This window comes from Equus caballus, chromosome 9 (assembly GCF_041296265.1).
Source record: "Equus caballus isolate H_3958 breed thoroughbred chromosome 9, TB-T2T, whole genome shotgun sequence".
Lineage (NCBI taxonomy): Eukaryota > Metazoa > Chordata > Mammalia > Perissodactyla > Equidae > Equus > Equus caballus.
The window spans coordinates 96810075-96919367 of record NC_091692.1 but is presented as its reverse complement, the minus strand read 5'-3'; the positions used below and the strand labels follow the sequence as shown (position 1 = coordinate 96919367).

Sequence of the window (109293 nt, the reverse complement as noted above, 5' to 3'; positions counted from 1 at the left end):
CAGAAAGAGTGTCAGTGGCCCCAGCAGGAGGCAGTGTGGGGCAGACAGAGGGGGATTTCTCTGCCAGCCCTGGGCAGGGGGAGGCCCGTCCCTGTCACATCTGAGCCCTCCAAACCAGAGGCCTAAGTCCATCCTGGGGGACAGTGGGGACCAAGGGCCCCTGAGGGCTGGCCAGCAACTCCAGGACTGATCGGATTTGCAGCATCTGCTTGGCTCCTCCTGGGTGCACACCCTTTTCCCAGCACAGGCTTTGTGCTCACGCCCTGCCGCTCATGCCTGTACCCGGGAACGCTGTCACCCAGCCACTCCCGACTCATCCTGGGACCCGAGTGTGGGGCGCATCACTCTTGTTAGGGCCGGCAAGCGTGGGCACCTCACTCAGAAAGAGCAGGAGAGGAAAGAGCTCAACCACGTGGCCATTTCCATGGCAGCCTGACATTGGAGTCTCTTCAAAAGGACGACGACTGTGCAGCGTAAAATAACAGGAAGTCCAATGGGAACATGGAGAGGTCCTAAATTTCGAGCCGGTGAGTGAGTGGTGACACGATGAGGGGCACTTTCAATGACCTGATGATGGGAGATGTCAAAGTATTGTAGGATGAGAACTTAAAACGAACGGGGAATGGGTCAGCAGCAGCGTGATAGATACTCTCTCTAGAAAAGTCGTGTGGAAGGAAGGAGATACAGAGGGCGGTGTTTATTTAGCAAAAAGGTCGAGGATCAACGGGTGCTACGGGATGAATGTCAAAACTCGGGAGTCGCTCACTGCTGATAGTAAAGAGTCAGTGGAGTGAAGGGCGAAGAAGCAGGAGACCGTGGTCGAGCTGCTAGAGCAAGGTCCTTCTGCAGGCAGAAGGGAACAGGATCCAGATCAGAGGCTGGAGCATTGCCAGGCAGACCCAGGACGCAGCCTCTGCTGAAAGCCGGCCCTGCGAGAAGGCCCTCTAGTCGGGGGCGCCGCAGCTCGGAGCACACACTGGCGGAAGGAGGATGTTTGGGTCCCGTAAAAGCAGTGTTGCTTTCAAAATGACCAATTCTGCATAATACACGCGCGTGTAAAAGTCCTCACCTACATAGGGTCTTTAAAAACAGAGAAAAGATGAGAATTCGAGGGTCCACTTTGAGTATAGAAAGCTGTCTTCTAAGGAGAACAAGTGTCTCAGAAGCTCCACGAGCTGCCGGCCCCTCTGGTGGCTGGACTCGATGGGCCCCATAAAGGCCCGTGGCAGGAGCTAGGGAGTTCAGACTTCAAACCTTGCTCTTCCAACACAGCACGGGACCCCTCTTCTGATACGCATGGAGCAGTTCACAAATTCCTGAGCGCACAGGCTCCGCGAAGCCTCCGCAGCTTCAAACAGGCACGTCCATCTGTCCGAAATGTCATCCTCTGTCCCAAGCACTTAGAAAACTCCTGCTCACTCCTTTTCTAGGGCAAGCACAGAGCCAACTGACACTACAAGGAAAACAGTACACACAAGAAAGGAAAACTAGAGGCCAATGTAACTGTGAACAAAAAGTAAATAGTAGTTAATCGAATCCAAATGTGTTAAAATAAGAATAGCTTATGAGCAAGTCCAATTTACTCCTGACATGTCAGAATGGCTCAATCTTGGAACAAGATGTCAATCACTATAGCAAGAAAATAAAGGATGATAACCATATGATCATCAACAGTCACTTAGTATGATTTTTACAAAACTGTATCTACCTGGGAATAGAAGAAAATGTCAATAATTTAATAAAAGCTGTCTACCAGAAACCTAAAAATGGCACCGTACGTCATGGGGTAGTGTTAGCAGTGTTCCCTTTTACACTAGAAAACGTGATAAGCATGTGTGCTGTCAGGATCATAATCAAACACTAAGTGGAGACCTCAGTCATGTAATAAAATAAGAAAAGTGAAGTCGGGAGTATAGAAATGCTTTTCCCAGCAATATGCCTCACAAAGGTGGTAAACCCTCCTATGATAAGATATTTGAAAATGTTGAATGAAAAAATATCTTAAATATTTTTCAAATGTATGCCAAGCTAATGTGAACATTTCAGAGGCCAAAAAGAAAAAAAAGAAACTGCATCATGACAACATATGCTCAGCAAGTCCTGAAGCTGGCAGTGGCCTTCAGGATCCCAGCTTTTCTCTAGTCACCTGGAGCCACATGTGGGGGAGGAGACTACGCGCTGGGTCCACATAAGGATAACAAACCGGAGGTGAGCTCGCTCTCCCATCACGCAGCAAGGCAGTCTCTGACGCCGGGTTCAGTGAAGAAAGTAGGAATTCTATTGCAAAGCGCTGAGCAGGGAGAACGGGCGGCTCGTGCTGTAATCCTGAATTACTGAAAAGCTACAAGCAAGGGTTTTTATTGGGGGTCTTAGGTGGAAGGAGGGGGAGCATGTGCCCTTGGGGCTGAAGTTCTAAGAGTGCTCCGCACAGGGACGGCTGTCTCTTCTACGCGTCACGCATAGTGGATTTTAGTCTTTGACCTCTGAAGTTTACAGTCAGTCATTTCAGCTCCTCGATGTTCCTGTAAGGTGCTTAGGCAGGCAGGGGGCTGTCAGCAAGTTCCTCTCTATCAGCGTCCTCCTGCTGTTCTGCAAGGCGGGCTCAGGAACCTTGGCTATTTTGTTTCCCATGTTAACCTTGAGGGTACAAAGCACAGTTTCCCCCTAATCCAGGGTGATTTTAACTCCTTCACCCTCAGTTTCAATATGATAGAAAGTCAAAGTGAAAAACGTAACTGTGGAGTTTCAGAAGAGACATACCCTAAATTAAATATTAAACGTGTGGAAATTGGTGAAAGAAACCTCAACTAAATTCGAGTCTGGGGGGCCTGTTGGGGGTGCTATCATCAATTACGCCCAACTGGAAGAGACAGATGCTTGTATCTTTGACAGGAAGTAAAACTACTCTACTACTGAAGGAAGATTTCTCTCCCCACCCAGAAACAGCCCAGCCAATGGGAAACACCACAGCTCAGCCAATAAGAAACCATGCAGCTCAGCCAATGAGAAACACTGCAGCTCAGCCAATGAGAAATGCTTCAGCTCAGCCAATGAGAAACACTGCAGCTCAGCCAATGAGAAACACTGCAGCTCAGCCAATGAGAAACACTGCAGCTCAGCCAATGAGAAATGCCACAGCTTGGCCAATGAGATACGCCTCAGCTCAGCCAACGAGAAGGCGTTGCTGCCCTGAACTGTTACTTTCCCATAATAGATTAAAGGAACAGCATCTCCCTCTCCCCTTTTGCTCTAAAAAAGCGGCACCCAGCCTCTGTTTTCCGGGTTTGCCTGTGGTTCGCCATAGCATGCACATCCCAAATTGCAATTCTTTTGGCTATTCCCTAATAAACTCAGTTTGAGGGTAAAATAACAGGCGAATTGGCTTTTTTAAGTTGACAAACTAGAAAAAAGATACACTCTGTATGAGGAAACTTGTCTGTGTCACTATCAGCTCTGTGTGGAGAAAAAAATATGAAGAGAAATTTCTCCTGAGAATTTAGAAACTCTCATTTGACTTCGGAGTTTGAATTTCCCCTACTGGCTTATTCCAATAAACTCAAAGTCAAGAACAGAAAGGAAAGTGGTCAAGGATTGGTTTCACCTTGTAGACACCTGGAAATGGAAGGAAAACCCTCTCTGAAGGAATATACCCTCACCTCAGAAGTCATAGAATCCTGCAAGTATGACTTCAGCAAATATCCTCCAAAAAATCAAAATTTACAAAGGACACAAGAAAACAAGAAATAACGAAGAAGTAGACTACCAAAGGTTTCCAACACGAGAAACAATAGATACAGAACACAAAATAAGTTTGCTCAGAGAAATAACAGAGCATTGAAAACATGAGGAAAGAACGAGATACTATCAGAAAACATTAGGTGCACTTAACACACTCAAAAAAAAAAAAAACACTAAAGAGGACATCTGGAAATGACTGCTATAACTGTTGAATATAAAAGCTTGAGGAAGGAATTAAATAGCATCACACCCAAGTGAAGAGAGAAGAAGAAACTGAAATTTGAGCTGAACAAATTATTCCAATGCAACCCAGAGACAAAAAGAGGTGGGAAGTACAAAGGAATGACTAGAAGACATGGAGAGTAGAAAGAGACAGTCTAACATAAAAATAAGCAGAATTCCAGAGGAAGAAAACAGAGAGAATGGAGCACAGGAAATATTCAAAGAAAGAGCAATGGATGATTTTCCATAACTGGTGAAAGGCATGAATACTCAGATCAAGGAATCACAACCGACCTGTACTTAGACACAGTCAGAGAAAAACTTCAGGATTTCAAAGCCAGGAAAAAATTTTAAAAGCTGCCAGAGAGAAAAGACATATCTAAAAAAGAACAGCAATTACTCTTTGTGCAGACCTCAATTCAACACAGAAGGCAGAGAAAGGCATTAATATCTACAAAATGTTGAAAGTAACCAGAAATTAGTGTGGAGTTGAATCCCTACATAAAGGCATTTTCTGATCAACAAAAATTGAAATATTTTACCACTGATCAATCATTAATAGGAACTCCAAAAAGACATTCTTTAAGAGGAGTGAAAATAATTCCAGACAGAAAGATGGAAAAGGAATCGCAAACAAAGCAATGTATTTATTTATTTATTTTAATTGAGGTAACATTGGTTTATAACATTATAGAAATTTGAGGTGTACACCATCTTTTCATTTCTGTGCGGATTCCATCGTGTTCACTACCCAAAGACTGTTAGCAGCTGTCACCACAAGCTCATGCCCTGTAACGCCTTTCACCCCTCCTCCTCCTTCTTCCCCCTCAGTAACCACCAATCTATTCTTCGTGTCTACGCGTTCGTTTGTTCTTCTTGTTGTTTTTTATCTTCCACATATGAGCGAAATCATAAGGATTTGGCTTTCTCTGTCTAACTTATTTTGCTCAGCATAATGCCCTCAAAGTCTACCCCTGTTGTTGCAAATGGCAAGATTTTATCTTTTTATGGCTGAATAGTATTCCACTGTATATATATACATACATATATATATATATACACACACACACAAACACACCACATCTTCTGTATCCATTCATCTGTTGATGGGCTCCTAGGTCATTTCCAAGTCTTGGCTGTTGTGAATAATGCTGCAATGAACATGGGGGTGCATATATCTTTTCCACTTAGTGTTTTCATGTCCTTTTGATAAACACCCAGAAATGGAATAGTTGGGTCATATGGTAGTTCTAGTCTTCATTTTTTGAGGACTCTCCATACTGTTTCCATAGTGGCCACACCAGTTTACAGTCACGCCAGCAGTGTATAAGTGTCCCCTCTTCTCCACATCCTCTCCAACACTTGTTATTTCTTGTCTTTTTAATCATAGCCGTGGGTGTTAAGGGTGTCAGGTGATATCTCCCTGTAGTTTTGATTTGCATTTCCCTAATAATTCATGATAAAGAAATGTATTAATATGTGCTGTTATGGACTGAATTGTGTCCCCCCAAATTCATATGTTGACCTACTAATCCCCAATGTGGCCATACTTGGAGTAAGAAAGGAACTAAGATTAAACGAGGTCATAAGGGTGGGGCCCTAGTCCAAAAGAATTAAGATCCTTAGAAGATGAGAACCAGAGAGCTCTCTGTCTCTCTGCCATGTGATGACACAGCCAGAAGGCGGCCAGCTGCAAGACAGGAATTGGTCCCTCACCAGAAATGGAATCCAGCGGCACCTTGATCTTGGACTTCCAGCGTCCAGAACTGTGAGAATAAATGTCTGTTGTGTAAGCCGCCCGCTATATGATGTTGTGCGTCGTGACAACCTGAGCCGACTAAGACATGTGGATAAATCAAAACAAATATTGACTAGAGAGCACAGCAGTAATAACTTCTTCTCTGAGAGGTTCAATAAGAAGGAGACTACTGGATACAAATGCATAAAGAGGCAGGAGGGAGGTGAGTCAAGTCGACGTGTTCTCCGGGTTTTGTAGAGTTCCTGAAGAGGTTAGAGAGATTGATCGAATTTAGACATAAAGAGTCAATGCCAAGATGATAGAAATGGAGCTTTTAGCCTCTCCCTCTGTATAGAAAAAGAAGTCAGTATCAAGTGAAAGCAGAGAGGAGACATCAAAAGTACTAAATAGTTGCTGGTGGAAATACATCTGCATGCCTTAGCAACCACAGTAAACGAAATCATCAGCTCAAAGACAGGTTATCAGACTGAACTTTTTGTTTTAATCCAGAAAAAGACCCACTCGAAACATAAGACTACAGAAAAATTGGGATCATAAAAAATGGAAGAATATATAGAGGACTTAGACTATTAATAATAGACAAACAGACTTAAGGCAAAAATCACTAACAGGCACACATGACAAAATATTCACCTCACCTGGAAAAAACTTTTGGACAATTTAAAACTCATATGTATCCAATAGAAGGGTTTCAAAATACATACAGTAAACAGTGTTCGAACTACAAGGAGAAACTGAGAAAACCAGCCCCACAGTGCCATATTTAAACACATTTCTCCCAATAATTCACAGACCTGAAGGCAAAAGCCTATAAAAATATTTAATAACACAACTAAGGAGACTGATTTAATACACGTATCTTGTACCTCTTACCCAACAATTACAGATTAGGCATTCTTCTGAAAAACAAGACACCATAATGGAAATTTTTAAGTATTTTAAACTGAACAGTTAACAGACGTCTTCACAGAAAAAACCAAACATTGGGATGAAGCTAGACCAGCATCCATGGGGAAACTTATAAGCATAAAAACTTAAATGCTTAGAAGAGAATAGGAAAATTAATGGATCAAACATTCAACTTCAAAAGTTAGAAATTAGTAATAAGAAAATAATAAAGTGGCAGAAATTAATTAAATAAAACTCGAGGACTCGATAGAAAGGATCAAGAGCTGGATTAACAGTAGACCAGACAAAGTCAAAGAGAGGAGTTTTGGGAAAGAAGAGCAGTAGGTAGAAAACATCAGACTGAAAACAATACACCTCTGCAAGAATGGGAGGTTTAGCAAAGAGGTGGGTATCTAAGCAAACTGAAAGGTCACATGTACTTGGCATGCAGATGTGAGTACTGACCTCATTTCTTTACCAACTCCATAGAACACTCTTTGCCATCTAACTTTGCAGTCCCTCCAAGCAGAGGCTGGATTCATTTCCCTGAACTTGACTTTGGGCTCAATTATGTGACTCGCTTTGGGCAATGAGATGTTAGCGGATGCGACACACACGAAGCTTTGAAGTGAGCTTGTGTGGTTGGGATTGCTTTCTTACGTCTCTGCCATCATCATGAGGAGAAGATGCTCACTAGCCCACTGTAGCAGGAGGAGAAGGAGCAGCACATGTAGCTGACTCATCCCAGCTGACCCAAGATCTGGAGGGAGGAGCAGAGCCACCCGGTCCCCCCACAGACACATGGGAGATGATGAGCAGCGCTGTAGGTCGGTGTGCTTTGGAGGGGCTGGTCATGCAGCAGTAGCTGATGCAATGTGGGTTCACTAAGGGTAAGAGAAAGAGCGAGGGACAGAAACAACATTTCAAGATATAGAAGCTAATAATTTTCCAAAACTGATGGAAGATATCAACCCGCAGATTTAAGAAACTCTTAAGAAACTGAAGCAAGCTAAAGAAAAATCATACCTAGGCACATCATAGTAAAATAGCTGAAAACCAAGGATAAAGAGAAAATCTTAAAAGCAGACAGAGAAAATAGATGCAATTCTTAAGGGGGCAACAATAGGACTAATAACTGAGTTCCAAAAAGAGACAGAAGCATAGAAGACAGAAGACAGTGGAAGAAAATAATGGATCTACAACTTCACACACAGCAAAAATATCCTTCAAAATTCAAAGGTAAAGACAAATTCAAAGAAACAAAATCTCAGAGAATTTACGACCAGCAGACCACACTAAGAGAAATACGGGAGGTAGAAGAAAAAGGATCTCAAGCATAAGAAAGGAAACACAGGAAAGAAAAGGAAAGCATAAATGTGGGTCAATATAGACGAATATCAATTGTATAAAACAATAATAATGAGGTCTTTGCGATTTTAATATAAGAGGATAAAAGAATTATATGGCATAGTTAATACAATGATACAGTGTAAAGACTTATTTGCAATAGGAGTAGCCCAGAAGGTGGCGGAGAGAGAAAGAGTTAAGTATTGTAAAGTCCAAGTGCTGTCCTGAGAGGTGGCAAAACGAAAAGGAAGCATTGCTAAGTTCCAGAAACTTTATTTATGGATAATGAAGCTTGAATTTCATGTAATTTTCACGGAAGATTCCTTTTCTCCCCCCTCTAATATTTAAATATGTAGAAGACCATGCTCAGCTCACAGGTCCTATAAAAACAAGCAGCTGGAGTGGCCTTCAGGTTGTAGGTGGCAACCCCTACATAAGGAAAACAGCAACGAGGTGAGGGAGCTTCCATCCCTGGGGCTGGAGTTAAACAGTGAAGAGGTTAGAATTATTACAACTCCATAAGCTCCAAGGAGTGGACTGCCCCATGCAGCTGGTACAAAGACCCTGAAGAGACGTGTCTCCGGGAGGAGGGGCCGGGTGGACCCAGACCCTGCGGAGGGGTGTCTCTGGCCGGGGTCTCTGGGCTGGAGGAGGGGCCGGGTGGACCCAGACCCTGCGGAGGGGTGTCTCTGGCCGGGGTCTCCGAGTGGGGCGCGATGAAGGTGGTCTACGACGCCGGAAAGACGCCAAGCGGCTCAGCAGCTGCACAGAGAAGCACCCCCGCCGCCTGGAGGGCGGCGCCCCACCGCCCGGGCACTGCGCGCGCCCGGAAGCAGCGAGGGCAACCCGGAAGCAAACTGGAAGGAGCGCGTCCCTCCCTCCCCCAGCCCCGCCCGCTCCCTCTCGCGCCCCTAGCGGCGGAGTCTCGCATGGCGGCCCCCGCAACGCCGAAATGGGGTCTGCAGAACCGGGTCCAGGGTTGGAGCCCGGCTGTGCGGGCAGGTGGAGCTGTCAAGCGCTTAGTAATTGGCACACCATGCAAAGAGTAAACAAAAGAAGTCTGGTAGAACTTCTAATATCAGACAAAGGTGATGCCAATTCAAGAAGCATTACTCTAATGGAGATCTTTTCATAACTGCAAAAGGGTAAATCCGACAGGCTGATATAATTCTAAATTTGTATGCATCTATTAACATAGCCTCAAAATATATAAAGCGAACATTAACAGAAACAACAGGCCAAGTGGTAGATTTCAGTATATTTCTCTCTATGTATGATAGAATAAGCCAGCAAATTAATAAAGATACAGAATTTTTGAACATTATGGTTAACAATCTTAGCCTAATAACATATACAGAGCAGTGCATCCAACAACTGAAAAATCAATCTTTTCAAGTAGACACAGAACAGTTACCAAATTTTTGTCCATAGGCTTGGTATAAAGCAATCCTCAACTATTTCAATGGATTGAAATCATCTGGGGTGTGTTTTTTGACCATAGTGACACTAAATAAGAGGCTAATAACAAAAATTTAAATATCCCAAATGTTTGGAAATTAAGCAATAAATTTCCAAATATCCCAACACTAAAAAAAAATCACAATGGAAATTATAAAACATTTATATTAAATTATTATGTGTATGTGACATATTATTACTTGTGATATGGTGCTAAAGCCATGCTTATAAAGAGAAATTTGTGATCTAAAATCATATATTAATGGGAGAAGTCTGAAAGTCAGAAATCTGAGTATCGATTTTAAGAAATTAGAAAAAGCATAACAAACCTAAAGGAAGTAGAAAGAAACTGTCAACTTTAAAATAAATAAAATAGCCAGTTATTTTACCAACAAAATGAGCTAACTCAGGACATGCAAACTATGGTTAATCATAGGCAAGTCCAGAGAACAAAAGAGGGGAGCTGCTTTTATAGAAAAGGAGGATTGGGGAGGGGCTGCACTAAAGGAGAGTCCACTGGAGGAGAGTGAGAGTTCAGGGTGGGAATGGCTTCTCATTGGCTGAGCTGTGGCTCCTCATTGGCTGAGCTGTGGTATTTCTCATTGGCTGAGCTGTGGCGCTTTCCGTTGGCTGGGACTGTTGCTGAGCAAGAAGAAAATCTTCCTCCTGCTGGAATGGTAAACCAGTAGGCAGTTTCCTGTTGGAGATGCAAGGTACATCTCTCCCTGTTTGTGGTAATTGAGGATGAGTGGTAGGGCATGAGAGCTCCCCCTATAGGCTTTCCAACTTTAACTTTAGTTGAGGTTTCCTTTATTAATTTTCACAAAACAGAAACTAATGAAATAGAAAATGCACAAAAGAATCAACAAGATCAAAAGTCATTTTTTAAAAAAACTAATAAAATTGATAAATCCCTAGAAGGAATGATCATACTGAGAGAAGACACAAATTATCAATACCAGGAATGAAAAAAAATGACATGTATACAGATTCCATAAATATTAAAAAGATACTATCTAGGGCTAGGCAAAGAGTTCTTAGAGTTGATACCAAAACCACAGTTCATAAAAGGAACAATTAATAAACTGGACTTCATCAAAATTGAAAACTTTTGCTCTGGTAAAGATTCGTTAAGAGGATGAAAAGACAAGCTACAGACTGGGAGAAAATATTTGCAAGCCACATATCTGACAAAGAAGTATCATCTAAATATATAAGGAACTCTCAAAAGTCAACAGTTAAAAAAAGAAAATCCAGTTAGAAAATGAGCCAGAACCGGGGCTGGCCCCGTGGCCGAGTGGTTAAGTTCGCGCGCTCCGCTGCAGGCGGCCCAGTGTTTCGTTAGTTTGAATCCTGGGCGCGGACATGGCACTGCTCATCAGACCACGCTGAGGCAGCGTCCCACATGCCACAACTAGAAGAACCCACAACGAAGAATACACAACTATGTACCGGGGGGCTTTGGGGAGAAAAAGGAAAAAATAAAATCTTTAAAAAAAAAAAAAAAAAAAAAAAAAAAAAAAAAAAAAAAGAAAATGAGCCAGAACCCATGAACAGACATTTCACCAACAAGCAAATATGAGTGGCAAATATGAGCATGTGAAAAGATGTTCAACATCATTATCCTTTATGAAATGCAAATTAGAGTCACAAGGAGATATCACTGCATGCCTATCAGAATGGCTAAAATAAAAAATAATGACCACGCAAAATGCTGACAAGGATGCAGAGAAACTGGATGATTCACACATTGCTAGTGAGAATGTAAAATGGTACAGCCACAATGGAAAACAGCTTGGTAGTTCTTATAAGCTTCAACATGCAACTACCATATGACCTAGCAATTGTACCCTTGAGTGCTTATCCCAGAGAAATGAAGATGTGTGTTCACACAGAAAAACCTATGCATGAATGTTTATAGCAGCTTCATTCATAATAGCCAACAACTGGAAACAACCTAGATGCCCTTCAATGGGCAAGTAGTTAAACCAACTGTGGTCCATCCACATCATGGAATACTTCTCAGCAATAAAAAGGAACGAACTATTGATACATACAACAGTCTGGATGAATCTCAAGGAACCATCCAGAAACCCAGAACTTGTTTTGGGGAGTCCTCATAGTAGGACCCTCTGAGGATGAGAAGGCAGCCATTTCTGTGCTGTGATCACAGAGGATGGTGGGTAACAATCCTGATGGGTGAGAATCCTAGCTGGCTCGAGGACCACAGGGCTTGCCTCCAGGTTACCTAATCCCCCCCAGGCTTTCCTCTGCCTTTCTCCCACATCACTTTCTCTCTCTACACATCTTTTCTTCCCTTTTTCCCAGCTTCCCCTCACTCTCTGCCTCTCCTCCCTCTTCCCCCACGGGAATGACAGCAGTGATGTGCTCATGGGAGCCAATTTTTCAATTTTCAGGAATTTTGGGAGACTTCGTTAAGGACAGTCATTATTTAAAGTTAAATTATATCAACTTACTATTAAACAAATTATATTAAAACAAAGGCAATACTCAAAACTTACCACTTCTGATTATTTTATCATCGTCTATTCTCTTAAGGTTATTTTTGTCCATCGTATGTTTACGGTGGAAATGCTGTGTAATGGTGAGATACTCTGCATATCTTCCCAGCTCCACATTCAGTGATGTTACAGTGGGAGCAAGAAATCAGCTGTGATGGAAGGATTTACACCACAGAAATCGGCAAATGCAAAATAAGGTCTTGATTTATCGTTTTGTTTATTATTTAGACTTAAAAAAATGAAAGAGAAAATGCTAATAATGCAGAATTGTGTTGTCTGTAGCTGTTACAGTGTCAATAACACAAAATTTTGAGGAAATATTCTCTCAGAATTTGAAAAATATTATCTATTCTGCAAGGATTCACTTATATCATTGAGGAATGATGTTCACCATTCCAAAATCCGCCATCTTTGCTGTTTCACTCTTCTCTGACTCTTTAATACAAACACAAATACAATCAGCACTCACATCAGAATGGATGCTTCACTGTGGATGCAAGAAAAGTCAACAAAGGCATTCTGGGAGAATCAGTCGGCCATGTGGAATTTACAATTAAGAGTATTGTGTATTTCATCGTTACTTGTAAATTGCCACTACACATCCTTTATGTGATTACAACCCGTAGGAACTTTATGTACGTATACAGATGTCTCATTTTTCTGTGAGCTGCTTGTTAAACACTTTCCAGCACACCCCGAGTGGTGCTGGTTTCCCCCTCTGCCCTCGTGTCTCTACTTTCCTCTTCTTTTCCCCTTTCTCTCTCTCACTATCCCCTCTACATTATCTCTTTTTGTTTTAACTGGCCTCTACCCTCCTAACCCTTGACCCAACAGTCCTTCCAATTAATGCATTAAAGTCACAATCTTCATGACGTTTCCACTCTCCTCAGGGGTCAGGATGCCTTGCAGCCCTCCCACCCCACCCCCCTGAGGATTCTGGGCTCCGTGAGCAACACAGGGCCCTCTGGGTGGCAGGTCCCAAGCTGGGCACTGCAGGCACAGGAAGGCCCTTCCTTTCCACAGAGTGGACCCAGTGGAGGTGCACACAGGACAGCATGGGGTGGAGGATGACATGAGGGATGGGCTCCTGAAATCATGGGGTTGTGCCCACAGAAAATCCACTCGGCTTTTCCCTCATGGGCTGAGAGGACACCTAAGCTGTTCTGCACAGAGCTTTGGGGACAGAGAGCTTCTGGGCCGCACTGGGGACACAGCTCCTTCAAAGCCTCCCCTGCTGGCACCCTCCACACTGGGGAAGGACAGGTGGTCATCCTGCACCCACTCGGCCATTTCAGCCCCCACCAAGACCCTTTCCTACTTGGCAAAGGGGCATGAGCTCAAGGTCTGACCCAGCAGAGAAGGCCCAGGGGCCCCGAGCAGCATGGCCTCTGCTGACCCCTGCTCTCCTCAGTCCAGGGGGCAGGGTGGCCCTGGAGCCACCATGCCCCACGCCTTGCCAGTGGCTTCACTCTCTGGAACTGAGAAGCTTTCTGAGGTCCCTTCACCCGCTGCACAGGACCCTCCCAGACCCCTCTGCAACCTGTCCCCTCTCCCAGCTGTGTCTTCTCAGATGACTCGAGGTAAGCACCACCCTTGGGAGTCCCCAAAGTCACCCCCTCCTCTACACCATCAACGTTGTTGTCTATTTCTGGCTGCGCTTTGGTCCAAGGACTCTGCCAAACATTTTCCACACACGGTCCTTTGATTCTCAGGACACCCTGGGGAGGAGAACCATTACCATCATCTCACTGACAAAGCGTTTAAGGCTGTGGAAGGAGAAGGCCACACAGACAAGACTGAATCAACCGGTCTGCGGACCCCGAAGCCGGGGCCTCCCTGACACAGTGCCGCCACTGCGGGGAAGGGACCCAAGCCACCTCTGGGCTCCTGGACCTCGCGCTCTGCTCTCCCATCCTGCCCTCCCCCAACCCCCCGCAGGAAGGCCGCCTTCCCCCGCCCCCACGTGCCCATGCTGTTTCCACCAGCTGTGAAGGAGAAAGACGGGAGGGGAGACAGGGCACAGTCACGCCGCTAAGTGACACCATGACCAAGTCCGAGGCTGGACCGAGCCTGGTGCAGTCAGGACAGGTGCACATGCGTGTGTGTGATGTGTGAGATTGTGTCAGTGTGAGTGTATGTGAGAGCATGTGAGAACGTGTGTATGTGCTTGTGTGTAAGACTGTGTGTGAGTGGGGGGAGTGTGTGTATACAAATGTGTGAGTGTGTGCACGCATGTGTGATATTTCATGAGCATGTGTGGGTGAGTGTGACAGGAGAAGCAGTGCAGTGCAGAGGGGGATAGGGTGGGGGCTGGAATTGGGATGGGACAGCCCCCCAGGTGTGAAGTGCTTGGAGCGTACTTGGTGTGAGTTCACGCCAGGCGCCAAGACATGATATTGTGTGTAAGGGTTATTGGGGAGATGCCGGGAGGAAATGGGAGGAAGCAGGAGCAGCCCAGCCTCTCCAAGTGCAGGCAGCGGGGGAGGGAGGATGCTCTTGGAGGTCCCAGAGCCATTGTGAGATGTTGGCCAGGCCCAAGTTGCCCCTTTGAGGAGTTCCCAGTTCTTGGCTGGAGCATCAGCCCACTCTGCTTCCTGTGGCTTGAAGGAGTCCGAGAGTTCGTCACCTAGACTCCAGGAGTGGGTGCTGGTGGTGAAGTTATAGGCTCAGGTCCACGCCCATCCTCTGCCCAGCTTTTGGCAGCAACTCTGCCCGCCACATTTCTGCTTTGCCAGGAGATGGTGCTAGAGGGAGCTGGACACTGGAGAGCAAGAGCGTGCCTGTGACATTCCATCCCTTGGTACTGCATTAAACAGGATAACGGAGCATGAAATTCCATGGCCAGGCTCTGCCCAGGGTGTGCCAAAATTTCCATGACGCGTTGCTGGAACAGAACCCAAGGGCCCTATGCTCAGAGAGGGAGCCACTCCCACGCAGATGTTCCCTAAGACGGCTTGCCCATTCCCCTTGGCCCCTGCTCTGGCTGGTGAGCTTCTACTCACCCTTCCTGGCCCACCTCCAGAGCCCCTCCTCTGGAGACCTGGCTGTGAGGCCCCACCCATGGCTCAGCCCCAACCTGCAGGGGAGGGCAGGCTGGGCTGTCACAGGTGGGCCCTGCAGGATGTTGGCAGCTGGGACACCCTTGTTTATCCAGTTTGCCACCTTCTTGCTCCTAGAAAATACCAGCTGCCCACGCTCAGGAACACGGGCGTCCCTACATCCTGGCTCCTTGCTGCCCAGACAAGTTGGAAGTGGAGCAGCTGGCCCACCCAGGGACCCGGAGTGAATTAACCCTGTCCTCCTTCTCCCAAGTTCCTCCTCTTAAAGGAGCCAGGGAGGCTCAAGGAGAGGCCAGCTGCGACGTGGCCCAGCCAGCAGCTCATTGTGCTGCTGTGTGCACACTCAGAACCCCAGACCCTGAGACTGGGATCCCTCAGTCTCGGTGGTCAGTATAGAGCACTTGAAACTGAGTATAGAGAAGCTGATTGTCTCCCTGCTAAAGGAAAACAGAAGGCAGCAGCGCCAAGGCACGGCGGCCAGGCTCTGAATGGGGAGGAAGGGAGGGAAGAGGCAAAACTAACCAAGGGCAGGTGCCAGAACAACTCGGAACACCAAACTTCCTGCTCATAAGAGAGCTTAAAGAGTCCAGCCAGCCTGATCCCTCCGCTGCTGTTTAAGCCTTCATGAGGCAGTCTGTGCCCCCAGAAACTGGACCGTCTTAGCTTCCCCCACACTCTGGCCATAGGTCCAAAGACTAAAACTGCTGCCAATCTCTATGGCCGGGGCCAGTCAGGGCTCAGAGTGTGACCAGGGTCAGGGCTCAATATGTGACCATGATCAGAGTTCCGAGTGTGACCAGGACCAGGGCTCAGGTTGTGACCAGGATCAGGGCTCAGAGAGTGAGCAGATTCAGGGCTCAGAGTGTGACCAGGATCAGAGCTCAGAGTGTGAGCAGGATCAGGGTTCAGTGTGTGACCAGGGTTAGGACTCTACCTGTGATCAGGGTCAGGGCACAGGAGTCCTCCTTGGTGTATGTAGGCACAGGAGCCCCCCTTTTCTAGCTCCTATCAGACAGCGATGGGCCTGAGTTGAAATTGTGGGTCCTCCCCCTCCCTCCCCAGCCCAGGAGGGAGGGAGAGGAAGAAGTAGGGAGGGAGGGGAGGGCTGAGAGGAGAGAAGCGGAGGAGGGAGGGGGAGTCTGGAGCAGAACTTGGCCTCTGATTCACGTGGAGGTCTTGGGGTTCCTAATGGAGTCAAGGTCTCTTCCTGGAGGGTGGGATCGAGCTCCCCTTGGCTGGAGGGTCCATGCTAGGGGTCTGGTAAAGGGCTTCTCTGCTGCCCCAGTTTCCTACCCTGCCCTGCCCACCTATGGGACGGGGGCCCTGTGCCACTGGGGAGTGGATTCCAATGCCAGGCTGGGGAGGCCACCTGTTAATTGTGACCTAGAGTGGGAGTCTGGGCCTTAATTGGAGAACACCCAGCTTGTAAAAGAGTGAGTTTCAGGTGCTTGATTAGCCTTATGAGGGGCAGTTCCACCCCCTCCTCCAGCCCCTGGAAGCTGGCAACTCGCCAGCTGCATTCCTCTGCTCATCCCCACCCCAGCACAGGGCAGCCCCTCCCCTCCTGCCCTCCCCATGAGAGGGATGGCTCCACAAAGAGGTGGGCCCCTGCCCCACAGGGCTGCAGAATCTTTGCCCCTGAAAGGATTCACGAAGATCAGTATTTCTCAGATTGCCCTACTAGAGGAGAAAAAGCTCTTATGGATCCCCAAGAACGGAGACTCCAATCTGAGAAATGCTGTACACACTGGGTACAATCCACCGACTCTGCCTGTGGGAGAGTTTGGGGATCCATCACCCCGCCTCAACCTGCTCCTCCGCATGGGTTCCTCCCTTGCTTGCAAGTCTCCCCACCGCTCACCTCTGCTTCAAAATGCAGCCCACCTGGTCCCTTCTCCAGGCTGCGGCCGCTGGCACTGGTAGAACCAGGCTGCACACAAGGCCCCCGTGGGTGTTACCCGACTGATCTCAGTGAATGCGGGTCCCCCACTCCCCCCCCCCCCACACTCAACCTCTCATCCCTACGCCCCAGCACCAAGGGCCCAAGCCTGGCACTGAGTAGGGATCAGCGACACCTGAACAAATGATTGTCCATTACCTGGCGCAGGGGTGCCCAGAGCCCCAGGCTCTTCCCCTCCCACTTGGGAGTGCCTCTGCTGCACATTCACACACGCACAGAGGCCTGGACAGGATTACCCAGGTTTTGAGGGTGGGAGAAGGGCAAGAAGCAGGTCTGGGTTCAGTGAGAGAAGAGCCTGGTCACAGTTAGAGCCACCCAAGATGGCCACAGCAGCTTGCATGTGCAGGAGGGGCTCCCCTTCCCAGAAACCCAGGCAGGGCCCTGCCAGGAGAGCTGGAGAGTGCTTCTGGCCCCAGGGCAGGCATCTGGCTCTCCCTGCTGGCCTCTGAGCTAGGTCTGGGCCAGCCCACTGCCTGGCCCTCCAAACAGGGCACCAGTCTCCTGGCAGCAATCTGCGCGCTAACGCACCCTTCCCAACTGCGTGCCCCTCTCAGCAGAGGGAGGAACTTTCTGAGGCCTGTGCTAAGGACTAGCGTGGAGTCTGGGAAGGCATCCAGGCCTCAGAGTCCAATTTTTGTCCCAGGACAGCTCCAAACAGGGCTGGGCTTTGGGCCAGGGAAGCCAGGGGCTGCTGGGTGAGGCCTGGCTCACTGTCACGGCCCATGGCCACAGGATGTCACCAAGCTTTACGGGAGATGGAGTGGGAGAGGTGGAATGGGAGGGGTGGGTAAACGAAGTGGAGTGGATGGTGTGGGAGGAGCTGAATGGAGTAGAGTGCAGGAAGTAGACAGGACAGAGTGGAGTGGATGGAATGGAGTGGATGGAGTGGATAGACTGGAATGGATGGAGTAGATGGAGTTGAAAAATTAGAGTGGATGAAGTGAATGGAATGAGCGGTGTGGACAAAGTGGAGTGGATGGAGTAGAGTGGAAGGAGTATGGTAGATGGAGTAGGGTGGAGTAGAGTGGATGGAATATGGAGTGGATGGAATAGATGGTGTGGATGGAGTGGAGTGGATGGAGTTAAATAAAGCAGAGTGGGTGAAGTGAATGGAATGAATGGCGTGGATGAAGTGGAGTGGCTGGAGTAGATGGTGTAGATGGAGTGGAGTGGGTGGAGTGGATGGTGTGGATGGAGTTGAATGGAGTAGAGTGCATGGAGTGGACACCAAGGTTTGCTCAGCCAGCCTCCCTCCCATCTCAGCACCCAGACATGCACAGATTTCAAGGGAAGTGATGAGAGCTCCGGTTTCTCACTGCCTTTCATTGAGCCCTGTAAGTGGGTTCCTAGTAAGGGTGGGCCCACCCTTACTTTTGGGTGCTGGGGCAAATGGAGGCCCATACTCCATATGGCCAAAAACATCAAACTTCTAAAAGAAGCTAGAAAACCATTAAACTAAAATATCATTGACAAATATGCCACCAAAACAAACAGGACAGTCTAGTGTGAATTTAGATTCTAGGCTCCTTGGTGCTCGTGCTAGGAGGTGGCTGCACAGAGAGAGCCCGCCTAAGCCTCAGACCAGACCCACCTTACATTGCAGGGGTCCCACATACATGCAGGTGACCCCCACAATGTACCAGCTCCACCTCCACCCCCCACCAACAACCAGCCTTTGCCACCCTTGGGCCAAGGGATAAGCACCCAGCAGCTCACCCCATCCTGTGAGTGGACAGAGAAGAAGCCATGGGTGCAGGCTCCAGGCGGGCAGGTCTAGGGCACAGGCCAGGGCAGGGAGTCTAAGAGTGTTCTTGACAAAGTTGATTCCTCCTGGGAGAAAAAGGAGGGAAGGGTGTCCTTGGCGAGGGCCCGGAGGTGTGTGAGCGTCCACCCTGAGGCTGAGGGGAGGGAAGGGAGGCTGGAGGAGACGGAAGAGGCAGGGGAGGCAGAGTCACACAGAGAGTGGGCACAAGTGGGCTCTCGGCAGGCCACAGGGTCAAGGTTGGCAGTGGCTGTGGTCACCGGAGAGGAGACTGCAGCCACCAGAAAAGAGAGGCCGATGGCCCTGGGAGGGGATGGAGGAGAAACACCAGGAGGCGTGGGCTCCCAACCCTCAGCCTCTGGAATCCCAGCCAGACCCAAAACAGGACCAGGCGGCAGCTCACTGTGAGCAGGCCATTTCCTGCATCTCTCCAGGGCACACTTGTCAGCCCAGTCCCGCAAGCCTGGCCTGGAGACGGATGGGCAGTGCTTCAGTGCCGACTGGAACACCCAGGGTGCCCCTCTGGCTCCGCCTGGCCCTGCTGTGCTGGCCCGGCGCATCGCAGCACCCGCACCTCCAGGAGATGCTCAGATCACAGAGTCTCAGGGCCCATTTTACCAGACCCCCGGGTGGCCTGTGTGCTCACTGAAGACAGACGTGCTGGTCCAAAGCCAGCTTCCACTCTGCAGTGCCTCAGTTTCCTCAATAAAATGGGTTTGGTGCCTCCTGCCTGCCCTGGCCCAGGGAAGAGGTGCAGGAGATGGGGCTGTGCTTCCTCAGAAGAGCTCTCGGCAGGGTCGTGACCCCAGAGCCCTGGGCAGGGAGTGTCCCCCAGACCCCAGGGCAGGGTCGTGACCCCCAGACCCCCAAGAGTGGTCTGTCACCCACAGACCACCCTGCCCCTGCCTCCTTCCTTCTCCCCAGTCCACCCTGGGGCCTCATGATAACTGCAGGGACAGGAAGGCCAAAGGCTCAGGACAGAGGGACAGGCAGAGAGTGGGCACAGGTGACCTTCCAAGAGACCTCGGGGCCCCTAGGGATGGGGCAAAAGGAAGTCTAGGCAGCATGAGTCAGACTGGCCTGCTGTCCCAAGCTCATCTCCAGCTAAATTACTAGGTCTGACCCCGGCCGGGAAGCCAGCTGTATAAAGGCACCTGGCACCCGCTGCTCCCCGTCCCAGCTGGTAGATGCCCCACGATGAGGCCGCTCCTGGTGTTTCTGCTTCTGGCTGCTCTGTGCACTGACCTGGGTAAGGGACGCCGACCTGGGTGGGAGGGATGGGGACAGACATGTGCTGGACAGGGCTGGCTCCCATTGGAGGGGTCTGTGGGGTCAGCCTGGATTTGGGGGCTGCAGGGAGTAGTGGGGGAGGCCCTTGTGGCTGCTCCCTGACCAGCCAGACGTGGAGACCTTTGTGTCCTTTTGGGCACAGTTTCTGGTATACCCGGTTCTCGTGGGGTAGAAGAGCCATGTGAGAGGCCAGGGCTGCGGAGCCCTGGGCTGGGCAGTAGGACCTGGGCTCCGGCCGGGGTGACCAATCGTCCTGTTTTCCTGGGATGAAGGGGATTCCTGGGAGGCAGGCCTCTCAGCACTGAAACCTGGAAAATGAGCTGGTCGGCCCCTTCCAGCCGCAGCTCTGCCCCTACCTGAAGACCTGGCTGGCTGTGTGACCGTGAATAAGAGCATCTCCTGCTTTGGGGGCCACCGGAAATGGCGGGGGGGCAGGTACAGCCTGTGATTATCAGCTGAATAATTATCATCAGAGATAATTAACCCCATCAGCTTCCCCTGAGCGTGGGGTGGGGTGGGGTGGAGCCTCTAGCTGTCTGGGGAAGCCCCACGGGGTGGGACCCGAAGCTGGAAGGAGGCACCTTGGGGATCAGTCCCAGCTTCGGGAGGCTGGAAGGACAGATGGAGGGGACATTTGGGCAAGGGTATGAGGCTGGCTCCAGGAACAGGGCAGAGGAGAGGAGCAGCAGGAGGGAGTAGATACTAGGGAGGTCCCAGCGAGGCCCTGCTGGGGTGGGGGGGGGGCGGGTGGCACCCCCTTGTTGGGGCCAAGCTGCGACAGAGGAGGGGGTGGGGCCTGGCCTGTTTCTGTCCTGGGGCTTAGGTTTTCTGGGAGGCTCATGCCAGGACAGCACCTCCCGGGACCTAAGAAGTATTAACCCACTAATTCTCAGGCCAGGACAGCCACTGCTCCCGGGACCTAAGAAGTATTAACCCACTAATTCTCAGCACAGCCCAAGGGCATAGGGACCATCCATGCCCCTGTGGGGGAAACCGAGGAGCTGCAAAGTTCTTCCTCAGAGGAACCCAGGAGTATCTCCCCACTCCCAGCACCCAGGACTTAGCTGCAGACAGGGCAATGAGGAATAGCCAGGGGTCACCCCCACACAGAGAGGCTTATTCTTCTGGGGGGGTTCCAGAACCCTGAACTGGCAAGCATGATCCTGAGCCAAGGGGGAGTGAGGGGGCTTTGGGGATCTGAGCTTGACCTCCTGCTCGCCCGTGATTCAGCCACAAATGCCCCTTCTCTATGCAGGGGAAAGGGCTTCGACATCATGACCCATGTGTGGAAGGTACCACCACCATCCCATTCCACAGGCACCAGCTCTGAAGTCAGAGCCGCCATGCCTTGCTCAGGGCACGCCTACAGGACACCCCCATAGGGCACCCCTCCAAGGGCGCCCCTCCCAGGAATCCCCTTCCTGGGGCACCCCCCACAAGCACTCCCTTGCAGGGCATCCCCACAGCCCCCACAGCCCAGGTAAGGTGCTCCCGGCTTGCCCACCTGACCCCTCATAGCTCCTGGGTCCTCACAGCCTGGTCCCAGCTGGCCTGGCCTCTGCCAAGCTGCACTTTCTGCATCCATCTGTCCGGCTCAGCTCCAGGGCCACCCACTCCAGGAAGCCTTCCCAGATGGTCCCCGCCCTCTATTAAGACTGTATTCCTCTCAGCCAGGTGTCCACAAAGTGTCCGTTGACCCTCTGCTCCATCACGCTCGGGGTTACACACTGGACCTCGGTCGTCCACCCCTGGCTGGCCTGCAGGGTCTCCAGGCCAGGAACCTTGTCCTGGTCCCCCCGTTGTTGGGACCTGAGGCCCATCATAGCACACAGGTGCTGGCCGGGACCAGGGCCTTTTGCTGCAGATTCCCCATCACTCGGCCTGGGAGTGGGGGTCACTGGCTGGCCCCTGGCAGTGAGGGGCAGAGCCATTCCTTCTTGTTAACTCAACAGCCCTTAGCACCTGCTGTGTGCAAGGTCCTCAGAGCCACAGCCACCCTCTGGTCCAGGCGGCAGTCCCAGGCTGGGAGCCCCCAGCGGAGGAGGGTGGGGCAGGAGCCAAGCGCCTCGCGTCATTTCATCCTGCAGCAAGGCTGAACAGCCCTGGCTGCTATCAGTCCCACCTTATAGGTGAGGACACTGCAGCTCACAGAGGGACAGGGATGGTGAGAAGAAGACCCAGATCACCTCCAAAGTCGACCCTCTTTGTATTGCATCATGCTGCCCCGTGCCCTCCTCCATCCCACTGGGGTTGGGGGAGCCAGCCTACAGACACCCATGCCCCAACCTACACCCTCACTCCTGCTGACGTGCGGCATTCACACGCACAGGGCCACAGAGGTGGTGTGGGGGCACATCAGAGTCACCACCACCAAGCCCCTGCCCCTCGGCCCATCCCCCCAGGCCACCCACCAGGATGACCGCTGGAGGCCCCAGCCCAGACGGAGCACAAGCCTGTGCTTCCTCCCTCCCAGCCTGGGCCCCGCACTGCCACATGTGCCGCAGCCCAGGAACGGCAAGCCTCTGGTGGAATGTGCTGATGGACAAGTCTTGTGTGGTTACGTGGGTGAAGGTGTCTGTTCGCCTGCCCCACCGCCCTGTGCCCGGCCCTCACAGCTCCACCCAGCCAGAAGCCGGCCCACGGCCCCCACCCTACCCTGGTCCAGACCCCTGGGGACACCACCGCCCTCCAGCAGGAACCCCATCATGTGGCCCACCCCCAGGCTGTAGGTGGCAGGGACTGATGTGTCCCATGTGAATACTCACATGCAGAGGCAGAGGGTCAGGGATAAGAACCTCTGCCAGCAAGCCTGCAACACTGTCAGAGCAAGGTGGGAAAGCGGGCTCCACAGTGTCAGTGAGAGCGAGTCCACATTAAAGATCCGGGAGGCAGGGAGCAGGTGGTATGCGCATTTGGCAAGACATGAACACAGAGGGAGGCTGAGGCCGACAGACCTGGCCTGGCCATGCACTTCCCCAGCTCCCTGCCGCAGACGCACTGCAGGATGGCAACTCTGTCCTCTCTCTGCACCCGGAACTCCGCCTCCCCCTGCCTGCCCGTACCTGGAACCTGCCTCCTCCGGTTCCCCTCCAGGTCGGCCTCCCCAGCTCCCCCCTACTCCTTCCTTTGGCCTCCCAGGACCACTTCTGTGGGTCTAGTTCATCTTAGAGCCACCGCAGGTTGAGCCGGGGCCCAGAGCTCTTGAGTAGGGCCCAATGGTGACAGTGACAGGCAGGGTCAGGGTGCCGGCGGGGCTATGGAGGTCACATTGTGGGGATCTGAGCAGAGTGAGGAGGTGAGGGTGCTGTCGCCACTGCCACTGAAAGAGGAGGCGTGATATGGTGAGGGGAGTCCTGCACAGCCCTGTGCATCCCAGAGACCCTGCGCAGGCAGCAACGCCCATTCCTACGGCAGGATGAGGAGGCTGCTGCCACATGGGGTGGGGATGGGAGCCCGGAGGTGTGAATGCCCGCTGGCTCCCTGTGCCATCCTGGGAGATGGGCATGGAGGGGGCTGTGCAGCCTCTGGTCTCAGATCCACTGGTCAGCCGCCAGCAACCCTGGGCCTCAGCTTCTGTGGATCCGCCAGTGGGGGACAGGGAGGGGGGGGTGCCTGAGAACACCTCCCCTGCTGCAGTCCTCATGGCAGAGGCGGCAGTCTTACCTGTAACCAAGGCAGACACACAGCCCTGCAGAGCCCCAGGCCCGGGGCGTTAGGCCATCCCCCGGTTCTGTCCTCCAACAGCCCCCGCTGAATATCCTCTTTCTCAGCCGAGAAGCCTGGAGCTCAGAGCCCGCCCAGCAAGGCGGTGGCCAAGCTGGGTAACTGTCCGCACACGCTCCCCAGCAGTAACTCAGAGGCGGGCTGGCAAATGCAGCCCTCCATAAACACACAGCTCCTTACTTAAATAACAGCTCCCAGCAGCGACCAATCATCGCGTTTAACTGAAGAACTCGCTAGGGGGACGAGAGGTAAAGAAACGCACTGTCTGGTGTCCTGCCCGGCGCTGTCTCCGGCTCGGGGAGGAGGGTACGTCCACAGAGGTGGCTTCCTGAGGGCTTGGGAACTGTCACCCACCCTGGCGAGTCCGAGGCCCCTCACAGGGGCCCCTGCTGGCCTCTGACCCTCTCCTCAAGTGGACACAGCTCTGATCTCAGGAGCTGGCAGCTCTGTCCCTGTGCTTTGCCAGAAGGGGCTGTGTCTTCCCTTCCTGGCACTGCAGCTCTAAACACCGCTGCTCACTAAACACGACGGAAAACTGACAAGGACTCAAGGCCGTCGCAACACTACTCATAAACTAACCCATCTAAGGCCCAGACTATTGCAGAGGTCCATTCTCTTATTACCCACATCTTCTGGATGAGGAAATTGAGGCAGAGAGATGAGGTGCCTGGGGACAGACACCCCAGCCCCACTCCCGGCTTCTGGGCCAGCTGTGAAGGAGTCCCCTTCCATCAGGGTCCTGGCTTCAAGCACGTTCTGAGTGGTACGGGTTGAGGGAAGCAATTTGCATTTACCCAGCACCCTGGGTTCCGAGCAGCCTGCACCCAGCATGTCAGGGGCCCTCTTCAGCTGTCCCCATGGCACAGTTGCCAAAACTGAGCCAGTGAGCGAGTCTAGCACAGAAGAAGGCGTCTTGCCCGTGGCCCCAGTCCACGGGCCCTGCTTGCTCCCCAGGGGCCCCTGCTGGGCCCTGCCTCCCCGCGCTGGAGATGGGTGGGCAGCAGCCTCCCTCGGCAAGTTCAGTTCCCCTTACAGGACGTGGTGTTGTAAAAGCAACTGTGCGGGCCGCTGTGCCCTGCAATCCCTCAGCCACCATTTCCTAAGATTCTCCAGTCCCAGAAAGGGACGAGGGGTGAGCGCGGGGCCTGGTACTTCTTCTGGACCCTGAAACCCAGAGCAGAGAAGCGCTCACAGATACCTGTCAGAAGGAGCTGAGTGCAGACAGACTGTGCATGGGGAGACACTGAGTCACTCCCCCGCCCCCGACCTGTCACAGAGGAGCCTGGCTGGAGGGGGAGAAAGGACTCCTCAGACCCACAGGCACCAAAGAAGGAGGCCCCGCCAACAGCGGAAGGCTCTTTAGGACACGCACATGCAAGTTCCTAGGAGCCCCGGAAGTGGGCTGTGCCCATGGTGCTGACGGTGCTGGGCTGCAGGGCCTCCTGAGGGCCAGCTGGGTGGGTGGCACAGGGAGCACGCCACCTATAGGCCCTCGCCCCTCTCTCCACAGCCAAGCCCAGCGGCATCCTGGTCATGAAGTCCTGCACCCCGACGTGCCCCAACAGCACTGTGTCCTCGGATGGCTGCTCCGTCTCCGTCTCCTGCTGCCAGGGCAACCAGTGCAACCACAGTGGAGCTGCGAGCCTGGCTGGTGGCCATGGAGCCCTGTGGGTCGGCGCGTCCGTCAGCCTGCTGTGGGCGCTGCTCCGGGCGGCCTGGTGAGCGCAGCTACCACGGGCCAGCCCTGGATCTGGCCTGTCCCCTCCCAGCCTGGACTCAGGCTGCGGGGGTCTGTCTCCAGCCTGCAAAGCTCCCAGCACAGCCCCAGCCTGGCAGGAAGAGCCCTGTCTCACTTGTCACTCCTCTCTGCTTCCCCCAGGCCACATCCGCGCCCTCAGCCTCCTACCCCAGGGAGGGACGCTCCCCACCTGCCTCAGGGAACCCACCAATGTGGAAAGCCAGGGGGGCATGTCTCCCCCAGGCCTGTACCTCCGAGGGACCCTCAGCTGTCTCCTGGGGTCCTGGGGTCCCCCCGGCCATCCGGGAGTAGGAAGAGCACTCCAATTCTCCCCAGCACCCTCCACCCCTTTTCAGGGCCTTCTGCCAGGGAGGCCTTCCCATCAAGCCCTGCCTCGAAGGAGACCCCTGTGCCCCATGGCCACGGGGCCCCTGGGCCTCCTCCTGTGCCTGGAGCCGCCCGTGCAGGAGGAGGCGGGTTGAGGGTTTGGGTGTTGGGTCTCCCAGGCTTTCTATTCACTCCACCAACCACTCCTGTGCTCCCTCATTCATTCATTCATTCATTCATCCGTTGGCCCATCCACTTATTCCCTCCTTCACTCATATTCATTCATCACAAACCCATGGGGCTTCCTTGGAGCCAGGTGCCCCTTGGAGCCAGGACCTGCCTCCCAGGCTGTCACTCAGGGGCTCAGTGTGTGACCAGTGCCCGAAGTCCAGGGATGGGACAGGGAGTCCAGAAGGCCACCAGCACCCCTGCCACCCCCTGCCAGCTGAAGGCAGGCCTTTCCAATGGACCCCTGGCTGCTTGCTGCAGGGTGGACCAAGTCACCTAGGGGACCAGTGTCGGGTGTCGGGATTGGAGGGGGGTGTCCATTCTCACAAGGCATGGGTGCCATCCTACCTCCCCCAGGGGCACCCTCTGCCAGCCCACCTCCCAGGATCTCTGAGAGGAGAATAAAGCTGCACGTCCTCCTTGTCCTCATTCTCTGAGATGTCGAATCTGTGGGGTTTTCCTGTCCTGGTCCTCCTGAGTGGAAGCTCCCTGGACCCCAGGGGCAGGCAGGGGCACTGTGCAGAGTGGGGTGGAGCTCTCAGCGCACAAGCTTGGGTGGAGGGGAGCCTGCTTTCCTCTTGGCTGAGAAGCCAGCATCTATTCCAACCTCCTGGCCAGGGTGGCAGAAACATGCTTTCAGTAAATCCCAAGTTGGGGGCTCACAGGGGTCCTCTGAGGAGTCCCTCTGAGCCTTGGTGTCGCCCAGCATATGTGCTCAGCCCCACAATGCGTCCCAGCACCCCCCACTGTCCTGCATGCCCATTGGGGCACAGACTGGCGCCAGGGCTCTTCCTGGGGGGCAAGACCAGAGGCCCCTCAACTCTCCAGGAGCTTTCCTCCCTGCACCTCTGCCTGGGGCCCCTCCGCAGTAACCCACCCAGGTCCTCGCGCCCATGGCACCCACGGGGTCTCCCAGCCTGCAGGGGTCCTCCCCTGGCCCCCTGCCTCCTCCCTGCTCTTTCAAGTCCTTTCCCTGACGCCTCCACCCTTCCCTTCAAAACTCTAACGGAGGAAGACACAGCCTCTCCCTTTCCCCACCTCTCTGTCCCTCACATCCCTTCCCTGGTGACAAGGACAAACATCCAGGCCAGGTGAGTGGGGACAGGCCTCTCGCCTGCCCTGCAGAGCTGGGCTGCCTCCCTCGACAGGCATGGGCCTCAGTTCCTCCGGGAACCGAGGAATCCGGCGGCAGGTGGGCAGGCCAGACAGGCAACCTCCCGTACCCCTGCTCTCCCCCCCACCTCCACCCCTCCCACCGCTGCCCGGCCCAGGACGTTCCCATGCTCCGCTCACTCACCCTAAGGGACAAGGCCCTTCCTGTTCCCAGCAGCCACCTGTCTAGCCTTGCAAGACTGCTGCCCCCAGCCTGTGTGCCCAGCCCGCTGTCATCCCCTGTGCCTGTGACACTGCTTTGGTGGCCATTCCACTGTGGGGCATGGTGCTCCCAAGGTGCGTGGAGACACAGAGGGCTCGGGCCCATGGGAGGGGCCTTCTTGCAGGGTTTCTGCCAGCTATGTCTGCCCCTTGGGTGTCTATAGGGCAAGGCGGGCTGAGGGGGCCTTGCCTTGAAACAAGGATGTCAGGGTTCCCTTGGGGCCCCTCTGATCCTCCAGCACAATCTCCCTGCATGACCAGGCTGCCGGGCTCTGGGGACATAGGAGGAGGTGGTCTGGGGTCCGTGTGGCATGGCCATCACAGGAATGAAGGTGGGGCTCAGGGTTGGGTCACCCCACCCGGCCTTGGGTGCTTGGGGTTTCTTATCTTAGGAGAGTGGAACTTTCCTCTCCTGACTCTCCTGTCTGACGAGCTTCCCTCTGGGGCAGCCCCACCCCTACAAGTCCCAACGCAAAACCACGCTGGGCACCGCCTGACAACCACAGCCTCCTCCTCTGAGAGCATCTGCAGTCAGAAGTCAGCATGGGGCCAGGAGCCTGTTTCCACACGAAGACATTAGTCTTCCCTAGCTACAGAGGAGGAAACTGAGGCACAAAGAGCTTTCTGGATTCACACTTGGGTTGGCAGAGTGGTCTGCACCCAAGCCTGAGTTCTCTCCATTCCCCCAGCCCCTCCCCCAAGACACTCAGGCAGTGTCTGTGTCCCAGGATGGTGTGGGCACTGGTACACCACGGTGACAGAGCAGACGTGGGGGCCACAGCCTGCAAACTGACCAACAAAAGTGGGCCCACAGCTCCTGACAAGGGCTATGGAGGAAGCTGGGGTGGGGCAGGGGCCGGCTGCCTCCCAGAGAGGAGGTTGTGGCTGCAATCCTGACCCTGGGAAGGCCATGGGGACAGCAGATGCACAGGCTGGGAGGGAGGATGGCTCGGGACTGCAGGGAGACCCATGCGGTGGGAACACCGAGGGTGGGCAGCAGGTAGGCCAGCGGCAGGGCTCGTGGGCAGCAGGACAGGGGGCTGGGTTTGACCCTGAGAACACCAAGTGCTAGGCTGCCGGTGTAGCAAGGAACATTTCTGAGTAGTGTGGGAGTGGGGCCGCAAATCGAGGGCTCAGGCTGCAACCTGTTACTCCTGCGAGGCCCGAGGCCCGAGGGAGGCCTGGGGAGGAAGGCAGGGAGGCAGCAGGAGCCCAGGGAGCTGGGGCTGAGGTGCGAGGAGCAGCATCCCCTTCCCTTTGGCTCCATGTGTCTCGTTCCCTCCACCCAGCATCCCCGGCTCCCTCCTTATGTAACATTCCCAGGTTGGGATGACACAGACCCCTTGATCCTCTAAGCTCTTGTGATCGTAGCACTGAGCTGCTTGGCAGGGCCCAGCGTGGGACCCACCTCCCTCCCCTGGGGCCTGTCCCCACACCCAGAGCAGCTGCAACAACATGCAAAACCCGGGGCCATCAGGCTGAGCAGAGAGTGGCTGAGCTGGGCTCTTCCAGACTCAGAGCTCAGCAGCCGACTGAGGCCAGAGGAGCAGAGGCCAGGCCTCCCAGGGACAGTGCGCCAGGAGTCTCCAGGCCACCGGGCTGCTGCAGATGCAGCCCTGCAGGCTCCCATCCTCCTGTCCTTGGACAAGTGTCAGGAACCCCATCTGTAAGATGCAGGGTTCGGACAGAGGCTGTCCACGGCTGACATCTGGTCTCACTGGACAGTTGAAGTCCTCCCCACACACACTTTGGAAGACAATAGTCCCAATCTGAGAATTTTGTCAGCTGTTTCCAAAAAATCTTTTTTTTAATTCCAGGTTGTCCTAGCAATGTTTTGGTGGGGCTTAAGGAGTGGCAGCACGCAGCAAGGAGCGATTTTCTGTTCCCAAGGGACAGGGGATAAAGTGACGGGGCTGCCGGGGTGTCAAGGAAAGGAATTTAGACCTCTCTGTGTAAGAGATACTTGTGCCAAAGACAGACAGAGAGACCGACAGGGCACGTGATATACCTAAAACATTGACTTCCCTCTTAAGGGTTAGGATCAAGGATGTCCTCCCAAAGCCCCCCTCCCCCAAGTTAGCACATAATCTCAAGTAAAAAGGGCGTGTCTGCATGTCGGGGGTTGCAAGTCCCAGAGCTTCCCGCCAACCACCTGCTGACCTGAGGCTTTCCAAGCCCCCCAGGTTTCAGTCCATGGTCTTTGAGAATCACTGTTTTCTCTTGTCAGGGGCAGGTATGCGTGTAAATAAGAAAGGCAAGAGGGGACAGAAGAGAGAGACACCATTGTAACTATCTCCTAGAGGACATAAGTGGTATGAGTGAATGAATAGATGGATGGATGGGTAGATACGTGGATGGAGGGGTGGGTGGGTGGGTGGAAGGATGGGTGGATGGATGGACGGATGGATGGGTGGATGGGTAGATGGATGGATGAGTGGATGGATACATGGATGGATGGGTGGGTGGGGATGAATGGATGGATGATGGATAGGTGGATGGATGGGTGGGTGGATGGATGAGTGGGTGGGTGGATGGATAAGTGGGTAGGTGGATGGATGGATGGATGGATGGATGGATTGGTGGATGGGTGGATGGGTGGATGGATGGACAGATGGATGGGAGGATGGGTGGGTGGATGGATGGGTGGATGGATACATGGTTGGATGGGTGGGTGGGGATGAACGGATGGATGATGGATAGGTGGGTGCATGGGTGGGTGGGTGGACGAGTGGGTAGGTGTTGGGAGCAAGTAAGGGCAGGGGAGTGAGGAAGGAAAGTGAGGAGGGCTCCATATTCTACCCTGGAAACTATACCCACACCGTCGTGGACCTCAACCATTCACAGCTCCAGGCTACAAGAGGAGGTACAGTGGGCCAGGCATAGCAGAGGAGAGAACCCAGGGGTCTAGCATGGGCACACACCCTCTGCCCTTACCTAGAACCCTGGAAGGAGCTTATCCTAGCCTGGGGAGGGTCACACTCCAGAGGACGCGCCTCTCAGGCTCATTGGGTCTGCCCCGCCAGGGCTCCACGTTCTACAAGCCCACCCTGCAGGAGCCTGCAGTCCTGGGACTCCGAGGTCTCCATGGTCGCTGTGTCTCTGTGTCTTTGTGCCCGTGCCCTTCCAGAGGCCCTCTCCACCTACTTGTGAACTCTGCTCACACTCTGAGGGCTGCTCCCACATCACCCAGACCTGAGTCCCAGGGCCTCTCAGGGACACAGCCAGAGAAGCCTACAGTCAGAGCCCACGTGGGGCTCCGTCAAGGGTGAGCCAGTGCAGTCCTCCATGCCGGCGTGCGCAGGGACCCTGGGGGCTCTCTCAGGGAAGTCGCCTGCCAGGCCTGAGAACTGGTTTGTCTCTCTTGGCCCCCAGGAACCTAGGGCTCCGGTCTAGCCATGCCCAGGAACGGGTTGCACCCCCAGGCAGGGAAGGGGGGCCCAGGCGGCTGCCCCCTGGCTTTGCCCTCTGGGAGAGCTGGAAAGAGAGGCCCCATGTGGACAAGGGGCCAGCGCAGAGGGCAGAGCCGGCCTGGAACCCCAACCCCTGGCCCAGCCCAAGGACATTAGCGGCACCCATAAGCCCCACCTGGCAGCGAGGGGAGGGCAACTCCGGGTAAGGGCTGCTGTGGCCAGGGTCCCAGGGGCTGATCTAGGACAGGGGGGCCATGTCAGAGCCTGGGAAGCAGGTGAGAGAGACCCATGCTGAGGCCACGGCTCTCTGGGTAAAGGTGAGTCTCCTGTGCCAGGAAGGAGTGGGAGGTCCAGGCATAGGGTAACAACTCTGCCTCCCACTCACTGGCCAGCGACCCTGGGCAAGGCCTTGCCCTCTCTGTGTCATCCGAGGGAGGCCCGTCTACATGCGCAGGTGTGAGACGGAAAGTGACAGAGCAGGCCCGAGGGAGACACTGCATCGCTCCGGAGGGTGCCTGACTCACGAGGCAGTCACCTCGCCCCTGCTGGGAAGGAGGGAGAGAGAGAGGAGTGTGAACCCCCCGGGGCCACATGGGGCTCAGGCTCAGCCCTGACTCCCCTGCCAGGATGTCCTTCCCTGTTCCACCTTTCAGAGCCCCCCCCCCCACCCCCCGCTCCGCCAGGTCCCTCGGCCTCTCTGATTGGCACACGTGTGGGGGGGGCCACCACAGAGCATCACTTGCCTCTCTCCCATTTCCCCAGCTGCTCCGGGGGCCTGAGGGCCGGCCCATCTCTCTCCTCTCGCTCTCTGATACCCCTCAGTGCTGGCTTTCGGTGGGAGCCCTAACCCTCGTTGAATGGAGGAGTGAGTGAATGGAAGAACGGAGCACCCAGGCAGACGGAAGCGTTTTGGCATTTCTTGGGTGTGGCAGGGGCCAGCACTTGCCCATGTGGCAAGCAGGAACATAAGAAGCCTTGTCCTGAGGCCTCGAGGTTTGCGGGTGCCTCCAGCCAGGGGACCTGACCTGTCAACCCTGGTGCACACCCTCAGCCAGGGCAGGAAATGGGGGTCTTCCAAGGGCTGCACTTCCAGAAAGCCTGATGTGGCTGCTGTGCGTGCTGAGCCAGGCCCCTCTCTGGGCCACACCCCTCTGCGTGACCAGGTGGCTGGACAGCCTGGAGCTCTGGGCCTGGATCGCTGCCTCACCCCCACTCCAAGGCCAGACCTGGGGAAAGCACTGGAGGGCAAGGCGTGGGGAGGGGGCATGAGGGCTGCAGGAAGAGGTCTGGGCTTGACCAGGCACCTGGCTTGCTAGACAGTCAGGTCTAGGGACCTGCCGGCTCCAGGGACTGAGTGAGAGGGCTCAGGTTCCAGAAAGCAACAGAAAGGGAGGAAGGGAGGAGAGGCCAGTGGTGGTAGAAAGAAGTGCCAGGTCCTGCCCCACTGCCCTACAAGATCATAGCCAGGTCACCGCCTGCAGGAAGCCCTCCCTGAGTGCACTGTCCCAATGACTCCCCATTCTCTGAGGGCTCCTGCCACCAAAATCACCCACTTTCTCCCACAAGTAAACTGTCTAGGTTTTGCGAGGAAGTCCCTAGGTCAGGTGGCTCCCATCCTCGTGGGCAGCCCTGCCAGGGACAAAGGCCTTTCTCCCGTGGGACCAGAACCCAGCTGCCACCTCTGCTCTGGTGTCTGGCCCTGTTCCAGGGCACATGGCCACAGTGACGCCTGAGGTGTCCCGTGGGGGTGGGCAGGTGTGGAGCGGGCCCCTCTGGCCCCAGGTGCAGGGAGCCCTCTGCCCAGCAGCCTCACGTCCAGACCTCCACCCCGACCTGGCAGGCCTGGATGCTGCAGCTCCACCAGGCCCATGGGGAAATCCAATCCCCCGAACCTGTTTTTCCAGCAGCTTCCATGCCCCTCGCCTGAGTGAGTCACCCCTCCCCACCTGCATCTCCCACCCCATGCCAGTCACCACCCTGTCACTGAGCCCTGTGTCAGAAGCACCCTCCCTCCCACCTGCCGTGAACGGCTGTGCTGATTGTGGGAAGGCCGCGGAGCACGCGGGGACTTTCCCTCTCCAGGTGTGGGCATGGGGACCCCACATTACCTGCCTTGTCAAGGGAGACTCCAGCTGCCCTGAGCCAGCCTCAGGAGCCTGGGAACAGCCCACAGGACAGGCAGCCTTCGCAGGCTCCACGGGCAGGGGATGTGGAGCTGCCTTGGGCTTCCTGCCTGCACCCCGCCCTGCTCCCCCAGGGTCCCCGAAGGCACCGCCACACCTCCCCTCCAGCTTTGTCCAGGTGCTGCCGGGTCCAGAAACTGCTTCGGGGGGACAGCACATCCTGGGAACCCTGTGATGCCACCCTAACTTTACCACACGCAGCTGGAGATAGGTGAGGCCCAGCTCAGGAGCTGCCTCACCCAGGGACAAGCCGGGAGGAAGGGTCAGGGGGCCTGGAGCCAGATCTGACTGGCCTGAGCACATGGTGCTCCCAAGAGCCTTAGACTGGCTCCAACCCCCGCCCCACAGCCTAGGGCCACCCTCCTTGCAGCAGGCCCTGCCTCACCAGTCCTTGTGGCACATGTCCAGTGGCAGGGATGGCGCCCAGGCCAGCCCAGGGCTGTCTCTATCTGTGCCCTGGCCCCACTCACCGTTGGCGTGGCCCTCCAGGGCAGGGACAGGACAGGCCTCTGTGGGGCCCAGCCACACCACCCAGCAGGGGCTGCCCGGCACAGCAGAGCAACAGTAGGGTCCCAGGGCCAGCAAACAGAAAAGGACCCGTGGAGAGAGTGCAAAGGGAGAGGGTTCCTGTGCTCAGAGTCCCGAGTCCCTCCCAGGAGCACTGCAAGAGGGTGAGGGTGGGAGGGGTCTGCCCAGCACCCACCGGTGGACCCTGCCCCCAGGACCCTGGGCCCACCACCTGCCAGTACCAGAGCAGAGATGCGGAGAGCAACAGGCCCAAAGCAGGACGGAGGCAGCTGCTCTTCGCACAGGGCTGGGGTGGGGAGCACGGAGGAGGAAGCACTTGATGGGGTGGGGTCCTGAGGCCCCGGAAGGGTGGGAGGCAGGGTTGGGGGAGACAGGACGGACCTTCGGTTCACCCTGTGCAACGAGGGCTTCAGCCTTTGCCTCCACGCCCCGCCCCTCCTGTGATGCATCAGGTCCTGCTGGGCTCACCTCTCTGCAGGCACATCTGCAGCCTTGTTCCTGCTGCCCCCAGGCCCCAGGATGGCCTCTCCTCCCCTCCCTATTCCTGGCTCCCCACTTCAGCACGGTGCAGTGCTTCCCCTGGGCTCCTTTCCTAGGGCTCCCCTGCGTGGACCTAGCAACCCTGGCCCAGAGCCCAGGCAGGCAGGGCCAGTGCCTCCTCCTGCCTCCTTGGCTCCGTGGGCACAGACCTGGGCACCCACAGGGCACCCACACAAGCTCGTGACTCTGTGACCCTGTCTGAGGGTGGGCAATGCAAGGAAGGGGGTGGAAGATCAGAGACAGCGTGATCCAGGAGCGGACAGAGGGCTGGAGAGAGGAAGATGTGGCAGTGAGCTGCAGTGTCAGTGGAGGTCTCTGTCCACAGCCTGGAGAGGGGGAGGCAGACCCCTGCCCTGGGAGGAGGCTGCCAGGGGCAGAGGTCCCCCCAGCTGGCAGGGCCAGGCAAGTGCTGGGCCATGGGTGTGGGCCAGCCAGGGTGGGGCAGGTCCCTGTGGAACGCTGCTGCCTGGCAGACTGCCCACCCCCGCCCCTCCTGCCAGCACCTGTCCCAGCTATAAGGCCTCCCAAAAGGAGGGGCCCCCACTGCTCCCAGAGACGCCCCGAGATGAAGACGGCCCTGCTGCTCCTTGTTGCCCTGGCTGTGGCCGCTGGGCCAGGTGAGGGACTGACGAGGGGGCTGGGGTGGCGGTGGGCAGCACTGGCCAATGGGCCAGACACTGGAAGCCTGGAGTTATTGATCTTTAGGCACAGAGAATCCTGAAACTGTAGGGTGCTAGACTCAGAAATTAAAACAAAATGAATCCCATATCCGGCCCATGCCCCTCCTGCTCCCCAGGGCCCCCCGGACAGCCTTTTCTCCCACAGGCTCAATGCGGCCAAGCTGACGGCCCCTAGGGCCCCAACCCAGCCTCAGGTCCTCAGAACCATGAGCTGCCCACCCAGAGATGCCCCTGGAGTGGGGGACTTAGCAGGTCCCAGAGCTCTCTGGTGCCCTTGGAGAAGGGGCTCCATGCACCTTGTCCTGGCCACCTCCTCACCATTCCTCTAGACATGCCTAGCACAGGACACCTCCTCCAGGTGGGTGACAGGGACTGTCACCTCCTGGCTGCTGAGGCTGTGTGCAGGACATCAGCCCTGACAGGGCCCGGGGACCTAAGAGGGGACTGGCCTAGGGCAGGAGGGGCAGAAGGCTCTGTCCAGGAGGGGTCTTTTGGGGAAGTGAACCCCAGCCTCCCTGTGTCCCTGAGAGGCCTCCCTGGGGCTGGCTGAGACCTCTGCCACCCTCGCCGCCCCCCAGCCCAGGCTCTCCGCTGTCACGTATGCTCCAACTCCATGAACTGTAAGAAACCTCAGACCTGCTCACCCGGCTCGCGCTACTGCAGGACCATGTCCAAGAGTGAGTGATCTAGGGGCACGGGGCCAGGGAAGGGTGCCCCTGCAGGCCACCTTGGAGCTCTGCCCAGGTGTCCCGGGGCTGGGGGACCATCCTCGGGGAGGCTGGTGGGAGTGACGTCAGGGGCGGCTTGGTGGTGGTGGCCAATGAGGCTGGGAGCTGGGATTTGGGGTGCCATGGATGATGCAAGCTGGGTGAGGGGTGGGGGTCGGAGGCAGCCGCCAGCCTGACCATGCCCACCTGTTCCCAGTGGAGCCCCTGTCGGGGAACCTGGTGGAGAAGGACTGTGTGGAGTCGTGCACGCCCACGCACGGCCTGCAGAGCCAGGTCAGCAGGGGCACAGCAGTCACCCTGTGCTGCCAGGAGGACCTGTGCAACGAGAATCTGCAGAGCAGCGCGCCGGCCCGCACCCTGCCCACCGGTGCCACCCTCGGCCTGGCCCTGGCCCTCGGCCTCGTCGCCCTGATCTTGGGCCCCAGCCTGTGACCCCCCAGCGCAAGGGCTCCTGAACCTTTCCCAGGGCTTCCATGCCCCTCCCACCCTTCCCTTCCCTGCCCCGAGGGACTCCACGGCCCCCTCCCTGGCCATGACGGGGGCGTTCAGACACCCTGGGTTGGGGGCTCCCTCAGAAGGGCTCGGGCCAGGCCGTGCGGGCGTGGAGAGCTGATGACTTGAAGCCACTCTCTCCCCTGAGACGAGAGGATGCCCCTCCCTGAGCAGTGTGGAGGGCAGGGGACAGAGGCATTCTGACCCCTTCTGATTTCATATTCATTCTGTTTGGTTTCTGTTTATTTTTCTACTCACACCGCTGCACAGGAATAAATGATTGAAAATCAGTCTGGTTGTGTCTGTGCTATTCCAGGAGTCAAGAGGGTGGGCGAGAGCATCAGGCCACACAGGCCCCCAAGTCCCAGGGCTTGTCACCCAGGGCCAGACACAGCAGCATGCACGATGCCTGAAATGCAGTCACGCCTCACCCTCAGAGGGAACATGACCCTCTCCAGTCACCTCCTCGGAAACTCCAGAAGAGGAGGGCGCCCCTGGGGAGGCGGAGCAGGGCGCAGGGCTCCGGTGGCCTGGAAGGCCAGGCCTCTCCCACATGGAGTGGTCAAGGAAGAAGGGCTGCCCCTCTGCCCCTGGGTGTGTCCTCACACCTTGGTCCCAGAGTGTCCAGAGAGGCCGGCTTGGGACACCTCAGACTGTGCTGTGCCTTGGAACTGTGGGGACACTGACTGCCCCAGCCACAGCCAAGGTAAGTCCAGCTTCCTAGAGTTGACCCCATCCAGGTGAGCCTCGCAGCTCCCATGGCCAAGCTCACCAGGGTGCAGAGAGATGGGGTGTGTGTGTGTGTGACTCTAACCATTTGGGTTGCATGCCAGGAGAGCACAGCCTCTGAGGGCCTGGGCTCTGGGTCCCTCTGCCTGGGTTCTTGGCCCCACTGCCTGGGTTCTGGGTCCCTCTGCCTGGGTTCTGGGCCCCACTGCCTGGGTTCTGGGCCTACTGCCTGGGTTCTGGGTCCCTCTGCCTGGGTTCTTGGCCCCACTGCCTGGGTTCTGGGCCTACTGCCTGGGTTCTGGGTCCCTCTGCCTGGGTTCTTGGCCCCACTGCCTGGGTTCTTGGCCCCACTGCCTGGGTTCTGGGCCTACTGCCTGGGTTCTGGGCCCCACTGCCTGGGTTCTGGGCCTACTGCCTGGGGTCTGGGTCCCTCTGCCTGGGTTCTTGGCCCCACTGCCTGGGTTCTGGGTCCCTCTGCCTGGGTTCTGGGCCCCACTGCCTGGGTTCTGGGCCTACTGCCTGGGTTCTGGGCCCCACTGCCTGGGTTCTGGGCCTACTGCCTGGGTTCTGGGCCCTCTGCCTGGGCTCTGGCCCTCTGCCTGGGTTCTGGGCCCTCTGCCTGGGCTCTGGCCCTCTGCCTGGGTTCTGGGCCCTCTGCCTGGGCTCTGGCCCTCTGCCTGGGCTCTGGCCCACTGCCTGGATCTGGACAATGTGAATCATGGTACCCCCGCAAGCACCCAGCACCCAGCACCCAGCAGATGCCCAAGAAGCAGCCCTTCCCCTCCTAAGAGGACCAGAGGCTTCAGGGGGCTGGCCCCACTTTCCAGGCAGCAGCCACCACACTCAGGCCTCGCCATGGGTCAGCACAGAGCCCCAACTCCCACCAAGCCTGGCACCCGTGCGGGCGTGGCCTGGGAAATCCTGTGGTGGTCTCCCCACCCCAGCAGACAGTGGAAGGAGTGGCAGCTGCTGAGGAGGGTTTCTGGACCCTGGGGTCAGTCCCTCACCTCTTAACTCCATAGCCGGTGAGATGTCTCTCTCCCCAGTCCCTGGGGCTCTGGATGTTTGTAAGGGGAGGGGCGATGGCGAGCTTCACCCTTCACCAGGCGGCCATCCGTCGTGCCGTCCGGGATGGGGGCCACCGTGGAACCCCTCCCTGGAGGGCTGCCTGCCCCTCTGCCGCCCCGCCCCGCGCCCCCTACGAGCCCCTCCCACACCGCTCTAGGCCCAAACCCCGCTGGCCCAGGATCGCTCCGGAGCCGTGCTGTCCTGACGCGGTCATCTGGAGCGAGCCGCTCCACTGCCGAGTCTCGGTTTCCTGCGCGTGCCCTTGGCACCCACGTGGAACCCAGCGCCCCTCAATGTCACCTGTGGCCCCGGTCAATGGCCTTGGCACCCTCTGCAGGGCTCTCCCCTCGGTGCCCCCAGGGGCTGCGGTCGCGCCCGGCGCTCCCGGCATCTTCCGAGGGCGGGTCCTGGGGCTGGCGCACCCCCTGGTGGCCACGGGAGAGCCGGGCGTTGGGAAGATGCCGCGCGCCTCTTCCCGGGCTCGGAGCCCCTCTGGCGCTCAGCCCCCGGGCGCAGCGGGCAGGGACTGGAGAGGTCGGAGTCGGAGGTCGGGCGGAGAGCAGAGGGGCAGGGCGCGCAGACGTGTGGAAACCAAGCTGCCGTCCCCCAGCTGGCCGGCCGCGTAGCCGGGATTTGAATCGAGTCCAGGGGGCCAGGGACGGGAAAGGAAAGAGATAAGGAGGAGGCCCAGTTAGCGTGACGGTTACCATGCCCACCTCAAGGCTGAGCTACAGACGGAGGTAAAAAATTGCGTTTTAGCCTTGACTGTCGCCAGATGGCCGGAGCACGGTGTGGTAGACTGTCCCCGCAGTTAGGGCACATAGGAAGCCCCGGGCGCAAGATACACTGGAGCTGGAAAGGGCGACCCATCAGAACTGGACTCGGCCTTAGCCTTGCATGCTCTGCACCTTTTGCCTTTCTACACCAGCCGGCTACCCCTCCTGACGGTTAAGTTCTCGCGCTCCGCTTTGGCAGCTGGGATTCGCCGGTTCGGATCCCAGGCGCGGACCGAGGCACCCCTTATCAAGCCATGCTGTGGCAGGCGTCCCGCATTTAAAACAGAGGAGGATGGGCACGGATGTTAGCGCAGGGCCAATATTCAAAAAAAAACCCAGCCACCCCTAGACCGAGAAGGGGCTCACTTAGCAACTTGCGGTTGAGGAGTACTTTCCTGGTTTTAATAAAGCCTCTTTTTTCTTTAAAACTTATCTTTGCTTGTAAAGCTGCTCGTTTTCGGTTAACACTTCTGGCCACGAGGATGAGATGTGAAGTGGCTGCCTGATCTCCTCCAGAGCGCGACTGGACACTGTGTGCCGGCACACCCCCCAGCCCCTTAGCGGCTCCTCCGCGTCTCCAGCGGCCTCAGGGAGACCGCCAAGGTACCGCCCTCTCACGTCCTGACCTCTCACGCTTTGGGGCGGGGGGAGGGGAGGGGGGGAGGGGGAGGGGGAGGGGGAGGGGAGGGGGAGGGGGAGGGGGAGGGGGAGGGGAGGGGAGGGGGAGGGGGAGGGGAGGGGGAGGGGGGAGGGGGAGGGGGGTGGGTCTCGAGGCGCTTTAAGGAGGGAATCCCTCAGTTTCAGGTTTCTTTAAGGTTTAGCCGGCTTAAAAGGAGCTTTCTCCGTTCGGGATGGCGCCTTTTGTTCTAAAGAGGCAGCAAATAGCCACCCGTCTGCCGCCACTCCTGCGGCCTTTATGTACAAAAATTATGGACCAAACGCTTGCAAGTTCCTTGACACCTGGGTTCAGATCACTTGAGATGATCTAAAATTTCGTTGGCCACAATGGAGCTCCTTCGATATCCCCAAATTGGTTTATTTCGGTGCCCATTTTGAAAAGAGCATATCACACCCCTCAAAGACAATAGGAAGCCTGTTTTAATTTTTTGAGGCTTCCAAACGAGATCAGGAATCTCTTACTGCCTCTTTAAAAGAAAATAATTAAATAAGAAACACACCAGATTAGAGGGTGTCAGCTGCATCAGCGACCGTGCTAGCAAGACAGAACCAAATCTGCACTCCTGTCTCCTTTCTCGCTGAGCTCCTCTCCTTCAACTCCCCCAAAATTCCTGATCTAAAATTAAGCACGTGAAAATGGACAAACTTTTAGATAATTTGAAATTGTAATGGCCATTCTGGGGAAACTTTGTTTCAGATAAGTCCACCTTAAAGGTCACTCTTTGTCTTTTGGTTTTTTTTTTTTTTTGAGGAAGATTAGCTCTGACCTAACATCACCTGCCAAGCCTCCTCTTTTTTTTTTTTTTTTTTTTGGTGAGGAAGACTGGCCTGGCGCTAACATCCATGCCCATCTTCTTGCACTTTATATGTGGGATGCCCACCACAGCACGGCTTGACAAGTGGTACGCAGGTCCACACCCAGGATCTGAACTGGCAAACCCCAGGCCACTGAAGCAGAATGTGAGAACTTAACTGCTGCGCCACTGGGCCAGCCCAAGGGTCACTCTTAAAAGAGAGGATTCAAAACCTCTCACAATGGAATACCTTCTTTGATTAATATGCAGAAGCTTCTAAAAGACAAAATGACGTCAAAAACAGCTCTAAAAAGGATTCTTACAGCAAAAACAAAAGACCTTTAGTAAAAATCTTTGACCGTCTGAGCAAGTCCATCTGCCAGAGAGCAATTTATTCTTTTGATTTTTGTACCTGAGACATAGCTAAAATTTTTAAAGATCTCTGTGTGTGTGTCTGCATGTCAATGTATGTAAGTCTCTCTCTATATTTATTTGTCTGCTTCTAGATGATATGATTTCTAAAAGAGCTCTATTTAATTGGCTTGAAGTAAGGGCTTATATAAATTATTTCTAGGTGGAATAGAAACTAACCCAGTTGTCTTTCAAGTTAACGTGATATAAAATGTTCTTTGGTAAATAAAAGATAGTTTACGTTTGTTGCTTTAATAAAAGCAAAATGAGGGTGATTTTAGAGAGAAAAATCATGTTTAAATAGAAACTATAATACACATTCGTGGATATTAGATTCTCCTTTTGTTCATTGTCTTTGAGGTTTTTGCTTTCTATCTGTCCCCTGGGCTGGATCCTAAATTCTTCTAGTTTCCTCAAATATCTGGTACAGATATTTTTTTCATTTGGAACCGTTGAGAACTGAAACCACTCTTTTTTTCCTGAAGCCCTACAAACTGAAGCTGGACAACTCGACATAAACTTAAGAGAGATCACGACAATAGCCCAAGTTTAGACAATCTTCATACCTGTTGCTATATAAGCCACTCAAAAAGTTTACCTGAACACCTGATGACATCTTCAGAGACATTTCAAACTGCAAAAGATGTTTTGACCCCGACATCCAGAAATCTTCTTGACTGGCTGTCCCCTGGGCTCAGAAATTGGCTCCAATCATTAACCTTATTTTCTTTTTGTTTCGTCAGATTTCACCTGAGGTCCCAGGCCCAAACCTTGATTGGTTTACCGGCCTCTTCTCCTGGATTCCCCAAGGATTGAGATCTGTTATGGAGGGGATACTAAACTTTGGGCTGTCTATTTTGCTAACATGTGAGGTCGTCTATGTAATTATAAAATGTGGACTTAAGTGTTGTTCCAAAGTGTTCCAAAGCCATTGATCAGAGCACCAAAATATCAGTCATGCAAAGCATGCCTCACTCTCCCCACCTGTACCCAAAAGCATTTTAAAATAAAGGTAGGGGCTAACCCTGTGGCCGAGGGTTAAGTTCGTGTGCTCTGTTACAGCAGCCCGGGGTTTCACTAGTTTGGATCCTGGGCATGGACATGGCACCACTCATCAAGCCATGCTGAGGTGGTGTCCCACATAGCACAACTGGAAGAACCTACAACTAGAGAATACAACTATGTACTGGGGTGCTTTGGGGAGAAGAAGAAAAAAAAAGATTAGCAACAGATGTTAGCTTAGATACCAATCTTTAAAAAAAAAAGAAGAAGAAGAAGGCCCGTTTCCTTCCTCTCCCTTTGCAGAGTCTTTAAAAGTAAATTAATTAATTAAATTAAATAAAGTCACAACAATTTCATTCCTCTAACCCTGATCTTCACTCTTTCACAGCAGGAAGTAGCTAGAGCGGTCTTCACCTCCATTCCCCAAGATTGAGGAATGATCGTAAGACAGTGCGGATTGAAACTGAGAATAGAGGAGCTAAAATTTTCTCTGGATCAGGGTGAAACTGGCCTCTTATGCAAAAGGTTGATGTGGGAAATAAAGTAACCAGTTTCTGAGCTTGTTTTGCAGGACCACAGGAGGACCACTGATAAGAGAGCAGCTGTCTGACAGCCCCGCCTGCCTGACTAAGCATTGCATAGTGGCATATGGATGCCACCCCACCACTGGCAGCCTGCACGATGCTGGTTCAAGTTGCCACCTACCTTCAGCCCATGCTGCCCTCTGATGCCTCCTACCAGGAACTGGATGGGACCCGAGCAGCTGAGAGGGGTGCTTCTCATTCCTGATACTGGCGTTGTGGCTCATCTCTTTTCTTTCTGATCAGTCTGGCCAGGGGGTTAAAAATCACATTGATTTGCAAAGAAACAGCTTTAGGTTGGATTGATCTTCTCTATTTTTCTTTTCTATTTCATTGATTTTTTTTTTTGCTCTTATTTTTATTATTTCTTTTATTTTGCTTGGGGTTTGATTTGCACTTTTTGTTCTGGTTTCTGAAGGTAGGAGCATAGGTCATTGTGTTGAGACCTTTCTTTTCTTCTAATACAAGCATTAGTGCTAAAACTTTTCCTTGTGAACACTGCTGTAGCTGCATCCACTAACTCTGACAGACTATGTTTTCATTTTCATTCAATTGGAAATACTTTCTAATTTCCTTTTAAATTTCTCCTTTGACCCACAGGTTATTTAGAAATTTGTTGCTCAGTTTCTAAATATTTGGGGATCTCTTGGATATTTTTCTGTTCTTGATTTCTAATTTCTAGCCCAAGAAAATAATTTGTATGATTTCTTTTGGATTTTTTTGTTTTTTAGTAAGGAAGATTAGCCCTGAACTAACATCTGTTGACAGTCTCCCTCTTTTTTTTTTCCTCCCCAAAGCTACAGTATGTAGTTGTATATCCTAGTTGTACGTCCTTCTAGTTCTTCTGTGTGGGACGCTGCCTCAGCATGGCTTGATGAGCACCCAGGATCCAAACTGGCAAACCCTGGGCCACCAAAGTGGAGTGCATGAACTAAACAACTATACCACTGGGCTGGCCCCAGTATGATTTCAATCCTTATAAATTTATTGAGATTTGGTTTATGGCCCAGAATATGGTCTATATTGGTAAATGTTTTGTGTGTACTTGAGAAGAATGTGTTCTCCTTCTGCTGGGTGGCGTGTTCTCTGCATATCAAGCAGGTCACATTGGCTGGGAATGTTGTTCAAGTCTCCTTTGTCCTCATTCCTTTCTGTCTGTGTCCTCCATCAGTCATTGAGAAAGGAGTGTTGAAATCTCTGACTCCAATCGTGGGTTTCCCTTTTCTCCTTTCAGTTCTCTCAGGTGTTTTTGCTTTGTGTATTTTGAAGCTCCACTGTTAAGTACATAAACATTTAGGATTGCTGTGTCCCCTTAATGAACTGACCCCTTATCGTTATGTAATGTCCCTCTTTATTCCTGGTTATAGTCTTTGCTCTAAAACCCACTTCATCAGATGTTAAATGTAGTTACTCCTGCTTTCTTTTAATTAGCGTTAGCATGCTCTAGCTTTTCTGTCCTTTGATTTCTCACCTATTTGTGTTTTAATATGTACAGTGGGTTTCTGGAGGACAGGATATTCTTGACTCTCTCTCTTTATCCAATCTGACAGCCTCTGCTTTTTAATTGGGGTGTCTGGCCCATTTAGTGTGACTATTGGCAAGTTGGGTTTCAATCTCTCATCCTGCCATTTGCCTTTTCTTTGCCCCACCTGTTCTTTTTCACTTTCCCTCTTTTTCTGCCTTCTCTTTGATTGACAGATTAATTCTGTATGGTTCCATTTTCTCTCCTTTGTTGCTTTGCTAGGTAGTGTTCTCTGATTTTTCTTTTCTTCCTCTTTCTTTTTTCAGTGGTTACCTTAGTGTTCACAGTGCACATCTTTAACATCTTGTGGTCTATGTTCCAGAAATATACCACGTCACACACCGTACGATAAACCTACAACAGTGCACCTCCATCTTCCTGCTCCTGGCCCATCTGTATCATATGATCTGCTTCCACATTTGCTAGAAACCCCATAATATCCTGTTATCACTTTGGCTTCACGCAGTCAATTGTCTTCTAAAGTAATTTAAAAATAAGAAACAATGCCTTCCTCTTTCCCATTTCAGGCGCTCTTCATCCCTTTATGTGGATGCGTGTCTCCATTTGACGCAGTCTGCCCCGTGCCCACAGGCCTTCCTTCCACAGTTCTCATGGTGCCAGTCTGCTGGAGGGTGATTCTTTCTGCCTTTGCCTGTCTGAAAAACGCTGTATTTCGCCTTCACTTTTCAAAGATATCTTTGCTGGGTATATAATTCTGAATAGTTGGTGTTTGTTTTTGGTATATCAAACATTGCTTCACTATGTTGCCTTGTGCTGTTTCTGACAAGAAATCTGCTGTCATCTTTACCTTCGACCCTCTGTGCATTACGTAGTGTCTGCCTTTAGTGTTTTCTCTTTATCGCTGGTTTTAAGCTATTTGATGGTGATGTGCTTCAGTGTAGTTTTCTTCCTATTTCTTGTGCTTGGAGTTCATTGAGTTTCTGGGTTCAATAGGCTTACAGTTTTCACCAAATTTGGAAAAATTTTGGCTATTATTTCTTTCAAAATGTTTTCTTTTCCCCTCTTCCTGTCCTCTCCTTGTGGGACTCCAATTACACACGTTAGGCCACATGAAATTGTCCCACAGCTGCCTGACACTCTGCTCATTTTTTCAGTCTTTTTTTCCTGTGATTCTTTTTTAGTAGTTTCTGATGTTTTATCTCCAAGTTCACTCATCTTTTATCTGCAGAGTCTAATCCAATGTTAATCCCATCCAGTGTATTTTTCATCTCAGACCTATTTTTCATCGTTAGAAGTTCAATTACGTCTTTTTCTATTTCCCATGGCTCCCCTGACATACTTGTGCTCTCCTCTATCTTCTTGAATATATGAAACATGCTTATAATATCTGTTTTAATGTCCCTGCCTACTAATCCTATCATCTGTGTCATTTGTGGGTCTGTTTCTAATGATTTTTTCTCCCCACTGTGGGTCACATTTTCCTGCTGCTTTGCATGCCCAGTGGTGTTTTCAGATGGGTGTCAGACATTTAACTGGATGAATTTTTACATTGTTGGGTACTGGATTATGTTCTTTTTAAAAATAATTTTGAGCTTTGTCCTAGGATGCAATTAAGTTACTTGGGGACGATTGGACTCTTTCAAGGCTTTGTTTTAAGCTTTGTTAGGTGGGACCAGGTGTAGTCTTTAATCTACGGCTGAGTTGGTGCCTTGACTGAGGCAGGTCCCTTCACAGCACTCTGCCCCATGGCCCACCCTTTCATTTCAAGGTTTCTCTTCTCACTTCAGTTGAACTCCTCCCAGCCCCGTGTGAGCCCTGGGAACGGTTTGGCTTCCTCCTTCTCGCCGGTTCCTTCCTCATCTCTGGGTAGGTTCCTCCAATGTGTGCACTAATGGGACTCCCTGAGGACTCGGGGATCCTCTGGAGACCCAGCTCTCTCTCCCATGCTCTGCCCTGTGAACTCCAGCTGCCTCAGCCTCCCCGCACTCCTCACTCTGTCTCTTCAGTCAGGGGGACCGCGGGCTCCGGGCTCCGGGCTCCGTTTGGGTTGCCCTCCCTGCACTGCGCCCTGTAGCTCCACCATTTGTTTCCCTTCACTCCAGCTCCACTGCCCTGTGCTGCCTGCCATGCAATGTCTCAAAGAGATGCTTCGTTTATTTTCTGCTGTTTTTTAGTTGTTTAAGGCATGGCGGTAAATCCAGTTCCCACCAGTTCATCACGGTCTGATGCTGAAGCCCATGACATACTGTGGTTTTGACGTATGCATTTATTTTCTGCCCATTAGAGCGTGAGCCCCACGTAGGCAGGATATTGGAAACGTTCGTCAGCTTTATTCCGACAGTTACCCCAACTCCTTGCACAGGGGGCACCGCAGTGACTATCTGGCAGACGGGGACCGAGCACCCAGTCTGCCTGGCGAGACTGCCCTCTCGGCTCTGGAGGTTCAGGGCCTAGGGCCCCAAAATGGTTCATCTCTGATAGAGAGAGAGAAAAAAAAGAACTCTTAGGATCAAAGAAAATGTATTTTCTTTCTCATATTAGAAAAAGAATGAAATTTTTAGGGCCCATGAAAATCTTAAATTTTGCCTAAAACAGAACAAAAGCTAAATGTTGAACTAAAGTCACGTAAAAAACAATTATTTAATATTGATATTGTGGTGGGAGGGGTCTGTGAAACGATGGGATCCTTTCAAGGCTGGCTTTCACACTGTGTAGGGTGCACCAGGTGTGGGGACCGAGGCCCCGAGATGCTGCGGGCTACGGAGGCGCGGGGACACGACCACGCAGGCGGGCTGCACAGGGAGCCCCGTCCACGGTCACCGCACCCTGGGGCTGCTCCGCGCAGCACCCCTGCGGAACCGGGCCGAAGAAATGACTGGGAGGGGATGTGGGGCGACTAGGTGACTCGGCGTCTGAGGGTTGCGTGGGTGTCACCGCAGGGCGGCGTACGTGTCTGGGCGTGGCTGGCTCTCTGCGTCGGAGCGTCGGGACGCCAGGAGTCCGCGGGCGGGGGCGGGGATGGGCGGGGCCAAGGCGGACTCTGGGCGGAGCCAGGGCGGGCTAGGGGCGGGGCCTGCGGGGAGCTCAGGCGCGGCGGCGGCTCCGGCAGGTGGAGGCCGCAGGGCGGCGGTGCGGCGCGGTGGTTGCGGGGCACGGACGGACGCTCTGTCAGGCCGGGGGAGGGCCCGGCGAGCGGCCGCGGGTGAGTCCCGGGCGCAGCGGGGGCTCAGTGGTGAAGGTCACAGTTGAGGTCACCGCTACACCCCTCTCCAACTTGGGACCGCAGTCTTTGGGGCGGGGCTCCCCAGGAGGGGGCGGGAAGTGCTGGGGCCGCAGGCCCGGCCTTACTCAGGCCTTCGGCATCCCGAGGTTGACGCCTGGGAAATGGGCCGTGGAAGATGGGTTTTTGTTCTCGGGAAGCGGGGGAGTCTAACTCCCGCGGGGAAGGGACCCGGACGGGAGATCCCGCGGCGGGAGGAGAGTCATAGTCCAGATTTCCCCCAAACCTCTTCCAGGAGAGTGGCATCTCCATTCCAAACACCAGATCCAGTCTGGAAAGCCCTCCCTGCTGTCTTCCCAGGTGCCCTCCTGGGATGCATTCAAAGCGCATTTCCCCACAGGCTGGATGGAGCTCATCGCTGCCAGGAGCTCCCGCAGTGGCCCAGGACTCAGACCTGAGAGCCGTAGGGAGGGCTCTGGAGATCTTCCTGGGAGAAAGGCCCTTAGCTGAGCCTGGAAGTAGCAGGAAGTGGGGACCCAAGCAGGGACACCCCAGGAGCAAAGAGGAGGGCGAGCAGTGAGAAGAGACCCACCCTTGGGCCCAGCCCTGGCCAGGCACCCTGTACCCAGGGTCCTGGGTGGGGAGGGGGCTGTGTGCCAAGCTCCCATAGGGCCCTGCGTGAACGATCCCCTGGGTAAAGTGTGGGGTTTGGCCTGGCACTCAAGGCCCCTCCAGCCTCCCTGGCCTTCCTTGGACCCTGCCCACCCTCCTCTGGCACTGCCCCCTTCAGTCTGCACAGGTCTCCTGTTTTTGCAGGTGCTGGTCTCTCTGGTTGGAATGTCCCACCCCTCCTCCCTTATCATCTCATCTCATGTCCCCTCCAGGAAACCTTCCCTGACGCCCATGCTGAGTTGGGTGGCTCCTCTGCCCCTGGCACCCCTGCCCAGGCCCCCTGTGGGTCCCTCAGGCCCTGCAGTGACCACCTGTCCTTGTCCCCCTCTGTGCAGGGCTGCAGCAGCGCCTCCAGTAGAGCAGGAGCTCTCAGAGGGCAGGGGGTTGGCCAGCCCCCTCTGCGCCCTGCCCCAGCCCCTGCCTGAGTTGCATCCCGGACCAGCTGCTGTCCGCCTCCCCACTCCCAGTCTACCCTCTCGCCTCCAGCCATGGCGCCCCTGCTCGCCCTGTTCCTGGTGGCCCTGGTGGGCCTACCTCTGGGTAAGATGGATGGAGGATGGAGAGGTGGAGAGACTCATATCTGGGGGCAGGCAGGCTGTAAGTGGGGAGGGAGGCCGAATTCCCGCTGACCACATCTCCTGCCAGCTCTTCTTCCCTGGGGAAGGTTATAGGACTGGGGATCTGAGGGGCTGGAGGAGGGGTCTCTCCCTGTTCTGTGACCCCCGTGCCCCCACCTTCGCCCCAGCCCAGGCTCTGGACTGCCACGTGTGTGCCTACAACGGGGAGAACTGCTTCAACCCCATGCGCTGCCCGGCCATGGTCACCTACTGCATGACCACACGCACTTGTGAGTCGGCGGGGTGCCCCCACCCCTTCCTGGGAGACTGAAGGGGTGCTCCTCCCTGCCCCTGGAGGGTAGGGTAGACTGGGGAGGGAGGCTCTCACCTGCCCCAGGATCCTTTCTGGCAGCCCCTGGCAGGGGGAGAACCTGCCCAAAGGCCCTGCATGCTGGGGTCTGGCCCCTCCTGGAATCCCAGCCCACTGCCCTGCCCCTCTGCAGACTACACCCCAACCAGGATGAAGGTGAGCAAGTCGTGTGTGCCCAGCTGCTTCGAGACTGTGTACGATGGCTACTCCAAGCATGCGTCTACCACCTCCTGCTGCCAGTACGACCTCTGTAATGGCGCCGGCCTTGCCGTACTGGGGACCCCGGCCCTGGCCCCCATACTCCTGGTCACCCTCTGGGGTCTGCTCTAAAGCCCCCCTCCCAGCCCCATTCAGGGACAAGGCTCTGAGAAGCACAGCCCCCCGCCTTGCCCCCCCACCCCACACACCCCACCTACCCTGTGCTCTCCCTGAGACCCCATCAGTCACCCCCAGGACTGTCTGCAAGAGGACTCTTGACCTCCCCCAACCACCATGGGGCCTGGCTCCCAGGTGAAGACCTTTCCTTTTCAAGGCTGGTGGGGACTGACCTCCCAGAGGTGGCTGGCGTTGGTGGGAGAGCTCAGCCCCTCCTCTGTCCAAGGATGAGGGCGTCTGGCAAAGTGTGCTGTCTGTGGGCGGTCCTCCGTCAGCCAAGACACACTGATTTGAAGGGAGACGTGCCCCACCTTCCTGGCAGCCCTGGGGTCAGGTGAGGGCCATGTGAGAAAGGCCTTTGTCCCCGTCAGCTGTCCTAGGGAGGAGTGCCAGGCCCATGTGTCCAGGCAGCGCTTAGCAGCCGGGCGGGTGGCTCGCCTAAAGAGGCCTTGCAGCCCTTCCAGCACCAGAGTCGGTTCTGGGTCTGGCGAGGGGTCCTTCTCTTCTTGCTCAGTCAAACCCTTGACCTACCCCATTCCCCACCCGGGCGATGGTCTGTGCGCAGGGCCTGGGACTGGCAGGCACGGGGGCGGGACGGGCAGGTCAAGTTATATTTGGTCGGACGACTGCTGACCCAAGAGCTATTTTGGGGCGAGAGGGAAGGGAGCTGCGCGGTGGGCCGCCCGAGGCCTGGTCTGCAGCCCCAGCAGGCCCGGCGGGGCGCGCCCTTTATGGAGCGGGGCAAACTGCTGCCCGGCGCCGGAGGGCGTTCGCCCACCTAAGTCGGGCAGCCCTGGGGAGCGGCGGGCGGGACCGTAACCTCGGGACGGAGCTGGGCGCCCTCTCGCGGACCGTGCGGCGCTCGGCAGGGGCGGGCGGGGCCCGCGGGAGGGGAGGGGACGGGGAAGAGGAGGTGAGGTCCCATAAAGGAGGGGGAGGGGAGGCGAGGTCCCAGGAAGGAGGGGGAAGAGGAGGTGGGGTGCCAAAAAGGAGGGGGCGGGGAAGCGGGGTCCGGGGAAGGGGGGAGGAGGGCCGCGCTCCCGCCGGTCGTCGCCCAGGGTTCGGTCTGCACCCTCGCGCCGGATGACATCTGTCCAGGCCGGGCGGCAGCAGGATCCCGGCGGAAAGAGTGCGCGGTGAGCCGGCCTTGGCTCCGAAGGTCTCCGCGGGCCTCCAACTCCCTGACTGCCCGCGAGGAGAGAGCAGGAACTCCGCACCAGCTCAAGCGCTCCCGCCTTGACTCTGGGAGTGGCCCTCAGGTGCCCCCAATGCGGCTGGGCGTTGGTACCCCCAGGGACCCAAGAATCGTTGGTCTTTAAACGTCCCCCACCCTAGGTGAGCCCCATCCCTGGACAGGCTGGGAAGCAGGGTCTACCCAGCACTGGCCATCCTTGAGAGAGGGGCCCAGGGAACCCCGGCCCTCCTTCCAGTGAGGCTCGGCAGGGTGTGCAACATCCCTGTGCCCGGGGTCACACTGAGGCCTCCTCACCTGGCCAGTGCCCACAGCCTTGGTGTCTGTGGAGGGTCTGAGGACCCCCCTCAAGCTGGCCCGACCCAAGTGGGCAGGATGGTGGCAAATCCCCATGTGGTGGGATTGCTCTTGGAACCCAGAAGCCCTTGGCTGCAAAGCCTGGCCCTTGTCAGGGGAGCCTGTGCTGGAAATTCCATCTTGAGAGCTTTTCTCCAAGATGACATGGGAGCTCAAGGAGTCAGGACATCCTGGGGGAGCCGGGGCAGAGGTCCTCAGGCAGACTTGGGTTGGACTCCCCAGAGGGTCTGGGAGCATCGGCCTCACCCCAGGCCAAGAGACAGGAAGAAGATGAACCCTAAGGAGTGGCTAGTTGAGTTTCAGCCCAGACAGCAGACCAGGACCAGAATGTCTCTGCCCCTGAGGCCCAATCAAGTGTGAGCCCTTGGGGGAGGCTGGGAGGAAGTCAGAACCCACCCCTGAGCTCCCACACCCGCAGGACCCCCAGGAGCAGTCAGCCTCAGAGAAGTGACCAACCCCCATCCCCACCGAGAGCTGGCTGCAGGGCCCCTGGAGACCTCTGACGCTGGCTAGGAGGAAAGGCAGCCATGGGCTCTGACCTCCTGACTCAGTGGGAGAGGCCTGGGAAGCAGTCATTACTCACTTGGGCAAGCCCTTTGTCCTGGGTCAGGTGGTGTCCTGGGGCAGAGCTGGAAGGAGCCACAGGATCGGTCCTCCCTTGCCGCTCCCCTGCCCCAGTGGGTGATGGAGCAGAGCCCTGCCTGGCCGCCTGTGGGCTGGGGTCACTGAGAGCAGGGATCCAGCAGGAGCTGGGCGAGCTGCGGTGTGGGGGAGCTTACAGCTGCCTCCTGCATTGATCTGTCCTTCCTTCCTCCACCCTCACCTGGTCCGAGCCCAACACCCATCACACTGCCCCCAGTCCCGGGGACCCTGCTGCCCCCCACCGCCATCCCACAGACAGGGTTCTGCTGCCCTTGGAACCCAGCAGGGAGCACAGAGAAGGCTCTCAACTAAGGCTGGGCTGGGCCCCCTAGTGGGAAGGGTGTGGCACTGCAGAACAAAGGGGACTCAATGAACGTCAAACCGGGAAATTTGTGCAGACAGTGTCGAAGGGGATAGAAACGACCATCTGTCCACTTTCCCTGTGGTCATGGTTCTGAGCACTCCACAACAGCCCTGCAAGGTAGGCGAGGAGCCATTATCAAGCCCCTTTGACAGATGAGGAAACTGAGGCACAGAGAGGTGAATTGGTTGTCTCCTGGCCCACCGACCACACCCCCTGCAGTGTCTTCTCCCACCAGCTGAGAGGCTCTGCACCTCCGAGCCTGGGAAGGGGAAGCCAGGAAGGTGGGTTTATAAACGTAGAAGAATCTTAGCGTGTTAAATAATTATGAGGGCTTAGGGTCAGGAAAGCTTAGAAGGAGAAAATTGGAACCAGAGGTTTGGGAAGCCACGAGGGCCAGAGCCAGGGCGTCCGGAGCCAGGGCGTCTGGTGCCGCGTCTGGGTGCCGGGCCGTGGGTGGAACAGCAGAGGGAGGAGGGCAGAGGGACACCAGGCACCCTGGGCGTGTCCCCCCGTCAGGACTGTGGGTCCTAGACTGCTGCCAAGGCAGTGGGTGTTCCCACTTCGGGGATCTCTCCAACAGAAATGAGGGCCTCGTCAATATCGATAGATGCTCGGGTTCTTCCTGTGGCTCTCTGTGGCCTCTCAAATCTGGCAGCCGTCTGAATGCCACTCAGGAGCGGCTGCTTACTCTGCCGTGGCAATACCTCCTATCATATATTCACCTTGGAATACAACTGGGCAGGAGCTGGAGCTGCAGGCCTTGCCCTGGAGACACTGTTGGGTTGGCATCTGCAGCAGGAAGCGCACACCAGCACAGAGTGTCCGGTCTGGCCTGGTTGCCCGAAGGTATCAGGAGGGTGTCAGCACAGAGCCGTGGCCCTGCTGCCAGATGCGGGAAGGGGAGGCTGGCCCGCTACTCTTCATGTCCCTGTAGCGTCTGATTTGCTGTGAGGAACACATGCTTTGTTCATAGTTCCACAGCTCTGAAAGAGGGGGAAAGCGATGCAGGTGCCCCTTCCTTTTTCATGCCCCCCTGCAGCGAGTTTTGATGGATGCTACCCCTCAGGGGGGCCAGGAGGTCGTCATTCACATCTCTGAGCCTCAGCAGTGTTGTTGATAAAATGGGGGTGATTATTCCCACCGAGCTGGGACCTCGTGGGAATGAATGAGGCTGTGGATGTGAGTGCCCAGCCCTGGGCCTGGCACACAGGAGGCCCCAGACGGATGGATGGACAGAAGGACGGATGGATGGATGGATGGTGCCCTTGCCCTTCTATCCCACTTCCGAGGTCCAGGCACTGCCCAAGACCATGCCCTTGCCAGCAGCTAATGCCAACCCCAAGCCCTGACCCTGACCTGCATGGGAATCTGCCTTCAGGCCAGAGCACCTCCCCTGCTCACACTGCACTCCCAAGGACCTGTCAGTGCTCCTCGAGCAAGTGAATAAATGGATGAATAAATGTGTCTGCCCTTCTCTTTCCCCATCGGTCACCTCAGCCCCACCTTTCTGGTCTGGTTTGGCTGGTCCTGCTGGCTCTGTGGGTCCTAGACTCCTGTCCACCCTGGCTTATCTAGTCTTGACCTCGGAGCCCACACACAGGGCAAGGGGATGACCAGTGAGAGGGGAGTGAGCAGGAGAGGCAGCATTCCCAAGAGTCAGTAGAGTGGCCCCAGTTTCCTGGGAGAGAGGCAGACCCACCAGCTCACTCAGTGCTCCCTTTGAGTGGAGTCCCCAGGAAGGCTGGTGGGGGCTGGGTGAGGGAGGCGGGTCCCCAGGAACCTGCTCCACCAACCCGGCCTTCTGGCTCCCTGGTTCCTCCTCTACCTGGGAGCAGGGTCTGAGTCTGCACAGCCCCCAGCCCTAAGGAGCCCACCAAAAGCCGCTTGGGCAGCCAGGGCAGACACACGGGGGTCCGTGGACTGGCAGCACCGCCACCCTACCAACAGCCACCTACACTGCCCCACGGTGCCCTGGCCTCCAGTAGCTTCTGGAAGAATGGGTCCCGCGGCATCAGCTCCTGCTCTCAGCTGTGTCCTTCTGGGTTCTCACCGTCATGGGCCCCTTGTAATACCAAGGGCCTTTCTGCCACCCGCCACCACCAGGGAAAACACCCACAGGTCCTGGGGCCTGCAGCACAGTCAGGACAGTGACCACAATCCCTGTCACTCCGGGCGAGCTCACCTAGGGGGAGTGCTGGTGAAGGCTTCTGGTCCCCATCCTACCCTACGCTCCAGCTGCCGAGCTCGTCCAGCAGAGAAAGGGACGGGCTCTCGGGCCTGTGCTAGACGCTCACTCCAGGACGCCCAAGGGAGACCGGAGGCTGTGTGCTGAGGCCCCAGTGTGTGCCAGGCCATCGCCGTGACCCTTAATCCTGTGACCTGGGCTTATCCTGCTTGATGCACGAGGAAGGAGGCTTAGGATTAAACTAGCCACCAACCCCCGCACCCCGAGGACACACAGCCAGCAAGCCTTGGGGCCAGCCTGGACCCCAGCGCTGCCCCGGCCCCAGCCCAGCTCCTGGGCTGAGCCGACTGCAAGGTGACTGTGGAGCCAGGCTGGGGCAGGGCTGGAGCAGCAGCAGGTATAAGACGGCAGCCTGGGTGCCCCCGTCTCCCTCCAGGAGAACATGTGGCTGCTCTCTGGCTCCAGCTGGCTGCTGCCTTGAGCCTGGAGTAGGGTGAGTCCAGAGGTCTGGACCACCTCCTTCCTAGGTCCTCCCACACTGCTGTGCACCGTCCCTCCAATCTAGGCCACCACTGAGCCCTAGGCTGTCACTCGCCACCTCAGGGGAGCGCGCTTCCCGGCCCCGTCCCCCTCACATGGCCACTAGCCCCTCTTCATCTGCCAGCTCCTACCCGCTGCTTGTGGACACCACTCACAGTTCTCCCCCTACCTGAACCCCCTTCCTGGACCTGCAGGCCCATCAGCTAAGCCCTCATGCTGTCCTTGTCCTCGTAAGGGCTGCCCACTTCTGAGTGCCCTGCCCCCGGCTTGGCACCTGCCTCCCGCCAACCCCACAGGCCTCTCCAATACCACAGTGACCCTCCCACCCACTGAGTGATGGTCCTCCTCCAGCTCGGCCTGGCCTGATCCCCCAGGTGCACCTGTTTCCTGGGCCCACCCTCTTCCAGCCCCCTCCTACCTCTTTGGGGTGGGGTGGGGGCATCCCTGCCTCTCCTCTGTCACACACGCCAGCTCCAGGCCCTTCAGCCCAGATGCCTGCTCGAGGGCTCCTCTGTGACACCCCCCCTCAAACAGGGCTGCCACCCCCGGGGCTCCCCTATCTTCCCACAGAGACCTGAGTTGGGATGGCATCTCCACCCATCCAGATGCCTGAACAAAACCAGCTGACCAGCTGCCCCCCATCCAAGCCCAAGCGGCCCCTGCTTCCCCGGCCCTCACCTGGCAAGGCCTCTGTTTCCCCATCCAGGTCGGTGCCCACCTCGCCAGCTGCGTGGCCCTCCGTGAGATGGCCCCTGACACAGGCCCAGAGCTCCTCCTCCCAGCATCTTGGACCTGCCCAGTGTCCCCACCCACAGGGAGCCCCCTCCTTGCCTGGGCCCTGTGGGGGGCCCCCTGTCCTGCGGGAAAGGACTGTGAGGCTTGGGGCCCAGGGTCCAACACTGACTTCTGAGAAATGCCCGTGGGTCATTGGGGGAGGGACGGACAACAGGGGTGGGGCCCTCTGAGAAAGCCTTTGTCACAGCCAGGGCTGGGTCACAGTGGTCGGGCGGCCACCGAAGGGAGTGGCCACCCATCGGCCTCTCCTCCCCTGTCTCAGCCCAGAGCCAGTGGGTCACAAGAGCCCCGCCCTGTGCTAAGTGTCCACTGAGTCATCTCTGACCCAGAGGCCCCTCCCTGCCTGAGTGGCCCTCTTCTGAAATCCTACCTGCCACCACGGGAACAGGCCTGGGGTCACTGCTCTGTCACTTGAAGAAGGGGGGGTCAGAGCCCTGTGACCCTCGCTCAGGAAGCCCCATGTGTCTCATCATTGCTGGTGTCATCTCCCCTCCGCCCATGGGCAGCACGACGTCCCCCAGGCCTCACACCAGCCCTGCTTCAGTGTGAACACAGTCGGGAGTGGGAGGTGACCCGCCTGGCTGCGCAGTGAGCCATGCAGGACGGGAACCTGGTCTGCGGCACCCAAGGTCCATCGTTTCTCCGCCGTCCTGCCTCCCTCCCCTTCTTCCTTCTTTCCTTCCTCCATCTCAGAGCTTGCTCACTGTGTGCTGGGCCACTCTGAGCGCCGCCCCGTGTCGTCCAGCGCCACTCCGTCCAGCAGCCCATTTCCTGTTTGGAGCTAAAATCTCCTCCTTCTCCCTCCCTGCCTCATTGCTGAAAACCCAAAACCCCTGACAAGGGATAGATTGTTCTTTTTCTTGACAACCCAGCCCCCAGCCCCCAGAATTCATTGCTTCCTTCCTCCCTCCCACCGTCCTGTCAAATGAATAAAAGAAACCTCACCTAAACTGGAGTCTGGAAGGCCTGTAGGGGAGCTCTCACCCCCATCACACATCGTCAATTACACTGACCTGGAAGAGACTGACTTGCACCTCCCACAGGAAGGTGTTTAGACTTTGCTCCCCAGTAGGAGGATTTCTCTCCCTGCCCAGCAACAACCCAGCCAGTGAGAGGCTGTAGCAACTCGACCAATAAGAAGCCTCTATACTTTGGACTCCTGGTTTCCTCCAATGGACTTTTTCTTGCAGCCCTGCCCTACTCCCCCCTTTTCCCTATGAAAGCAAGCCCCCTGCCTTCGTTCTCTGGGTTTGCCTGTGGCTGACCATAAGCTGCATATCCTGAATTGCAATCCTTTTGGTTGTTCCTGAATAAACTCGTTTTGCAGGTAAAAAACTGGCCAATTTACTTTTTAAGTTGACATAGTTGACAAAGAATAAACAAACTGGTCTATCTATACAATGGAATATTTTTCAGTCAAAAAAAGGGAACAAAATACTGATGCATGCTACAACATAAATGAACCTTGAAAACGTTACGCTAAGTGAAAGAAGCCAGACACAAAAGAACGCATATTCTGACTCCATTTATATGAAATGCCCAGAATAGGCAAATCCATAGAAACAGAACGTAGGTTAGCGATTGCTAGGGGCTGAGGGAGGGGGCGTAAGGGGTCATAGCCAAAGGGTAGGGTGTTCTTTTTGAGACAATGAAAGTGTTCTAAAACTGACTGGTGATAGTTGCACATATTTGTGGATATACCAAAAACACCAAATGGGCAAATTGTATGGCATGTGAAACATATGCAACAAAGCTGTTAAAATTGAAAAGAAGAAAAATTTTAAAAGAAAAACAAGACCCAACATCCAGATTGAGAAAGATTCATGACTATATAAGAATCTAAAAAGAAATACATGAAAAAAAATACCATAAACAAAACTAAAAAACAGAAGACAAAGTAGGAAATATTTGCCACACGTGGAAAAAATGATGCTGCTTCTCCTATATAAAGAATGCTTACAAATGCACAAGAAAGGGACAACGGACACGAGTAGCATGTTCAAATAAAAAGGAATTCAACTACACTCAGAATCAGAGAGGGGCAAAGTAAAAGGAAGTAGCATTTTAAATCCATGAGCAAAACAAGCGACAAGACAATAGTGACCAGAGGGCAGGGAACCCAGCCCTTTGTACCACTGGTGGAAATCCACGCAGCCTCCTCGAGGGGAAATCAGCATCAGCTATGAAACTCTAAGACACCCTAGAGTTTTGCTGAATGCTGGCTCCCTGAGATGTCACCTAAATACCTGTGGATGTGAGGGAGCACTCCACTGACACAGAGCCACCGCCTCTCCGTGCTCCTAAGCTTTGAGGATCCACTTTAAGGGAGGTCTTCTGATATCGGGACTTGGTAGCATTGGGTGAGGACTCTGATAAAATAGTTTAGGATTCTGAGGCAGGGCTTCTGAGTGTAAACTGTCTTGTTGGTTTCCACCGCCAAGAGCCTATGGGTCTTTCGAGAAGTTCCTGCAATGAATGGTAGTCCTCTGCTGCCTTTGTCTTCCTGGAAATGTCCTGGAAGGGTTGAGCAGTGGTGATGGAGATAGGGGAGTAAAGCCCTGATCACGTGGACGAGGAGCCCCGCAGCATGTGGGGAGATGACACGGGTTCTCGGAGTGACCAAGGTCTGTCCCTCCTACTACGCGTCCCACCAGTTGTGGCTGAAGGGTGTGAAGAGTGACAGTCAGACGGTCACTGCGGCAGGTTTTCAGCACAAATTGTGAGCACCCTAAATGCCCACTAGGACAGAGGTGGTAACATCAGGGCACATCCAAATCGGAATCCCTCTGGAAGGATGCAGAGGAGACGGTTACAGCAGCTGCTGTGCGGAGGTCTTTATACTGTCTGTGCTTTTTATAACGTAAAAAAACTATACACTGTGTTTTTACAACATAAAAACATTGGCTACATTCTGAGCCATCTATCTGCTCTGCTGGACACCCCTCACAGAGGGACAGGTGAGCAGGATCGCAAGTGGGGACACGACTCGGCCTTCCTGGCAGTCCCCAGAGACTACCCAGAGGAGTCACCCCATAGGCAAGTAGGGAGGAGGCAAGGATGAGAGCAGAGGAGCCCTGACCCTGCTCACACTCTGAGCCCTGACCCTGGTCACACGCTGATCCCTGACCCTGGTCACACTCTGAGCCCTGACCCTGCTCACACACTGAGTCCTGACCCTGGTCACACACTGAACCCTGACCCTGGTCACACACTGAACCCTGACCCTGCTCACACACTGAGTCCTGACCCTGCTCACACACTGAGTCCTGACCCTGGTCACACACTGAACCCTGACCCTGCTCACACTCTGAGTCCTGACCCTGGTCACACACTGAACCCTGACCCTGGTCACACACTGAACCCTGACCCTGCTCACACTCTGAGCCCTGACCCTGGTCAAGCACTGAGTCTTGGCCTTGGTCACCTTCTGAGTCCTCACCCTGGTCACATGTAGAGCACTGACCCTTGTCAAAAGCTGAGTCCTGACCCAGATGCTCCTAGAGGAACTGAGAGAAGGGTGTAGGCCTCTCAGCGCGGAGGCATTCCAGACAGAGCCAGCGCAGATCCTAGCTGGGTGACTTCGCCCTGCCCTAGTAGACATCTGCAACTTTGCAGAAAGCTTCACCCTGGGTCTGCCCGGTGGGGGTCAGGCAGAAACTTTAGGAGGAGCGAATCTCCAGGGGGCTAGGTGTGTGTTCTGGATGGACAGCACAGGTGGGGACCCTGGGTCTGAGGACAGAAGGGAGTTTGGCTGGGCTGGGCCACAGCAAAGGAATTGGGCTAGACCCAAGGAGGGGCCCAGGGCGTGTGTGCTGTGTCTAATCCGGTTAGCTGCCCCCAGCAACAATGCCCGGCCGACTGCAGCGGGCAGCGCGGGCAAGTGCGAAATCAGACAGGCCTGTGGCTGCCCTGGCTTCCCCCCAGCCTTGCTAGGCGACCTGCCTGCGTCAGCTGCCACTAGGAGCCTTCCATGCTACATCCAGAGTGGATAGTGCTGGGCACATCCGAAGCTGCCACGAAGAAAATAAGACCCAGCAGGCCAGACGTCTGCCAGGTGCTGGGGGCAAAGAGAAACCTGTGCACCCAGGGAGATGCCAGCCCTCCCAGTCGCAGGGGCGAAGACCAGATCCTGTCTTCCGGTGTCCCAGGAAAGCCCTGGGACCACAAAAGAGCCATAGGCTGTGGGGGAGCCCCCCACAGATGGAGTTTCAACCACAGGAGGGCAGGGGCTGCGGGAAGAGCAGGGGCAGGGTCTGGGAGTGGGGAGAGATTTGGACCCTCAGGGGGAGACGGAGAAGTCGGCGGGGCTGCAGGAGCCCCGGGGAGTCTGGGCACAGCCCAGCAAGACAGTGGCCTTGACGCCTGGCAGGAGGCCCCAGGGCCTGTCAACAACTCCCCCGACCCCAGGGTCTGCTCTGGCAGCTGTGGGCCTGGCTGAGGGGGTGACAGGGTCACAGGTGGGGCACACTCTGGGGAGGGTGAAGTGGAGGCACCCTGGGGGGTGCAAGCATGTGCGTGCACGTGTGTGGTGGGGGAGCTGTGACTAAACCCACGCTTGAATCATTGGGCCCAAGTTCACCTCTCTGCTGTCTAGGCCTTGGGCAAGGGCCATCCCGCCAATTTCCCCACTTGCAATGGGGCCAGGGGAGCCCTGCCTGAGAGACAGCCCCACTGGCCCCATTAGAGATCCAAGTGTACCTGCCCCTCCAGCGGGCACCGGGATAGCGTCCCTGGCCCCTCCCCACCCCCACCTTCCATCCAGGCCCTTTTTGTTGACCCAGCTCTTTTCCTGTCTTTGTTCCCTTAAGCCTCGGAGCACTGTGGCTGGTTGTCCAAGCGGCACTCTCCCCCCATCACCACACCCCACGTGACCGCCTCAAAGCGGCTGTGAGGCGGGGGCCTGGGCACCCTGGGAGGATTCAAACCCAGAGCCCCTAGACCAGGAATCTGCCCTGGAGATAGGAGTGAGGACCCAAGGTGGGAAGGGTGCCTGACAGAAACAGGAGTCAGGGGGCAGGGGAGCCCCCACCCTCTGCCACTCCCTCCCAGGCAGTCTGAGGGTCCTTCCCCAAGAGCTGTGGCTGGGTGTCCCAGGTGGAAGGGGAGAGGGGAAAGGTAGAGAGCCCCAGGCCTAGGGAATTACAGAGTGGGGTGAGGACCCCCAAACTCTAAGAGGGGAGTCACAAGGGGGCAGGCGGGGTCCCACACTGCGGGACGTGGAGGTGGAGTGAGGTGAGGAAGGGGGCGGGAAGAGGTGGGAGGGGAAGCCACAGAGGAATGGGGCATCCAGGTGGAGGCGGGAGGGGCCCCAGAGGGCGGGGCCGTCTCTGTACTTCTGCCCACTGCTGGAAACCCGATCCTCAGCTAATCGGCTCGGCTGCCTGAAGGGCACTGTACGGGGTCTGTCTGCTGCCCCAGGCCTTTCACCCTGCAGGGACTGCACCATGTCGAGGATGCAGCTGGTGCTGCTGGTGCTGGTGGTGGCCACCTGCGGAGAGCTTGGTGAGGGGCACGGGGCGAGGCCAGAGGGGACAAGGCCCTGGTGGGACAAAGGGAGTGGAGGAGAGCAGGGAGGCTGGGGAAACGCGAGTGGCCACCGTCAGATGCAAAGAGGGAAGGGAAGAGATGGAGGGGAGTGCAGGACAGGCACGGGGCGGAGGCACCGCACACACCACCCAACAAGCTGAGGAGGAGTGCGGGTGACGGGGAGTCCCCCAGGACTGAGACCAGCCAGGTGGGCTGGAGTCAGCAGCAAAGGCCTTGGGTACCAGCTGGGGAAATGCATTTCATCGGGGGCCGTGGGCACCTGGGAAGTGCTGTCATCTGGGGAGGGCTTGGTCAGAACCGTATTCCTGGTTCTGGGCCATGGTGCAGGGGCAGGGTGTGGGGGCAGGTCTCAGGGGGTGCCTTGGGGAGACCAGGGACGCACTAGGGGTGGGAGGATGGCAGGCGATGGAGATGAGGGAAGCAAACCCAGGCATATCGGGGGACCTGACTTGGGGTCTGAGAGGACAGCTGGGGGAGACGGGGAGGGGCCAGGGACGCTATCCCGGTGCCCGCTGGAGGGGCAGGTACACTTGGATCTCTAATGGGGCCAGTGGGGCTGCCCCTCAGGCAGGGCTCACCTGGCCCCATTGCAGCCCCCACGCCCAACCAGAAAAGGAGCTGGGTTGAATGGGCTCCAGCCAGATGGTTCTGCCCATTTCCCAGAGGGGGAAACGAAGGCCAACCCAAGAGACACTGTGACACTCAGTGGGAGTGGATGTGCCTGTGGCCTCACCGTGCAAGTGGGCTGCTTGAGCCAGTTGAGCCCGACTTGGGCACCCATAGTGAGGGTGGGGTGCTGGGGCGGAGGGAAGAGGAGCAGCCTGTGGCCCTCGTCCCTCCCAGCCTGCACCCCGACCCACCCGAGTCCTGCTGGGCGGTGGCTCTCCTCGCCTCCTTTGTGAGGCTGGCCCCTGTGGGTACACAGGCCCAGCCCAGCCTGCCCGGACCCCCACATGCCTCCTTGCCTGACCCTTAATCTGCACCGCAGCCCTTTGGGTTCTGCACTTTGCTGATGAGGACACCGAGCGGGTGACCTGTCACCCTGAGGCCCTCCCCACCCCTGCAGGGCCTTTTAGTGCAGGCACACCAGTGCGTTGGTCTCCTTGTGCCTTCCTGACATTTCCAAAGCTGCTTCATCCCCACCTTGGCCCAGCAGGCTGAGCTCACCTCCCCCAGGGCACACTCTGCCTCAGGACTCTGGGACCCCAGCTCGCTGCTCCTGAATCTTCCCAGAGGTTTGGTCAGTGGGCAGCTGGACCCTGGGTGGTGCTGTGGCCCTCCAACCTGAGCCTCCAGGACAGAGGGCTTGGGAGGGGCAGGGCCTGCCTGACCCATCCCTTGTCACTTCTTGTCCAGCGGTGGCCCTGAGATGCTACAGCTGTCAAGAACCCACCAGTGTGTCCAGCTGTGTCAACATCAGCACCTGCAAGGCCAACGAAACCATGTGCAAGACCACACTCTACTCCCTGGAGTTAGGTCAGCAGGCACTGGGCTGGGCAGGGCTGGGTCCCAGGGTCAGCGTTGCTCCCAGTCCAGTCACCACTGGCCAGCTCGGCCCCATCCAGCGAGGAATTCCTGTGCAAGGCCCGTGTCTCCCTGTGCATAGTAGGCACTCAGCCAATGGTGGTGGAAGCAAGAGGAGGGGCTGGGTCATGGAGGGGTGAGACAGGGTGGCAACCCCAGAGTGGGTCCTGTACAAGGTGGCCACCGGGGCAGGGCTTCAGGCCTGCAGGACGGACTGCCCGGCCTGCCCTGACTGGTCCTCCCGTGCCCCGCAGTGTACCCCTTCCTGGGGGACTCCACGGTGACCAGGTCCTGCTCCAGCAAGTGTGTGCCCTCGGACGTGGATGGCATCGGCCTGACCCACCCTGTGTCCTGCTGCAACACTGACCTGTGCAACGTGGACGGGGCGCCCACCCTGGGCAGCCCCCGCCTGGCCTTTGCCCTCCTGCTCATCCCCCTCTGGAGCCTCGGACTCTAGAGAACCCCCACCCCAGGCAGCCCAGCCTGAGCCCCTTGAAGAAGCACTACCCAGCCACCTGCACCGTGCCTCCTGGGTTTCCTTTCTGGGCAGAGACCTGCCCCCTGGGGCAGGCAGTGGGGGGGGGGGGGGGGGGGGAAGGGGCTCCTTCTGCATCTCTGGCCCCTCAGCCAGGCCTGTGTCCCCCTTGGCCCCTTTCTCAGCCCCTCCGTGCCTGGTCTGCCTCTGCCCAGCCCATGGCCTCCTGCGCTCTCTCTGGAGCTCTCTCTCTCCCTGCCCACATTACTGTCCCTGTCTGTCTCTCCCCCACCTCCCTGTGATGTGGTCATTGGGGACAGTCCCTAGGCTGGGACACCCACCAAACCACACAGGTCTCTGCCCTCCAGGCCCTGGGGGTTATAGGGACTTGACTGGGCCGGGCAGGTGTGGTTTCCTGGAGGAGGGGGCTTGAGGACCGGGCCTTGAACCATGGAGAGATTGGCTAGGCAGAGGAGGGCAGGCCAGCCAGGCAGATGGAAGGGCCAGGAGGGCCAAGAGTGGCCTGGGATCTGGGATCACTCCATGAAGCACCCCAAGGCCCACTCCCCCAGCCCCTGGGCAGGGCCTCACCCTGATGTCAGGCGTGTGGCGACGTGGTCCCCCCGTGTCGTGTGGCAAAGGGTGCTGCGAGGAGGAGGCCAGCAGGCTGGAGTCCCTAAGTGTCCTCCGCCTGCTTTCTCCAGGCTCACCCAGAAAGTCCACCTGGGCCCTGCTCTCCACAGGTCCCACTCCTTGTGCCAGGGGCAGAGGAGACGTTCACCTCACCTTGGCCTTGGGCCAGCACCAAATCCTCCAGACGCTCTCCCCAGAGTCACCTGCTCGACGGGCCTCATGCCCAAAGGGCTGCCTGAGCCTACAACTGGGTTGAGAGTCGCCGTGCATGCGCGTGCACACACACGTGGTCCTATAAATACACAGCAAGGGGCCTGGGCACTTGAGGAAGGATGAGACCTGGCCTTCCCGCCCAGCGCTGGCCCCTTCCCAGGCCCTCCTGAGAGAGGAGAGCGAGGGGAAGGGGAGGGCAGGAGCTGGGCCCCAGCCTGACCAGAGGGGGATGAGATCACTTGGCAGGGGCCCCTCCTTCCCCCTGGGACCTGCCCCTCCTCTCTGCCCCTCCCTGCCCTGGCAGCCTCTCCTGGGCCCCTGGGTGAGTCAGCCTCCAGGTTCTGGGAGGCGGGGCCCAGTGCCCAGCATCTCCAGCCAAGCTGACATGGGACTGGAGAGCCTGCCTTCCAGCACGGCAGGGTGCCCTGCAGCCTACAACCCTGAGACCAGAAAGCCCCCTGCCCCTCAGCCATCACCCCCTTCATGGACTTCCTGCTCTTGGATGGAGGGAGGCAGCAGCCAGGACCTGAAGCAGGTCAGTCCTGTGGTGAGGGACTCATGGTCAGGCACTACTGAGGGACGCCCCATGCCCATGAGGGAAGAGGAGACCAATGGTCTAGAAGGCTCCCTGTCCCTGGGATCCCAGGAACTCCAGCCCTCTGCTTCCTGTGGGTAAGGCCTGCAGCCCAAGGGCCTCTGTGGTCCTGAGCCAGGGGGTCAGGACCACACAGCCCAACGACCTCAGCACCGGCCCTTGAGCACACGCATGTGTCCAGCACAGACTGACTACACAGCTTGGCCACCATCCACCTGGACAGCTCCCTGAGGCAGACCAAGGGCAGACTCCCGGAAAGGCAGGTGATTGGGAGGCCAGGAATGTTCAAGAGCTGTCTTGGATGTCACCATCCAGGGCTGTGACGCTGAGCTCTGACTGTCAAGGGGGAGACGCTGTCCTCAGTCCTCCATCACACCTCTCACTTAGCTTTCTTGTGTCTCCCACAAAAGCAAGGAGAGTGGTGGGGTCACTTGGCCTTCGAGCCTGAGTTGAGACTCAACACACACACACACAGCCCAAGAGACAAACATGGGAAGGCTGTGTGCCCCCTCCTGGCCACTACCCCCACCAGGAGCACCTTCCCTGCCATCCCCTACCTCCGGGCTATTGTGCTCCTTCAAAGCCAGGGCAAGGGCCCTTTCCAGGCAGCCTTCCCTGGCGGCACATGGTTGTCCCTCATCTTTGCACCCAGATCTGCTTCTTGGCACACCCACCCCACCGCTGCTCCACGTCCGCCTCTACTGTGACCTCCACGTGCTAGTTTTCACAGCTGCCCTCTTGGGTGGATGATCCTCTGCCCGGTTTACAGACGAAAGAAAGGGAGATGAGAGTGGCTTATGAGCAGATCCTGTCACACCCACTCAGTTGATCAGGCTCCAGACTGGGCACTCCCTGGCTCCTCTCGAAAGGTCCTGGCACGTTCACGGATCAAGCCCCGGGGCGGGGCCTTCCCTGTGGCTGCCTGTGCCCGCACCTGCCATGGGTGGCCTCATTGTTTGATTTGCAGTTACCACAGTCTCTCCCTTTGCAAATGACAGCTTCCCTTTTTCCCCTGGCAACCCTCCCTCAGTCTCATACAATTTGTCTCAGCCCACAAGGCCAGGTCACTTCTGCCCTCACAATTGCCCTGGGTCCCTGGTCCCATCCTGCGAACAGGGAACCAAAGTCTGAAGGGACAAGGGAGTCACCCCAAGGCCACACATGGAGACAGCAGCAAAGCCAAGAGTAAAACCCACACCTCCTGGGTGCCAGCCCCAAGCTCCTCCCAGCACGTCATGTGCCCCCAGTTTCAGGTGTGACTCTCTACCCTGAAGCAGGGTCCACCCAGCTGCCCTCCACACAGCGAGCACACACCCAGCCTGCCACACGCTCACACCCTTTCATCCACCACCCACCCATCCACTCTTCTTCCATCCACTCATCCAGTCTCCTCCACCTTTCCCACCAGCCATGCCTTCATTCATGCATTCTCCACCCATTCACTCCTCTCTCCACCCACCCATTCTCTCTAACATCATCTATGCACCCATCAACCCATCTGTGTTTTCAACCATCCCTCCCTCCATCCATCCACTCCCCAACCAATCCAACCATCCATCCATTGGTCCACCTGTCCATCTGTTCATCCATTCATCCTCTCATCCACCCATCAATGCATCCTTTCATCCATCCATCCATGCATCCCCTAACCCACCCATCTGTCCATCCACACAACCAGCCATTAAGCCCTCAGAGGACAGAGAAACCAGACAGGCTGGGATACCAAGGGCTCTGGATAAGGGGTACCTGAAGTGGACCTGACAGCACGGGGGACACTTGAGGCTGGGATGGGAGATCACAGAGGGCGTCCACTGAGAGGCGGCGCACAAGCAAAGGTGTGAGCACGGGAGAGTGAGTGGTGGGAGGGCAGCAGTGAGGAAGGCCTGAGGAGAATGTCAGGCCAGGAGGCGGGGGGTAGGCAGAGTCCTGTTGTCTGGGGCCTAAAACCAGGAAGCTCGGCTTGGTCTAAAGGCCATTTGTGGGGAAGGGCAGTGATGAGGGGGCTAGTCCAGGGCCCACACCCATCAGCCCAAGAGACGGGCCCACACTGCCCCCAGCCCTCCCCCTCCTCTGTACCTGGCCTCTGCTCCGGTGAGCACCTGTCAGGTATATACCAGGTAGAGGGCATCTTGGTGTGGAGGAGACCGGCCTTGGTCCCGCCTGGGTTTGAGATGGACCTGAGTCCAGGCCAGGGCCTGCCAAATGGGGCGGCACTTCCTGGGCAACCTCCCTGCTGGGCCAGAGCAGGCTGCAGGGAGCAGCACTGGGGGGACTCGAGTAACGAGGAGCCGAGGTCACCCGGGACCTGGGTCTCCAGGGTCTTCAAGATGGAGGTTGCCGTGGCCTGTGTGACCCCCAAGGGCAGAGCTCGGCGCTCAGCAGAGAGTAAGTCTGAGCTCAATGGGAAGAAGGGCCTTCTCCATCAGAGCTGTTCCAGGATGACACCGACATGAGGGGTGGGGGTAAGTTTCCCAGCACTGGAGGTATGCATGCAGAGGCAGAGCTTGGTGCTCAGACGGGGGTTCCCAGGGAGGGCTGTGCAGAGGGGTCCTGCTCCCCGAGGGCCTGCCCACCCATCAGCCTGCCAGCTGCCTCCCACTTCCACCCTGTGTCACCCTGACTCACAAGCCACTTCCACCGCCACCAGGGAGCGGAGCCAAGGGTTGGAGAGTGATCCCCATAGGAGACCGGCCCCCTGTTCTGAGTCCCGTGGAACGGCGTCTCATAGGGCCGAGTGGTGGCGGCTCTTTGCAGCCTGGAGTGTGTGCTCTGGTGAGGGGGCAGGGCAGGGGGCTGGCGAGGGGCCTCACTTGGCCCACTCCTTGGTGGGTTCTGCATTATGGCCAGACTTCCAGAGAGCCCCTACTGGGCCCTGGATTTGGAGGCAAGGGGCCGGGGCCAGCGCCTCACCATGGGGACTGCACAAAGTGATGTCACAGCTCACAGACTCAGCTTCACCAGCAGAGCAACAGGTAGATCACCTGCGGGCTCTCCAGGGTGCAGAGGGGCTGAGCAGGCAGGAGAAGCTTGGCTGCGGCCCCGTCCCAGGGGAAGGCAGGTGGACGGCTGCCTGCACCTGTGGGGCCTCTGCACTGCGCCGGCGTGGCCATAAGAGGGCGCCCGCCCCTTGCCCAGCGCTCCTTTCACCTGGGCACCCTCCCCTGCCCGGCCCCTCCACCACGAGCTCGCAAGGCAGCCTGACCCCATGGGGCCCGCAAAGCCCCTGCCAGGTCTGTGGGCCTGAGAAGGCCTCCTGGCCCCGCACCCCCCCATGGAGCTGGGGAGACAGCAGGGGTCCCAGGCGTGTGGGGCGGTGGCAGCTGCTCACTGCCTGGGGGCACGCGGGGCCTTAGGAGCAGGAGCTGGTGCCCGACCGCGGCCCCCACACCTGGGGAAGCCAGTGGGCCACGAAGAAATGCAGAAGGAAGGGAGATGCCCGCCAAAGGTCACCTGGCCCGTGCGGGTGGGCGAGAGCGGAAGGCTGCTCTAAGCCCCACCGTGAGGTCAAAGGAGTGGGGTAGCGCGCTTCCAGTCGGCTGAAATCACCTAAAGGAGAGGCACAAGTGTGGACACCGCCACCGCCCCCAGGAGCCCAGGCCTCCCCGATGCCATCCCCACAGGCAGGCAGCAGGCGGGGAAGGCACATGGGGAGGTCTGTTTTGCCTGGGACTCGCCAGCCCAAGGGTTCTGCCCACCGTGCTGCCCCTGGGAGCTCCTGCCCCAGCCTCAGCTCCCTTGCAACCCCGCGTGGGCTGTAGTGCTCCCATTTGTAGATGGCCCGTTGTCCACCCGGCATCCTGTGGGACTCCTTGGTCTCCCTCATCGTCCTCCCATCAATGACAGTCAGAGATCAGCCACCAGGGCCTCTCCATCACTTGGTCCAGCTCCCTGGTCTTGCCCTGTACCTCCCCAGAACCGAGCCCCTGGGACCGTGGGAGGTGGGGCACCGCCCTCCTGCCTCAGTAGTCTGCTTAGCCAGCACCCACCAAGGGCCTCCCGGGCCTGGCACCCAGACACCCCACAGACACCATGGGGGCAGGGCTGGAGCACATTCCTGTGGCTGTCCACCTCGGGGAAGGGAAGGACAAGGAGGCCCAGAGAGGAGAACCAGCATCTGGCCTGAGTGTGGGCCAAAGCAGTCACTTGAACTCAACAGCAGCAGTCAGTCCATGGGATCAGAGTGGGTCCCACCAGAAGAACCGAGCAGACACACTTCCAAAACCCAGCCCCAACTCACTGACAGAGGGGCTAGCCCTGTCCCCAGCACCTGTGCCCCTCGACAGTAAAGAGCCTCTCCCCTCTGGCTGGCCGGTCCTCCCATCGTAAAGATACAGCGAGAGCCTCTCCCCCTGCTCCCCTACCTGGCTGGGGTGTGTCTCTCATCAGTGGACAGAGAATTCCTGATGCCCTGGGGAACAGCTAGGTTCAGCCCAGACACCCTCGACCATCTTGAACACCCCGACACGTGCACATGCGCACACACAGGGATGCACACACATGCTGCTACACTCATGCCTAGTACAACCACTGGGGCCTCAGCACAACGAAAGACGTCAGCTGACCATACACAGGGACACTGATGCCTTTCCCCCATGCCCACAGCCTGGGGACCTGGGGGAGCCTTGGGGTTGCAGGCAGCACGAGTGCCCACACCCCCAGAGGACAGCTGGTGAGCCGGGGGCCACAGCAGCATCTCCAGCTGGTGCTGAGAAGGGCAGCTCAGGAGCCCTGTCCTGCCTCTCCAGCCTCCACCCTCCTCCTGGGTCCCAGCTGGCCACTCCAGATCACCTGTGTGTACACCATTTCCTGTCTGCAGTCCCTCGGGGGAACTTGCCTTCATCTGGCAACACTCAGCTCAGACACCTCCCAAGACTGCCCCAGCCCCTCCACTCCTGTTGTCCAGCCCTGCCCAGGCCCCATGGGACCTTTGCGAACACCTCTTAGATTAAGAGAAACAGAATTTTCGAGTGAGTGCCCAAGTGCCCCCCGAGTGCCAGCTGGCTCAGGGCAGGCATGAGGCCCAGCTCAGCGAGTCCCTGTGCCCTCAGGCCTGCCGGGGGGAGGCAGAGAGCCGAGGCTTCGGCCAGTCACCCTGGCTGCAAACCACTGACTTGCCATGCAACCATGGCCAGGCCACGTCACCTCTCCAGCCCTAACTCCCCATCACTGAATGCCTGCTGCAAATGCAACTGTGTCCAAGGGTCCATTCTCTCCCAGGCCCAGAGAGCAGGGCCCTCCTGGGCAGGTGGTCAGAGCATGGACACAGCCCACAGCCCCATCACTCACCCACTTCATGTCCCCATCCCAGTGTCTCACTTTCCTGCCCTCTTTGAGGGGCCTGCAGAACAGCCCGTAGGCTCACCTCAACCCAATAAGGTCCATCAACCTCTGACCCCACCTGCTACCCTCCACCCCACCCGGTGATCCCAGGAGCCTGGGGGCCCAGACCTCGAGTTGGCGGCACAACCTCCCAAGCCCCCCTGGAAGATCATGGGACTTGATCCTGGGAAGGAACTAGAAGCTGGGGAGGGCGTCCATGGAGGAGGACAGCAAGGCTCCAGGGTTGGGGAGGAGGAGAGGGCCAGGAGCTGGATGAGGGTTTGAGCAACTCCTTTCTGGCCTTGGTCCTGTATTCTGTGGAACAGGGACAAGCCCAGCCCTACTAGCTCGGTCCCTAAGTTCACAGGAGCCTGACAAGCCTGGACAGCCCCCCATGCCAGAAGCATCCCAGCGAGCAGCCCACTGCCTCCCTGGGCGGCCAAGCTCCAGAAATGAGGACCTCCCCCAGCACACTCTCATGGAAGACCCTTTAATCCTGGGCTTTCTTTAAACAAAACAGAAACATTGCAGCTTTCCCATGGCGGCTATAAGGCAGGTGACAGCGTGGAGGGGCAGGTGAGAAATCGGGGTGTGGCTGTGCTCCCGGCTCCAGCCGGCGGTGGGGTTCCTGGACAGGGCAGCAAGGAAGTGGTTCTGGGCTCCAGCTGCTCTGGCCTGCCCCATGGGCGGCAGGGGCACAGGCAGGTGGGCACCCTGCCCAGAGCAGCCGCACACATGGGCAGGCAGCAACCCCACACCCAGGGCCCTGACCCCAGTGTCCCCAGGGAGCTAGGCTGGTGGCAGAGTCCTGGGCCAGGGCATGCCCCTGCTCTGCCCTCGGCACTCTCAGAGGCCCCAGACCAGTCCCTGCTTCTCTCCAGGCCTCCCTTTCCCCAGCTGGAAGGCGAGGGATTAGGCAGGAGCGGGTGGCCACGGCTGGTGTCCCCGCAGCCTGGTGACCCCATCAGGGAGCCCCGAGAGCCGCTGCCAGGACAGGCCTCCTTTGGGAGAGGAAGGAAAAAATCGACAGCAGGGCAGGGGGTCAGGCAAGGACAGCCCCAGTGGGACCACTGACGACTGAGGTGCTGGAGCTGCAGAGATGGCTGGACCCCATCCATAGTCACACAGTGAGACCCTATGGGGTGCAGACAGGCGAGGGCAGGGTATAGAGGGGGCCCAAGCAGAATCCCACTCCCTGCTCCGATTAGGACACCCCAGCGACAGGAAGCTCACCAGCTCCACAGAAGCCCCTGCGCTGTCCGGCCTACCCTGGTCCTGACACACTCTCTGGCTGCAAGTCTCAGCTGCAGGCCCTGCCCCCTCCCACCCCTGCTCCTGGGGAGCTCAGGAGGCCAGGCCTCCCTCCTGAGGGCCCTTTGGTCATTCGGCCTGGCCCCTGACCCCCCAGACTCCGCCCTGGGCCCACCCTGCCCTCGCCCACAGCCAGAGGGATCTGCCTTGAAGTGCTGCTTTGACCCTTCACAGCTCCTCGCGGGCCTGACTCAGGCCCCAGCCCTGCGCCCAGCACAGCTCTGGCCTCACACCTGCCGGGCGCCCCACACCAGCTCGGACTCTGGGCTCTGAGGCTCCAGGGGGCTCTAGCTGGTTCCTCCGCTCCAAGCACTCTCCAGACGTGGGTCCAGGGAACCCTGGCTTCACCTCAGGGTGGGGCCGGGGCACCTCACCCACAGTTCACACACCAAGGGCCCTGGGCCTCCCACTTTGCCCATCGATTCCACTCTGAGGGCAGAGCTAGGTCGGAACACCTGGGTCGCCCTGTCCTGTGCCCAGCATGGGGTGAGGCACCGAGGGGCATCAATAATGGGGGTGGCGGGAGGGAGCCAAGTGGGTGAAGGGGGCTGGGCTGGTCACAAGTCCACTCCAGCTCAGAGAGAGCCCAGCCCGGCCAGCCTGATCTGCACTCTCTGCCTCCTGGCAGGCGGGGATGGCTGGGCAACCGCCCTCAGGTGGAAGCTGGCGGTCAGTGTGAGGTGGTCACTGGTCCTTGACCACATCGCTGAGCCCACTCTCAGCCCGGAGCAGCTGGCTGCTGGCCTCGTTGTAGGCGATCCAGTGCTGGAGGTCTTCCGGCAGTTCTGGGGACTCCACCTGCAGGGGAGAGGGGGGTGAGACACCACAGGGAAAAGCAGGGGGTGCAGGGAGGGGCGCCCAGCCAGGCTGCTGCCTTCGCACCTGTGGGCCTCTGCTCAGGCTGTCCCCTCTGCCCGAAGGCTACACCTAGCTCCAGGCGTCCCCTCCTCCCCTTCCAAGGGCCCTCTCCTGCAGCCCTCCCAGGCCCCTCAGCCCGCACTTCCCCCAACCTAGCTCTCAAAACACCACCGGCCTTTCTAAAGCCTGTCTCCCCCACAGGCCACGCCTGAGCCCTCCGTGTGGCCCAGAACCCAGGCCAAAACCTCTGAGGCCAGTGACTGGAGAGGGGTGACAGGAGATGGGAGACCCAGAGGAGTCAGAGGCCTGTGGAGTGGGGACAGAGCAGGGGTGGGGGGTGGATGCCAGGAAAGTGCTGGACAGGGGCTGGCCAAGAGCCTCACCCCATCTGTCTCTGTCTCCTGCACCAAGAGGAGCAGGACTTGACCTCTAGGTCAGCTCTGGGCCTGAGCACTGTGTTCCCACCCCCGCCCGCCCAGCCACACCAGCCGCCTCCCTGCACGCTCGCCGTCATTTCATGATGGAGTGGCAGGCCTGAGGGGTCAGAGGCCTTGCAGATGGGCTCTGGGAGTTCCCAGGGAAGAGCGGAAAGGCCTGGGCAAATGTCTACCCCCCTCGGGGCATCAGGGAGGCCAGGCAGGGGTGCTCGGAGCTGAAGCCCCAGTCTTCCCTGCTGACCGAGGCAGGGTCCCGTGGCAACTCTGGGCCCAGCCTCTGTTCAACGTCCGGGCCTGGCTCTTGGGCAGCACTGTCCTCCCAGCTCGGCTGCAGTGACCAGATCCCAGACAGCTCCAGCCCAGCTCTCCCCTCACGGCCACACTACCCCACACAGTCTTCCAGCATGCAGATCCCGAGGCATTGCCCCAGCCTGCCCCAGGCTAAACCTGAGACTCCACCTGGGCCCCTCCTGACCCAGGGGCTCAGGCTGGAAACGTGGGCAAGTCCTGGCCACGCCCTGGCCCTCCCAACCGTGGCTGGGCGTCCTTGGGGTGTCCCTGCCAAACTGTGGTATCAGCCCGTTCACCTCTCCTGTGGACCTCATCCATCAGCCAGAGACCCTCCCAGCCCATGCATGACCGCATCGCACCCTCCCTTGCCGGAAAGCTGCCTTGGTTCCCCTCTCTTCCACCTTTGGTCCCAGCTCTCAGCCCATCGATTTAAAGCTTGGATGGCCACCCTCTTCCAGTCTCCTGACAGACGAAGGGACAAGCAGAGCATCTCTGTCTCTATGGCTGGGGGTGGGGGAGGGGGGTGGGAGATTTAGGCCCTTTGGGGGTGTTCCTGACTCGACAAAGACAGAAAATCAAGGAGCTGTGTCTGTAGCCTGCTGTGCAGCCTGGGGTGGTTCCCATTGCCTCTCTGAGCCTAAGTTCCTCCACCTCTGATATGGAGAAAATGCTGACTTCTCCTGATTAAGGTGAGGCTGCGTCCCTTCTCTGCTCAGGGGGTGCCTGTCCGAGGCCAGAGAGGCAAGCCCTGGCTTTGGCATAGAGGCTGCAAGCAAGTTTTCAGGAACCTGCCTGTGGCAGGAGCCTACCCTGGCAACCATCGCTGCAGTGGTACCCTGGCTGTCCCCAGGGACCGGTTGCCATGCTGCAGTAGCCGGCTGGGCTGTGCTGTGCTGGGAGGAGCAGGCCCTGGAGAGGGACCTTGAGCGCCAGGTAGGCATCGTGGCTCTCTGCTCTCCAACTGGGAAGGCAGAAAGGCTTGCAGCTCTCCAGGGTGCAATCCCCAACTCCAAACCCAGGTGATAGTGACCTAGCCTCTCATCTCTAAGCTGTGTGAAAGGCATGGTCTCAGGTCCTTGAGAACTCCCAGCAACTTCCTGTCACTGACGCCCCCCCATCCTATGTTCAGAACTGGGGAGCAGAAAGGGTGGCTGCGCACTCCAAGCCACACAGCGGCACCAGGACTTAGACTACTGGGACGGGCCTGGTCTGGGCTTCCTGGAAAAGGTGGAGGGTAGGACACAGAGCCCTGAAGGGCTAGGGTAAGAAATGGCAAGAGAGGAGCATGCTAAATCCAGCCACGAAGAGCGGATTCGGGAGCCCTGAGAGCTCCCAGGAAGAACCGCAAAGCAAAGGGCTGGAGGGGTGCGCGGCGGGACAGGGGCACCCCCAAGAAGGCTTAGCCAGCCGAACTTTCCCAGAGGAGGGGCAGGGACCAGTCGTCTTCAGGGCCCCGTAGGGGCATGCATCCAGGGTGGGGGGCGCTCACCTTGCGCTTGCACAAGTGCTGCACGACACGCTCCGGCGAGGTGCCTAACACGTGCTGGCGGGAGCGCAGCAGCGCGCACACGAAGCCGTCACGCAGGCTGATGAAACGCGCCTCCAGGTAGAAGGCGCGGTCGTCCCAGCCCAACAGTCGGGTGCGCACCTCGAAAGCCTCCAGCAAGTGCAGCGAGCGGCGGTAACGCGCGCACGAGGCGGCCAGCACCGCGCGCGCCCCGAGCGCGCGCAGCGCCCCGAGCACGCCGCAGCGGGCCAGATGCGCGGCGCGCGCCACGTCGGCCTCGCGCAGGTAGCGCGCGTTGTTCATGTGCAGCAGCAAGTCCAAGTCCGAGGGCAGCACGCGGCCCGCGTAGCGCTGCTCGGCCAGCAGATCGCGGACGCGCGGCTGCAGCAGGCGCGCGCGCAGCACGGCGCACGGCACGCGTACCAGGTACCAGCCGTCCAGCAGCGCGAAGTAGGCGAGCGCCAGGGCCAGCAACGCCACGAGCAGCCCCAGCATCGCGGCGGCAGAGCCCGCGGCGCCGGTGCCAGCCGGTCCGCGCTGCGCTGCTGCCGGCGCCCAGCCCGCCTGCTTGGGAACCGGCGAGCGCCGTGCGGCCGGAGCGAACCACCTCGCTAGGCCGGCTGAGGGGCGGACGCGCCGAGGCCGCTGGCGCCCCAGGCTGGAGTCCCGCTCCCCACCACCGGCGCCCCCCGCGCCCGCAGTGGTGCGTCCCGCCACCACCGCCGGCACCGCCCTCGCGTTCCCCGGGGCGGGCTGGGCACAGGGCCGCGCGCCGAGCGCCACAGCGGCATCTGGCGGGCGCGCTCCGCGCTGCAGGCGCAGGAGCGTCCGGGGTCGTCCGCAGCGCCTCCCCCTCGCCCAGAGCTCAAGCTCCTCGCGTCTCTCCCGGGTCCTTGAGGACTCGGACTGGCCCCTGAGATTTGGCTCCTGATCTGAGCAGAGTCAAAGGCTCCAGCACTTCCCCGGCCCAGCCTGCGGGACTTTGCAAGAAAAATGGACACAGCCGGTCCCCAGCGGTGCTGCTTGGAGACTGGTGGAAACGGACCCTCCTCTGCTCCAGAACTTCCAGGGACTCCCTCTTTCCGCAGGGCGACAGCCCCAATGCGTATGCAGCGGATTCAGGGCGCATCACAGTCTGGCCCTAATACACCTTTTCAGTCCCAGCCTGTAACCTCATTACCCCTCCCCCCAACATTCACCCTCACCCCCAAAGATCCTGATGACCTCAAGTTCATTCCCAAGCATTCCCACCCTTTGTCCCTTTAGAAATGGGAGTAAATAGAGTCCAGGATGGAGTGGGCGGAGTCGGGGTAGAGGTAAATGACTCAGCAGTGGATTTAAAGTGTCTTGCCTTAGGCACGCGGACGCCGGGCCAGTGGGCTGTCGCACACACTCGGTGTCCTGTCTCTCTTTTCTGCGAGGCCGGGGAGAGAAGGCCCGGCCAGCTCTCCCAGCCGGCCCTCAGGGCTCTCAAACGACAGCGTCTGCTGTGACCTGGGAGGCCGGCTCCTTAGGTCCGCTCTGGAGTCCTGGAAGGGTGGGTGTGAGGAGCTCCTGAGCCATCGCTGCGGGTCCGGTCAGCTCCGAAGACGCATCCGGCAGCAGTTGGACTGAGAAGCAGCCAGGCTCCAGTCCTGTCCACACTGGGCCTGGGTTCTGTTGGAGGGTTCTTGACCACCTTCTCAAAGGAGGAGCTCCTGGGGCAGCCCCACGCCACCGTCCCATGCTGGGGCTGGGTGGCCTCGCATGCCTCCGGTCACCACGAGGGGCAGGGGCTGAGTTCTTTGCTTTTCTAGCTTTGCTTCTGGGGCCAGCAGCTCAGCAGCACAGGATCCTGAGTCCCTGGATCTGCTTAGACACTCTCAGGGACGGGGAGCTCATTCCCTATCAGGGCAGATCCAGATGCCCTAGGAAGTCCTGGCTGTAAAATGGCCTTCCCCACACATTGGTCACACTTGTCCCTATAATGCTCACCCTGTCCTGGCTCGGCTCTGAGAGTCTGTCCACAGCGTGGGGCATCCACCCTGCTCCCTTCTGATCGTCTGCTTTCCACGCTGGCCCCCAACACACACACACGCACAACACATGCTGCTCCCTCTGTCAGAGGACCCTCCCTTCCCATCTTCCCCCTCCCTGACCCCCAGACCAGGCTAGATCCCTAGAGCCCTGGTCTCAGGGAGCTTTTACACAGGTGCGCCTACATAAGCAGGGAGTGCTGTCTCCCCGCGGGATCCTGAGGCCAGGGCCACGTCTGCCTCGTTGACGGCCAAATCCCAGGGCCAGTGCCATGTCCGGCACACAGCGGGCGCTCAAAACGCACGAATGCGCCCTTTCCGCCCCCTACCGTCCGGCCGCATCGGTCCCACACAACGGACGCGGGCATCTTGTGGGGGTCGTCAGTTTCCTGGGGTACTGGAAGGAATTCGTGTCACACCAGGGCCTCCTAGGCGCGGGACCTGGAAGCCTCTCCCTCGGCCCTGGCTTGGAGTATCTGAGTCCGAGGAACCGCGCAGGGTGGAGGAGCTTCGGAGGGGTGCCCCAGGGGGTCCCCTTGGTTCCTCAAGGATTCTCGCGTGTGGGTAGCGCCGGGCGTCGCCGCCAGAGGCAAGCCCGCAGCCTGAGTTCTAACGGCCACCTCCTTGGTCCGAGGCTCCAGGGCGAGGAGGAGCGCGGGCTCAGAGCGCCGCCCAGAACAGAAGCTGAGGTGCGAGCAGGTTGAGCGCAGCGGGCGCCGGCCCCACCCCCAGCCCCAGCCCCAGCCCCAGCCCTGGCGTCATCCACGGCCCGGCACCTACCCCGCCCCGCTCCCGTCCCCGGGTTTCCTCCCCGGAACCGCCCCCATTTCCCCGTTCCTCGGCCCCCAGCTCCGCCCCCGTCCCCAGCAGCGCACCGCAAGGAACACCGCTGTTAGTGGCGGCAGCTCTGCGGGCGCTTCTGGCCTAGCCCGTCCCGGTTCGGGGGCTCGCACCGCGCCGCGCACGCCTCGGTCACCGTCGCGTTGCCTATGAAGGGATAGCCTGCGGGTGTGACAGAGCGGGGGTCTCGAGGGCGCAGACCGGTTTGTCCGCGATGTGAGCTGGGGGGCCGGCCCATAGCAGACCTGAGCCTCAGGTCCATAAAAAGGGGGTGGTCGCCCTAAGAGATGGTGGCTCTGCCGCAGCTAGGGGGCGAGAACCTGGCGGCGCCTCAGTTTCCCCAGATGCACTCTGGGAGAGACTGAACCGATTGCTCCCTGAAGGTCAACAGCTGGAGCTCTTTACTGAGTGCTGACTGCCCAGGCCAGGGCTGTGGCAGGGCGTCCTTTCGGCGGTGAGGCAGGCTGTGTGCCTCGCAGGCACATGGTGACATTCAGACAGCAGGCCACGTGATGGACAGCAGTCGGGGGAAGGAGGGGGGCCCTGGAGTAGCGCAGAGCCAGGCCTGGGCACAGGAGGGCCAGTCACCTGGGGGCTGCCCCCACCCTCACAGCCTTTATGGGTGGGCCGATGGGATCCCAGCTCTGCTCCCTGCCACTGTGGGGTCTTGAGCAAGAACTCTGAGCCTCTCCCAGGACTGGAGAGTGCCAAGAAGGGCCCCTTGGGGGCTGTCCCCCAGGACTCTGCCCCACCCCACCCAGAGACCCACAACTCCTCCCTGTCTGACTGGACTCCTTCTTGCTGCGGCTGGGTCCACTGTGGCTCCGAAGAGGTAGGAGGTGAGAAGGTTGCCCAAAGAGGAAGGTGGGCTCCCACCCCAGGGTGGGGTCTGGGGGTGGGGAAGAGAAGAGTCAGGGAGAGATGGGGGAGTGGAGAAAGAGACAGGAGGAGGAGCTGAAGCCCAGGACAAGGATGGAGCCTCCAGAGGCCAAGGAAGATTGAACCTCTCTTTCCCAGATGCCCCCCACTCCCCTGCCTTCAGAGGGTCAGACACGTCACCCGCCAGGCAGTTGCCCTGCCTCCACTCCCCGCTGCATCCCCAGCACTTACAGTGCAGGGCCCAGGCAGATGGCAATCACTGTGCCCTGTCCACCCAGCACCGTGTTGGGGGTCAGGGAGCTCTTTACAGATGCCCAAGTGGCTGAGGGTGAGGACATCCCCGGGGAGCCGAGCCAGATGCCAACCTGGGGGAGCCCACCAACCCCAGCCCTGGAGGAGGCTTGGGGATGGATGGTCTGGTTCAGCCCACGTCCTCAGGGAGAGGACAGTGTCACACCACTTCCAGCCTGGGGCTGGGGGCAGGGCCGGAGATGCCCACTCAGGGATGCCCTGGAGGCCTGGTTTAGGGTGGACAGGCACACAGGGGAGGGTGGTTAGCAGAGGTCACGTCACTTCCTGCACCTCTCTGTGCCTCAGTTTCCTTCTCTGTACAGCCCTGCCTCGTAGGGTGCTGGTAAGGAACGAGGGAATGATTCTGGGGAAAGCTGGAGTGAGAGTACCTGGCACGTGGTAAGGGGTACACCAACTTTTGCCCTCACTGTCACCTGCTGTCACAGATGCCAAAGGACCAGGACAGCATCCCTCACATGGGAAAGCCTCAGGCAGTGGCATCTTAAACACGAAAACAGATCCATGGTCCAGGGTAACACCTCAGCCGCAGATGCCACCATGAGGGGCTCTCCTCCTCAGTAAAAGCAGCAGTGTGTGGGAGAGAGTGTGTGTCACCACCCGGGAGTGTGAGTCCACAGTGCACATCTGCGTGTGTTTGCACAGGAAACATCATGAAGACGATGGGAATGGGGACAGATAGTATCCTCTGCTTTGGGGATGTGGGTTCCACACTTCCCCCTTCTTTCTGGCCCTTCTGTGGTTCTAAGGATGAGGTGGTGTGGGGAGAGGGAGGTGGGGGTCCCAGTCCAGACCATGTAGGACCCTGGGCAAGTGGGCTGTTCCTGTGGTGGCCCCCCTGCTGTCCCCACCCTTGGAGAGGCGGAGCCCCTGTCAGCCCTCCGTCCAGGACAGGGAGGACTCTGCCCCCGATGTGCTGTGTGTCGGGAGGGAACTCCTGCACCTCTCTGGGCCTGACTCTGTGGAGTGAGGGAGGGGGAGGGCTGGCCCCCCAGGCCCTCTGTGACCTTGAGGAGGGCTCAGGATGTCAGCGGAGGCCCCTGGTTATGGGGCATGTGGGTCCAGCCAGCTCCCTCCTCTCAGGGCCTGCCCTCTCTTTCCCCTCACTGTGGCCCAAATAATTCAACCCCCAGAGCCCAGGACAGGGTGTGGGGCCCTGGGCACGGCCTCCCCTCCCAGAGCCTCCCCGAGGGGGTGGCTAATGTGTGGGCCCACAGCTCCAGGGTGCAGCCCTTGTCATCACTGGACTTCCGGGGCCTGCGAGGCCTTCCCTGGCCATGCCAGCGTTTCGGATCCTTTTCCTTTGCTTTGTCTTTTCTCCCAGTTCCCATCACTAACTGCTGCATGTTTCCGTACTTATCCTGTTTGGCTGACACCACTGTCCTGCCAGCTCCGTGACCTGGGGGCGGCTCCCCGGCATCAGGAGGGGCTGGGGAGAATCCAGCCAGGCCTGGCTGACCGCTGTGTCTGCAGTGCTGGAAACAGCACCGAGAGCGGGTGCCCCAGACTGTTGGCTGAGCGGAGGGAGCACCCAGTGTCCTCTACAGTCACCTGAGCGGGCAGCCAGCCTGGGCCGGCAGCTCTGGGGAACAGTGCCGCCAGCAGCTGTGTCCTGAGTGCCCACCAGTCCTCACTTCACTGTTGGCCAAGGCTCCACCCTCAGGCCCCAGGTCCTGTGCCAGGCCCTGATGGGGCCAAAGCTGCCCAGGGGCACCCAGTTCTGCAGCGCCCTCCTGGGAAACAAAGGCCCAGCCCTGCACCTTGGACCCTGGACCGGGGCCCAGTCAGGTCTGGGTGCTGAATGTGCCTCAGGCCCCAGAGGGCGGGTGTGGGAGAGGCCAGAGCCTAGAGTTCCCCAACAGGAGCCGGGCAGGCTGGGCCGGGCCCCCAAGGTAAGGGGATGAGGGGGACAGTCAGCACTCAGGGGCGCTCGGGCGCTGGTGTGGGGAACTCTGCCATCCTCACGTTGCCACCCTGGGACCCAGTGTCCAAGAGGAGGGTGGCGTCCCGCCTGGGGACACACGGCAGGGATGCTGATCTGGGTGGGGATCTCCGGGCCTCTAGCCTGGACCCATTCATCAGCGTGACCCCCACACCATTGCTGCTTTGCTCCCAGCCCCACCTCAGAGCTCCAGGGCCTGGGTTCCAATCCTGCCCCACCCACCACCAGGTGCATGACATGGGCCAGCAACGCCATCCTGTGCACGTCCCCACCCTGGCCTACCACTCACACCCAGGAGGCACAGGCTGCCTGTCCCTCAGCCCTGGTGTCCCGAGGGGCAGGGTGGCAGGCTGTGTTTTCAAAGGGGCTTTCCCAGATATGAAAAAGGCGTGAGTGGGCCGTGTCCTCCCAGTAGGACTCCCAGGACTCCATGTGCACGGGCTGCTGGTCTGGGCACACAATTGGCCTGGAAGGAGCCCAGGAGGTGTGATGGGGGCACCCTAGGGAGGGGGAGGGGCCTGCAGTCAGGCATCTGGGTAGGCTGGCCTGTCACTGGGGGCTCTTTTGAGTAGTTTGAATTTTTTACTGTGGGTGTGGAGCATGTACAACAAACAAAATTAAAAATGTAAGAAACAAACAGAGGGATTCTCCTAAGGGTAAAGAGAGAGGACAGGGTGGGGACACTGTGGGGGCCTCACACGGTAGCAGCCCCCTCCCCCACAGAAACTTCTCCATCTCGTGAAGTCTCTGGGTCAATCCTCACAGCAGAGAGGGGTTGCAGATGAGCATCTGAGGCTCAGAGAAGTTGAACAACCTATTTGAGGACACACAGCAGGAGCCAGGAGTCCCCAGGGACACTGCCCTGGCTTCTGCAGCAATGTGTGCTCTTCCAGGTGTCAGTCGTTTGCTCCTGTCCACGCTGGAGCTCCACTCCACGTGGCCAAGGGCACAGCCACAGCCACAGGCGTGGGCTAGGTGGTGACTCGACGCAGACTTGGACCCCAACTCTGACCTCAGCCTGGGAGTGCACAAGGACAGAAGCTGTCTGCAGCTAAGCCAGTGGGCCTTTATTAAGGGCCATCTGTGCGCTGGGGTGTTGCCTCTGGACCCCATGAACATGGGGAACTGTACCCCCTCCAGACCTCATCTCTTGGGACTCCTGGGATCTTACACGCCTTGCCCCCAACTCTACCCCGTATGTTTCATCTCAGCCTTTGTGGACCCTCCTGAGTGCCTGCTTCATGCTGGGTGCAGGGGATACTGTGGGTGGGACCTGGCTCAGCTCATGGAAGGGGCAGGCAGGGAAGGCTTCCTGGAGGAAGAGGGGCCTAAGCAAGGGTTATGGGATAGGTCAGATAGGCAGTGGAAACAGGAGCAGCCTGAGGCCCAGGTGAGGAACAGGCCATCCGCAGGCTGTTCCGCATCACTAGAACCCAGCGTGCTGGGCAGGCCTGGAGGGAGCCAGGGATGGCTGGAAAGGGCAGAGGGGCATGGTCTGAACTGAGTTAGGGTCCAGGAGGGGCCTCGACTGGGCAGGTGTGTGTGAGGAGTGCCCCTGGGACCCTGAGCACCACTGCTCAGCATGGGACACGGTGGGGTCCTCCTGGATCCTACAGCTGGCTAGGGCCCCAGAGCAGCAAGCTGCCAAGAGCAGTGAGCAGCACCAGGCTAATGGCAGCTGGCCGCAGGACGTGGGCCCCGCTGGCGTTGCAGAGGTCAGTGGAGCAGCACGTGACATTCTTCTCGCCTGCATAGTAGTTCTGTGAGTCATCCACACAGGCCGAGCTGCACCCCTTGCTGATGACGGTCAGGAGGCCAACAGCACCTGGAGGGGGCAATGAACCACTGGGATAGGCCGGGTCTTGGATGTTCACCTACCTGGCCTTGCTCCAGCTCCCATGCCCCCTCCTGTCCCCCTCTAACCAAAACCCTAGAGTCACCCTGAGTCAGCCTCAAGACTATGAGCAGTGTGAGGGCAGGGGCCTGGTCTCATTCGTGTCCACATGACCAGGGCAGCCAGACCTTCTGCTGGGCACTAGAAATATTTAATGAATGAGTGAATGCATGGATGGATGGGTAACTGACAGATGGATAGATGGATGAGTGATGGATGGGGGGGTGGATGGATGGATGAGTGATGAAGCGGGATGGATGGGGGATGGATGGATGGACGCATGGGGGATGGATGGAGGCATGAGTGATGGATGGAGGGAGGAGTGACGGATGGGGGGATGAATAGGTGGCTGAGGGATGGGGATGGATGGATGGGAAGCTGAGCACCTCTGTCTGTGTGTGGATAGGTGGACAAGTGGGCAGGTGGACAGACAGAACAGTTCAGTGGCAGAGACCTAAACCCAGGTTCTCTGAGTCCCTACCAACAGAGGGAAGGTGCAGGGAGTCTGAGGGGAGGGTGCAGGGGGCAGGCCAGGGCCACTCCCAGCCCAGGGAGGGCTGGGGTAGGACTGCGGGGACTTCAGGGCCACTCACGGATGTACTCAGTCCGGCACTGGGTCTCGGAGCTGGTGCAGTTCTGCACGTTCTGGCAGTCCTGGTTCTTCACCTGGGCTGTGCAGGAGTAGCACTGCAGGGCGGTGCCTGTGGAGGGGGGTGGCTCAGAGGCTGCCCAGCCTGCCCACCCATGGGGCGAGGAGTGCTGTCTGGCCCCTTCCAGGCTGCTGGAAACGTGAAGGAGCAGCTGGGAACAAGAACCTGCCGCAAACTTGGACACCCCTCACCAGGAGGGTACTGCACTCGTCAGAGTCCACCCAGGGCAGCCCCCTGCCCACTCCCTGTCACGGTGCCTGGAACCCACCAGCAATGTCCCGGCCTGCTGCTGAGGGTTTTAAAGCCCCATTGAGATGCCCACGCTCCTGGGAGGAAGGTAGTGACGAGCCTCAGCTTGGGGACTGGCTGACCCCACCCAGCAGCTGGTCCCGCTGGGCACCGGGCAGGTGAGGGCAGGGTGGCCAGGATCCTTCCTGGAATTTTCCATGCCACCAGGCATCAAGACCCTCCCATCCTTGTCCCTAATAGCCTGTGCTATGAGACCGGGGTGGCCCCGGGCCTGGTCCTGCTTTGTCCCTGGGGTAATTGCTTCAGCTGTCATGATGATTAGGTCTCCCCTTGGTCAAAACAATCATGCTACCGGATCCAATCACCTCAGTGCCAGTAGGGCTCCATGCCACCAGCCCTGTGCTCATCACCACACACACTGGGGACCCTTGAGGTCCCTGGGGGCCAATGTTGTGATTCCCATTTTCCAGAAGAAGCAGCTGAGGCTCTGAGAGGTTTAGTAATTACCCAGGGACCAGGAGAGACCAAGCCAGGCCTGGAGTCCAGACTCAGCCCGGGCACCAGGACCCGGTCCTCTCAGGACCACTCCCAGCCCTGCCCCCATTCCAGTCTTCCCGCCTTCCCTCTGTGGCGCTTCTTAACTTGAGGCTTTTTGCCCCTGTGCCTCCCACCCCGCCACAGGTTCTCTGTGCCTCTGTCTGTCTGTCCGCACCTCCAAGAGCCAGACCCTGCCCCACGGTGGTGGAGAGACACCTGTGCTGCCCACCTATGTCTGCCTTGGGAGACAGCTGGGGGCCGACCGCGGGGTGAGTCCGACTGCATCCTGGCTGCTCCAAGAGCTGCCCCGGAGGGGACGTGGGCAACGAACACCCCTCCTTCCCGCGGCTGCCTCCCTTTCCTTCCACCTGACCTCCCTCCTCCCTATCCCACTCCTCCTCCTCTCTCTGCCCTCTGGGCTGGGTTCCCTCTCTGGAAGCCCCTCTGGCCTCCCTCGATTGCCCCCACCCCTGCTCCCCCGGCCCTGCCCCGTGGCCGGCCGAGGTCTCACCTGGCTGCAGGGCCAAGCCAGTGAGCAGCAGGGCGAGGAGGACAGCCTTCATGGTCACAGGCAGACAGTGGTGGAGCGGACCTCAGGGCGGCTTTATATAGCTTCAGCCCGCAAGACAGAGGCTTGGTGGTGCGAGGCCGGCACGAACAGGTTCCCGGGGCAGTGAGTACCTGAGGGTGGGGCAGATCCCAATCTCCGGCTGCCCCGCCAGGCTGCACCCTCCCACTCCCTTTGTCCTTCTTTCTGCTTCCAGAAGGCAGAGCCTGCCCAGGGCAGGGGCCACACTCCTCACCCGCAGCTATTTCTCAGCCACCCCAGGAGGAGGCCCAGGTGACACCTCTGCCTTCTCAGAGCAGGCAGCCAGGCCAGGGAAGGGGGACCCCCTTCTGGAGACTCGTTCACTCCTTCAGTCTTTAAGCCAAGACTGAGGGGTGCCTCCTTCAGGCCCCCCTGTTCTCCTTTGCCCTCCTGGGGCTCACAGCCCTGCGGGCGTGACAGCCTCTGATCAAACATCACAGACATGTCAGCACGGACCTCTGCCATCAAGAGTGCAGGCTACAGAGAGGGCACCCCGGGGACCGTTCTGGGGCTGTGCCTTGGAGGCTGACAGGGCGCTGGTGCCTCTGAGGCACACAGGCCTGGAGCATCAAGTGTGCGCAGGTCCCTTGGGACCTTACTTAAGCCCCACGCAATGCGGAGCTTTAGCTGTGAGGGAGTCAGGGAAGCGCGGAGTTTGTGGCCTCTGCTGTGGGAGGAGGCAGAAGGGAGTTGGCCCTGGGGTGGGCATTCTCTGTCTGGACCCCAGCCACTCTCCAGCCTGCTTTGTGCCCTGGGATCCCACAAGGATTCCAAAAGGGCTTCCATCATCCAGAGACCTGAGGGTGGGAGGTTCAGAGGTCAGGCCATCTCTTCTGGCCACCCTGACTGCTGGACCATGGTGGCAGTGGCTGTGTCCCTGCTGGCCAGCCTTCTCCTGTTGTGCCAACTCTGGCCAGCCTCTGCAGCTCTTCTTTCTCTCATCCCCCGAAGCCCAGGGGGCCATTGGCTTCCAGCTGCTGGTAGCCTGGGGCCATTAGAGGTCCCTGATGACCCTCTCGACCTGATCCTCCCTTTGGAAAACAGTCTCCCCAGGACCCCTTGTGGTGCCTGGCCATGCCCGCTGCCTGCTGGCCCAAGTGTGTCTGAGGGACCACACGCCCCTCCCACTTGGGAGGAAGAGTTCCTTTTATTTCCCAATGCCCTTCTGGCCCTGTGGATGGCATCTCTGACCTGCATCTTACTCCCTGATCCTTGATTTCCCCCTGGAAAAGGGCCCTGGGGATGTCAGGGGTGGTGAGGGTGCCTGGGCAGTGGGGCAAGGCCAAGGGGCAGGTGATCCCTCCAGTGGGGGAATGGCTCCCATCTTCTCACCTTGAGCCCTGGAACAAGATGATGCGCCATGTGGGCCAGGGGTGACCTAAGACCCAGCTCTCCCTGCATCTCACAGCACCTCTGGGGTCTCCTCTGCCAACCCCTTGGCACCCTCCAGGTTGGGCTCTTCCCATGGAGATTGTCTCTCTGTAGGAGGTGAGGAGCCTGGGGCCCAGAGAGGGGCAGGAACTTGCTCAAGGTCACACAGAGGTGAGTGTGGCCCCTCTGCCAATGCGCCTTCCTTACCCACTCTGCCCACCTGGAACTTTCTCTCTGAAGACCCCCTCCAGCCCACAGTCCCAAAAGCTCAGGTGCCTCAAACAGTAAGTAAAGTGTCTGTGACCTCACCGTTTCTGTGGGTGGCCTCCTGCCTGTCTGTCCCCCACACCCAGCTCGCTGGGATTGGAGGCTCTCTGGACCGGAGCCTTTCTTATCTGTCTTTTTATTCAAGGCACCCAGCACCTAGCACCAGCCTGGAACATTCATTCCTCAAATATTGACAGGCACATAAGTGTTTGTTGATCTGATTTGATATGAAGTGATTACTCTAAGGCAGTGGTTCTCAAACGGGGATGCTTCTGTGCCACAGGGGACCTTTGGAGATGCCTGAAGACATTTTCAGCGTCCCAGCATGGGGTTGCTCCCGGCTTTCAGTGGGTACAGGCCAGAATGTGCTCATCATCCTGTGGAGCACAGGACGCCTCCGATGACAGAGAGCCACCCGGCCGGGTGTCAGGCAGAACCGTGGGCCCCGCGCAGAGCTGTGGGGATGACGCTGCCAGCCTGGTGGGTCTGGAGGGCAGGGGATAAACCAGCAAGATTGCTCTTGAGCCTCCGGGTCTCACGGACTCTGCCTCGCTGGGCTGGCTTGAGACCAGCCACCCCTTTCTTCCTTCTGATTTCTCCCTTTTGGCACGAGGATGTCTCTCCTGGGCCTGTCCCTCCCACCTTTGTATTTTGGACGCACATAACTTGTCTGGTTTCACAGGTTTGTGGCTGAAGAGGAATTCTGCCACAGGATGAGTCACACCTGCACTCCGCCTATTGGAGCCACGTGACGCTCGGATGGGACCGGGCTTTAGACGTTAGAGCTGACGCGGGAGTGAGTTAAGACTTTGGGCTGTTGGGATGGAATGTTTCTGCGTGTGAGCAGGACAGGAATTTGAAGGCCAGGCACGGAATGCTATGGCCTGAATCGTGTCCCCCCCACAGTTCATAATTTGAAGCACTGACCCCAACGTGAGGGTGTTTGGAGGGGGGTGACTGGGGTTAGATGAGGTTGTGAGGGTGGGCCCCCATGAGGGGATCAGTGTCCTCAAAGAAGAGACTCCAGAGCTGCTCTCGGCCACATGAAGACCCAGCGAGAAAGGGCCATCTGCGACTGGGAAGCGAGTCCAGCCCGGAGCCCGACCATCCTGGCAGCCTGGTCTCAGACTTCCTGCCCCAGAGGGCAAGAGAGATGTTTCTGCTGTTTATGTCACTCGGTCTGTGGGGTTTTGTTATGGCAGCCCGAGCAGACTGAGACAAATGGCCTAATGGCCACAGTTCAGATCTTAAAGACCACGGCCAGGACGCCCCGAGAGACAGGTGCGAAGCCCCTCCTGACCAGAGGCTGAGCTCTGACCTCAGCCCAAAAGGGAGCCCTCACTAGGGTCATAGTGTGAGCTTTGACCCTGTCACCAAATAAGCTCTGATCCTGGTCACACTCTGAGCCCTGACCCTGGTCACACTCTGAGCCCTGACCTTGGTCACCTTCTGAGTCCTGATCCAGGTCACACACTGAGCCCTGACCCTGGATACACATTGAGTTCTGACCCTGGTCACATGCTGAGCCTCATCTCCTGTCACTCATGCTTTGAGCACACACTGAATACAGCCCCTGAGCCTGGATCCTCTGGTGGTCCCACTTTCTGGGAAAGTCTGTCACAAAGGGGCACGAGTCCCTGCTGTCACTCCATGCAGTGGACAGGGTCTGGGCATAGCTTTGACGTGACTCAGCCTTAGCCTTCTTCCTTTCCTCTGCTCTGCAGTCACCTCTTGAACTCCAGATTTTCTTGTTCTCTCTTGACCTAGCTACCTGTCCAACCCCTGAGGCCCCAAACCAGTTGGGTTCCCTGGAGAGCCTGCCTGTTCACACGGCCCAGGAGTTTCCCCACTCTTTGCAGGGTGTGAAGCTGGGGCTGGAAGGACCAGCAGTGGGGCCAGGCCCTGGGGGCAGCAAGGCAGCTGGAGGCAGACCCGTACCTCACAGGGGGTCCTTGCTAACAGAGGACCATGATCTCCTGGGGCTGCCACACAGTCCCACACTGGAAGAGACATCATTTTTGGATTAGTTCTTTATTTTATGCAGAGTTCACTTTAAAAAATAAAGATGGTGCATTAATTGGAAAACCACAACTGATTTCACCTTCCACTTTTGTGTCTTTTCCTTTAGGAGAGTCCAGTCAGAGATCCAGAGGGTCATCCGTGCACTGCCAGGCCACTGATAGATGGGGGAGAGCATCCTCGGTGCCAGACCCTCCATTTTGGGTTCTCAAAATTAAGGCCATGTCTTGCAAGCTGTGTCTTGAGGAAACTGAGTCCCATGAGGGCCCTGGGAGTCCGTGTCCCACCCTGGTTCACCATGGCTGAGCTCCCACAGGCCCCGTCCTGGGTGCCAGCCTGTCTCTAAGTCCCCAAGGGCCCTGCATCCCATGGGAGGCACTTCTTCCTGGTTCTCATAGAGGCATCCTATGGACCATCAGTGGCTCTGCCCTAAACCTGCTCCCCCTGGCCCCAGCACCAAGGTGGCGATGGGCCCACGCCCTCCTCAGACCCCGGCCTCCCAGCCTCAGCCCCTTGCTGGGCCCTTCCCCCTCTGGCGTCTCTCGGAGCTGTCCCCCTCTCCCCATGCTCCTCCCTCCTGAAGTGAAGTCAGCATGCCCAGGAGACCATAGCCCGCCTCAGGCGGTCCTCTCTCTGCCAGCCGGGCGTGGGCTTCACAGGTACCATCCGCCCGGAAGCCAAAGACCCCTCTTTGCTGTGAGAGACTCACCACCCCAAGACCTTCCCTCTGGGGGCTGGATAGTGATGTCACCCCACCTGAGGCCCCCAGGACCTGGGTGAGGGGCTCTGCTGGGTCCAGCGCCACCTCCAGGTGAAGGGCTGCAGGTAGAGGGACAATGTGCACAGAAGGAACTCCAACGGGCTTGGAGCAAGACGGTGAGAGCCAGACCTGGTGTGGCCTGCTGGCCTAATGAGGACCCTGCCATGGAGTGCCCTGGGAAACCAGGGGTAGGGCAGGGCAGGGATCTGCTCACACTGACCCTCTCAAAGACCACTCCGGCTGTGCAGGGGGATGGGGACACCAGTCGGGAAGGGGGCTGTTGTGGTGCTCCAGGCGTGGTCTGGGGGCTCAACCTTGTGCATTGGGGGGAGGGGAGCCCTCAATGCCAGGCCCTAGGAGACACCAGTGGATGTTCTTCCTTCTCTTCTTTTTCTGACCCCTTCCTTTCTGCCAGAGTGGACTCAGTCTTTGAGATGAGGCCTGAGGGTCCCAGAGTGATGGTGGGAGCATCTGGGGAGCCCCATGCATCTTGGGGTTGAACCGCAGTTCCCTGCTGAGCCCCAGGCCCCTGTCAGCACCATGAAGGTGCCCGGGGTGGGGGGTGGTGGGGTGTGTGCACATGATCCCGTGTCCATGAGGTGGCAGCAGAGTGTCATACACAGGGATGAAGCCAGCCTCCTGGTGCCACCTTGCTGTCCCAGGAGACCATTCTAAGGGACCGCCAGTCCAGGAGTCCTGGGTTCCAGTCCCATCCATGCATGCTGTGCTTGGTGCCCCGTTTCCTCCTCTGTCAAAAACACCTGACTCGAGCATGCCCAAATTGCTGGCCCACAGTACGTGTACCATAAAACGGTTGCTGTTCCAAGCCATGAAGTTTCGGGGTGCTTTGCCATGCAGTGGCAGATGGCTGATCAGAGGGGCAGGGGCAGAAGCGAAGACCAGGGAGGGAGCAACTGCAACATCAGGGGGCTTGGGCCAGGCGGAGAGAACTGGCAGGAGTGAGAAGAGGTCAGAGGTTGCATGGATGTGGAGGGCAGAGCCAGGCAGAGCTCGTGGTCCACTGGGTGTGGGGTGTAAGGATGACTCTGAGGTTTTGGCCTGAGTGAACGGAAAGGTGCAGTTGCCACTCACTGGGATGGGGAGTGTGTAGACAGAGTAAGGCTGGGCAGGAGGATCAGCAGCTCAGGTTTGGAAATGCTGGTTTTGGGGTACCTGGTAGAAGGCTACATGGGGATGCTGGGTAGGGCATAGGAGTCTAGAGGTCACGGGAAGGGTCCTGGGAGGAGACATGAATTCGGAAATTCTCCGTCTTTGCTGGTATGTAAAGCCATCAGACTGGAGGAGAGCAGGGAGCCAAGGAGTGAACCTGGCCATTAGGAATCAGCAGGGGAGGGTGAGTAAGGAGGACCGAGGTGGGGCGGGGCGGCTCGGGGGAGGGGTCCTGGGAGCCAAGGGAAGAAAGTGAAAGAAGGAGGAGGGAACTATGGAAATTCATCTTAGTTGCTGCTGTAACAAATGACCATGAACGTGGGGGCTGAAAACAGCACACATTTATTAGCTTACAGTTCTGGAGGGCAGAAGTCTGAAATGAGTCTTATGGAGCTAAAACCAAGGTGTCAGCAGGGCTGGTTCCTTCTGGAGGCTCCAGGAGAGAATCTGTGTCCTCGCCTTTTCCAGCTTCTAGAGGCTCCTGCTCTACTTGGCTTGCGGCCCTCCCCTCACCTACAAAGCACACGCTCTAACCCGTGTCTGTTGTCATCTCTCCTTTTCTCCCGCTGCTCCCATCATCGCATTGTCTTCTCTGACCCTGATACTCCTTCTTCCCTCTTATGAGGACCCTGTCATGACAGCGGGCCCACCAGGATCATCTTCCATCTCAAGAATCTCAATCGCACCTGCAAAGTCCCTTTGTTGTGTATTCACACATTCTGGGTTTAGGGTGTGGACATCCTTGGGCAGAGCATTATTCAGTCCACCACAGTCTGTCCTCTGGTCCCCAAAGATTCATATTCGTCACACAAGCAAAATACATTCACCCATCCCAGGGTCCCCCAAAGTCTCGACTCATTACAGCATCAACTCAAGCCCAGGTCTCACCAGCTCAGAAGCGCTGCATCTCATCGTCCAGGTCGTCTCAACTAGGGATGGAGGAGGCGCCAGCGAAGCAGCAGGACGGGCAGGAAGAAAACAGCCTTGGCCACTGGCTTTCGCCACGGGAAGGGGCTAAGTCACTGCCCGTCCCCCGTCGGGAACCCCCACCTGGAAGGGGGTCCTGTCGGGGGCACAAAGCCCAGTCGGCCTCCCGCCCAGCCGCGCCCAGGACTCCCAGAGCCCCCACTCCTTCCCAGGGTTCCACTCATCGCAAAACCCGAGACTCCCACCCTGCAGACGACCACGTCGAGGCGCAGACCGCCCCCCGGCCCCGGCCATCCCCGCGAGGATCTCCCGCCCCGGGGCCCAGCGCCTCCCGTAGCGCCACCGAGAAGCGAGTCCTCCGGCCGCCTAGAGCGTCCCGGAAGTGGCTGGGGAAGGCGGAGAGGCGCGGACCGGCGGAGGGCGGAGCGGGAGCGCTTCCGGCGGCGGTGGCGGCTCGCAGGTGAGTGGAGCCCGAGCGCAGGGCGGTCCTTGCTGCCCGCGGCGGCGGGCGGCTTCCCCGGCCCACATCCCGCCCGGCCCGCCAGGGCGCCCCGAGGTCGCGCGTCGTCCCGCGCCGCAAGCCCGCAGGGACCCCTGGGCTCTGCGGACAGCAGGACGCGGCCCCCGGGGAGCCGGAGCGAACCTCGGCGTGGTTTTCCCTCTGCATTGGCCCCCGCCCCCCGGCGTGCGCCCCCACTCCGCCAGACCCGGCCGGGCGGACGCGCTTTCCGGACGGGCCTCTCCCGGGGCGGCATTCCCTCGGCGCGGCGCGGGCCCCGCGGAGGACGCGTCTGTGCGGGCCCCCCCACCCGGGAGCGCCCTCGCGGGCTCTCCCCGCAGCGGCACGCCCCGGCGTGTCGTCCCTACTCAAGGACCCCCGTCCTCTCCAAAAGACTTGTTTCTCGGCCTTTCTCCCTGATAGTCCCGGTAAATGGGGTGAAAACAGGGACCCTAAAGCTGACCCGAGACTGACCCGAGAGAGCAAAAGGACGCCCAGCGCTGGCCCGTGACATGCCTGGAATTTGTCTTTGGGACTCTTGCTACATTTCAATAAACTTTTCATTTCTATTGAGTTGTGGTCTCAAAGGGCTACTTTTTAATGCTCCACGTAGGAGTAGTCCTGTGGTCTCACCAGTTGCAGGAAGTTGGAAGAAGTAGCCACAGTAAGGATCTGGGAGGCGGGTGAGGTGGGGCGGCCCTGCTGGAAGCGCATCCGTGAGTGCTGCGGACCTTTGGCGGTGTGGGCCGTGATGGGCACAGGCAGTGATGGGTTCAGTGGGGTGGTGTGGATGTTGGTTGGGTGGTCTGCAGTCCTTCCCGGGTGAGAGAGGAGAGAGAGGGCTCAGGCCCAGTCCTGAAGGGAGGGAGGGGGCGCAGCTGGCTGTGAGGGGGGGACAGGATTGTCACAGCAAACAGTGCTGAGCCGGGCAGCAGCTCCTCACACCTCCCAGGCCAGAGGCGAAGCGTGCGGGTCTGTGATTCTTGCTGGCTGCCCCCGCCAGCAAGGATGCATCCACTGTGCCCTGTAGGTCTGCCCATGGCACAGGGGGAGGTGGACATTTTGGGGAGGTTGTTATCAAAGGATGGACTTGTTCAGCCGGAAGGAACCACAGTGGCCCTGATCTTTCCCCAGAGGAAGGATGAGAACATACTGGAAACACTGAGAGAGACACATTGGGTGAGACCTGCGGGGCTCGTGTGAAGTCGCTTTCCTTTGTATGATCTTACTAACTGTAACCAAAGGTGTCTCTGTAAACTTAAACACAGAGTTTATTACTTAAAAGTTACAAAGCTGATTCAGCAAGAATGCCCTGCTCTCAGCGGGGCCACGAGACAATTCTCATGTTCTTGTTTCCAGCATGAATTAGTGATTTGTTCATAGAGCATTCTAGACTAATGAGTACTTAGGAAGCCCCTGCTCTGGTCTGGCCCTTTTACTGTGTCCGCTGAGTGTGTGCATGCACGTGAGGGTGGGTGTGAGTGTTGTGTGCACACTCACTTGGGAGAGTGCACATGGGAGCAAGTGTGAGTGAGTGTGTGTGTCCAGAGACATCCTAGAAGTCTGAGTGTGTCTGTGGGGGCTAGTTGGTTGTTGGGAGACTGACAGCCCCTCCCAGCTCTGGGAGGAGCCTGCTGCCCGTCCAGGCTTAGTTTTCTGGAATCTGTTTGGGGACTGCTGTTTAAGGGGGCTTTGAGGAGACCCACCCCAGGTGGAGTTTGAGGAGCCTTGTTCCAGAAGAGGCTTGTAGGCTCCCCAGCCCTGGAAGATTTTGAGGAATTCCTGCTCCCCGCAGCACCTTCATCCCTTTCCTTGGCTGTTTTAGAAGGAACAAGGGGTTTGTGAAGCTGGTTAGGTCAGAGAAGTGGCTCTTCGGTTGCCCAGTGCCTGCGACTTCCTGGCTTTGTTCAGTGGCTTCTTCCTTAGTGTTTTCCCCAGGAAGGCCAGGTTGCTCCTGCAAGAGCCACTTTTAATTTGGAGCCATAGCAAGTGACTCAGGTCACTTGGTGGAAGCTCGGAAGAGCTGGTGTGTCCAGCATGTCAGGGGCTGGGCCGAGAGCTGTGCAGCCCCCCAGACACCACGTTGCTTGCTGGCCAGCTCACATGTTGGTTGTCTCTACAACACTTGTTTCAGCTGCAGCTCCCTGGTGTGTCCCAGGCGGGAGGCCCTGCTTACGAGTGGCCTGGGCGCGTGCTGTAATGGTTTTCTTCCTTCCCTCCTGCTTTCCAGCCCCTGAAGCACCATGCGTGTGAGACAGCACTGTGCACCCAGCAGAGAGGAGCCCACAGCTCAGACAGGAAGACCTCAGCTGACCTGAAACCAGCTCCCCACGTCCCTCTGCTCTCTGGTCTGTGTCTGAGGGGAGAAGCTGTCACTGTCCCTGCAGAGAAGGCCAGAGGTTCCAATAGTGTGGGGGAGTCCAGGGGTAGTGTGACACTGGTCGCCTCCCCCGCAGAGAGGCCCAGGAGCTGCCACGTTACTAGAAGCCTGGAAGACGAGGGACAGCTGAGGCAAGAGGTTGCTGGAACTAGAGGGGGGAACAGAGGAGGAACTGTGGCTCCTGGTGGCCCAGGATATCAGCAGAACGAATCGAAGAAGAGTGGAGAGAGAAACTGAGCGGGGAGAAGGACTGAGAGGAAAGGAGGAGAGGCAGCAAGCCCACCAGGATCTGCCCGGGTGCGTTTCCCCCGGCCACCGGGACAAGCCACCCCGCACATGGCCTCCAAGCAGGCTGCCGGGAGGAGCCCCGGGGAGAAGCGCAAGAGGGTGGTGCTGACCCTGAAGGAGAAGATCGACATCTGCACGCGCCTGGAGAAGGGGGAGAGCAGGAAGGCGCTGATGCAGGAGTACAACGTGGGCATGTCCACCCTGTACGACATCAAGGCCCACAAGGCCCAGCTGCTCCGCTTCTTCGCCAACTCCGACTCCAACAAGGCCCTGGAGCACCGGCGCACCCTGCACACGCCCAAGCTGGAGCACCTCGACCGCGTCCTGTACGAGTGGTTCCTGGTGAAGCGCGCCGAGGGCGTGCCCGTCTCCGGTCCCATGCTCATTGAGAAGGCCAAGGACTTCTACGAGCAAATGCAGTTAACCGAGCCCTGCGTGTTTTCTGGCGGGTGGCTTTGGCGTTTTAAGGCCAGACACGGCATTAAAAAGCTGGACGCGTCCAGCGAAAAGCAGATGGCTGACCACCAAGCGGCCGAGCAGTTCTGTGGGTTTTTCCGGAGCTTAACTGCTGAGCACGGCCTGTCCCCTGAGCAGGTCTACAACGCAGATGAGACCGGCCTATTCTGGCGGTGCTTGCCAAACCCCACCTTGGAAGGCGGGGCTGCACCCAGCACCAAGCAGAACAAGGACAGGCTGACTGTCCTTATGTGTGCCAATGCCACGGGCTCCCATAAGATCAAGCCCCTGGTGATCGGGAAGGGCAGCGGCCCCAGGGCTTTCCGAGGCATCCAGCACCTGCCTGTGGCATACAAGGCCCAGGGGAACGCATGGGTGGACAGGGAGATTTTTTCCGATTGGTTCCGTCACATCTTTGCGCCCTCGGTGAAAGAGCACTTCAGGACCCTGGGCTTGCCCGAAGACAGCAAAGCCATCCTCCTGCTGGACGGCTCCCGGGCCCACCCGCAGGAGTCCGAGTTGGTTTCCGATAACATCTTCACCATCTTCCTGCCCGCCGGCGTGACCTCCTTGATCCAACCCATGGACCAGGGCATTCGGAGGGATTTCATGAGGCATTTCATCAATCCCCCACTCACGCTTCAGGGCTTCCAGCCCCGTTACAACGTGAATGACGCCATTGTCAACGTGGCCTGTGCCTGGAACGCCGTGCCCAGCGACGTATTTGGCCGCGCCTGGGGGAAGCTGTGGCCTACAGGGACACTGGCCGAAGGCTCGTCTTCTGAGGAAGAGCCCGAGCGCCTCAGAACTAAGCCTCATGCCCAGACCTTTGCCCACGTCCTGGAGCCAGGCAGCAGGCTTCCCCGGGGTGCAGCCGCCGCTCAGGGCGGGCCTGCACAGGTGGCTGGAGAGGGGCGACCCGCTGTTGCAGGCCCAGCTCTGGCCGTGGGGAGTCCGGAGCAGGCCGAGGAGGAGGGCGAGGAGGCGGCCTGGGAGCAGGCGGCCGTGTCCTTTGACGCGCTCGTGCGCTTTGCGGAGAGGCAGCCCTGTTTCACGGCGCAGGAGGCCGGGCAGCTGCGTGCGCTGCGCTCCGTCTTTGTGCGGCAGCGCCAGGAGAAGCGGCGACCACCAGCTCCTGGTGCCATGGTCAAGCTCGAGGTCCCCCAGGACATGGCCTGCTCCTCCACGGCGGGCAAGAACTGACCGCCGGCGCCCTCCACGGCGCAGTGTGCTGCAGGGCCCGCGCGAGCGGGAGCTTCCCCACGAAGGTGGGCGTTGCCCTGGGCGGTCTCCTTACTCGGGACAGCCCCATCCCCCACATTGCAGTTAACCCAGGTGTCACAGTGATACCTGGCCTGTCTGGTGAATGGGAGGAGATGTTCTGGAAGGGCCCACCCAAACCTAAAAAACATACCAGAGCCTCCTATGGCTGGATCCCAGCGCCAGGTTGGGCAGTGTTCACTGGCTGAGCCTTGCTGTGTCCGAGGGTGGAGATGTCTGTCCGTCTATCTGTCCTAGAGGAGACAAGGAGAAAAGCTGACCCTCAGGCCAATTGATGTGATGGCAGTACATGCCACCACTTGACAGGGCTGGCGTTTTCCAGGGCCGCCTCTCCCCCCACTCGGGGCTCGGTCTGCTGGTCTGGCGTCCATGTCTGTGTTACATAGTCCTAGCGGGCAAGGGCCAGGACTCACTTTATGACCTCGGGTCAGTGTAGTCCCCTGCTCCTGGCTTTACAGGCAACCTGTCATCTCCTGTTCACATGTCCCCACCTCAGATGTGGTCTCACTTAGCAGCACAAGTCTCTCCTGGAAGTTCCTCCACATTGCCAGCAGATCCGCCTCTCGGGGCTCACACCCCAGGGTGTGGTGGGCCGCCTGCTGGCCTGACCTGATAGAGTCGCTTCCCGTAAAGTGGGTCGCCCTGATGGAGGGCCCCAGGCACTGCCGGTATTTCCCGAGTCGTGGCTCAGAGTCCAGTGTATGGTCCGCTCTACCACATTCCCCGGAATTTCACGTTTACGGCGTTTACACAAACAAATCTTGATCAGGCATTTGGAAATCAGTCTTAGGTATGCATGTGCCCAACAGAAATGGCGAAGTAAGCTGCCAGAGTTCTAGCAGGATTTGGACTTTCATTTGCAGCTGTTTACGGCTTACTCACAGGGACAAGCTGGCTATCCTGGTGGGTTTGCAAAGGCCGGTCCTAGGAAGACACGATGCTTCCTCACCCGCCTGGAGCCGTGACCACAGGAGGCCCTGTTGTCGTGGTCACCCTCCTCGAACGTACCTGAGTTGGGTGTATTTTTCTGTGTTCTTTTCACCGCCTTACCCTTGAATTCCACCCCCTTCTTGAGTTCACGTCACGGCAGCTGATTGGGCCTATTGTTTTATTCTGTTCGCTGTTATTCTGCCAAGAGACCTTTGTTCCCATGAGAGCCGAGGGCACTCGGGTTTGGTTTGCAGCCCGGTTCTCTTGTCTTTCTCCATCTTTCCACACACTGGGGTGCTGGCCACGGCTGCCGTGGCACTGTGCCGTGGAGCGCCTGTGTTCCTGCTTCCAGTGAATGTGTGCAGACGGTGGAGGAGGCACGGGCCGGTTTATAAGTCTCGTCTCCTTCACTGTCTGGGTGACATCTGTGCACTGTGTACTTCTGTGCCACTTCGGGACTCATGTCCCCCTGCTGTTGAATTGCAGCTGCTTGAGGTGTCACAGGGAGTTAGATGTCAGAGTCGTGGGAGAGGCTGCCCTCGGTGGTGGCAGCATGGAGTGGCGGATGGACGTGCTGAGGAGCTGCCCCCCACGGTCAGCCCCTGAGCCCACCCCAGCAGTTTTCGAGCAGTAGGACTTTGCTGGGTGGAGGGAGCCAGGGGAAGGGTTCCTGGCTGGCTCTCCTAGGTCCCCTGTGGACCGTTTGTTCTGATCAGACTGTAGACCCCAGGCTGGATGCTTGTCGTGACCTCACGACCTGCCCCTGTCCTGGCTATGTTGTGGCCGATCAATAAACACTTGTCCACGGCCAGCTGAGGGGTGTCTGTGCTCAGGGCGCTCCTGCTTCCAGAACCCGCTGCAAAGCGCGGCTCCAGCTCCTCGGGAGGTTCTTGGCGGAACAGAACTCAGCCCTTCTCGCCTCCATCTCCCCTAAGGAGCCAGCACGGCCTCCTCCTCACATGGCGATCTGGGCGGAGTGGGAGTTGTTGTGTAAGTGAGCTGCGAGTGCTCGCAGAGGCCCGGCTGCCCGGGAGTGTCCATCCCCCTAGCGTCCGTCCCCAGGTGCTCTGCTCTTCGCTTACATCTGGTTTCTGAGATGCTCAAGTGGCCAGAATGCTTTAGCCTCAAAATCTTTTTGCCCAAAGAATCTTAGGTGGAGCCCCACGGGGCTGGAGGGGAAATCAGAGCCGGGTGGGACCTCACCCCCTCCCTCCCTCTCCAGGGCTGCTGAGGCCCCTCAGGAAGCCCAGGGCTCTCTGGAGCAGAGCATGGGGACGCCTCCCCATTCCCAGGGAGCGCCCAGCCCAGGGCCCCTCCCCCTGCAGCTTGCACTGGCAGGGTCACCGGTGCTGTGTCGTGGCAGCTTCTCCACCCCCCACAGAGCCTCTTCCCACCCCTGTGCTCGCTGGGTGCGGTGAGAAGGCCGCTCCTCCCATGCACTTAGGACCTCAAGTGCACGTCTGTGTCCAGTCACCTGGGGAAGGAACCTCCATGGGACACGCGCCGCGTGCCCGCCCTCCTCCCCAGGCAGCAGCACCAGTGCACCTGTACAGGACCCAGAGTCGTCCCTGTTCAGGACTCGGCGGGCCCCCTCCTAGGTCTCTGCCCACCTCAACCGTCCCCCTTCTCAGTGGCCAGAACGACTCTGCAGACCTAGAGCGGGGAGGGAACTGCCCACGGCCACACGGTGTCCTCAGCAGTGCCAGGGTGGGAACCGGTCTCTCCTCCGCACAGCGTGAGCAGTTGGGCTGTCTCTGGTGCTGGGCTGGCCGGAGGTGGCAGCTGCTTCCTGTTGAGTGAATGAGGGACATTGTTTCCTGGGCGTTGCCTGCAGCCCTGGGGCCCAGGGAAGGGAGACCAGAGTCTGATGGGAGAGGCAGGGCCTCCATGACTCGGCGCAGGCAGCCTCTGGCCAGGAGCTCCCCATCCCTGAGTGTGGCTGATGAGTTAAAATGCTGCTTTAGAAGACACTCAGTGTGAAAGGAAGCTGCAGACGAGGAGCAGAAAGACCCAAGAAGGTGTCGTGGCTGTGCCCTGGGGTCCCTGTCCCACCCCAGGACCGCTGCCAAGGTGGGTGATGTGGTCCCCGTCGTGCAGATGAGGGACTGAGGCCCAGGAAGGCAGAGTGTGCAGAGTCCCTGAGCTGTTTTACTCCACAGCCGAGGTCCTGCTGCAGCCCCAGCTGCAAGAACAGGGCCCAGTTTGATTCCCCCGACTGGACGCCCGAGTATGGAATCCTCAGGCCGCCTGCAGGCTCGGGCTGTGCTTGTCACCTCTCGTCCGAGGGAGACGTCTGCCCTGTGCGGCACTGCTGAGTTCCAGAAGCTGCTGCCTCTGGCTGCCAGCAGGTGCTCGGAGCCGGCCAAGGGGCCTGGGAGGGACAGCCAGCGCCAGCCCCTCTGTGGACACCGCGATTGCCACTGAGGTTCAGGTGGCGCAGGACTTCGGGCACACTGACTCGTTTCACCTTTGGCCCTCTCGGTCGCCACGCCTCAGAGGGCCTGCTCAGGCTGTTGGCGCTGAAGCGCTTCTCCTGCGATGGCGTGGAGCAGCTGCCCTTCCCCGACGCCCACAATCACAGTGTGCACTTTCCATTCCCCCTCTGCCTGTGGGGGGCCCAGGGGGCATCCAGGCCCTGAGGACCCCGTCTTTACCCCAGGTCAGCAGACGCTGGCCCCCATACCACCAGAGCACTGCGCCCCTTGCCCCTCCCTGCCCCAGCAGTTTCTGAGTGGTCAGGCAGGTGGAGCAAGCTGAGAGGCTGTGGCCCCCAGATCCTGAGGAGACCCCTGGCAGGGAGCTTCAGAGGCGAGGGGCAATCTAATGGGCAGGGTGGTGCTGGCCCTCCGTGGTGTTCCAGGACCCCAGGAGAGGGACTCGCCTCCTCCCTAACCCCAGCGCATGCTGCCGCCTCCGTCCTGGGACCCTTGGTATCCACACCTGACTGTCCATCTGGCCTGGGGCCCTCTGGGAGGTCAGGACGGGCTTTTCCTTTCTGGGAGCCCTGGGCCCTGCACTGGGCTGGCACGGAGAAATGTTCCAGAAGGCAAGGGTGAGGGTAGCAGTTCTTACAATTGAAAAAAGATCTCATAAAGCCCAGTGCCCAGCCTCAGTGGGCAGGCGGCACGGAATGGGGCTGTAGCTCTGGCCACCAGTCCCCGAGGCTCTGCGAGCCTGGGAAGGGCCAAGGCTGTGCATCCCAGCCCTTCAGTCCTGGCAAGCCATGGGAGGCAGGAGAGGGGGCGGGCCCCGAGGAGCTGCTGCTGAGTGCGCGCAGCTGAGAGTGGAAGCAGTTAGGGCCCCTGGTAGATGCTCGTCAGAGAAGCAGGGACGGCGTCACCCTGCCTGAGCCAACGTGGACTTGGGAGCCAGCGGGAGCGCAGGACGGTGCCACGTGTCTGAAGTGGGGACGGGCAGCCTTCCCAGCTCCATTCAGGTCCCGTGGTTGTGGATGTGGGGGCATGTATCAGGCCTGTAGCAAGGCCTCCCAGCTCCTGGGGGCTGCCTGCCTAGTGGGACAGAGGTGAGCAGGATGAGGCCTCAGCCCTCAGTGCAGCAAGGGACGGGTAGCCCTGAAGCCACTGAGCAGAGGGATCGTGGCTGCAGGAGAGGCCTGTGCAGAGCCGTGGGAGGGCTTCGTGGAGGTGGTGAGTTTGCAGCTGGGGCTGGGAGGACGAGTAGGAGTCACTCTGTTGGGAAAAGTCTGGCAGGGCCTTGTGGGCAGATGGAAGAGTGTGCAGATAGCTGGGGCAGCACAAGGTGGCCTCCCAGCAGGACAGGCAAGGGACACTCAGGGCCCAGCAGGGAGCAATCATGGAGATGTGCAGGGGTGGTCTCCGGGCTGCCTGCATCACTGCTCTGGCGTCTGTCTGGTTTCTGCAGCCTCTCCCCAAAGGGACATACTCGAGGGACTCCTGCTGAGCTGCTGTGGCTCCATCCAGGGAGCAGGCGACACCTCTGTCTCTCTCAGATGGTGACACCAGGAATGAGTACCTGCAATGAAGCAGAATCTCGGCGTGATTTTGGATATGTTCTGGCGCCCTGGGGACAGGTCTTACTGACAAGAAGAGACCTGGGCAGGAGAGAGCCAGGGCCTCAGGGATTCTGACCACAGGGCCAGCCACAGTGTTCCCACCGTGTTGATGCAGGGCCCCCATGTGGATGTGACCTGCCAGGGCTGGCCACTGGAGCACAGAGGTCACCAGGCTGCCCACCCTGGGAGAAAACCCATGTGTGGGGCCTGCAGCCTGGGCTCCACCAGTGGCCTCAGTGCCTGCTCTGCCACAGGAGCTATGGGGCCTGGGACTCTGGCCCTCAGCCTCTGTCAGAACTAAGAAGAGGAGTCCTGGGCTGGCCAGAACCCCTCCAGTCGGGACAGGTGGCGGGCTGGGGGCTTATGGAAGGAAGCGAAGGGGCGGTGGCCTATTCTCTTGTAATTTGTCAGCAGACAACTCGGCTGAGGCCAGCTGGACTGGGCCCTGTCCTAGGAGTGGCTGCGTCTGGCCAGAGCCGTCAGGTTGGGGCCTGCCCACCGCTTGGCTGGTCTCGGCAGCTGGAGCCACTCTCCTCAGCCTTGGCGTCTGGCTCTGCAGGTCTGCCTGGGCTCTGTGGGCTGGGGGACCCCTCTCCTACTTTGAGTGGGGCAGTCCCAGTGGGCGTCTGTTGTCTGGGCACAATCATCAGTAGCCCCCTTCACTCTCAAGGTTCTGAACAGCGCATCTCACGGGGTCACTGCACCAAGGCCCACCCTTCACATGGCACCCGCCCCCAGTAGAGCAGAGGAGCTGTCATGCCACACTCGGCCTCACCCCCGTGTCAGGAGCCATCTTTGGGAGATCCACCTGGACAGATTGGCTGTGGGCTTTCTGGGTTGGGAGAGCCCGGTGCAGCCATGGGCTCATCGGCTGCTCTGGGGGCCCCGAGGCCAGCACTGCTCACAGTGTGGGAGTCAGGAAGGGCACAGTGGCCATTGGACACCATCTGGGTGGCTGCAGAGGACCTTCCAGGGTGCGACCCCTGAAGTCAGTGCAGGTCCCCATCAGCGAGAGGGACCAGGGGCTCCATGCCCCCAGGCCAATGGGGAGGTGCTGTGGGCAGTGATGCAGCAGCAGCTGTGGCTGCAGAGGGGAGGCTGAGGCAATTAGTGATCTGTTCCAAGGGACATACAGAGGCAGGGAGCCCGCAGCCCGGGAGGAAGTGAGTCCAGCCAGGAGGTGAGTGTGTGGAGGCAGCCCCCACCCCTACCTGGCCCAGAGCCTCGGCTGTGATGGGCGACACTCAGGGAACCCCTGCATGAGGCTGAGCAAGGGGACCCCCTCAAGGCCGCCTTGGGGACAGGCAGGGTCCTCAGTGGAGAAGGGAGTCCTACGAAGTAGAGACTTCCTCTCCAGGGGGCTAGCCTCCAGCAGGGATCAGGGAGCTGGAGATCCTGGCTCAGGCTGGAGAGAAGCAGATGCCAGGACGGAAAGGAAGGGGCAGGGCAGGGACGGGGGGCGCTGTCTGGATCTGCATCTGTGTCCTGGTCCCTGTGTGCCCAGACTGTCTCGCCCTGAAGAAGGCCAGGACCCCAGGGTGGGGTGGGGGCATGTGTGCTGTCGGGGTGGAGCAGATGTGGAAGGTGAGTGTGCATCAGGGGACCCTTGACTTGCTGCCCCAGGGATATGGCCTGTCCTGTGATGGCTCAAGGGCTTCCAGGGTGGGCTGTGAAGCACTGCCCTCCCCTAGCTCCCCCTGCACACCTGGCCCTGGGGTTTATTGGATGATTGCTCCAATGAATCGGACCCTGCAGGGACGGAGGCTCCAGTGGCCCAGCGATCCTCCTGCTAGCCTGCGTGTTTGCCCACTGGCAGATGTGTCCCAAGCTGGGTCTGACGTCCCCGATGGGCAGCCAGACACTGTGGAGGGGGAGGGGCTGGAGCCTGTGGTGGTCCTGGAGCAGAAGCCAGCCTGCACCCCAAGGAGAAGAGCTCTGTCGGGCACCCCTCTGTGGCCGGGGGCGTCTGGGCCAGGATGGGCCTGCACAGAAGGGCCCCCCACACTCACACAGCCTTACAATCATCCAGACAGTTCCGATGTGGACCCGAGCTGGAGGTCAGCAGAGATAGGGAAGGTGAGGTCGGCCCCTGGTGGGTGGGGCAGAGGGTGGGCCTGGGGTCCAGCAGCATGGCCAGTGGGCACCACCCATGGGGGTGTCTCCCCAGAGGAATCAGCTCTCTGTCTGCTCCCACTAGGTCCCCTTCCCTTCCCTTTGCCCTCTCTGGCTCTCCCCTTCTGGGGTCCCAGCCTGAACCCTGTGGTGGGACGCCCCTCTCCCCACCGTGGACCAGCCCTGCTCTCACCTTAGTTATCGTTGGCTGGCACTTTCTCTTCTGCCCTCCCACCTCTCTGCCAGCTGTGCCCTCCCTCTATGTCAGTCCCAGAGGCCAGAGACCCTGCTGCCGCAGATGGCAATGGCGGGGTCCTGGGCTTTGGGGTGCCAGGTCCAGGCCAGGCACTGGGGGAGACAAAGATGGTGAGACACGCGGCCTGCCTGCAAGCTCTGGCCCCCCTGGCGGGACTGTGACTGGAGAGAGGGCCTGCTGTCCCAGGGCCCGGCCTGAGGCTGTGGCAGCTGGAGTCCCCTCTGTTGGAGGCCGCCAAGGAGGTGCGGCAGCTGGGAGGCAGCACAGAGCTGAGCCCAGGTCATCCTCCTGTGAAGGAGGCCCTGACCGGGGCAGGTGGCAGCTGGGGCAGGTGTGGGAGCTGGCTGGTCCCTGGGCTGCCTCAGCCTGCCCGCCCCCACTCACTGCCTCCTCCTCCGCAGGCACACTGCATCTTCCCACTTTGAATAGTCATTTTGCCCCTTTTCATGGGGCAATAAACTTTAACAAAGGGCGTTTTCCCTGCAAGCCCAGAGCATGAGGCTTCCTCTCAGCTGAGGAATGCACCGTCGCCCGCTGCTCTGATGAGGACACCCGTAAATCCTCTTATTTGTGGCTCTAAAAATGAGGCCACTGGCTCTCCTTGCACCTTATTATTTAATTAGACAAACATTATTAAAACAGCTGAGGGGAGGAGCAGGGCTTCCACGTAGTGGAGGCGGCAGAGGGGCAGCTTCCTGGAGGGAGGAGCCCGGGGCGGGGAGGCCATGGTCGGGGCCTCATGCAATCGGGGGGACGCGCCAGAGGCCCCCAAGGGCCCTCAGAAATGCTGACCCTCTGGCCTCCCCGGGGTTGGTCAGCCCCCACTCTGCAGGACCTTCGAGGGGGCCTCACTTCCACTGGTGTCCCCTTGGCCCATCACCCCAGATGCCAACCTCATCCCCCTTCATTCCTGAAAAGGGACAGTCCCCTGTGCCCCTCCACGTCCTGCTCACAGGTTTTCCGTCTGTCTGTGGGGGCCACTGGCACCACCACAAGGCCCGCACTCAGGGAGCGTGCTGCCCGCCCTGCAGGCCACCGAGGACGCTGCCCGTGCGAGGAGAGCTACGCCCAGCGCTTTCAAAGGTGAAAATTAAAAAAAAACAAGCACACTTTACTGCAGCTAAAACAGTGAAGTCAGTAAAACAGGCTTCCTGTTTATCGAACTCGATCAAAGTGTTCAATTAACTGAGTCGTCTTCCCCAGCTCGCCCTCTGCCGGGTAATAATGCATGTGGGCATCTCGGTCATCAGTACTCATGCTGTGCGGTATGTCCCGGCTCCGAGTGCCACTGCGGCAGTCCTGCGGGATTCCCTAGTCAGAGCCCAGGGGCTGGGGGCAGCCTGGGAGTGCTGAGTCGGGTTTCTGTACTGCGGGTCAGGGACAGGCGTGTGACCGTTCCGTCTCAAGGCTTCCTTGGGAGCCACAGTGAGGCAGAGGGCGGGGGGCCCGCCCAAGGCTGTGCTCGGGGACCCAAGCTGGTGCCAGGGCCACCCACTGCAGGGCTGGGCGGGGGGCATGGGGAGTTGCCACTAATGGTACAGTGCTTCTGTTTGGGGTGAAGAAAAAGTTCTGGAAGTAGATGGTGGTGATGGTTGCACAACATTGTGAATGTGCTCAATGCCACTGAACAATACTCTTAAAATGATTAAAATGGTAAATTTTGTGTTATGTATGTTTTACCACAAACAAAAAAAATAGTTAAACAAACCCAAGGTTCCAATGGTCAGGCCCTGGCGCCTCTGGGCTGAGGACGTGGGCGCCTAAGAGAGGTGAGGCCACCAAGAGACGAGACCAGCAGGAACCCCCTGGAGGGACAAAGGAGGGGTGATGTCACCAGGGCCCAGGGCTGGGGTCACCCAGGGAGGCGGCCTGAGGAATGATCAGGGAGGGGGACTGGGGAGAACCCCTGGCCTGTTGCTCTCGTCCCCACCTCCCCGTCTCCCTCCAGTGGTCCAGCCACGGAACCCAGCTGACAGGCGGGCCTGGGAAATGCAGGAGGACTGGCCGGTGGGGTGGGTAGGGCTGGGGCAGAGGGGAGGACGGGGCCTTTCACTCAGTCCTTCCATCAGCAAACGTTACCGAGCACCCACTGTGGGCCAGGCGTTGCCACGTTCCGCAGCCCAGTCTCAGGGCTGGATTCAGGCTTAGAAAAACTGGGCGGGGCCAGGAGATCAGACCCCTCCCCCTGGGCGGGAAGCAGGAAGAGGCCCTGTGGGCTCCCCGGCCAGAGGAGACAGACAGGGACAGAGGCCTCGGCCACTGAGCTCAGGGGGTGAGGGCGGCTCCAAAGAAGGCAGGCATTAGCAGGAGTGAGGGCCACGGAGTCCAGGGACATGGCGCCCACGGAGGTGACCTGGGGCTTCGCCTGCTTTCTCAGGCTTGTGCCTGTGATTTGTGAGGCCTCTGCCTGGTGGGTCTCCCTGTGCAGCCAAGAGCACAGGCCTTCGCAGTCGGAGAGATCCGGTCTTGGTCTCAGCTCTGCCACATATGTGACCCTGGAGAGGGTACCCCATTCCCTTGAGACCTGTCTTCCTCCAGGTCATCTGTCAAGTTAAGTGAAATACTAAATGGCAGCACATCTACCAGAGAGCCAGCACTCACCTGGGTTCAGCAACTGATCACTCCCTCACTCATTCACTTCAGTCATTCATTTATTCACTCATCCATCAACCCACCCATCTACCCAACCATCTAACTCCTTCACTCATTCACTTCAGTCATTCATTTATTCACTCATCCATCAACTCACCCATCTACCCAACCATCTACACACCCTTCTATCCACCCAGCCATCTGTCTACCTACCCAGCCACTCACCCACCCAACCACTCACCCTACCCATCCACCCATCGATCCATCTGTCTGTCCATCCTCTCATCCACCCATCCATGCACCCTTCTGTCCCTCTCACCCTCACTGAGCTGTGATTTGGTTCCCTCCTGGAGTTTACTGGATTAGGTCTCCCTTTCTCCTGAGGACAAGTGGGCCATGACTTTCCCACATTTAGAACAAGAGTTCACAACATATTCCTGGCCAGTCACCCCCGAGGTACATGCTGGCTTGCAGGAGTTCCCACCATGGGGACGGGAGCAGAGGCCCAGAGAGGGAGCACAAGTGGCTGGCGGGCTGCAGGTTGGAACGTCCCTGAGACCAGCTGAGATCCTGAGTTTCTTCTCCTCTCGAACATCCTCCATTTGGATTTCTACTCTCCCTGCTGTGGGTGCCAGGCTGGGCCGGCCCTAACACCCGTCCTCTCATCGTGTCCTCTGCAGGAGCCATTCTCATCCCGTGCCACAGATGGAAGCCTGAGGCCTGGAGGGGCTGGCTTCCCTGTGTCTGCTCACCCAGGCTGCCTCTGGGAGCAGGGACAGTCCTTCAGCCTCCTAAGTCATGTCCATGGCTGGCCCTCTGTCCCTGGAAAGTCTCTTGGGCCACCAAGAGACCGAGCTCCAGAAAGTCTCAGGGGTGGAGACAAGGCTCTGGGGTCTTTTAGTAAGGGACACTCAGCCCCTTGGCCACGTGGCCTCCCATGGGCCCATCGCCACCGCGCTCCTTCTTCCCATGGGGCAGTTTGTCTCCAAGACAGACCCCAGAACTTCCAGAGTCGACCTCTCCTATCTCTGCGTGCCCTGCCACGGCAAGGGGCTCCACCCGGCTCCAGTCCCTGAATTAGGCGTCCTTGGCCCCAGGCCCAGGTGAGAAATGAAGAACATCCGTCGGGGGCCCACATCCTCTGCATGACTGTGGCAACGTGGGCAGAGGGGGCGTGGCTGGTGTGCCCCATTCCAGCCAGAGCTGCCCAAGGCCCACACTCCAGCCTCACCCAGAGGGCTGGGCCTTCCTGGCCCAGTGGCCCTTTCTAACGACCCATGCAGAAGGGCTGCTTTGGCGGGGGAGTGGGGGGGTCCCGGTCATTCTACCATCCAGAGTCACCGCATTCGGGGACAAGCCACCATGGGCTCCATGAACCTGGGCCTGAGTTAGCGCTGGGCCTCTCTTGGGGCCTCTGCTGCCCCCTGGCCTGGTTCTCTGGTGCCCCCACCCCTGCCCCAGCTCGTCCTGTCCTCCTTAGGGTCTGGGGGGCTTCATCTGGATTGTTTTCCTCTACTTCCATCCTCTGTCATCTCAAATCTTCAAACATTTACTGAGTCCCTGCCATATGCCAGGCCTGGGCACTGGGGACACTTGAGGGGCCATGGCCTGAAGGGGGTGACAGACCTGGCACCAACCAATCCCAGCACGTTTTGACAGCTCAGGACCTGGCACGTGCAAAGTGCCGGGGGCATGTCATAGATGGCTCTCTGGAAGAGGCCGTCAGCCAGCGGCCAGGAGGGGCCGGCGGTCCCCGTGGGGGGAGCACAGCACAGCAGAAGCAAGGTGCTGTTCAAGGCAAGGCAATAGAGGACAAGGGGTCCAGGGACAAGGGGCACGTCCATGGAGGGCCTTGAGCAGGGAGACCCCCACCACCCCATTCACCCTCTGCACTGGCTTCCAGAACCTCACCCTCTGCCCTGTGACTGTGCTCTCTGACCCCTGACAATGGGGCCACCAGGCTCCTGGTCAGCTTCTAGTTTCCATCTAGACCCACTCCTGGGACCCCACTCACTCCTGGGGACCCCACTCACTCCCGGGGACCTGCCCACTCCCGGGGCTCTAGCTCCATCACATGCTGGTGACCCCCCAGTGTCCGTCTGCAGCCCGGCCTCTCCCTCAGCTCCCCATGTGGCTCCAGCTGCCCCCTCCATGCCCCCTCCGTGCCCCCTCCAGGCCTCCACGGGACATCCACGGGACATCTATGGGCGTCTCAGATAAGGCACCAGGATGGAACCTCTGCTGCCCCCAAACCCCGCTCCACTCCACCTGTGCGTGATTTTGCCGCCTCATGTCCAGTATGCCTGCCCCCATTGGTGGCCCCACCGTCACTGCACCTTGTGAATGTGACTGTCTCTTGCTGTCCCTGATGGCCGCCGCTGCTCTCCCTGCGTCCACCCTGCCCTACTCCATGGCAGCTGGTGTGACCTGGGTGTGCACCAGTCAGGAAGAAGCTGGGAGCCACATCTGCCAGGCTCCCGCCTCACCCAGAGAAAACCCGAGTCCTGACAGGGCCCTCGTGGGTGGCCACCCTGCTCTGCTCCTCAAAGGACGAGACCTTCAGAGCTTGGCCCACCCAGGAGCCCCTGGTAGCCCCCACCTTGGGCCTTCCATCCCCTCTCCCCAGGGCCTACCCTCTGCCTTCAGCTCTTGCTCAAATGCACTGGACCAGTCAGGGTCCTCCAGAGACAGAAGCAATGTGTGTGTGTGTATGCGTATGTGTTGTGTATTCTGTGTGTGTGTTGCATGTGTGTGTGGTGCGTGTATGTTGTGTGCATGTGTTGTGTGTGTTGTGCACATGTGGTGTGTGTGTATATTGTGTGCCTATGTTGTGTGTGGTGTATGTGTATGGTGTATGTGTATGGTGTGTTGTGTGTGTGTGTTGTATGTGTGCTGTGTGTGTGTGTGTGTGTATGCTGAGACCCAGGGAGAGCCGATGTTCCCTCCAAGTCCTAAGGCTGGAAAAGACCCGGATCCCACCTCTGCAGTCAGGCAGGACTCTGCTGTTTGGTTCTAGTCAGGTCTTCTACTGATTGGACGAGGCCCACCCACATTGTGGTGTCCATGAATTCAAAGGTTAATCATCCAGAGACTCCCTCACAGGCAGGCCCACAATGATGTTTGGTTATAGGTCCTGGCAGCCGCCAGGCGCTGTCCTCACGCTCTGCTCACAAGCGCCATCTCCGCCCCTCCCCTTCCCAGAGCACCGAGCACAGCCGCAGTGGCCTTGCTGGGTCCCTTGTCTGTTGTGGGCCCTGAAGCTCCTGGGTCAGGGTGTCTGCCCACCCTGTGCCTGCAGGGAGGGGCAGGTCCCCCCTGCCCGGCCTGAGCCTGCAGTCAGCTCCGCCTGCCCCCGCACCCCTCGGCTGTGGGCTCTCAGTGCCCTGGGCTGGGCCGCGCAGCTCTCCCAGGGAGGCGCAGGCAGCTGGGGACGCTGAGCCGGCAGCCATGCCCCACGGTCGTCACTCCTTCATTGAGGTCCAGGTGGAGGAGTTTCTCCCGCTTAGTGATGGAGACCTCGAGATCAAGACAGTGAGCAAAAGGACCCCTGAGCCCAGGGAGCTGCCGGCCGGCCCACAGCCCGTCTCTCTCTGCTCCTCCTGCACCCCAGCCCCACCCCAGTCCCCTCGGTGCCCCACCCAGGAGCAGCCCACCCAGGGAGAAGCGGGTCTCACCCAGTGGGAGGGCCGCTCTGAGTGTCCCCAGGGGAGGGCCCAGGAGCACGGGGAGAACGGACACCACCCGGAGGGGGGATTCATCGCTGCCTTTGCTTCAGGGCCTGAAACAGCTCCTGGCACTTGGCAGAGCTCAGGACAGCCGGAGCAGGGGACGCCTGCCCGCCTCCCTGCGGTCGCCGGCTGTCAGCTTCCGCCCATCTGCCCGCCTGACCACCTGACCTGCTGCCACCTTGGAGGATGTGGTGCCCTGGCTCCTAGCAGCCCCTCTGGTCCTGGGCCCCCCTGGCATGCTGCAGGGGTCCCACCCTCCAGGCCTGGGCACCACAGGTCAACCACCTGGGCACTGGTGTGGGGCGGGCTGCAGAGAAGGATCTGAGGAACCTCGACTCCCCCAGGGGCCGGGGTCTTGGTGAGCTGCTGGCACTGTCTGGGAGTCTCAGCCAGCAGGGATTGGAATTGCAGATTCTAGTCCTATCCCCTCCCTTGTGGTCCCTTCCTGTCATCCCTGCACTGTCACCCACAGCACTTGACACCCCCGATACCAGTGCCTTCACACTAGCCGCAGATCACCAGCCGGGGCAGCGCCCTCCGGAACTCACCACCCAGAGAAGGCCAGATGGTGCCGGGGCCTCAGCGTGGTCGGGGCCGCCGCTGCCGGAAGCTCAGGGTCTGAGGGGTGCGAGTCGAGTCCCTGCCTCCTGTCCTTGCCTTTACTTGATGGCCCCGAAATGGTCATGGGCACCGGGGGACCTGGCGAGGCCCTCGTTGTCCTGAGGGCCAGGGTCACAGGTGGGGACTCTTTGATTGTCCACTCAATTGTCCATTCGTCCATCTGGCCTCCTGAGGTCACGCTGGCCCTGAGGAGGTGGCCCAGCAGGGTCCTCACTGCCCAGCCCAGCAGACCTCCAGACCAG

The 109293-nt window shown here is 58.3% G+C and overlaps 7 protein-coding genes and 4 long non-coding RNA genes across 11 annotated transcripts; 6 read left to right on the top strand and 5 right to left on the bottom strand.

Annotated features, from left to right (window-relative positions):
• Positions 1-9197: 9197 nt before the first annotated feature.
• LOC111775048 (uncharacterized) lies at positions 9198-23880 on the bottom strand. The gene is made up of 3 exons (XR_011421501.1): positions 23669-23880; positions 18670-18783; positions 9198-14818 (listed from the first exon to the last, which is right to left on the bottom strand). It is a non-coding gene; the product is annotated as an uncharacterized lncRNA (long non-coding RNA).
• On the top strand, positions 19822-26446 carry LOC106781010 (lymphocyte antigen 6E-like). The gene is made up of 2 exons (XM_014728180.3): positions 19822-19964; positions 25239-26446. The coding sequence occupies exons 1-2, from the start codon at positions 19913-19915 to the stop codon at positions 25448-25450; spliced, it is 264 nt and encodes an 87-aa protein (XP_014583666.1). The 5' UTR covers positions 19822-19912; the 3' UTR covers positions 25451-26446.
• A 6493-nt stretch (positions 26447-32939) lies between these two features.
• On the top strand, positions 32940-36246 carry LY6D (lymphocyte antigen 6 family member D). Its single transcript, XM_001505015.4, has 3 exons — positions 32940-34673; positions 35315-35413; positions 35661-36246. The coding sequence occupies exons 1-3, from the start codon at positions 34268-34270 to the stop codon at positions 35894-35896; spliced, it is 741 nt and encodes a 246-aa protein (XP_001505065.2). The 5' UTR covers positions 32940-34267; the 3' UTR covers positions 35897-36246.
• Positions 36247-38290: 2044 nt separating this feature from the next.
• Positions 38291-42748, top strand: LOC138915490 (uncharacterized). Its single transcript, XR_011421498.1, has 3 exons — positions 38291-38493; positions 38977-39132; positions 41986-42748. It is a non-coding gene; the product is annotated as an uncharacterized lncRNA (long non-coding RNA).
• A 2978-nt stretch (positions 42749-45726) lies between these two features.
• LOC138915491 (uncharacterized) lies at positions 45727-54742 on the bottom strand. The gene is made up of 2 exons (XR_011421499.1): positions 54631-54742; positions 45727-45952 (listed from the first exon to the last, which is right to left on the bottom strand). It is a non-coding gene; the product is annotated as an uncharacterized lncRNA (long non-coding RNA).
• On the top strand, positions 46541-52687 carry LYNX1 (Ly6/neurotoxin 1). The gene is made up of 4 exons (XM_023649054.2): positions 46541-46680; positions 47706-47910; positions 48116-48217; positions 48431-52687. Exons 2-4 carry the CDS (start codon positions 47859-47861, stop codon positions 48625-48627), a joined length of 351 nt encoding a protein of 116 aa, XP_023504822.1. The 5' UTR covers positions 46541-46680; positions 47706-47858; the 3' UTR covers positions 48628-52687.
• Positions 54743-60065: 5323 nt separating the features above from the next.
• On the top strand, positions 60066-62338 carry LOC100066505 (ly6/PLAUR domain-containing protein 2). Its single transcript, XM_001496755.5, has 3 exons — positions 60066-60249; positions 61651-61770; positions 62073-62338. The coding sequence occupies exons 1-3, from the start codon at positions 60192-60194 to the stop codon at positions 62273-62275; spliced, it is 381 nt and encodes a 126-aa protein (XP_001496805.1). The 5' UTR covers positions 60066-60191; the 3' UTR covers positions 62276-62338.
• Positions 62339-69527: 7189 nt separating this feature from the next.
• THEM6 (thioesterase superfamily member 6) lies at positions 69528-74375 on the bottom strand. Its single transcript, XM_023649052.2, has 2 exons — positions 73440-74375; positions 69528-71162 (listed from the first exon to the last, which is right to left on the bottom strand). The coding sequence occupies exons 1-2, from the start codon at positions 73950-73952 to the stop codon at positions 71049-71051; spliced, it is 627 nt and encodes a 208-aa protein (XP_023504820.1). The 5' UTR covers positions 73953-74375; the 3' UTR covers positions 69528-71048.
• Positions 74376-80488: 6113 nt separating this feature from the next.
• On the bottom strand, positions 80489-83453 carry PSCA (prostate stem cell antigen). The gene is made up of 3 exons (XM_001505016.5): positions 83284-83453; positions 81930-82037; positions 80489-81267 (listed from the first exon to the last, which is right to left on the bottom strand). Exons 1-3 carry the CDS (start codon positions 83333-83335, stop codon positions 81053-81055), a joined length of 375 nt encoding a protein of 124 aa, XP_001505066.1. The 5' UTR covers positions 83336-83453; the 3' UTR covers positions 80489-81052.
• Positions 83454-89267: 5814 nt separating this feature from the next.
• Positions 89268-89954, bottom strand: LOC138915489 (uncharacterized). Its single transcript, XR_011421497.1, has 2 exons — positions 89837-89954; positions 89268-89577 (listed from the first exon to the last, which is right to left on the bottom strand). It is a non-coding gene; the product is annotated as an uncharacterized lncRNA (long non-coding RNA).
• A 243-nt stretch (positions 89955-90197) lies between these two features.
• JRK (Jrk helix-turn-helix protein) lies at positions 90198-96520 on the top strand. Its single transcript, XM_005613328.4, has 2 exons — positions 90198-90335; positions 92605-96520. Exon 2 carries the CDS (start codon positions 93091-93093, stop codon positions 94699-94701), a length of 1611 nt encoding a protein of 536 aa, XP_005613385.1. The 5' UTR covers positions 90198-90335; positions 92605-93090; the 3' UTR covers positions 94702-96520.
• Positions 96521-109293: the final 12773 nt, after the last annotated feature.

Bases quoted from the DNA above. Each gene is read 5' to 3' on its own strand.
- JRK (XM_005613328.4), top strand. From the start codon at position 93,091: ATGGCCTCCAAGCAGGCTGCCGGGAGGAGCCCCGGGGAGAAGCGCAAG.
- LY6D (XM_001505015.4), top strand. From the start codon at position 34,268: ATGCAAGGAAGGGGGTGGAAGATCAGAGACAGCGTGATCCAGGAGCGG. The intron at 34,674-35,314 runs GTGAGGGACTGA...GCCGCCCCCCAG, and splicing joins GGCTGTGGCCGCTGGGCCAG to CCCAGGCTCTCCGCTGTCAC. The intron at 35,414-35,660 runs GTGAGTGATCTA...ACCTGTTCCCAG, and splicing joins CTGCAGGACCATGTCCAAGA to TGGAGCCCCTGTCGGGGAAC.
- LOC100066505 (XM_001496755.5), top strand. From the start codon at position 60,192: ATGTCGAGGATGCAGCTGGTGCTGCTGGTGCTGGTGGTGGCCACCTGC. The intron at 60,250-61,650 runs GTGAGGGGCACG...CTTCTTGTCCAG, and splicing joins GGCCACCTGCGGAGAGCTTG to CGGTGGCCCTGAGATGCTAC. The intron at 61,771-62,072 runs GTCAGCAGGCAC...CGTGCCCCGCAG, and splicing joins ACTCTACTCCCTGGAGTTAG to TGTACCCCTTCCTGGGGGAC.
- PSCA (XM_001505016.5), bottom strand. From the start codon at position 83,335: ATGAAGGCTGTCCTCCTCGCCCTGCTGCTCACTGGCTTGGCCCTGCAG. The intron at 82,038-83,283 runs GTGAGACCTCGG...CCCCCTCCACAG, and splicing joins TGGCTTGGCCCTGCAGCCAG to GCACCGCCCTGCAGTGCTAC. The intron at 81,268-81,929 runs GTGAGTGGCCCT...TGCCCCCTCCAG, and splicing joins GTGCCGGACTGAGTACATCC to GTGCTGTTGGCCTCCTGACC.
- THEM6 (XM_023649052.2), bottom strand. From the start codon at position 73,952: ATGCTGGGGCTGCTCGTGGCGTTGCTGGCCCTGGCGCTCGCCTACTTC. The intron at 71,163-73,439 runs GTGAGCGCCCCC...TCTCCCCTGCAG, and splicing joins AGCACTTGTGCAAGCGCAAG to GTGGAGTCCCCAGAACTGCC.
- LYNX1 (XM_023649054.2), top strand. From the start codon at position 47,859: ATGGCGCCCCTGCTCGCCCTGTTCCTGGTGGCCCTGGTGGGCCTACCT. The intron at 47,911-48,115 runs GTAAGATGGATG...CCTTCGCCCCAG, and splicing joins CCTGGTGGGCCTACCTCTGG to CCCAGGCTCTGGACTGCCAC. The intron at 48,218-48,430 runs GTGAGTCGGCGG...GCCCCTCTGCAG, and splicing joins CTGCATGACCACACGCACTT to ACTACACCCCAACCAGGATG.
- LOC106781010 (XM_014728180.3), top strand. From the start codon at position 19,913: ATGAGGCCGCTCCTGGTGTTTCTGCTTCTGGCTGCTCTGTGCACTGAC. The intron at 19,965-25,238 runs GTAAGGGACGCC...CTCTCTCCACAG, and splicing joins TGCTCTGTGCACTGACCTGG to CCAAGCCCAGCGGCATCCTG.